Source organism: Marmota flaviventris, chromosome X (genome assembly GCF_047511675.1).
Source record: "Marmota flaviventris isolate mMarFla1 chromosome X, mMarFla1.hap1, whole genome shotgun sequence".
NCBI classification, from domain to species: Eukaryota; Metazoa; Chordata; class Mammalia; order Rodentia; family Sciuridae; genus Marmota; species Marmota flaviventris.
Window position 1 is genome coordinate 40962253 of NC_092518.1, and position 144179 is coordinate 41106431.

A 144179-nucleotide genomic window follows, 5' to 3' on the forward strand; every position below is an offset into this window, starting at 1 on the left:
GGCCCCTGCAATTAAGCAGCAGGGCCAGGGACTGGTTGGGGGAGGAAGCTGGGATAGTCATGAGTAAAAGGAAAAAAAAGCAGAAAGAAAAGGTTCCATGAAAGTGTGCTTATTCTTCTTCCCCCCCAAAATGGAACACCAGTCCTCAAAGTTAATAAAGTATTGCTTCTTAAAATATTTTAATAAACGAATAAATATAATCAACACCAGTGCCTCGTTATTTACCGCCGCATGGTGGGGGGGGGGGTGCGTGGTGATGGAAATGGAGCGCGAATGGGGTGGGGGGGGGGTCCTTCACGCTCTAGAGAAGCCCCATGCTGGTCAGGATGACAGGTGAGGGCAGGCGGGGGCAACAAACTGAAACTGGCCATCGGGGTTGATCATAATACTATAAAAGGGCTGCTGAAAAGAATTCTACAACCTAGTTACAATGCAAAACAATCCTCTGGGGAAATACATGCCACTATAATTGTTCTAGAAGTCAATTGACTTCAGGATACAGATCTCAATAAAATGAATTAGTTACTGGAGAGGTGAAATGGGATGAAGGAGGACTGGGGCACTGCTTAGATGCTAAATAGGGGCATAAAGCACCTTTCAAAATTTACACAGGCCAGGCACAGTGGCGCCTGTAATCCCTGCAGCTTCTGAAGGCTGAAACAGGAGGATCAAGAGTTCAAAGCCAGCCTCCGTGACTTAGCGAGGCCCAAGACAACTCAGCAAAACCCTGTCTCTACATAAAATATAAGAAAGGGCTAGGGGTATGGCTCAGTGGTTAAGCACCCTTGGGTTCAATCCCCAGTACTAAAAACAAAACAAAAACTTTCACAGTACAATCTGTTCCCCAAACACAAACATCACACACTCCTCTCCCTTCTAGAAGTATTTGAAGTAGTGTCAAGAGAGAAGAATTATCTCCGGAGAAGAGTTCGAGGAGTTCCCTGAGGAGTTTCTTGGCATACACATTGGAAAAGAACTTCAGCATGAACCAGACAAAGGCACAGAGGGAGGTTTATTTAGAAAGGTAGATACACATTCAAAGGAGAATGTGGGCTCTCTCAAGAGCAAGCAGCCTTGACTTGGGGTGGGGGTCCAATATTTACAGAAGGGGCCAGACTAGATAGAGGTGGGTGCCTCAATTTCATGCCAATTTTCCCCCTCATTTTCCAAGGGCTTGGGCCAACACGAACAAATGGCTTTCTGCATCTCAATGGCTTGTGGGTGTTTCTTTTAAGATTCAGTATGTTTCTTTCTTTATACTAAATCTCTATCACAGTAGGAAGTGGTGTCCCATTCAGATCCCAATTTGGTTTAGCCTAGCATGGAAATATTTAAAATTTCTGCCCTACTAACAGTGGCCTGGGGGAGCCAGGTATTAGTCATATTTAATAGGTAAGCATCTAAGGCCATTCTAGACCAGGGTCCCACAGCATGCTACACCAGGGTGAGAATGCAAACCTTCTAAATCTCTGACTTTCCAAATATGAAAAATTGTTTAGAGACAAAATATCTGTGACATTGAGGACTGTGTACTCCACAAAACGACATTTTTAGGCTTTATGAGAGAAACAACTCACCAGGGTGGGCTATGTAATCCGTGTTTAAAATTTTGTACGGCAACCGATAGGCTAGTGAAGCACTATCAGAACTGAATGAGGATGGGGTACTGGGGATTGAATCCAGGGGTGCTTTGCCACTGAGCCACATCCTCAGCCATTTTTATTTTTAATTCTGTGACAGGGTCTTGCTAAATTGCTTAGGGCCTCATTAAGTTGCTGAGATTGGCCTCAAACTTGTGATCCTCCTGTCTCAGCCTCCTGAGTTGGTAGGATTAGAGGCATGTGCCACCACACTCAGCTCAGATTTAAAATTTAAGCCTATGTTTTCAAATTATCATACAATAAAATTATCTTTTTTGTGTGTAGGGTTCAGTCAATTTTAACATGTGTAGAGATTTATGTAACCACTATCAATATCAGCATATGGAACAGTTTTCACTGCCTCATGAATCTCCTTCACATTATTCCTTTATAGTTACACCTTAACTCTACCCCTAAACACCAATCTACTTTTCATCACTACAAGTTTGTGCTTTCAGGAATGTCATGGGATATATATCCTTTTGAGACAGTTTTCTTTAACTCAGCTACTCTTTCAGAGAAGAGAGAGAGAGATTTTTTTAGTATTTATTTTTCAGTTTTCGGTGGACACAACATCTTTATTTTATTTTTATATGGTGCTGAGGATCGAACCCAGCGCCCCAGCATGCCAGGCGAGCATGCTACCACTTGAGCCACATCCCCAGCCCCAGTTTGTTCCTTTTATAGCTGACTAGTATTCCACTGTATGGATCCACTTATCTGTTTATCCATTTTCTCACTGAAGACTCTTTGAAGTATTTCCAGTTTCTTTGACCAATTGATTAAGTAATGTGATTTTATTCCGTGGGTTTGATTTCCAGCACAACAATAACAAAAAGATAAATAAAAGTGCTATTTTCCAAGCATTACTATTATTTTTTCTGTTATTGATTTCTACTTTAATTCCATTGTGGTCAGAAAACACACTATGCATACAATTTTTTTTCTTCTTTTTTTTTTTTTTTTGGTACTAAGGACTGAACCTAGGGGCATTTAGCTTAACCACTGAGCCACATCCCCAGCTCTATTTTATATTTTATTTTGAGACAGGTTCTTGCTAAGTTGCTCAGTACCTTGCTAAGTTTCTGAGGCTGGCTTGGAATTCGTGATTCTCCTGCTGCAGTCTCCTATGCAGCTGGGATTATAGGCATGCACCACTGTGCCCCACTCAATTCTTTTTAATAGGTTAAGGCTTGTTTTATGACTCAGGTTTACCATTTTATTATTTATTTTGCTTGGTCCTTGTTTTTATTCCTGTTTTCCTTTTCCTGCCCTCTTTCAGTTTATTTAAATATTTTTTAGTATTTCACTTAACCTGTTGCAGCTGTGACATCTGTTTATGTAATTCTTTAGTAGTTGCTCTAGAGATTGCAAAATACATACTTTTTGTGGTCTGCTTAGAATCAATATTTTATCACTTCAATTGTAATATAAAAACCTTATTATTAAGCCCTTTACCCCCCTCCACTTTATACTACCACTGTCTTACTTATTCCTTTTCCCTTTGTGTACCATTTCTTTTTTCTTTTTCTTTTTTTTTTAAGATGAGTATGTCGGGGATTAAACCCAGGGGCACGTGCCCACTGAGCCACATCCCCAGCCCTCAGGGTCTCACTGAGTTGCTTAGCACCTCACTGTTGCTGAGGTTGGCTTTGAACTCATGATCCTCCTGCTTCAGCCTCCAGAGCTGCTGGGATTACAGAAATGCACCACTGCACCTGACTCCATTTCAGTTCTATATAAAGAATTCTTTGCAAAAGTCTTTTACTCCAAATTTTCTTCATTTCCCTTCATCTTAAATTGTGTTTTTAAATTAATCTTCATTCCTGAAAGATATTTTTTTTACTGGATATTGGATGGTGTGCTGACAATTCTTTCAACATCTGAAAAATATTGTGTGTCTCTTCTTTCTGGACTACAGTTTCTTATGAGAAACCTGCAGCCATTGGACTCATCCGGCCCCTCTGTATAATGCATTGTTTCTCTCTGGATGCTTTGAAGATTTTTTCAGCAGTTTGGCTATGATTTATTTATCCAGGGATTACTTTTCACTTATCTTGCTTGAGCTTAATTCCTCTGTTTTGAATCTCTAGGGTGGTGTTTTTCACCCAAATTGGGAACTTTTCAGGCATTATTTCTTCAGATTTTTCAATGCTACTCTCTGTTTTTTCCTCTCATTTCCTTCTAAGGCTCTAATAGCACAAGTGATAGACCTTTCATTGTTGTCTCAACAAGTCCCTGGAGCACAAGTTCCCACCTGCCCTCCCTAGGCTGGGGTCCACTATCAGTTCAGTTCTCAAAAGTTCACAATGCTACTCAGATCTGGGGGGCGGGTTTCGATTCACTAGTTAATTTGGGAAATAGACATTCCTTAGATCTTCTGCCGTGTGTGTGTGTGTGTGTGTGTATGTGTGTGTGTGTGTGTGTGTGTGTGAGAGAGAGAGAGAGAGAGAGAGAGACTGATTGGTCAATTTGGAATCTAGATGGAAGTCTATTAGCTCCTTTCTCAAATTTCTTGGTATGCTAATTAGGATCAGATCAACACATGTTGATCAAGTTAGTAATGTACACCCAGGAGAACATAGAAATAATAAATAATGTAAAAATAGCTCTTACCTCTCCACATTCTCATTACCACCCAGTTCCTGGTGCTTCCCTTTCAGTCTTCTAGTCAGAATAAAGCAGTGGTTCACCCTATGCTTTGAATATTTGAATATACCCCTTGCTGCTCTGCCTCATGCTTATTTAAATTGTTATTTTCTTTTTTTAAATATATTTTTAGTTGTAAAATGGACCTTTATTTCTATTTATGTGGTGCTGAGACTCAAACCCAGTGCCTCACACATGCTAAGTGAGCACACTACCACTGAGCCCCAGCCCCCTCCCTGATGCTTATTTAAAATGGACATTTTTTTTTCTTTTTCTTTGCACCGGGGATTGAATCCAGGGGCATCCAACCACTGATCCACATCCCCAGCCCTATTTTGTATTTTATTTAGAGACAGGGTCTCATTGAGTTGCTTAGGGCCTCACTTTTGCTGAGGCTAGCTCAGAACTCCTTATTCTCCAGCCTCAGCCTCCTGAGCAGGGATAACAGCAAGTGTTTACACTCCAGGGTGTTTTCTTCTCCTCTTCTCCTCCCCTCCCTAGCCCAGGGGCTGGCAACAGGGTAACATTTTTCACATTTTAGGCCCAGTTACCTGTCTTTGAGCACAGAAGGGAATCATAATTCCACTCCCCACAGGGAACATTTAGCCTGGCGCTGGGGGGGAAAAGGTTACCTATTCACCTGGAATGAATGTCTTCCTTATTAACCCTCTGTTCTCCCTAAGGGAGAGAATCAGCCTGTGGGTCAGGAGTCCCTTGTGCTTTTCCTTTGCTAGCAAAGTAATAAGGCCATGATCAGAAAATGTAAGTCTTAGGTATGAATGGCCAGGCTTAAAGTTAGGAATAGAAGATTTAAAAATAAAACAGTATGATTAGTTGATTGGTTGTTAGTGAGGGAATAGACAGTCTAGATGGACTCCCAAGGGTCTGATTTGGATAACTGGGTGGACGGTGGTTGAGATAGAGAATATAGAGATAGAACGATGTTAGCAAGAAGAAAAATGCAGCTTTGGACACATTCAGTTTGAGGTAACTCTGTTACATTCAGGTGGATATGACCAACAGAAGGTAATTATAAGCATGAAAAGAGAACCACAGGTTTGGGCTAAATATCAAGCCTAAAAGACAATGGCTTGGTGGTAATTGAAATTATGGCAGTAGCTGAGATCACCCAGGGAGATTTTAAACCAGAGGCTAAAGCAATCAATCACCAACTTATGAGGGACAGATGTTTGAAAAAATCAGCCTACAAAGAAGATAGAAAATGATGGTCAGAAAGATGGGAATTAACAGCGGTCCACCTCATGCTTTGAATATAACCCTTGCTGCTCTGCCACTGAGGCTTATTTCAAAAAGGACATGATTTTCTTCTTCTCTTCTCCCTCTCCCCCTCCCTAACCTGGGGGTGGGGGGAAAGGTTACCTATTCACCATCCTAGGCCAAGTTATCTGTATTTAACTACACACACACCACAAAAACCAAGTAATTCACTCTCAGGGATGGTGCCAGAAGATGTAAGGAATGTCATCTCCCAAATTAACTTGTGAACCTCAGTCCCCACAAGGAATACCTGGAATGAATCTGTTCTTTAAAAACCTGTTATTCTGGGCTGGGGCTATAGTTCAGTGGTAGAGCGCTTCCCTAGCATGTGTGAGGCATTGGGTTCAATCCTTAGCACCACATAAAAATAAATTAAATAAATGTCCATCAACAACTTAAACATTTTTTTTAAAAAAACCTGTTATCCTTGATGGGTAGAATCACAGGAGTGCCCTGTGCTAATAAAGCAATAAACCTTTTTTCCTTTTTCTCAAAATGGTATCCTCCTTATTAAATTGGCATTGGTTCTTGGTAAAAAAATTGGTGATTATGATGGGACCCCAGAGCTAGCCCCCACTCTTGGGCAGGCCTGGCACTCCTAACAACCCTACTTCCATGCTGAGGATGTAAGATGAACTTATTGAGAGGCCACTGCTGGACAGTTAGGCGACCAGGGATCTTGCCTTGGGTCAAACCAGAGGAGCAATTCCTGTGACTAAAGAGAGGGACAAAGGGACTGTCCCAGCAGCTGTCAAAGCCCCTTTTGCTTCACGAACTCCATCTTCTCTCCCTGACCTATATGGATTGCTCAGTCTTTGTATACTCTGAGAAAAAGAACTAGAATGAAGTAAAGTCACAACACCTTGGCCATTCAATAAGCTCCTCTGTGTGCACACTGAAATCTTTGATTCTACACATCTGGTTTCCCTTTGTGGGAACATCTGAGGCACTGCTGGTATAGAAGTCATGGTTAAGTGGGATTTGGGAACTTGGGGCATTTCTCCCCTCTCTGGTCTGTCTGTTTTAACATTTTCTGTCTGTTGACCATGGTTTGGGAATACTCATGGTTGTCACTGTGTTTTTTGTTTGTATTGGTTACTTGCCCTTTAAAAACATGGACAATACTACATTGACCTTATTGGCAGTCTCTTGGGAAAGATAAGCTTGTCTAAGAAAAAGATGATGTTTGACTGTAACAATGAGGCCCTTAAGTAGTTTTCTGAATTATTGTACAATCTTGCAGTTGATGTTGGTCTGTCAGAGGTAAAATAAGTGAAAGAAATCCTGTATATACAGATGTGTATGCAGTTGCATAATAAGGAGACTGAACAGCCAAAAACTAAGCTGAGAGTGCTAAAAGGCACTGGCTTTGGTGTGCAAGGATAGCAGGACACCAGAAGAAAGCATTTTTAAAAAGGATTTAAATCCTTTCAACCCAGTGTGGGCAATCCCGGCACTGTTTCTCAGCCTGGCCCGAGGCACCTGCAAATCATCCTGCTCTGGGTCAGGGACACCAGTCATGGGCTGAGGGGGGAAAAATTCCCTAGGAAGTTGCCTGGGTTTTCGAGAAATGGACAAACAGAACCTGGCCTTTATCCTGCCTTCCAGCCACTTTTTGTCCATAGCAATAAAACCACAATTTGAGAATGGGTCTCAGTGTGCCGCTTCTGCTAATGGGTATAATCCATGCAGGCTGTGGGCCTCACTGATTTCTTTCTGGATTCTTGTCTCATAGGTTCAAAGAATGAAATCCACACATGGTGACAGAGAGCAAAAATAAAAGGAATAAGATTTATTTGAATGAAAGGACAAAAGATGGAACTTCAATGATGCGAGGGGAAAACTGGAGAAAGGGACTTACAGCTTTTGGATAAAGGCATTGATCAGAGTCCATGCCGAACAGACATTAAAATGCATTGGAGTTAATTGTTGGAGTCTCTGCTATACAGGCGTTGGGAGGGTACCAAGGCTATTGGCTTGGCCCATGACTTTCAAATTGGCTGTGTTCTTTTAGTCCTTGAGTCTGAATTTTTCTGTACCCTCCATTTGGGTCCATCCCCATTTCCACTCCCCAACCCCCGCTCTGGGCCAAAGGAGTTGACTAGAAATACTTAACCTCCCAAGGTGGCCTTTACATTTGGAAAAAAATAAAATAAAACCTTAATTGGGGCTCATTATCCTGACTATCTCTCGATTAACTGTCCTATAGTATTCAGGAGGTGAAGACTGCCAGTCACCAAACACATGACATTGTGTACCTGTGCTATTAGATTATAACCTGGGGACAAAAAGATCTCCCCTTTTAAGATCTGACAGGATGCTCCACTTGGCCAGGGGGCACTTCTGGGTGCCTGTTGCCCACAGAGCTAAAATACAAGAGACTCCAGGAGTCCCAGCGTATGCAAGTGCCTGTGTCTTGGCCCTGCTGATTAGTGCAGAAAGATGTCTCTCACAGTCTGTGTATGGTCAATATGGCCTTCATTGGACAGAGTTCCCTGAATATTTTAAAAATAAATAAATCAAAAGGTCTCTGGATACCACTGACAGTGGAGAACTTACTTAAAGTTGATGACACATGAGACAGGTCAAACTCAGCAATATCCTATACTCTGACTCCTTAAATGAACACTGGGGAAAAAAAAAAAAAAACGGGTTAAGGAACAGTTTTGTTGTTGTTGTTGTTGTTTTGTATATGCCAGACTATTGGATCCTGGGATAAAATTTGTTTTGTAAATTAATAAATGTACAGATAACATTCTCACCCAAAAAGCAAGAACTTCATTTGCAAGTGCCTCCAAGGAGAAGCAAATTGACCCTGCTCTGCTGGAGGTCTACTAAAAGGAAAGCCAGCCCTTTGGGCCAGAGGAACCCTGAAATGGTGATCCATGTTATTTTAACCATAATTTTGTTTAAGGAAGACCTAACTTGCCCCACAGAAAAAAAATAACCTCTTAAGAGAGAGGCATTAAGGGGGATCTATTCGCTACTGGACAAAATTTTAAAATGTGAATCAGCTCTGCCAGATATACCATACCATATGCTTTTTCTGCCTGTTTGGAAAAAAAAAAAAAACACCTCACACTGATGAGTACCAATTTGTGCAAGACATGAGAGCTATAAAATATTTAAAGTATAATGTCCATTTCTTTTAGCATTTTTATTTGTCAGAGAAAAGGATGACTTAAAATTTTGACCAGGCAACAGAAATATATATATATTTGACTAAATGTTCTACTAAAGAGTTTATAAAATTAAATTTCCTGTAGGTTTATAGGCAAAGTAACCAATAAGTACTATTTGCTCTTTTTTAAAAAATATTTATTTTTTAGTTATAGGTGTACACAATATCTTTATTTTATGTTGATGTGGTGCTGAGGATTGAACCCAATGCCTCACACATGCTAGGGGAGCGCTCTACCACTGAGCCACAACCCCAGCCCTGCTCTTTTTTATACATTTGGTCTGGCATAAAAGAGCCACAATGACATTTGAAATATTGACTTATATCTGTCTGCTTTGATTAAGTATTTCTGATCATTAACAGTGTTTCCTCAATTTGTAAGAGATTGAAAGCTATCCTTTGATTTTTGCTAATACTGCTAAACTATACAGGCCTGTAATTATCATTATCATACACTATGGGTTGTAAATTTTTCCTTTAAAAGTTAAACCTAGTTAATATAAGAACATCTGTATAATTGTGGCACTAACAATTACTGGCTTCTTTTGTATATTAGATGTATTGTTCTTCTAGTATAAAAGTCGTTGAAAATATAAAGCTTAGGAGAGCACATTACCAAGCTCTGGTATTCTCCAAACTAAACTTGTCTGTATTAGTATCTCTTTTAGACTTATAAAAATACTTCAAAATACAAATTTTATTGGGGATTGATTGATTGATTGATTTTTGGTACTGGGGATTGAACTCAGCGGCACTCAACCACTGAGCCACATCCCCAGCCCTATTTTGTATTTTATTTAGAGACAGGGTCTCACTGAGTTGCTTAGCGCCTCATTGTTGCTGAGGCTGGCTTTAAACTCATGATCCTCCTACCTCAGCCTCCCTAGCCACTGGGATTACAAGGGTGTGCCACCATGACTGGCTGGGGATTTATTTATGCCATGTAATGTTCTGTAACTGGATAAAAGTAACCTGTTATCAATTATAACAATGTTATTTTTTACACTGGGATGGAAATTTAAATGTATTTTTGAAAGATAATAAGGAAAGCCTGATCTCTTTAAGGTTGCATGGAAGCATTTTGCCACTTTTTCCCAAAAAAAAAGAAAGTTAAAAGTTCTCTTAGTTTTTGTTTAACTCATGTTTCAGAAGTAATATTGTATTTTTTGTTGTTGTTTCTGTCAAGAGATTTGCCTTACGTGAGATAAGGCTCTGCCTCTCACCTTATTACATGTCAGGATGGCTCAAAAATAACTTAGGCCTAAGCTCATTTAAAGTTATGCTCAAAGGATGGATTTTTATTATAAAGATTATTGTGAGCTCAATATAAACAAGGAATATAATACATAACTAAGGTTTAAGATTATAAAAATGCTTCTTGAATCATAGCTATTATACATAACTGAATATGTTTTTGCTACTGTTTGTTTCATTTTTATTTTCCTTGTAAACTTTATTTTTTAATATTTATTTATTTTTTTAGTTATAGGTGGACACAATATCTTTATTTTAGTTTTATGTGGTGCTGAGGATCGAACCCAGTGCCTCACACATGGTTGGCAAGCACTCTACCTCTGAGCCACAACCCCAGCCCCTCTTTGTAAACTTTATAACTGTTGCCTGTTAGTGTTTTGCAGGGGTATTCCTACTAATAGAACAACTGAGTTAATTTGAGATAATAAGCCATCACGTACAGGACAGACAAGGTATAAGGCTGAATTCCAGTACTAATGCTGACCCCAATGGAAGAGGTAACCATAAAATTATAAACATGGAAGTCAAAACCCATTATTCTTACTTCAACACTGGTAAAACTGGTCTGCTTGATTTTTTTTTTTTTTGTAATGAAAGAAATATGTATCTTTATTGGGTGGGGTGTTCTTTTTAGTTATACATGTAGTAGAGTGTATTTTGCAGATTATACATACATAGAGTATAACTTATTCTATTTAGGATCCCCCTCTTGTGGTTGTACATGATGTGGACTTACTCTGGTTGTGAATACAAATGCAAGACTAGGAAAGTTATGTCCAATTAATTCTACTGTCTTTCCTTTTCCCCACCCCCTCCCTTCCCTTCATTTCCCTTTGTCTAATCCAAAGGATTTCTATTATGCCCCTTCCCAACCTCACTTGCTTTGGGTTAGCATCCACAAATCAGAGAGAACATTTAGCCTTTGGTTTTTTGGGGATTGACTTATTTCATATTAGCATGATATTCTCCAGTTCCATCTATTTACCAGTAAATGCTATAATTTCATTCTTCTTTATGGCTGAGTAATATTCCATTGTGTATATACCCCACATTCTCTTTATCCATTCATCCATTGAAAGACACCTAGGTTGTTTCCATAGCTTGGCTATTGTGAGTTGAATTACTATAAACATGGATGTGACCGTATCATTGTAGCATGCTGTTCTTTGGGTATATACCGAGGAGTGAGATTACTGGGTCAAATGGTGGTTCTAGTCCAAGTTTTTTAAGGAATCTCCATACTGCTTTCCAGAGGAGTTGCACCATTTAGCAGTCCCACCAGCAATGTATGAGAGTACCTTTCTCCCCATATCCTCCCCAACATTTATTGTTACTTGTTTTCTTTATAATTGCCATTCTGACTGGAGTAAGATGGAATCTCAGTAGTTTTAAATTACATTTCTCTAATTGCTAGAGATGTTTAAAACCAAAAAAATCAGAGACTAAAGTCAAGGAAGTAAAAGAGTCAAGAAGAAAGCAGCCAATATTTGGCGGTTGCCCTCTAGGGTCAGCCAGGATCCAGGAAATGACAGGAACCCTCTCTAGGGATCAAGAGGACCCTAGTGAACAGGAAGCCAACAGTGTACTTCTGCAAAGAGGAAAAGCATTGGACAGGGAATGTCCCTGATGATTCTGAAGTAAGCAACATATGGACATAAAAACTCTGACCTATCCTAGCAGATGGCACAATTGGTAGATGAAGGCTATAGGAACCAAGAGCCTTTTCACATGTTCCCAAGAATGACCTGTTGAGGAATCTCAGATGACCTTTAACAGTAGATAGGACCAAGGTCACTTTTTACCAACTTTGTCTTAAACACTCAACAAGAGAATATAACCAAAGAACCAGCCCTACGTGAACATTTAGGAGAGACAATGGCTCTTCTAGTATCATTTGAGATGTACACTTGTGTAAGCCACACCAAAAGTAAATAAAGCTGGAAGCTATAAAGGAAGGATTCTTATGTGGGAGTGCCTAGTAATAACTATCACAAAAGAACTCTAGAGTCACAAGTTTGTCCTGAATTTCATAGACTGGCTAAACTACTTTTGTGTTAATTGTTTACAAAAATGTAATACTTTGCTGTCTCATTCATTGTTGTCCTAGCATGATCCCTTCCCTATGTATGCCTTGTCCTGTCACCTGCTAACTGATATCATGGACCTCTGGACTGCCCTGATGCTAAATACCCTTAACTGTCCATACCCCACCTGACAAAGAACAACCCTTCCAGCAACTTCACCCTCTCCTAGCAGGAAGCAGTTTGAAGTTGTTGTTTCTCATTTTTCCATAGAAATGGAATGTAAAAATTGACAATGGGGGAAATGTAACAGTGGTTTACCAAATGCTTCAAATATAACACTTGCTGTTTTGTCAATGAAGTTTATTTTAAAGGGGACATGTCTTTTTCTCTCTCTTTTCCCTCTCCCTTTCCCTAAAAAGATTAGGGAGACAGGGTTATCTTTTCTTCCCCATCTTAGGCTTAGTTATCTGTCCTTGAGAACATACCCACCCCAGGAAGGCGATATCCCCAAAAGATGTAGGAGGTGACTATCTCCCAAATTAACAGGTGAATTTCAACATACCATTGGGGCGTAGGTGGGATCCCTGCTCCGGGCCTGCAGGGCACACCTGAAATTATAGCTTTTGAATCCTCTTTAAAAAGCCTTCTGCTGTCCCTGATGGGCAGAATCACAGCCTCTAGGACAGGAATCCCCTGTGCTTCTTCTTTGCCAGCAAGCAATAAAATTTCTTTTTTTCCTTTTTTTTCAAAATTGTGTCCTCATTAAATTGGCATCCAGGTCAAGGACCAGGTTTTCAGTAACAAGAGTATTAGAAATATCCAGTGGCCCAGAAACTAAGAGATTAGAAAATGCCAAGAAGATACAAAAAGATATTGGTGTCAAATGTAGCAAAAAAAAAGAGGCCCAAGTGAGATTAAGAGCTGAAAGCTATCTGTTGGATTTGACAATTAGAATGTTATCAGTAGACTCAGCAAAAGGTATGTCAATGAAGTGGTGGGAGGCAAAAATGACTAAATAGAACATAAGTAGAGAATGTGAGTCTGTATACCTTTAAACAAAGTTCAGTAACAAGAGATGTAATGGACAGAAGATAGGAAAGGGATGAAAATAAAGTTTTATTTTGTCAACAATAAATGTTGCTGATTCACAGGGAAAAATACACTTTAACATTGTTGGCAGAAGTGTGAATTAATACAATCATTATGGAAATCAGTATGGAGATTCCTCAAGAATAGGAATGGATATGCCATATGACCCAGCTATTCCATTCCTCGGTATTTATCCCCCCCCAAAAAAAACTAAAATCAGCATACTATGGTGTTACATGCATTCCCAGGCTTATAGCAGCAGAATGCACAATAGGCACGTTATGGAACCAACCCATCAACAGATGAACAGATAAAGAAAATGCAGTATATATAGACAATTGAGTTTTACTGGGGTCATAAAGGATGAAATTATGTTATTTGATGGTAAATGGAAAGGACTGGAAGACATCATGCTAAGTTAAATAGGCCAGACTAACAAAGTCAATGGTCAAATATTTTCTCTCATATGTGGAAGGTAGAGAGAGGAAAAAATAAAGGAATAAAAAGGTATCTCACAAAAGCAGAAGGAAGACCAACAGAGTAGAGGAAAGGGATCTAGAGGGAGGGAAGAGGGGAAGGCAAGGAGAGATATTGGGAAACTAAATCAACCAAATTATGCTATATCCATGTACAAATATACCAAAAATGAATCCCACTTTGTGTATAATTATAATGAACTAATTAAAAGAATAATGGAATGGAGCCCAGTAGAGTAGTAGGAGGCATGGGGGAGGGAAGAAAGAAGAGAAGGGGGAAGTTACAGGGAATGAAATTGATCAAATAATGTTGTGTGCATGTATGAATATGTCACAATGAATCCCACTATTATTTACAATTATAATGCATCAATAAAAACATAAAAAGATAGTTTTGCTTTTCATTGTGTATGTGTGTACAGAGATTATAATTAAGCTAGGCGAGGAAACTAGAAAAAGAGAATGAAAGTACAGAAAATGGTGGCAGAAAAAAGCAGGAAGAAGGCTGAGAAAAGTGAGGAAAATTGATGTAGAAAAGTCCCAAGATAAATAGGATGCCTTGAACAGGAGGTGAGTCAACCCAAGACAGAAAATGAAGATACTTCAAATAGGTTCAGAGGTAAATATGTTTGGGGGGAATGAAGTAAGAAATTAAAAATGACATGAGACCGATGGCTCTATCACAAAACAAAATACTTAGGAATAAATGTAGTATAAAACTTATATTTTGAAAACCACAAAGCGTTGCTGAAAAGAATTAAAGACGACCTAAACAGAAGGAAAGATAGATAGGCAATATTCTTAGATTATAAAATTTGATATGGTTAAGATGATAATACTTTTCAATGACCTACACATTTCATGAAATCCTTAACACAATCACTATTGACTTCTTTTCAGAAATTGACAAGATGATACTAAAATTCAGAAGAAAACATAAAGTACCCAGAATAGTCAAAATTATCTTGAGAGGGAGAAAAAAATAGAGGACTCACATTTCCCAATTTCAGAACTTTCTACAAAGCTAGAGTAATGCAAATTTATATACCAATTTAAAAAATCTTTCTAAAAACATGTGGTACTGGCAAAAGGATAGGTGTTAGGAGTAGTGATTTGAATTACGGTCTCTTACTGTCCTATGGCAGGAGCTGAGTACCTGTGCTAGGTACTTCTTGTGCAAAGGCACAGGTCAAGACTGCCCAGTCGCTATGGTAACACCCTACTTAAAGGAGGTTCTGTGTTAGGTACAACACTATCAGTCTTGACCCTAAGTTCAGACACTAGCTCCTGGGGGTAGAGAATTATGAGTGCAAAAAAGACAATTATAATTGACTGTCCATTACTTTGTCCTTCAGCCTGCCTGCTTTGAAGAGATTTTCTCACAGAAAACACTTTTGATGATAATATCTATATAATAAACATGCTGAGCTAGCTCTGGGTCATTGTTCTCTATATGGGTATGATGTCCCACCTGGTCTCAGCTTTCTCTCTCTCTCTTTGTCTGTCTTTTCTAATCTCCCCTGACTCCTCACCTGTCGGTTGTGGCAGACAGGCATAACACAGGTAAAAGATACAGAATTGAGAATCCAAAAATCTCATATTTATAGTTAATTTTCTACACAGATGCCAAAACAAGTAAGTGGGGGGAAATATACTTTTTTTCAACAAATGCTGCTTGGCCAAACAACTGAATATCCACATGCAAAAGAATGAAGTTGGGCCCCTTACCTCATACCACATACCAAAATCAACCCAAAATGGATTTGAAATTAAATATAAGACCAAAAAAATCTTTGAAGAAAACATTAAAAATTTCAAAGATAGTGTCTATGTTGCCATATAGAGAATGTGTGGGCTCAAGTGATCCACCCACGTCAGCCTCCTGAGTAGCTGAAACTACAGACATGTGTAACCATGTCTAGCTTCTGCATAAATTATTATAAACTTGGATTGTGTGATGGTGTCTCAGCTATGGCATCAAAATAAAAATGTCAAAAAACAGGTAAAATTGGGCCTTATCAAAATGAAAAACTTTATGTTTCAAAAAACACTATGAGGAAAGAGAAAAGATAATCTATATTATCAGGAAAATATTTATAAATCATATGTATGATCTAGAATATCTAAAGAACTCTTACCATTCAATAATAAAGAGATAAATTACCCACTTAAAATATGCCAAAAATTGGAATATACATTTCTCCAAAGAGGATACACAAAAGGCCAATGAGCATATGAAAACAGATTCAACATCATTATCCATCAGGGAAATGCAAACCAAAACCACAATAAGACTCCACTTCAGGGCTGCAGGTATAGCTCAGTTGGTAGAGTGCTTGCCTCACATGCACAAGGCCCTGGGTTCAATCCCCAGCACCACACACATAAAAAAGATCCCACTTCATACCTACTAGGATGGCTATAATCAAAATTAATAAGTGTTGGAGAGGATGTGGAGAAATTGGAACCTGAATTGTACAGTCTGTAAATTTTATCTTGATAAAACTGTTAAAAACACACACAGCTACAAAGAAAATCAGTTATATTGAACTAGAGTCATCAAAATATGGAAACAATTACTTGATAAAGAAATATATGTGCTTCTTTAATAAGACAAAAAATAACAAGATACAGTTCTAATAGCTATCTTAATTTTGAAGTAGTGATGAGTGTAAAATAAATTTTGATGCATTTGCAATAACAACAAAAATGACTGATGTTTTCCAACCTCTAAAGAACAGGGATGGAAGGCATGGTAACATACACTTATAATCTCAGCAGGTTGGGAGGCTGAGGCAGGAGGATCACAGGTTTGAAGCCAGCCTCAGCAACTTTGCAAAGCTCTAAGCAACTTAGCGAGACGCTGTCTCAAAATATAAAATTAAAATGGCTGGGGAAGTGGCTGAGTGGTGGTTAAGCACCACTGGGGTCAATCCCTGGTACTAAAAATAAATAGATAGATAGATAGATAGATAGATAGATAGATAGATAGATAGCAGGGTTGGAAAAGGGGGGGGAGTAATTCAATTAGTTAATTGTTTCCCTGATATGAAGCTCCAGAATTAAAAATCAAGTAAAAGATACCTTCTTTTTAGTGAGGATGGAGATGTTCAAGTTGGCTTATAGTCCAGTGCTTTTGGGACATTTACGCAAAATTAATTATGTTAGCAGACTGAACTACCAAATGGCTTGGTCCTATCTGAATAAACCCTTTAGTCATCCTGAAATGTAGTGAAATTTGGCAGGAGGGAAATAATTGATGCCTGGTTTCTAAGGCAAAGCAAGTTGGGAGGGGGAATGGGAAACAGATTCAAAGGGGGGAAAAAAGGCAGGGAGATACCTAAGGGCTTGTCATGTTCACACTCCTGTCCCCAATCCATCAGAAAAGGTGATGTGATCAGAATAGCACAGGAAGTCTCAGATCAGAATCGAGGAAGCATTTTCCCCATAACATCTTCATTGATTGTCCCTTCCATCAAATGTCTACCCCAGGACTGATATTCAAAATATCTGACAAGTGGTAACAAATGGCCACAGATCATTTAGGGCAGTTGCCTGCCACAATACTAAAATAGAGTTCTGGATGTCTGCTAATGTAGCAGACATTACTTGTAAGATTACAGGGAGGCCCTAGACGTGGAATTGAACAAAAGTTCTTGGACAATTGTCTCAGAAGATGCTCAACAACTCTAATAACACATGAAACAACTTCCCAGTACACATTACCCCAAAGATAGGATACAGAGAGGAAGAGAACAAAAGTTAGTAAGGTTTGATGAATGAAACATTGGGCAAGTGGTTGATACTGCATTCATCTTACTGATTTTGCAGCTAGAAATTTCTTCTCTTGGCAGATTAGAGTCAAAAAAGATTTCAATGGGGGCTGGGGTTAGAGCTCAGTGGTAGTGCACTTGCCTGACCTGTGTGGGGCACTGGGTTCTATTCTCAGCATTGCACATAAAATAAATAAAATCAAGGTCTATTAACAACTAAGAAAAAAATATTTAAAACAAAAGATTTCAATGTACCACTTCAAGCAGTATCTTTTCATGTTTACACTCTGAAGAGCTACCTTACTATGAAAATAGGGCTATATTTGGGTTAAAAGTCTTATCCCTACCTTTTCATCATTTAAGAAGCAGCAAATATTGGGCTGGGGATGTGGCTCAAGCGGTAGCGTGCTCACTTAGCATGCGTGGGGCGCTGAGTTTGATCCTCAGCACCACATAAAAGTAAAATAAAGATGCTGTGTCCACCAAAAACTAAAAAATAAATATTAAAAAAATTCTCTCTCTCTCTCTCTCTAAAAAAAAAAAAAAAAGCAGCAAATAAAGCAAGGAATTTGAGATTGGGACCAAAGGCTATTAGCCTGCACTATCGGCTGCCCCAGCTCTGAATATTGAGGTCTGCCTGGGGGATAAGGGACTTTCTCATTCATGTGGGCACCACTCCCCAGTTTCTTCCTTCCTATACACCCATCCCATCAGTTCACAATTCCTTTTCACATGAGGAGAAAACCTTCTAAGAGAGGAAGAAACTGATTAAGCTAGATGCTGAGACACAGCCTTTACTAGGCAGGAAAGAAAATGTCTTGGGCTCTGCATGGAGCTTCTGAGAGAAGAAGGGAGGTAAGCCATTTGAACAACAACCATTAATTTTTTATTAAGTTTCTTGTTAAATATAACAATAATTTCTTCTCTTTCATAAAAACAACTTAAATTTTTACAACATTATCAGTTTGGAAAAAGACGAACAAAGAGAAGTAAAGAATGAAGAAAAGTAACCAAAAGACAAATTCAAGCACAGAATAAATACAGCCTATTTTCTTTTCATGCTTTCTTAGCCCTTGTGGCTACTGCCAGAGTGCCAGACCCCTCAGCCTCATAATTAAGAGCCCAAAATCTCCTCCAGCTTCGACGTGTCCAAGGGTGGAATTTTGGCGACTTCAAAGAAGATCCTGCAAAAGGAAGAGTGGGTCTGCTCAGTGTAAAATAGGTCAAAGCCAAACAGACTCCATGGAACAAATAGGACTTAAGGCCCTTAGTTTTCTCTTACTTTTTAACCATAGAGTAGAAAGGAATATGAAATGTGTCTGAATTCTTTTTTCTTTTAAGTGAGACTAGTCTGGGCCTGGCATTTTAATGTGTCCCCATGAATGAACACGAGCCCAATATCAGTTACTTACTGGTGAGAATACTTGGAATACACAGTCTTGAGCCTATTGTAAGAACTGAAAGTCAGCATGAAGTTCAGCCGCCTAACCAGGGGGTGGAGCTCAGAGGACTCGTAGCCACTGTAATACTCCAAGATAGGAATCTAGAAGAAGAAGCACGAACAGTTGACTTTTACCACAAGAAGCATAACCTTCCTCCATCCCTCCTACCCTAAATCCAAACTCTCCATCTATCATTTAGGCAGGAATAATATTCAAAGATTTATACAGTACAGTCACCAACCAATAATTATAGGGTACTATCTAGAAGAAAAGTTTTCATACACAAAGTTCTAGGATGGCCATATTTACATGTACCTCTTAGATGTTAGCCCTGGTCACAGGCATTCACATAAGCTGAAAACCTCCAAAGTCATAAGGAATAAGACTGATTTTGTAATTTACTATGAGGCCCAGAGCCAATGGCCAAGTAAAACCCCAAACAAAATCTGACTCCCAACCCACCAGCCAACAGGAACATAACATTGTTTCTCATCTCTGGCTCTAATAACTGTCATTCCATATATTCATTTTCTCACTTGACTTTAAGAATCCTCTGGCCAAAGCAATATGGCAATGTTTAAGAGCAAAGGTACTGGAGACAGTACCTGTTTAAATTCCAGCTCCATTAACAGCATGGCCTAGAGAGTTCTTTAACTTCATCATGGCTCAGTTTCTCAGTCTGTCAAATGGAGATTTTTATAGTACTTTTATTACAGGATTAAATGAATGTGTAAACACAAAGAGGGAGGGAAGGAAGAAAGGAGGGGGAGGGAGAGGGAAAGGGAGTGAGGGAGAGAGAGAGAAAATAGAGTCTAACACATAGGAGATGCCCATATAATGCTAGCTAGGATTAATATTATCAAGCCCCATGTAAGATGCTGGTAATACCAAGATGAATAAGGGACCCATCTCCCTTGATGAGTTTAGTTTAGAGAAAGAGACAAACATGCAAACAGAGAGTTGCAAAATGTATGCTAAGTGCTATGATGGAAGTGAGTACAGGACACTGGAGGAACAGAGCAGCAGAACCCATGAACTCCAACTCAGAGAGTCACAGAAAACTTCACAGAGGAGGGCACATCTGCAGTGCATGCTGAAAGTCAAGCAAGAGCTCAACAGGCAGAGAAAGGAAGAGGATTTATCTGTAAGCTGGTGGTTTTCTAAAAATATCTTCAAGTATTTGACATGAACTCCTTTGTTCCACAAATAGCTTACCTGGAAGCCCATATTTGGGGTTACCAGGAAGTCAGGGTGGGGTTAAGAAACCTATCAATTTAGAACCCTTTACCATTTACATGGTCCCTTAGATACTTCTGCTAGAAACCCAGGAGTCCCCTGAGTACTATCTGGAAACCACTGCCACAGACAAAAGGTAATCACGAAAGGTGCCAATCAAGGGACTAACACAATATTTGGGCATGTTAAATAAGATTAGAAAGTTGGACTTGGGTTGTGGCTCAGTGGCACAGCACTTGCCTGGCACATATGAAGCACTGTGTTCAATCCTCAGCACATAAAAATAAATTAAAAAATAAAGGTTTTGTGTCCATCTACAACTAAAAAATATTTTTAAAAATTACATAGTGCCACTGCCACTGTCAGTTCAGGCCCTGGATTCTTCCCCTTGACTATTACAACACCCTACTCACTGGTATTCCCACCTTTATAGTCTCCCTCACTAGTATTCCTTCTATACTGCCATACAAGGATTGTTTCCAAAACACACAAACAAGAGTATGTTATTTCCCTAAAAAATCCTTCAATGCCTTAATAAGAATTGGGTCTCTTAGGCTGGAGATATAGCTCAGTGGTAGTGCATTTGCTTATCATGCCCAAGGTCCAGGGTTCAATACCCAGTACTACACACACACACGTCAAGTGGGTTCCCTGAGCATGGCATTTATGACCACAACTTACCAACCTACCATTCTGGTCTCACCTTTCACCATTCCCTTTTAACACACCCTTTGCTGTATTCACAGGGGATGTCTTATTCAGACCTAAACATATCACACTCCTTCCTTAGCACCTTCACATTTTTTCCATTATTTCTCCCTCCACCTTGAATGTCTCCTATCACAAGTTTCCACTCATCTTTCAAGACACAACTCAAAAGTCACCTCTTCTGTACTGCATTCCTTTTCTGTAGGAGAGGCAGTGTATATAAAACAGGATTATGAAGATTGTAGTCCTCAGCTGATGCTCATTGGTTTAGCCACCAAGTATGAAAACACCAAAATATTTCTAGCCTAGTTGGTACACAGTTTGCTACCCTGAAACCCCTCAATTGCCCCCTTTAAGAACTATGAACTTCAGCAGGATCCATGGATCAAAGTCTGGCTCAACAGGGGCCTCCAGGACCACAGTTCCAGAGCTATGGCTAATACCCATGCTGATTATATAGTAGATTTAGATTTTTAACCCCCTGCTAGACATTATTATTGCTTATTATTTTTCATCATGATCACTTTATTAAATACATTCTCTATCCTCCCAAAATGTCCCCCATTTCATTATGACTTATCTGGGATTACACAATTGTTGTGCAGTTCTTTCTCAGCACTCAGAAGTTTCCCCATCAGTCGTGGCTCAGGATTTCTACATAAGAGGGACTTAGAGGTGACTGAACTGACAGTGGGTGCTTTATTTGTAAGCATAATCTCTCTATGAATTGCATGTAACACAGCAGTAAGAATTTAAAGCTCTCTAAAGCTGTCTTTATCTACAACATTTTATAATATTGAAAAAGCATCAATTATGAGTTTTACTTGTATGGGGGTAGATGGCTTTGAGGGCCTTCCTCTTTTGAAGACCACACTGCTGATATGCCTCTGAGTACCCTGTTATACACACAGTTACTTTCACTACTCTATATTCTCTGGGCCAGGGCTTTTCAAGTCCTATTCTAACAAATTCCCTCAGGGGCCAGCTTTGCTGAGGGGACTGCAAAGAACAGGGTTGGAATAGGGTCAGGGATAAGAAGTGGGCCCACCCCAACCCCTACGACAACCTGAATAACTTCTCATTACTCTGTTTTGTAATACCAGAATTTTAAGGAAGCTTTCTTTGTAATAAGGGGTACTATGACTAAGAAAAAGGAAACAAGTATTTCAAAACCCATGTCCCTAGGTTGTACAGGTATGAAATAAATCAAAACTATGGATACATGGCAGCTTTGTCACCAAGAGTTTCCCACAGCCCTAATTTTCACTCCCCCCTACCCCCAACCCCCATCACAAATATTTACACAGTGTTCAAGCTTCTTCATGTAGAGGGCCAGGAGGAAGGAGCCAGCTGCTAGTTTGGAAGCTCTCTCTTGGACATAGTCATATTCCTGCAGGGTCATCTCACAGATGAAGCGAGACAAGGTCAGTGTCTTCATGCTGGCATGGACACACTAAAGACAGCAAGAAGACTGGTTCAACAATCAATTCAGAAAACAGTACCAGGTGGAAGACCTCCTTTCCAGTTATCCTATCCCCAGTCCAAATAGCTTTCTGCTTGAGCAATGTATCTCTCCTGCCATCATGGCTCACCCTAAAGTTGTACACTTACAAAAGCACAGGGCCAGCAGTCTGTGTCTGCAAAAGCAGACTTTTTACAGGGAAATTCTGAAATTGGCAGTGCAATTTGCTACCTTTAGGATTTTAAATGAAATTATCAATTGTGGGTTCTCCCTCCTCCCCTTTCTGTGGGAGTCATCCTCCAAAGAGTCAGTCTCACAACTACAACTATGCACCTGGTTCTACCCTAGAAGATGTCCCACTCTCCCAAATAGCCCCTTCCCTTTTTTTATTTGAAAAAAACCCAATAATCTATAACACAGAGATAAAAGTGCAGAACACACACTTGTAGGATACAATGAATAATTATAAAATGGCCTCCTCTGTAACCAAAACTCAAGAAAGAAAACATTGCCCACATTCCCCCAAAATGTCTCAGGTGTCCCTTTCTGATCAAATCCCCTGATTCTATCCTCATTTCAAATCTTATAGGTACATTGGGTTAATCTGCAACTTGCCCCCCACCCCAACTCCCTCATAAAGATTACCAAACTTTAAGCCAAGAAGTTGTCAGCCAGCCACTCTGCTTATAGAGTGGCTATAACCCAGAAGTGGAGGAACAAAGATGTTCCTCCTCCCTCTTACCCTAGCATATCTGCGCAGAAAATGATAAGCAATGGGAATGTTGATGTCAAAGTTGAGGGCTTGCAGGATACTGATTTCCATGGCATGCAGTTCATCTCGCTTGTAAATATCATCACAGATGTACAGGAAGTCATCTACACAAGGAGGGCTGGGTTCCTGTGGGTGGAGAGGACAGTCAGTCACAACCAGACAGATATCCCTCTCCTCTCTGCTTATAAATGAAGGCAAAGGGGAAGAAGGGTGAAGGGTAGGAGGCAACCTATCCTTCATGTTAGTCTTTTTAAATTTTGTTTATTCGAATTTATTAGTTTTATGAAACCTTAGGGTTTGGGAGCAGAGAAGTAACAACTTTCATTAAGGAGTTCAAAGAACTTTATAACTATGGATTGCTACAAAAATCACACAGCACAATGCTGGCTCCCTCACTCCCTTCCCAGTTCCTGTCTCCTGGCAGAGTTCTTACTACCTCCTTCTCTTCTTGCTCCCTTCCCTCTCCTCCCTTCTCTCTCACTTCCCCTCCTTCTCTGGTCATGCCCCTTTCCTGCTTACCCTCAGAGATACCCTACACCTTAGCTTCATTTGGGCCCTGGCCAACAAAGAGGAAGGGAGAGCAGAGGAGGAAAAGAGGAGAAACGGGAAAGGGAGGGGCACCTCTTAGCAAATCTTAGAGCCAAGAACACCCATCCTCTGGTGGCCAGGACAGAGAGTCCCTACTAAGTGCTATGGAGGAGGGATATCTTTTCCTCACAGAATTGAAAAGTACAAAAGGACTTTTGTGAGGAGACCTGTGGAGATGGGATGATGAGAGAAGAAAGAAAGCAGCAGTGTGAGAACCTGAACAAGTCACTTCCACTCTCTGGGTCTTAGCTTCCTTTTCTCTAATACTATAGGATTGGTCCAATCTGTGATCTGCAAACAGGGAAGGGGAGGGAGGGAGGGAGGGAAGAAGAGGAAAGAGAGACAAAGAGAGCGAGAGTTGTAGGAAGAAGGCTGGGGTAGGCAGTAACTGCCTGGTAAGAAAAAGAGTTAAGAGCCTTTCTGCCTCCTCCTGATCTTCCTATGATCAAGTTCAGGCTCCAGAGGATAGGGGATAATAGGGAGCACCCAGGACAGTAGTTCTTCTAATCCTTAGCCCCTTTGTCCAGCTTCATCCAGTACATTCTCCTCACCTCTATCTCCCCTTTCTGTGGCCTCCTTCCCTCCCTTACCCTGACAAGGCCTTAGATTTCCTATGCCTGGTTCTCACTCATCAGGACAGTAGATCACTGCTCTCAGTCCCTATGCCTTGTGATGGTGCTTCTGGCACTGTAAAAATCCACCCCAAAAGGTCCTATCTTCCTTCTGGTGGTAATACACTTTTGTAAATAGGCCTCTCTCCTCTCAGCTCTCTGGTTTTGTTTTTCTGTGGAGGAACTCAAATCAAACAGAATCTGGTGGCTCTCAGAGCAACTCTGAAGGTCTGTGCCAGGAAGTACCCCTTTTATTCCACTACCATCCCTTTTTCTTTTAGCCAAGGCCCAAACAGAAGCTAAGGTGTAAGGTATCTCTTGGGGTAAGCAGGAAAGGAGGGGGCATGACCAAAGTAGGAGGGGAAGAGATAGAGAAGGGAGGGAGCAGGTAGAAAGGGAAGTAGTGAGGATTCTGATAGGAAGTAGGAACTGGGGAGGGAGTAAGGGAGCCAGCATAAAAACAAATCCATATTTCTAAAGTTCTTTGAATTTCTTAATAAAAGTTACTTCCTCTCTGCTGCCAAACCTTAAGGTATTATATAATTAAGATGACTGCTAGCATAAATAAAGGAGAAATAACAGTTAAACAAGTTAAACAAGTTCAGTTGGCACCCAGGAAAGGAGAAAGCATCAGAGATGTAGCTAGGAGGATTACAGTCACTCTCTCTCTCTCTCTCTCTCTCTCTCTCTCTCTCTCTCTCTCTCACACACACACACACACACACACACAAAGACCAGAAACTCACTTCAGTGCAACTTCAAAAATGACTACTTTACTTGGAGCATTTAGACTCACTACCTTCTATATCAAGCCATTTTCTCTTAAATAGCTCCAAGCATCCTGGTTTGGAAAAATTTTGTTCTATATGCAGATCAAGACTCTAGTAGATGGGGATAGAGTTGGAAGAACAGAAAAGGCTGGAAAGCAGAGAATCATGGACCAGAAAGAAGTTTTAAAAAGAACCACCCATTTAATTAGGCACATGCATACATAACATCTTCAAAGAGGAAATGGAAGAACCTTGCTGATTCCAGGAAACCAATAGAGCACCATAGCCAATAAGCATCAGTTTTCCTGCTTTAGGAAGACAGATAAAAAATTGATGGGAAAAATTATTTGTATGCAAGTATGTAATTGGGAACACATGGATAGATACACGCACACAAGTGTATGCATAAGTTTGTGTACATATGTGTATATGCATGCCTAACTACACATACGTGTTCATTCACTATTTTAGGTAGAAATCAGATTAGTTCTCTCTTAGGGACTCATGCTCACCTCAAATTTTGCTGCAGTCAGAAAGGCAGTTGAACCAAGGAGTTGTAGCTTGTCTTTCTGGCATACTACCTTCATCAGGTAGTGATCCACCAGCTTTACTGCCAAGTACAAGGTCTCATGACAAATCTCAAAGGTCATCTGGAGGAATACACAAACAGGACAAGAATCAACACATCTTACAGATCCATAAAAATCTCCATACTGATCTAGATTCCTGGACTATCTGTAACATCATGGATAGTCCTGGCCAGTTGGGACTGTGCTAGGAATGCAGAAAACTACTTCAGTAAGGTACCTGCATAAATCTCCCATGCCTTTAAGGACCCCGGTATTATCTGCCCTCACATATTTGAATAGGTAAATAGTCTTTCAAGCCAGAGAGAGAGAGAGAGAGATAAGCTGTTTTGCCTTCTCTGGGGGCACCTTGAGTGGATATACACTCTCTCTCTCTCTTTGATCTCTGATACTGAGGTTCTTGCTTTCCGCATTTGTTACCAACTTGTAAACTACATGAAGAGATCACGTTTATTTAGTTGAAATACAGAGTCTATTAACTGATTTATTATTAGTTTCTTTTCTCAACTAGCTATGCTATTAGAATATATTGATTGGGAGCAAGTATCAATAGCACAATTTGGAAGAGAACTAAGAGATACGGGGAGCCAGAGTGAAATTAAATCATTAGCAGTATAACTCCCCTTCCTTTCTTTTTCTTAGTTATCATTATCTTTCCTTCACCAACTCCAAGAAATCTTCTCCTATAACCCCAGTCTCAGAATGTATGCTGGCCCATGCAGTACCTTTGTGGAAATTAGAAGAAAAAAAAGAGGTGGCTTCTTTGGGCAAATAAAGCCCTTCAGATAGAAATCAATTACATAATATCTTTATATGAATCAGCAAAGGTACACAGCAGCCCTATAGCCAGAATGCATGGCTTGGCAAGCAGTATGAATTCAATTTCACTGGCTGCTTTTGCCTTGGCTAAAGCCCTTGTATAAACACAATTTACACAACTGTACACAGAGGGCCCACCAACCATCAGTGATACTTCTTCTCCATAACTCCCAGGTTCCAAGGATTCAAGAACAACAAAAATCTTTCCTAGCATAACACCTAACTAATAGCCCCCTCCCAACATCTCCACAAGATAGCTATTCAGTTCCTGCCTTCCAAATCTTCAAATACAGACTAATCCCTCTTTGAATGGTTTTAACAGAAAATTCTCCCTTATCTTAAGTGAAATCACCCTCCCTGTAAGCTTCACTTCCTTGGGCCTTCTTTTGTACAGGCTAATCTTGTGGCCAGGAACCCAGATGACCAAAAAGCAGGCGAATGAGAAGCATTGGAGAAATGGATGTATATATTACATAAGCAAATGATTATCAGAAAATGGCTGAATACAACAATTCAGCAATACACATAGTAAGTTATGATCATGGAAATACCAAGAAGCAGTTCTAAACTGTTCCATGAATATGGCTTTGAATTTTCTCAGAAATCTGTATTGGTTTCCTATTACTGCTGTAATTAAATTGCCAACAACTCAATAACTTAAACAACACAAATTCATTATATTAGGGATCTGAATGTCAGAAGTCCAAAATAGGTCCTCTTGAACTAAAATTCAAGGTGTCAGCAGGTATGTGTTCCTTTCTGGAGGTTCTACTACAGAATCCATCGTCTTGCTTTTTCTAGCATCTAGAGGAAGCCCATATTCCTTGGTTTATGGCTCCTTCCTCATTCAAAATCAGCTAAGTCTCACATTAAATCACAATCCACTTCCCTCTCCCACATTTAAGGACTTTTGTGATTACAATGGACCCACTCACTCAGACAACCCAGGATAATTCCTCTTTCTTGAGTCTATTTTGTTTTTGTTGTTGTTGTCGTTGTTGTTTGGGGGCACTCGACCACTGAGCCACATCCCCAGCCCTATTTTGTATTTTATTTAGACAGAAGGTCTCACTGAGTCGCTTAGGGCCTCACTTTTGCTGAGGCTGGTTTTGAACTTAGATCCTCTTGCCTCAGCCTCCCAAGTTGTTGGGATTACAAGTGTGCGCCACAGCTACAGGCAATATTTCCCCTTTCTTAAATTCCGTTCATTAGTGACTTTAATTCAACTTTACTGTGTAAGGTAATGTATTCACAGGTTCTGGGGATTAGGACATGAATATTTTATTCTGTCTACCACACTGCCCAAAGAAATAAGATGGGAAGAAAAGGATGGGAAGAGTTTATGTAGATGAAAGATAATGACTATCACCATAAATATCAAGAAATCAAGGTTCAGGTAATTATAAAAAATAAAGATAAAAGAGGGTAGGAATGGAAAGCAGCAGTCATCTGAGGATAATGCTTGTGAACAAACACAGCCATTATTTACATAAATTCCTTCTAGTCCCTTACATAGGCCCTTAGCTGCCCATATATACATGTGGGTATCAGATGGTAGCATCTAAGTGTGTGGGTAATATCTGAATGAATGGTCAAAATTTAGAGACAATAAGTATTTAACTTTGCTGGTTGTGGTGGTGCATTCCTGTAATCTCTGCAGCTCAGGAAGCTGAGGCAGAGGGATTGTGAGTTCAGTGCCAGCATCAGGAATTTAGCAAGGCCCTGAGCAACTTAAGCAAGACCCTGTCTCAAAATAAAACATGAGGATGTGGCTCAATGGTCAAGCACCCTTGGGTTCAATCCCCTGTATCAAAAAAGTTTAAATTAGCTGTGTCCATTATAGTAATACCTCTTCTTGAATGTTAGGCAATATCTTTCTAATGTTATTCTACCACTTGAAACTATGTGAAAGAAGTCTAATCCTTCTTGTGACAGCTCTTCAGCTATTGAAGACGGTTATCATAACTCCCATAAATCTTCCCCATTCAAGACCAAGCAACTTGACTTCCTTTATTCTTTACATTATATGGTTTTCTGTTCCCTCAGTGTCAGGTTCCAAATGAAAGTCTTTGTGCTGGTTAGAGAAGAAGGGGTGATATTCTAGGTAATTTCAAGCAGCTCCAACAAATGTGACAAGAAGCCCTTCAACACAGTACTAATATTCTCTCCCTCACTTTACAACAGCCTCTGGCTAGAGTACTCTTCCAATTCTCAATAAATAACTATTATTCTTAGTGGAAATAGGTAAGAGAAAATGAAAAGGAAGCAATAGATAAATCAAAACTAGTAATAAAAGATACACTATGTCATGAACTAGAAGACAAATTGGTCAAAATCCATCTCAAATTCCAAAACTCAAAGAACTTCTTCTATAAAGAGGAATAAACAGAAAAACATCAACCAGACATATGAAAAGGAACAAGTAATTTTAAAAAGAGAAACATTTTTAGGAATCAGCAAGCATCTACCTAAAAAACCTTTTCATTCTCAAGAACAGAATGAAATTTTAAAAAGTAATATTCTTAACAAGATCTGAAAGGACCCTGAACCTATGAAAATAGAAATTCTGGGACCAAGGAAGACTATAGTTTATGGTGCTGGTATTGTGACTCAGTGGTAGAGCATTCGCCTAGCACGTGTGAGGCATGGGGTTTGATCCTCAGCACCACATAAAACATAAATAAGTAAAATAAAGGTATTGTGTCCATTTACAATTTTTTTAAAAGACTGGTTTATGATATAACATGGTTACTTAGTTTTAAAAAAATTTGTAACAGTAAACAGGATGTTAGATAATGCCAAAAAAACAAATCAACATTCCAAAGACTACTTTAAGAAATTCTCTTGAAACTGAGAGATAAAAGATAATAAATGAAAACTTCAGAGACATAGAGAATAGATCCTGGAGATACATACAAACTATCTCCTATGCTCTCTTCAAAAGGAAGGGCAAAGATCAGAATTCTTCCAGGCAAAATACAGAGCAACAGGGCTAGGACTGTAGCTCAGTGTTAGAGCGCTTGCCTAGCACATGTGAGGCACTAGGTTTGATCCTTAGCACCACATAAAAATAAATAAATAAAAGAAAGGTATTGTGTGTATCTACAAATAAAAATATTTTTTAAAAAAACAAAGTACAGGGTAGGACCAACGGAGGTTCAGTTAGCCTGGGGCAGTGGGCCCTGCGTGTGTTTACGTGAGCCATGTTCCTAGGGAATATGGTGGTAAACCACTTATAGACAACCTGCTTCTGGGTCAAGATTTCATAGGTGGCAAAGCAGCTCCCACTCTGCTAACTATTGAAAGTCAGCCACAGGCACAAAGTTTGTAAAAAAAAAAAAAAATAGAAAAAGAAAAAATGAGAGAAAAAGTAGAAGGGTAAAATTATCAAAGAAAGTGTAGATACAAATTTCTTTCTTGGGCAAAGAAAGACTGGACCTTTAGGTTAAAAGAACTTACAATATAACAGAAAAAAATAAGAGAAAAAAGGCCCACATCTAGAAATGTCAAAATAATTATTCATAGGGAACATAATGTATTAAACATTGATGATTTGTATTTAAAAGTCTAGCTTATTTTAAAAAGCAGATAAAGAAATGAACTAAAATGTGCAAATTATTTCATCTTGCTCGAGGGGAAATTAATAAATTCTATCAAAGGGGTTGCTTAAATAAAGATCATAGCCATTTAAGAGAATTATAAAGCAGCTTAAGAGAATGTAGTGTAACTACACTTATATTGAAAGACTACTAAGATTTATTATTAAAACAGCAAGTTGCAGATCAATGAATACAGCATGATCTATTCATATAACAAAAATATTGTGAAATACATACCGATTTAAAAAGCTATATCTCTATAAGGTCATACATGAGTATATACGTATGTATTAATATATTACTCATATAATTTAAGATTTTTAAAGAAAGGACAGTTAAAACTTTATGATAAGACACACAAAAAATGAACTGGATGGATACACTCTAAATGTTTATATTATTATCCCCAGAGAGTAAGAAAAGGAGTGTTGAAGCAAAATAAATTTGGCCTAAACTAGCCTCTGTATTTGAGGGATAATTTTGGCCTAAAGCATGCTTTTGTGAATTACAACCTAGCTTGATATGCAAGCAGGTGGTAACCTAAACAAGAGTATATCCCTGTAACTAAGCAACTGAGTCTTAGCCAATCACAGAGGCTGAACTTCCAGCCAATCTGAGATTGAAAACTGACAAAACATGACCACATAAAGCAAATGCAAGTGCAGTCAATCAGGCTGCTTGTGTATGTCACTTACTTGTCTCCAGCTATAGGTATAACCTGCTTATGTAGTGGTCTGAACACCTTTGGTCTAGAATGTTCTAGGAACATTTTCATGATCAAGTAAACTGTTAAATTGAACTTGTATGATGTTCCTTTACATAGGAGGAAAGGGTGGTTGATTTTATGCATACATACAAAAATATACACGAATACATATCCATATACATATTATAAACATATATTAATTGTGCACTTTTAAAAAATGTAAGAGGCAGGGCAGCTAAGGTGGTATGAAAGAGTTGAGTGAATGCCAGTAGAAATTAAGAAAATAACAATTGTGGGTAATTATCACAATGTTCTCAGACTTCAGTATATTAAGAAAAACATAAATTGGCATATAAATTATATAATTATTAGGCCTCTGTACCCTATGGAAAATACAGTTCTTCAGTGAGTTATTCATAACAAAACTTGTTATATCTGAAGAAAACCTCATTAGCTTTTAAAAAGCAGAAATTATAATTTGGGTCACATTGTTTATGCACAATATAACAAATCTAGACACTGATAGTAAACCAAACAAAATAAAGAAAAGGAAAGTATTTGAAACAAAAAGGTAAGCAGTGGTTTAAAGAAAACAATGACAGGTTGGAGATATAGCTCAGTTGGTAGAGTGCTTGCCTCGCATACATAAGGCCCTGGGTTCAATCCCTAGCACCACAAAAAAAAAAAAAAAAAGAAAACAATGACAACAGAAACTAAACCTGGGTCAAAAATTAAATAAAAACTATAATTTCAGATAATTGAGAAAAATCAAAACAGGTTATCTTTCAAAACTAATGGGGTAAGGGCTGGGGATACAGCTCAGTTGGTAAAGTGCTTGCCTCACATGCATAAGGATCCTGAGCTCAATCCCAGCACCACCAAAAAAAAAAACTAATGGGGTAAGTTAGAACCATATGTAGAAGAAAATGTGTAGCAAAGTCAGAAATAACTAAAATAGACTAAGTATTTAATTTAAGAAGCTAGGGAAATGAAATACAATTTCATAAGAAAAAAATAATATTGATGATGAACTTAAAAACCAGAAAAAGTTATATATTTTTCCCCGAAATTGTTTTCTGAAAATGACTAGAGGACTGGAAAAAAATCTCTTCTAAGGAAAAGACACAACGTACATTGTACACAGCACCTGGGAGAAGGATAACATAGCACATTCATTATGAATGTGAAAAACAATCATTTCAAGGATTATGCAAGAATGCCATGAATAATCTATGATAACTGTGAAAATATCCTTGAAATAGATAGTTTAAGAAAAGAAAACCTACAAAAATGAGTCTAGGAGAGTAGGCCAATAATCATTGATGTTATCAGAAAAAATTCTCAAAGAATCACACACATAAATGGTACCATGAATTAGTGAGATCATAGGCAAGCTCTTCAAGGAAAATATAACTCTTGCATTAAATTAATATTATGGGAACTTTTCCCTAATTGTATTAACTTGCTAAAGCACTAAACACGGGCTGGGGATGTGGCTCAAGCGGTAGCACGCTCGCCTGGCATGCGTGCGGCCCGGGTTCGATCCTCAGCACCACATACAAACAAAGATGTTTGTCCACCGAAAACTAAAAAACAATAAATATTATTTTAATAAAAAAAAAGCACTAAACACAGTTTAGAAGTGATAGTACCCTTCACCAAAAACTTACAAAAGAATCTTATTTATGAATAGAGATGCAGAAATTCCAAATAAGGTATAAGAGTAAATTAAATAAATTATTACTAAATTCAGCAAAGTGGATGAGCACACAATAAATATAAAAAAATATTAATTGCTTTCTTAATATACAAGCAATACATTTAAAAGAAAAAAGGATGATATTCATAACATTCTAAAAATGTTCAATACCCAGAAAAAACATTTTTAAGTCAGTAGGACCAATATTAAGATGATTTTTTAAATTAAAATGGTAAAAAAAAGATCTAATAACTAAACAGATATGGCATAATTGGCTTGGAAATTTCAGTATTGTAAATATGTGAATTTTCCCTGAATTAATCCCAGTGGACTATTTTTGAAAACTTGACAAAAGTATTCTACCTGAAAGAAATACTATATAAAGAACAACAAGGGATATTTTGTAAAAGAAAAGTAAAGAGGCAATAAAATGTATTACAGAGCCATAATAATAAAAACAATATATTACTGGTGTTAGAACAGGCAATCAGAGCAACAGAATGGAATTGGAAATACCATAAATAAACTCAAGCATATAGGCTAAAGATAGCATTTCAAAGCAGTGCACAATGAAACCAATAAATGGGGTTAGGATAAATGGATAATCACTGGGTATATGTATTTAGAGGCTGACATAAAACCAAAATAAATTCCAGACTAAGGGTTTAAAGTGAAGATGAAATTATAAATGTTCTAGAAAAAATTCAGAGAAATATTTATGTAATTTTGAACTGAAAAAGACCTTTCTAAACCAAAAAGGAAAAGAACTGATATAGAATTGATTACTTAAAATGCCAATACAGGGCTGAGGCAGTAGCTCAGTGGCAGAGCACTTGCCTAGCATGTGTGAGGCACTGGGTTTGATCCTTAGCACCATATAAAAATAAAACAAATAAAATAAAGGCATTCTGTCCATCTACTACTACAATTTTCTTAAAATGCCAATACATCTGTGCATCAAACTAAAATACACAGGAAGGTATAAAACTCACAGGTAAGAGTAAATATGCAAAAAATTTCAGAATATATATATATATAATATGTAAACCATTCATATCTTTAATATTAAGAAACAATTAAAAATAATAGCTACCTTAATATATGTTAAGAGATAGGCAACATAGAAAAATATAAAATGGAAAATCAAATTTTCAAAATATGGGGAGGAATGAACACAACTGTAGAGTTTTCTTATTAACATATTTTCTGCTTTTGTTTCTGTTCTTTATGATCATGTTAAACAAATATTATTTCACAATAGCTTGTTATGATCAAAAGATGGGTTTTTAAGCCTCGTGGTAAGCATAAAGCAAAAATCTATAATAGACAAACTAAAAATAATAAGCAAGGAATCAAAACATAGTACTAGAGTAATTCACTTAAGCACCAAGGAAGACTGTTAAGAGGAGGAGAAAAAAGGAACTACACAAAATTAGAAAATAAGTTACATAATGGCTGAAATTAAGACCTTATCTATCAACAATCACATCAAATTTAAATGGATTGAATTCTCCAATGAAAAGACACAGTGACTGAAAAGAGTTTAAAAAAAAGCAAGACCCACCTATATGTTGCTTACAAGAAACTCACTTCACCCCTAAGGAAACACATAGAATGAAAGTAAAAAGTAAGGAATAAAATATTCCATGCAAAATGGAATAAAAAAGAGAGTATAAGTGCCCATTCTTCCTTCAAATAAAATAGACTTTAAATGAAAAACAGTAAAAAAGAGACTAGAGGCTATTATATAATGATTGATAAAAAAATTCTAAATATATATGCACCCAAATATTGGAACAATATACAAGATAATATTAGTAGACTTAAAGTGAAAGAGAGACTTCAATACAAAAATGGTTGAGGAATCGGGCACAGTGGTGCATGCCTGTAACCCTAGCTGCTCTGGAGACTGATACAGGAGGATTGTGAGTTCAAAGCCAGCCTCAGCAACTGAGAGGCACTAAGCAACTCATTGAGTCCCTGTCTCTAAATAAAATACAAAATAGGGCTGGGGATGTGGCTCAGTGGCAGTGGTTAAGCACCCCTGGGTTCAACCCCCAGTATGAAAACAAAAAAGAAGAAAAAAATGAAGGAAAGAAGAAAGATCTCAAACTTATCATTATACCTAGGGGCTGTGGCTCTGGCTCAGTAGTACACACTTGCCTGGTGTATGTGAGGCACTGGGTTCGATTCTCAGCACCGCATATAAATAAATAAAATAAAGGTCTATCAACAACTAAAAAAATATATTAAAAAACTTATCATTGCACCTCAAGGAACTTGAAAAACAAGAGCAAACCAAACCCATAATTAAAACAAATAAATGAATTCAGCAAAGTTGTACAATACAAAATCAACATATAAAATATGAGACATTGGAATAGGCAAGTATTTTTTTGGTCGAGATCCCCAAAGCACAGAAAATGGAAGCATTAAAAAACAGGCAAATGGGATTACATCAAATTAAAAAGCTTCTATACATCAAAGGAAACAATGAACAGTGAAGAGATAACCAACAGAATGAACAAAATATTTGCAAACGATAAATCTGACAAGAGGTTAATATTCAAAATATATAAAGAGCTTCAAATCTCAATAAGAAAAAAACATTAAAAATGGACAATAGATCTAAATAGACATTTCTCAAAGACATACAAATGACCAACAGGTGCATGACAAAATGTTCAACATCAGTAATTATAAGGGAAATGCAAATCAAAACCACAATGAGACATCACTTCACTCTAGTAAGAATGGTTGTTATAAAAAAAATTAAAGATAACAAGTGTTGGTGATGAAGGGAAGAAAAAGAATCCTTGCACACCACTGGAAGGAATGTAAATTAGTACAGCTACTATGGAAAACTGTATGGGGATTCCTCCAAAAACTAAAAATAGAAAATAAAATAAAATCTCATTCCAAAAGAAATGAAATCAGCATTTCAAAGAGCAGTCTGCATTCCCATGTTTATTACAGCACTATTAACAATAGCCAAGAAATGGAAAGTTAAGTGTCCATCAAGAGATAAATGAATAAAGAAAGTGCAGTACGTATACACCATGGAATATAATTCACCCACAGAAAGAATGAAACCTGCCAGGTACAGTGGTGCACACCTATAATCCCAGCAGCACAGGAGGCTGAGGCAGGAGGATCACAAGTCCAAACCCAGCCTCAGCAACGTAGGGAGGCCCTAAACAACTCAGCAAGACCGTTTCTCAAAATAAAAAAATGCAATAACAATAGAAAAGGCCTCTTTAAATTTCAGAGTCCAATGGCAATTCACTAGAAATTTCTAACTTGGTAATGATCAGAAACTTTGGGGTTCTATTTCATCTACTTAAGATCTACTCAATTTCTACTCTTAAACTAATTTACTAGTAATGTCCATAAGAGGAGAGACATTTTCATGCTTTGTTGATGTCAAAATATACTGTATCTACCACATTTCCCTTGTTTGCCACACCAAAGCGAGCCTAAATCACTTTTCTGGCACTTAATCAAGCTTAGAAAACTCTACTACTTTTTCTTCTCAATTATATAGTAAAACTGTGCTCAGAATATACTGACTATGCCTTATATTTCCTTGCAAATTTTATAGCAATTCATTCCATACATTTGACAAATATTTATTGACTCCCTACTATGTGCCAGGTAGTATTCTGGGCTCTCCTTCCTTAGTATAAAATAATAAAGTATCCATAGTGGAATTTCCTCAATCCCTCAACAGACATCTGCCTATCATGTCTGTTGCCATATTGCCCTCTCTATCACCCATTCCACTCAAACTTGGAAGACTTTTTCAATGACCCCAAATTCAAATCACTAGATACACTTTTATAAGACTTTGAGAATGATAGAACCAACATATCATCACTGTCTCTTTTAGAAAGTCTCTCCTCATAATAGGTTCTCACAGTATTTTATTTATAACATACTTAGAGTACTTAGTATATTCTACTTTGTATTATACTTATGTGTCTGCATATTTTATCTTGCCCCCCTAAATCATAAGCTCCTTTAGAGCAGGAATTATAGTTTCTTCAGCTCTGGGGATCCAGTAAAATTTTACCATGTTTTGGCTGGTACTGTGGAACGAATAACCAAAGAAAGAGACAGAAGCTCCTTAAGGCAGCAGTTTTCAGGCTTACCTGTACCTCCACCAACCAGTCGACAAGAATGGCCCTCATATCACTGTTGATGTCAGTCTGTTTGTCCATGTATTTAATAAGTATGAAGTTTTCCTAGTATCAATGAGAAAGAAATGTTATAAACTCTCATTTTAGTTCCAAATTATAACTCAATTAACTTCTCTCTCACCAGTTCTAACTCATTATTTTCGACTGGTATCAGATAGGGGCAGCTCAAAATAATTTTTTTCTAGATAAGTTCCAGTTATGCTTGGAAAATGGACACTTATTAAAGTGTTAGAAAAAGTATTGAGTAATCCAGGATGAATAAGGACTATTATTCCACCTGTGGCTATAGATGAATGCTAAAAAGAGTCTGTCCCTTTTTGCAAGCCAGTCTAAATCATAATACCATGCTACGTAGAACAGTATGTCTCAAAATTTTATATATGCACTACTTGAGGATCTGGAAGAACTTCAGATTCTGATTTAGAAGGTCTGGGGTGGGGCTAAGTTTCTGCATTTATAACAAGATTCAAGATTCCAAGTGAAACTGATACTTCTGAGCCAAGGTTCACATGTTTAGAAAAGCAAAATTGTCTCTTACTTTCCCTAAGGTATAGATAGTTCCTGACTACCAGTGGTTAACTTAATAAATTTCAATTTGATGATGGTCACCAGGGGAAATAATCTATACTCCATAGAGATCTGTATGTCTCAGCTAGGATGCTTCAATTCATGATGGGTTTATCTGGATATAACCCCCCTCATGATTCAAGGAGTATGAGATATATTAGAAAAAGCATGGATTCTGAAGTCAGATAATTAATTGTTCTCTACCTATAGAGAAGATAAGATATTCACCTACTAAAAATTCTAGGTGGTTAATAATCTTGATCTTGTCCAGTCCCTTGAGAGAGACAGAAGAAATCTGGAATTGATAAATATTAGTAGTAAAGGAGACTGGCAGATTTCAAAAGAAAAAGAAAACTGCACCAGATTAGAGAGCTACAAAAAGCTGTGATCTAAACAAACCAAAAAAAAGTTGTATTCTTAAATTCAATGCCAGAAACATACACAGAAGAAGGAGATTTCTAAAAGCAACTACCCAGAAATAAACTACTTGATCAATTTTGTGTCTGAGAATATCTCCTTCATACCTAGAACAGCATGATTATGGTCTTCAAGGTAATCAGACTTTAGTCCCTGTCCCAGCTCTACTACAAGCTAATAGTAAGACTCTGGGCAGTTTCCTCTAAATGTAAAAGGGAGATAGTAATACCATCTATCATGAAATTAATGGGAGAATTAAACAAGATAATGTCTATAAATCTCTAAACACAGTTTCCAACTCATAGTAAGCTACCAATAGATACTACTTGCTATTATTGTTGTTTTCATCATTATTATTCCCTTCCCTGTCAACTTGTAGGCTAAAGGAGGAAATGAGGACTAGAAATCATTGCCCACCCCCAGATACCTACATACCTCTCTCTTTTTCAAGTAACTGAAGATATCCTTGGCATATATTGAATTGAAACATGGATCGCTGTGGTCCTTGTCAATATCTTCTGGTATGGTCATCTATTTAGAAATCACCAAAAGGATATATTGGAAGAAGAAGAGAAAGTCCAAGAAAATCTTAGCTCATACACATCAAGGATGACTCCTTTCTCCCCACTGACTTCTTATGCTAAGTTCCTCAAGCCTCATGTATCCTGGGCTATAACAGAGAACCTCTTGGCCCCCTAATACTCATACTGTCCAGTGATCCAGAAATGCCTAATATACGAATATCATGCCCTAGGAACAAGGTATGCTTTTTACAAGAATACTCAATTCTCTAATAAAGGCATCTTATTTTATTATTTTAGCTATATCACCTGCCTTCTTAAGTTCCTTTTATGGCCAATTATTCTTAGTAGCCTTTTCCTTCCTTCTACATATTTTCCCAGAATGTTTTGCCCATATGAGGGTTATTTCTCCTACTGGATGCTAAATCTCATCGCTTCATTCTTCTACTTTACAACATGGAGACCACCTTCCTTGGGATATGTCCCTGTGAATTCTGCTCATATTTGACTGAAGTCCACTGTAATGCTGATTAAAATTACTAAGAAAGGTAATTTCCTGAATGAAATTGGCTAAACACTATTGCAAAGTCCAAATATATAGGACAATATTCCAGATGCTTTTGGATTTAAATACTTTCTGATTGCCTAGGTCTATCACTATGACAATCAGAAGTCAAGATATTCTACAAGGCCGTGGTGGCACATGCCTGTAATCCCAGTAGCTTGGAGACTGAGGCAGGAGAATTATGAGTTCAAAGCCAGCCTCAACAATTTAACGAGGTCCTGAGCAACTTGTTGAAACCCTGTCTTAAATTTAAAATATATATGTATAAAGGGCTGGGAATATGGCTCAGTTGTTAAGTGCCCCTGTGTTCAATCCCTGGTACAAAACAAAATATTCTAGCTATAAGGCCAGCAACAAAAGAAAAATATCAAAGAGCCTAGTAACTTCAAGCTATGAAAAATAAGGTGATTCTGCATCACCTATCATTAAATAAAACTAGAAGTAAACTCCCAAAATATCCCCCTCTCCCAAAGTAGAAGGTGCTCCTATAAATTACTACATACAGTTCAATTCCTTAGGAAAGCAAATAAGAAGAAACCTCTTTGGGGCTATGGGTATAGCTCCTTGCAGAACACATTCTTTGCATATGCAAGGCTCTGTTTCAATCTCCCCAGCAGCAAATTCAACAAAAATCTCTTTTCTAGGAGCTACAAAAATACAGAGAACACATCATCGAATTTAAGAAGAAAGATAAATACCTCCTTTTCTATGCTCTCACTCTGAGATGAAAAAGGTCCTTTGGAATCAGGTTCACATTCACTGGACTGGCTGGTGGTACTGTACTGTGCATTGCACATGTTGGCAGCACTGGATTTGTCTGTACTGGATTCAAGGGTAGTGCTAGATACACACGGGTCGTTCTTAATATCAAGGGTCAAGAATGTTTTGGAAAAAGTGTCTTCCTTGTGAGTAGGATTTTCTTCCAAAGCCAAAGGATCTTTAAAGGAGAACTCCTTCCCAGTGATGGGTTTCTCATCCCAGTCTAATATCTCCTTGAAAAGGAATATCTCCTTTGTGGTAGTTTTCTCCTGCATGGCTAATGGCTCTTTCTCCACGTTGGACTTCTCCTGAATGACTAATGTCTCTTCAGGTATGGTCACCTTCTGAATGTTGAGCTTCTCCTGCAAGGCCCAGAGCTCTTTCAGGGTAGCCTCCATCTCAGCACTGGGATTCTCCTGCAAGGCCAATGGTTCCATGAAAAGGCCTCCCCCACCAACTGTGGGTTTCTGTTGCTCCTCGATGCTGGGTTTCTCGTGGAAAGCCAAAGCTTCCTTGAAGTGAGCTCCTGTGTCCATGGTATTCTGCTTCTTAATGGTGGAATTCCTCGGCAAGATCAATGGCTTCTTGAGTACAGTCTCCTTCTCAATGCTGGGATTCTCCTGTATGACCAAGGGCTCCTCCAAGAGGATCTCTTTCTCTATGTTCAGAAACTCCTGCAAGATCATTGGCTGATTAATAATGAACTTCTCATCACTAGTAATGTTCTCATGCAAAGCCAACTGCCCCTGAGCATCAAGCTTCATTAAAGATAATTGCCCCTCTATGCTTGGTACTTCCTCAGTGGAGGGCTCTTTCTCCAAATTGGAGAGCTTATTGAAAAGGGACTTCTCTTCACTGATGCTTTTTTCCTGCAAAGCCAACAGCTTCTCTGGGGAGTCTTCTTTGGTACTGGTCTTCTCTTGCAAAACCAAAGCTTTCTGAAAAAGGGACTCATCTTCATTGGTAGGCTTAAAATGCAAAGAATGTGGCTCCTGAAAGAGGAATTTCTTCTCAGTGATAAGCTTCTCCTTCAAAGTTGCTGGATCCTTACTATCTGATTTTTCTTCAGTGGTGATCTCCTGAAAGAATGATGGTTGTTTTAAGAGGGACACTTCCTGCTGAGTGGTATGCTTCTTTTTCAGTGAAGATGGCTCCTTGGAGAACTTCTCTTCAGTTGTAGGCTTCTTCTTTAAAGGCAACAGCTTCTTATAGAGTGATGACTTTTCAGATGTGGTCTTCTGCAAGACCAATGGATTCTTTACCAGGAACACCTTCCCATGAGTGGTTTCCTTCTTTTTTAAAGACAATGGTATCTTAGAAAGGACTGTCTCTTCAGTTGTAGGCTTCTTCCTAAGTGACACTGGCTTCACATAGAAGGAATTACTTTCTTTATCAATTATATCCTGCCAGTCTGACAGTTCTTTCCAGAAGGGCACTGAGTAAGTGGTACCCTTTTTTTTCTCTAAAGACACATTTTCTTCTTTAAAGGACAATAGCTCCTTAACCAGAGACTTCTCTTCAGAAGTAACCATTTGCAATACTAGTGGCTTCTTCATGTGGGACACTGTCCCTTGAGTGGTGGGCTGCTGCTTCTTTAAAGACAAAGGATTTTTGGAAAGGGTTGCTTTCTCAATGGTATGTTCCTTTGGAAAACCCACAGCTTCCTCAAGAAGTGATTCCTCCTTAGTGGGAGACTTTTGGGGAGTCAATGGCTCCTTAGTGAGTGACTTCCTCCCCAAGGTTACTGTCTGAGGCTTCAAGCAGGAGATCACCCCCTGAGTATTAAACTTCTTATTCAAAGGTGATGGCTTCTTTGTGTATGTTGTCTGCTTAATAATATGCTTCTTCTTATAAGAAACTAGCTCCATAAAAGATTTATCTTCATGGTTCCTATTCTCCTGCAATGCCCGTGGCTTCTTCAAGAATCCCACCACCTCTTGAGTCGTGTGCTTCTCCTGCAGCGTAGATGACTCCCAGGAGAGAGACTCCTGTTCAGTGGTAGGCATCTTTCTAAAGGGCGATGGCTTTGTGATGAGTGACTTCTCTCCAGAGGTGACCTTCTGCAGTACTAATGGTTTCTTCGAATATGATATCTTCCCTTGAGTAATGCATTTCCTGTTTGAAAAAGTCTCCTCAGTGGTAGGCTTCTCCTTAAAAGTTGATGACTCCTTGAAGAAGGACTCTTCTTCCAAGTCTATCTTCTCCCACAAGGTCAATGATGTCTTCGAGATGGACACCTCTCGTTCGGTGGCAGGCTTTTCTTGCAGTGTAGATGACTTCCAAAAAACAGACACCTTCTCAGAAGCAGACTTTCTCTTAAAGGACAGTGGCTCCTTAGAGAGTGACTTCTCTTCAGAGGTGACCTTCTGCAAAACTAGTGGCTTCATCACATTGGAGATCCTCCCCTTTGTGGCATGCTGCTGCTTCTTTAGGGTTAATTGCTTCTTAGTGGGAGATGACTTCTCAGTTTTAGGTTTCTTCCGAAAACTTACTGGCTCCATATCAAAAACTTTGTCATCATCATTGTTGTCCTGGGAAGTCCACAACTCCTCCCAATAAGACTTCTTCCCCTGATGTGTGCATGTCTTCTTCTTTAAGGATAATGTCTTCTCACTGATGGCAGTCTCTTCAACTTTATGCTTCTTCCCCAAAGTCACTGTCTCTATAACAAACTCATCATCACTGTCAGTCTGCTCCTGCAAGGATAGTGACTGCTTTAATAGAGGCATCTCCTCATGATTTCTGCACTTCTTCATTGACATCTTGTTGATGTTTGTCTCCTCAGTAGTTGTTTCCTCTTTTAAAACTAATGACTTATTGATGAGGGATGCCTCTTCGGTAGCTGGTGTTTTGAAGTTGGAGGATATGTCTACAATGAGTGTTTTCTCCATAATATTTGGCACTGAGGTGGTAGAAGCTGTTACTGGTGAGATTTCCAACTTATACCTGCAAAGCAAACAATGTCTGAGTAAGAAGAATATAGTTCTTGCAGTCCTCACCTACCATCTCATTTTGTTGCTACATGAATTAAGGTCTGGAAGAAGAAAGGGCTTCAATCCCGAGAGACAAAGTAGAGGGTAAAAAATAATGGGAACCATATTAAATCAAGTAAGCAGCATACTATATAGTTTCTATGCCTAGGTCCCTACACTTTTTTACAATTTCCCCCTGAAATCCATTTTATGCTGTCTCTCATATGATTTATTACTTTTATTTTATACAACGACTTTTGTTATAATACTTATCACATTGTATGAGTTATCTGCTTATGTATCAGTCTTCCTCACCAGCTGCAATTATTTGTCTTTGTCTATTAGCACCGAACATCTGGTAAAACACAGGCTCAAATTAATATTGTTTGGAGGCTAATGAGAGAGGCAGGGTTGTAATTAATTTTGGTGGGATCTAATCACATTCCCTTCACCTTGGGTTATTCAAAAGACACTTTCCCAATGAAAGTAATAAAAAGAGACCAAAATAGAAATTTGTCACATGTGTCAGTGCAAAGCTTTGTTCTGAATAGCATTTTATGACCAATTAGAGTGCCTAACCTAGTGTGACCAAATCACTGGAAGACTAGAAATCAGAATAAAAAAGAGTGATAATTAAAGGTAAATAAAATCTCTGAGCAGGGGGAATATCTGCCTCTAAAGATTAAATCTCATATAACTGCACTTATATGAAATATTCAGAATAAATACATCCATAAATATATATCAATAACAGAAAGTAGATTAATGGTTACTGAGGCTGGGATCAGGAGGAGTTGGAGAGGGGGACTGGAAAAGGAAAGGGACTCTTAATAGGGTTGGGGTATTTTTGATGGTAATAAAATACAAAATCAGATAGTGGTAATAGCTATAGAACTCTAGAAATGTAATTTAAAAACACTGTATTGTAAAAATTAATTGAGCAATTTAAATAAAATTGCCTCAAAAGTTTTACCAGACAAGACAGGTTCCAGGTCCTTCCTAATGAGAACTTTTAGAGGCAATATTCAAATAGTCTAGCTATGATAGGAACATCCATGCTTATTGGAAACAGATTGCCTGAATTCAAATCCTGGCTCCTCCACTTATGACCTGGGTTACACTGGGCAAGTTTAACTCTCTGTATTTCAGTTTTTCCACCTATAAAATGGGGATCATAATAATGTCCCCCTCATAGACTTGTTGTGACTATCTGACAAATTAATATGCTTAAAACACTTACAGAAATGATATAAATAATTTCATGCCAATAAGTGAGATAATTTAGATGAAATGGACAAATTCCTAGGAAGATGCAAACTACCAAATCCTATTAAGGAAGAAATTTAAAAATCTGAATAGACCTGTAATAAGTAAAAACACTGAATAATAATCAAAAACCTATCCTCAAAGAAAACTCCAGGAATTCAATGGTGAATTCTATAAAATATTTAAAGAATTAATACCAGTTCTTCATGAAGATACCCTAAACCACACAGATATCACAAGAAAACTAAAGATCAATACCTCTTATGACTAGAGATGTAGAAATCCACAACAAAATACTAACAAGTCAAACCCAGCAATGTATAAAGGGTTAAGAAACCTTAATCCAGTAGGACTTAACCCAGGAATACAAGCTTAGTTTAACATCCAAAATTCAATTCATGTACTATAATACACCAATGGAATTAAAAAAAAAAATTTGATCATTATCATTACATTAAGAAAAATCATGACAAAATCCCAGCCTTTCATAATAAAAAGCACCCAACAAACTAGGATTAGGAAGGCAATTCCATAAACTAATAAAGGCATATACAAAAAAATACAAAAGATAACATCATGGTTAATGGTGATACAATATCCCCCCCCCATGATGAGGAAAAAGATAAGGAGGCCCAACTCTGACACTCTTTTATTCAGCACTGTACCAAAGGTTCTAACTAGGGCAATAAGGCAAGAAAGCTGGGAGCAGTGGCACACACCTGTAATCCCAGTGACTTTGGTGGTCAGATAGGAGGATCACAAGTTCAAGGCCAGCCTTAACATTTTAATGAGACTCTAAGCAACTTAAAGAGACCCTATCACAAAATATAAATAAATAAATAGAGTTAGGGATATTCTTCATTGGTAAAGTACCCCTGGGTTAAATTCCCAGTACCATTTTTTTATACCCAGGATTGAACCCAGAGGCACTTAACCATTGAACTACATTCCCAGCCCTTTTTATTTTTTATTTAGATACAGGATCTCACTAAGTTGCTTAGGGCCTCACCAAGTTGCTGAGGCTGGCTTTGAACTTGCAATCTTCCTGCCTCAGTGTTCTGAACCAGTGGGATTATAGGTGTGCACCACCATAGCTGGCTCCAAATTTTTTTTTAATAAATGAGGCAACAAAATTCTACACAAAGACATCCCTATTGGAAATGAATAAGTAAAATTGTCTGTGTCAGCAAATGACAATGATTTTATATAGAGAAAAGCCTAAGGAACTCCTCCACACACACACACACAAAACTATTAGAATAAATAATTTAATCAATAATCTGTGTGTCACCATACTTGTAATGATCTGTCTGAAAATGAAATTAAAGGAAAAAATCCAATTATGGTAATATCAATAATAATGAAATGCTAGAAACAAATTTAATAAAACATATGTAAAACTTACACTCTGAAAACTATTTAAAATGTTGGAATAAAGATCTAGATAAATAGAAAGACATTATATGTTCATGGATTAGAAGACTTAGAATTGTTAAGATGGCAGTATTTGGAGTCTCTCTCGCTTTGTCGTCGAGCCAGAGGGGAGGAGCGGGGCCGCCACCCGCGCCCGCAAGGTAGGCAGACCTGCGACCAACCTGCAGATCAGGCCCAGCGGTCTGCAGGCGTGGTAGGAGGGGCAGGGCAGAGCCGCCGCCCGCGCCGGCAAGGTAAGCAGACCTGTGACAGACCGGCGGATCAGGCCCAGCGGCCTGCCAGCGTGGTACACACTTCACCCCAACTGGAGTAGGGGCAGAGCAGAGCCTTCGCCCGCGCCCAGATCAGGCCCAGCGGCCCGCCTGTGTGGTGGTCAAGTGACCCCAATTGGAGTGGGGGCGGAGCGGAACTGACACCCGTGCCCGCAAGGTGGGCAGACCAGCGACCAACCTGCAGATCAGGCCTAGCGGTCCCCGGGCGTGGTAGGAGGGGCAGGGCAGAGCCTTCGCCCCCACCTGCAAGGTAGGCAGACCTGCGACAGAACGGCGGATCAGGCCCAGGGGTCCGCAGGCGTGGTAGATACCTCACACCAATTGGAGGAGGGGCAGAGCAGAACCCCCACCCGCAACTGCAAGGGAGACTTTTCAACTATACAAGAGCAATATAAATATATAGGGGGGGGGAAATTTCAAAAACACAACAGTTTCACCAAGAAGAAAGAAACGCAAGCAGTATGAAAAGACAAGGAAAGAAAGGACTACAAGCAATGCAGGTCAACTCAACTTTAGAAGAGGTAACAGCTGCAGCAGATGGAATGTCAGATAAAGAATTCAGGATATATATGCTTCAGATGATCTGGAGTATCAAGGAAGACATTAGACAGCAAAATCAGACAATGAAAGATCACTTCGACAAGGAATTACACAAACAAATCCAGGAAGCAAAGGATCAACTATACAGGGAGATAGAGGTTATAAAAAACAAACAAACAGAAATCCTAGAAATGCAGGAAGCAATAAACCAACTTAAAAACTCAATTGAGAATACTACCAGCAGAGTAGAACACTTAGAAGATAGAACATCAGACAATGAAAACAAAGTATTTCAACTTGAAAAGAACATAGACAGCTCAGCAAGACTGTTAAGAAACCATGAGCAGAACATCCAAGAAATATGGGATAACATTAAGAGACCAAACTTAAGAGTCATTGGGATACAGGAAGGTATAGAACTCCATACCAAAGGAATGAGCAATTTATTCAAGGAAATAATACGAGAAAACTTCCCAGACTTGAAGAATGAGACAGAATCCCAAATTCTAGAAGCCTACAGGACGCCGAATGTGCAAAATTATAAGAGATCCACACCTAGACACATTATAATGAAGATGCCCAACATACAGAATAAGGAGAGAATTTTAAAAGCTACAAGAGAAAGGAAGCAGATTACATTTAGGGGCAAGCCAATCAGGATAACAGCTGATCTTTCAACACAGACTTTGAAAGCTAGAAGATCCTGGAATAACATATTTCAAACACTGAAAGAAAATGGGTTCCAACCAAGAATTGTGTATCCAGCGAAATTAAGCTTCAGGATGGAAGATGAAATTAAAACCTTCCACGACAAACAAAAGTTAAAAGAATATGCAGCTAGAAAACCATCTCTTCAAAACATCCTTGGCAAAACATTACAGGAAGAGGAAATGGAAAATAACAATGAAAACCAACAGTGGGAGGTAGGACAGTAAAGGGGGGGGAATAATCAAACAGGAAAACAAACCATGTTTAGTAACATAAATAAACAAATATGGCTGGAACAACAACCCATATCTCAATAATAACCCTAAATGTTAATGGCTTAAACTCACCAATTAAGAGACACAGGCTAGTAGAATGGATCTCAAAACAAGACCCAACAATATGCTGCCTACAGGAGACGCATTTGATAGGAAAAGACATACATAGGCTGAAGGTGAAAGGTTGGGAAAAATCATATCACTCATATGGACTTCGGAAACAAGCAGGAGTGTCCATACTCATATCAAATAAAATAGATTTCAAGCCAAAGTTAATCAAAAGGGATAAAGAGGGACACTACATACTGCTTAAGGGAACCATACACCAACAAGACATAACAATCATAAATATATATGCCCCAAACAATGGTGCAGCTATGTTCATCAAACAAACTCTTCTCAAGTTCAAGAGTCTAATAGACCACCATACAATAATCATGGGAGACTTCAACACACCTCTCTCGCCACTGGACAGATCTTCCAAACAAAAGTTGAATAAGGAAACTATAGAACTCAATAACACAATTAATAACCTAGACTTAATTGACATATATAGAATATACCACCCAACATCAAGCAGTTACACTTTTTTCTCAGCAGCACATGGATCCTTCTCAAAAATAGATCATATATTATGTCACAGGGCAACTCTTAGACAATATAAAGGAGTAGAGATAATACCATGCATCCTATCTGATCATAATGGAATGAAACTGAAAATCAACAATAAAAGAAGGAAGGAAAAAGCATACATCACTTGGAGAATGAACAATAGGTTACTGAATGATCAATGGGTTATAGAAGACATCAAGGAGGAAATTAAAAAATTCTTAGAGATTAATGAAAACACAGACACAACATATCGGAATCTATGGGACACATTGAAAGCAGTTCTAAGAGGAAAATTCATTGCTTGGAGTTCATTCCTTAAAAAAAGAAAAAACCAACAAATAAATGATCTCATACTTCATCTCAAAATCCTAGAAAAAGAAGAGCAAAACAACAGCAAAAGAAGTAGAAGGCAAGAAATGATTAAAATCAGAGCTGAAATTAATGAAATCGAAACAAAAGAAACAATTGAAAAAATTGACAAAACTAAAAGTTGGTTCTTTGAAAAAATAAACAAAATCGACAGACCCTTAGCGATGCTAGCGAAGAGAAGAAGAGAGAGAACTCAAATTACTAGCATACGGGATGAAAAAGGCAATATCACAACAGACACTTCAGAAATACAGAAGATAATCAAAAATTATTTTGAATCCTTATACTCCAATAAATTAGAAGATAGTGAAGGCATAGATAAATTTCTTAAGTCATATGATCTGCCCAGATTGAGTCAGGAGGATACAGACAACCTAAACAGACCAATATCAATCGAGGAAATAGAAGAAACCATCAAAAGACTACCAACTAAGAAAAGCCCAGGACCGGATGGGTATACAGCAGAATTTTACAAAACCTTTGAAGAGGAACTAACACCAATACTTTTCAAGCTACTTCAGGAAATAGAAAAAGAGGGAGAACTTCCAAATTCATTCTACGAGGCCAACATCACCCTGATACCTAAACCAGACAAAGACACTTCAAAGAAAGAAAACTTCAGACCAATATCTCTAATGAACCTAGATGCAAAAATCCTCAATAAAATTCTGGCGAATCGGATACAAAAACATATCAAAAACATTGTGCACCATGATCAAGTAGGATTCATCCCTGGGATGCAAGGCTGGTTCAATATACGGAAATCAATAAATGTTATTCACCACATCAATAGACTTAAAAATAAGAACCATATGATCATCTCGATAGAGGCGGAAAAAGCATTCGACAAAGTACAGCATCCCTTTATGTTCAAAACTCTAGAAAAACTAGGGATAACAGGAACATACCTCAATATTGTAAAAGCAATCTATGCTAAGCCTCAGGCTAGCATCATTCTGAATGGAGAAAAATTGAAGGTATTCCCTCTAAAATCTGGAACAAGACAGGGATGCCCTCTTTCACCACTTCTGTTCAACATAGTTCTCGAAACGCTGGCCAGAGCAATTAGACAGACGAAAGAAATTAAAGGCATAAAAATAGGAAAAGAAGAACTTAAATTATCACTATTTGCAGATGATATGATTCTATACCTAGCAGACCCAAAAGGCTCTACAAAGAAACTATTAGAGCTAATAAATGAATTCAGCAAAGTGGCAGGATATAAAATCAACACGCATAAATCAAAGGCATTCCTGTATATCAGTGACAAATCCTCTGAAATGGAAATGAGGACAACCACTCCATTCACAATATCTTCAAAAAAAATTAAATACTTGGGAATCAACCTAACAAAAGAGGTGAAAGACTTATACAATGAAAACTACAGAACCCTAAAGAGAGAAATAGAAGAAGATCTTAGAAGATGGAAAAATATACCCTGTTCATGGATAGGCAGAACTAACATCATCAAAATGGCGATATTACCAAAAGTTCTCTATAGGTTTAATGCAATGCCAATCAAAATCCCAATGGCATTTCTTGTAGAAATAGAGAAAGCAATCATGAAATTCATATGGAAAAATAAAAGACCCAGAATAGCAAAAACAATGCTAAGCAGGAAGTGTGAATCAGGCGGTATAGCGATACCAGACTTCAAACTATACTACACAGCAATAGTAACAAAAACAGCATGGTACTGGTACCAAAACAGGCAGGTGGACCAATGGTACAGAATAGAGGACACAGAAACCAATCCACAAAACTACAACTATCTTATATTTGATAAAGGGGCTAAAAGCATGCAATGGAGGAAGGATAGCATCTTCAACAAATGGTGCTGGGAAAACTGGAAATCCATATGCAACAAAATGAAACTGAATCCCTTTCTCTCGCCATGCACAAAAGTGAATTCAAAATGGATCAAGGAGCTTGATATCAAATCAGAGACACGCCGTCTGATAGAAGAAAAAGTTGGCTACGATCTACATACTGTGGGGTCGGGCTCCAAATTCCTCAATAGAACACCCATAGCACAAAAGTTAATAACTAGAATCAACAAATGGGACTTACTCAAACTAAAAAGTTTTTTCTCAGCTAAAGAAACAATAAGAGAGGTAAATAGAGAGCCTACATCCTGGGAACAAATCTTTACTCCTCACACTTCAGATAGAGCCCTAATATCCAGAGTATACAAAGAACTCCAAAAATTAGACAGTAAGATAACAAACAACCCAATCAACAAATGGGCCAAGGACCTGAACAGACACTTCTCAGAGGAGGACATACAATCAATCAACAAGTACATGAAAAAATGCTCACCATCTCTAGCAGTCAGAGAAATGCAAATCAAAACCACCCTAAGATACCATCTCACTCCAGTAAGATTGGCAGCCATTAGGAAGTCAAACAACAACAAGTGCTGGCGAGGATGTGGGGAAAAGGGTACACTTGTACATTGCTGGTGGGACTGCAAATTGGTGCAGCCAATTTGGAAAGAAGTATGGAGATTTCTTGGAAAGCTGGGAATGGAGCCACCATTTGACCCAGCTATTCCCCTTCTTGGTCTATTCCCTAAAGACCTAAAGAGAGCATGCTACAGGGACACTGCTACATCGATGTTCATAGCAGCTCAATTCACAATAGCAAGACTGTGGAACCAACGCAGATGCCCTTCAATAGAGGAATGGATTTAAAAAGTGTGGCATTTATACACAATGGAGTATTACTCTGCATTAAAAAATGACAAAATCATAGAATTTGCAGGGAAATGGATGGCACTAGAGCAGATTATGCTAAGTGAAGCTAGCCAATCCCTAAAAAACAAATGCCAAATGTCTTCTTTGATATAAGGAGAGTAACTAAGAACAGAGTAGGGACGAAGAGCATGAGAAGAAGATTAACATTAAACAGAGATGAGAGGTGGGAGGGAAAGGGAGAGAAAAGGGAAATTGCATGGAAATGGAAGGAGACCCTCAGGCTTATACAAAAGAACATACAAGAGGAAAGGAGGGGAAAGGGAAAAATAATACAAGGGGGAGAAATGAAGGTCAGTAGAGGGGGTAGAGAGAGAAGAGGGGAGGGGAGGGGAGGGGAGGGGGGATAGTAGAGGATAGGAAAGGTAGCAGAACACGACAGGCACTAGTATGGCAATATGTAAATCAATGGATGTGTAATTGATGTGATTCTGCAATCTGTATATGGGCTAAAAATGGGAGTTCATAACCCACTTGAAGCAAAGTGTGAAAGATGATATATCAAGAACTATGTAATGTTTTGAACAACCAACAATAAAAAAAAAAAGATGGCAGTATTTGCCAAGTTGATTTACAGATATAAGGCAATTTCTACAAGAATCCTAGCTGACTTATTTGTAGAATTTGACAGGCTGAACCTAAAATTTATGTGGAATTGCTAGGCACTCAGAATGGTGAAAACAATCTTTAAAAAGAAAAAGGTTTGGAGGATGTGTTAGTCAGTTTTTCGTCATTGTGACCAAAATACCTGACAAGAACAACTTGGAGAAGGAAAAGTTTTATTTTGGGTTCACAGCTTCAGAAGTTCAGTTGATGTTAGGTGACTCTATCACTCTGGGTATGAGGTGAGGCAGAACATCATGAAAGAAGGGCATTGTAGATGAAAGCTGCTCAGCTTATGGCAGCCTGGGAGGAGAGAGAGAGAGGAAGGGGCTAAGGACATATATAGTCCAAATCTGCACCCCCAGCCTAGTTCCTCCAGCCACACCCCACCTGCCTATAGTTACCATTCAATAGCCCATTCAGCTATCAATAGATTAATCTAGTGATAAGATCAGAGCCCTAATCATATCCTAATAGCTCCATCTCTAAACCTTGTTGCACTGAGAATTATGCTTTCAACACACAAGCTTCTGGGGGGACATTTCAGATCCAAGCCATAACACAGGATTCACAATTCCCAATTTCAAAATGTACTACAAAGGTACAGTTATCCAGACAGTGTGGTACTGGCATAATGATAGGTAATGACAGACATATAGGTCAGTGGAATAAAACTGAGAGTCCAGATATAAACCCTTATATTTATATTGAATTGTTTTGACAAGTATGCCAATACAAGAGGAAAAAGATTAATCTTCTCAAGACTGGGTAAAGTAAATATCTCCATGCAAAATAATGAAGTTAGACCCCTAACCAACAACAAAGATTAACTAAAAATAAATCAAATATCCAATTAAGAGCCAGCATCAGGTCAAATATACATGTAAACCCAACCTCAGAATTACATTTCAGCAGGAAACCAAGTAGGTATAAATGCTAATTTTCTGGTTTGATTTCTTTCTGCTGGGCAATTAGCAAAGAGTTCTATGCACACAGCAAGTTAATTTTTTGGAGTTCCTAACCTTTTCTTTTTTGTTTTTTGTAGAGTACTAGGGATTGAACTCAGAGGTGTACTTTATCATTGAGCCATATCCCCAAGCCCTTTTTATATTTTATTTTGAGGCAGGGTCTTGCTAAATTGCTTAGGCCCTCACTAAGTGCTAAGACTGACCTTGGACTTGAGATTCTACTGTCTCAGCCTCTTAAGTCTCTAGATTACAGCTGTGCACCACCACACTCAGCTCCCAACCTTTATATCCTACTCACAGGAACCTATGCATAGCCCTGCATAGTCATTTACCTAATCTATTCAAATGCAGATTGGAATAAGAAATTCTAAAGAAGTAATTCCCACTAGAATAAAGAGAGAATACAGAAAGGTGTCACTCTCTACTTTCTAAGTCTTTTTCCAGTAAGAGTGGGCTGGGGATATGGCTCAGTTTTGGAGTGTTGCTTAGCATTCATAAGGCCCTGGGTTTGATCCCCAGCACCACAAAGAAAAGTTTTCTCAGAAGCAAATTATTTTTCCCATCTTAGATGGGCAATGCTCATCTCTGCTTGTCCAGCATGTAAACAGTTATCTGTAACAGTTGGAAGACACATGGATTTGGCCCATGGAGATAGTAATTCCTCTTAAGTGACAAGGGGCAAAGCTTCTGATGAGATAACTGGTGAACTATCAGTCACATGCTGAGAGTCCCTTGAAATGTTAAGTTGCCTCCACACTCCCTTGCACAGACCAGCTCAAACAGAGACTGAATTACCAAAATAGAGAAAAGATTAACATAAGGTCTTTTGGAAAATTCTCAATAACAACAATGGATCTTTCAAAAGCACACACACCATGAAAGAGGAGAGAGAAGTGGCCTGTAACTCTTCAGCATTCAGGGTAAATGTGCTAGTCACCACTGTGGCTCACTAAACATGTTCTTAGGGAAGACAAAAGGATGTCACACACTTTTCTTTACCATCAAAAACAATACCATCTGAGTCACCTCTTACCTTTTCATTTTCATCTCCTTGTGTTTAGCAGATCCGTAAACACACCTATTCTTGCTTATATTCTTGAAAACATCTTTTACAATCTCCTTATTGGCTTCCTTCTTGGACTGTGCAGGTTGACTTTGAGAAGCCTATAAAAAATGGGAGGAGCAGACCAGAAATTGAAGAGAACCACGACTTACCCAATAAGTGATTCTTATAAGAAAGTCTGGACCCACATCTCCATCCTGAACAACTGTGTGTTCCCAGGAGTGATAATCCAAATATCTTACAACCGATAACAGTGGAAGCCAGCAGGAAAAAAAATCAGTATAAAGTACTAGTATATATTAGCTAAGTAGAACCCTAAATGCTGCTATTCCATGGAATATGAGATATAATTTTGATCACCATGCCAGGCATACTGACTGGCAAATAACTGAAAAAAATTTTTGTTAATATCACATTCTACTTTGACCTGAAAAGATGTTCAAAGGAGAAAAATGGCTTTTCTGTCTGGATATGCCAAGACCAACGAATTTGGGGGGATAGATCTCTAACACAACACTACCTGTGATAAAACTATCCTGTCTCATTTAGTGACGTTTATTTAACATGGGATTCACAAGAGTTTGACCAGACTCTAATCCTGACAAACTCTATTAAACAATATGAAAAATTATGGAATTACGAATAATGTCAGGAAAAATAAACTTAAAAATTACAGTTTTGAAATGAAATAAATGAACTTAATTTGAATAAATACTATAATCACATTAAAGGAAAAAGGAAGAGAAAATCAAAGTCAAGAAAAAAACAATTCAACTATATACCCTCAAAGTATATATTCTCAGTCAGGATGGTTTGTGGAGAATGGATATAACAAATAAATCTGAAACTTTTCAGTGGGCTATCTTTATTACAGAGGTATAAATGAAATAATGTTGAAACTCTTGGTTATATTACAGTATTGATTAAACATGTTGATATTCTTAGAAACTCAGGTTACTGTAAAAGAAGGAATATACAAATATGAATCAGGGAATACAAAAATCTGTGTATTAGAATTAGAGTTGTGAAAATTCATGAATTCTCAAAGTAAGTATGTGTCTGTATATTGGTCGTATATCTGTATATATATATATAGCTATACATGTGCTTAAATACACTTATTTGTGGGTTTGTGTGTTATTTCAGTTTTTTCACCTCTGTGACCAAAAGACCTGACAAGAATAACAAACAGAAGGAAAAGTTAATTTACGGCCCATATTTTCAGAGGTCTCCTCAGTTCCACAAAAGTTTGACTGTGTTACTCTGGGCCCAAGGTAAAGCAGAACATCATGGCAGAAAGGTGTGGAAGAGAAGAGCAGCTCAGGACATGACAATCAGGAAGCAGATAGAAAGCTCTGCTCACCAGGGACAAACTATAACCCCCAAAGGCATGCCCCCAGTGACCTACCTCCTCTACCAACACCTTTCTTGCCTATAGTTACAGCCCAATTAATCCATATCAGTAGATTAATGCACTGATTAAGTTAAAGCTCTCATGACTCAATCATTTTACCTATAAACTTCCTTGCATTGTCTCACAATGAGCTTTTAGGGGACACCATATATCCAAACCATAACATGTGTACAGAAATTTCTTACCTCTGTCTTCTGGAAGAGCAGAAAAAGCAAATATCCCAGTAACACACGTAGTACTGAGACCTTGGTATCTAATACCACTTCCATTGAGAGAAACCAGAACTCTTTGGAGAAATGGTTTGCCATAGGGCTGGGGACAGAGTTGGAGTAAGATGAGCTTGGAACATCTTGTTTATGTTAGAAAGAAAATGCTCAAAAAATATTGAAAGCATGTCACAAGGACAGAGTAATAAAATTGCAAGGACTCCTACTGGAAAAATCTAAAACAATTTGAGCACTAAAATAAAGTATAGTGAACAATGAACCACTGAAAACAACAGGAATTGATGAGCCCACACCAATAATTACAGGGGAGAAGGGAAGGCTCAAGCTTGTAGCAGAATGCCAGGGAAAGACTGGTAAATGAGGAGTGAGTGCTGGAGTAAGAAAAATCATAATAAAGATTAATTTAGGCAGAAATCATCAAGGATGGTGTCCCACCTAGGGGACATTTTGATGAAGAGCAGATTATTTGCAAGCTCTTAAGAATATGTCCTACAGACTACTTATTAGTTGCAAGAGGAAAAAAATAAACAATAATTATGCAGGGGAGAAATCAGGCAACAGCTTAACCAGGTGATCAAAATAACATTAGCAGCTGGTCACAGTAGCACATGCCTAGAATTGCAGCTACCCGGAAGTATAAGGCAGGGGAATTACAAGTTTGAGGCCAACCTCAGCAATGTAGAAAGACCCTATCTCAAATAAAAAAAGGGGGCTTGGGATGTAGCTCAATTGGTAGAGCACCCCTGGGTCCAATTCCCAATACCACAAAAATAAATAAATAAGTAAATAAATAACATTACCAATGAAAGGCCAATAGGCAGCATGTGCTTAAGATGTGATTCTACGAGGACAGTACATCACCTGCACAACATTTTAGCCAACAATGTATAACATCAATCTAATCACAAGAAAAATAATCTGACAAATACAAAATGAGGACTGCTCTTTTTTTGAAGAGGGGAGTTGGGTGTGACTGTATCTTTCATAAGTGGTAATATTATTAAAGAACAAGGCTATGGAAATGTCCCAGATAAGAGGCTAAAAACACAAAGTAATGTAATATGTGATCCTAGACTGGATCCTTTACTGGAGGGGGAAAATGTCATCAAGGATATTTATAGGCCAACTGACAAAACTGGAATATGGATGACTGATTACATAAAAGTGCTGTATCATGTAAATGTATAACTATAGTGCTATTCAATATGAATATAAATTTATCAATATGAATTGATAACTGTTCTGTGGTTGTATAAGACAATTTACCTATTCTTAGGAAATAAAGACTTAAGTCATTAGGGATAAAGGGCCTTGTTCCCCACTCTGCCTCCTACAAGGAAGTCCTAGAGTGTATAGGGTAATGTATAGGGATGTTTGTTGCACTATTTTTTTATTTCTACAACACTGTAAATTTAAATTTATTTCCAAATGAACAGTAGAAAAAAAGAGTGCCTCTGTATGATTAGATCATAATAAGCAACTACAAATCAGTAGGAAATTCTTTCTTAATACCTCAGGTTATCCACCTCTGGCTTCATTTCCCACTGACAAATACAAAATGAGGACTGCTCTTTTTTTGAAGAGGGGAGTTTTCATTTAATTTCACCTAGAGTTTTCCAAAGTACTCATATGTGCAATCAAGATTCAGAATGGGATAGTAGGTGCATTTTTGGCAGAAGAGAGGTGGAGACCCTAACCCCCAAGGTGGAACCCTTCTATCTGCCATATGTGCAGATTCAAAGCATTGTTACTTTCAGACCTAAGCTTAAGGGGACCTTTACCTATACTTCTTCATAATATGAAACGAGAGAATAGAGATGAAAATCCTATTGTCACAAAACCATTTAGGCAAATGGTTTATAGATATAGGCCCCATCTCCTTGTCTACTAGCTTAGCACCAGTTCTAACGTATCAAAAATTCTTCCCATGCTAAAAATGATAAAGGAGATGGAAAGAAAAACTCAGTTTATTAAAGAATCAAAACAGATCAATTCTAGTTGTCAGGCAAGGACCTGACTATAGCAAATGTTGAAAAGATGACAGAGATAGGGACATGGAAATCTAGTACTATTGAAAGGAAGAAGCAAATTACCAGATAGGGAATCCCTAAAACTCACAGCCCTCAAACCTAAAATTGATAAGTTCAGACATCTGTAGACTCTAGACCCTAGGAATAGCTTAGGTACATTATATTGGTGGAACTTTCTGTGGAAAGCACCAAAGATCATTCAAGGTGACCAAAACAATCTTTAGAACTTTAGCCAGGTGTGGTGGCACATGATAGAAGAGAAATGGGCTTACTGAGCTTCTGGAAAGCTACAGGCAGAGATGCTGCTTTGGGATGCCTTGTTCCCCACTTTCTGCCCCCTATAAGGAAGTCCTGCATATCTACATGGATTTCCTATTATTGGTACAATTCGTTTGTGTCTGTTATTTCTGAATGGTGAAATAAACGTCATGGGAAAAAGGACTGAGACTTGGCAAGAATGTTGGTCTCTCACATGCTTTGAGACTACTATGATCTGAATAGCTGTGCCTGCACCTCAACTCATATGTTGAAACCTAATCCCCAATGTGGTAATATTAGGAGATGGGGCCTTTTGGGCAGTGATTAAGTCATGAGAGGAGAGCTCTCATGAATGGGACTAGTATCCTTATAAAAGAGGCCTAAAGAAGCTTGATTTCCCCACTGGCTTGTGAGGACAGAGCTAGAAAACATCGATCATGAAAAATGAATACTTTATCAGATAACAAATTCACCAGCACCCTGAGTTTGGATTTCCCAGTCTCTAAAACTGTGAGCAATAAATTTTTGTTGTATAAACAACAGGTTACCCAGCTTAAGGTATTTTGTTATAGTAGCCTAAATGGACAAAGACACCTTGGACAGTTCCACTGCATTCCTCCATGGGCTCTGCAGGTAAACGAAAGTTACAAAAAAGATGGACTGCATCTGTGGCTACCTTATTTCAATCAAGTTTCTAGATGTGTGGTTAAATAAGCCATGAAAGAACCTAAATTATAGGTATATGTATGTAAGGGAGCTCTTTCTACCAACTGATAGCAAATCTGAAATTACACAGAAAGCTAACATACATGCTGAAATCTGCAGAGAAAAGACACTGCATTAGTAGAAAGGTGATCACACTGATTCTAAATAGCAGGGATCCAAAGAAAAGAACCTTGCTAAAGCTTATCCTGTCTTGCCCAGTGAGTTAAAGCATCACCTGGTAGATACAGGTATTTTGGCAGCCATAGAAGCACTCTATTATAAGAGGCAAGAATAGTTCACCAGGTTTCTCTATAGCCTGGATGAAATAGACTTCAATGTCAATAATGATAAAGTCCTCATCTGTAAAATAGAGATAATTACAGTATCTACCTCATAGAGTTATATTTAAGTAAGTGGATATAGGAAAAAAGTACTTAAATTATTGCCTAATAAGCACATAGTAAGCATTCAGTAGGCATCAGTTATTACTATTTTCTATGACCAAAGACTATCATTTGTCCTGATTTTATATTCAACTAACAATAGTCTATTAATCATTATTTTTGCTGGTACCTTAATAATACCAGAAGGTAGGTGACTTGGAGGTATACTCAAGAATTCAAATCAAAATTGAGATTCTAGATTTTCATAGTTGAAGACCAGATCTTTGAACTTTGGTTCTCAATGGTTCTGTGGATTCAGGAGGTATTTTTGATTGTCACTATGACTGGGATGATGCTGGAATATAATATCTGGGAGACAGATACGCTGGTTGAGGTCCAGCCTAAACAATAAAAAAAAACTGTCCTGCCCAAAATATCCATAGTGCTTGAATCGATAAATACTACCATAGAATACAATGATTACACCAAAATACTTATCTCCAGAGCCTAGGAAGACAGCTGAGCCACCTCTGGACCTGAGGAAAACACAATATCCCATTGTTTTCATAGTGATCCACAATTTCATATCTGCTAATCACACTATCTGCCACGCCCAGAGAATCCTACCAATTGACCCAAATGGTTTGTATCAGTAGAAGAGCCCCTGCAGTTTGTGAAATTAGGTCATTGATTCCAAATAAAACCCGCTCTTACCATTCCAAAGAGGGTCAGTGTCTAGTAACTGGAAAGATCCTTCAAGGAAGAGGTTATATAAGGCTTGTGCAAAAATCACAGCAAAGAATTGAACTAGTATACTCACATTGGTAAGATCTTCAAAAGCTGATCTCTTTTTGACCATCCCCTGAGGTGAAAATGGAGATATTTTTGCTTGGTGATTCTCCCCCTTCTGAAAAAGAAGAGGTAAATGACATATCCAATTATGAACAGTCTCTTCAGGGACTATGGGTCATCTTCAAGGCTTAGAAAAACTCCAGAATTTCCAAGTAACTAGGGATACATATGATAAGCTGCATAAACTACAGCAAAAGAAAATTTCAGTCCTCAGAGATGCTAGTAGAATCCCAGAAGATAACTGTCACTGATGATGGAGACAAGACTGTGAAGAGACAAGGTAACCTTCAGAGTAACTCTCAGAATGAGGAAATAGCTTGATGAAGCTCATTTTTCCTCTTACTCTTTTCATAATTATGGATATCCTATCCAAGATTAACCACCACCACTCCTAGTTGTTGCTTTAATATTGGTGCTTCCTGGTAACTTAGTTCAATAATCTAACAAATATTTATGTTAAAGTAGCTGATCTAAGACATTTCTAATAAGGATAATAGTGTACATACCTAAATCCTGATTCAGAATCAGCTCTTTACTAACTGCTGACCATAGACAAATCACTTAATCTCTGAGCCTCAATTTTCTTATCAGTAAAATTAGAATGATAACCTACTTGACTAAGTACTTAAGGATCAAAAAAAGAGAATACAGTTTTTTTTAAGTTTGTATAAAGGGCTGGGGGTGTAGCTCAATGGTAGGGTGTTTTCCTAGCGTGCATACGTTCAATCCCCAGCACCATCAAAAATATTTATATAAACTATAAATGAACATAAATAGCATTTGGGGGGTTATCAGGAATTGAATTCAGGGGCACTTGACCACTGAGCCACATCCCCAGTCCTATAAAAATATGCTGTTGGGGCTGGGGATATAGCTCAGTTGGTAGAGTGTTTGCCTCACATGTACAAGGCCTTGGGTTCAATCCCCAGCACCACAAAAAAAGTATGCTGTCCAATATGATTATAAACCTCACATGGAAAGATTTATAATTTTAAGAAGAGTTTGGTTAATCAGATTAATCTTTAATAATTGTTAGTGAATATAAGGGAGAAGAAGAAGAGTGACTATTCTAGAGCAGAGGGAGTTTTCTTCCTAGGTATCTATGCAAGAAGTCAGGGCAAGCCATACTACAGGGCTCTTCTATTCCTTAACAGCTTTTGTTTAGTTAATGTCTCCTAGGTCTTAGATTTCCTTTATGAAACTCTGAGAACAACCCTACCTTCTACCTATATGAGACAGTTCTTACAATGTGAAACAGGACCCTAGGATCTGACTCATTTGCTCTGTTCTCCAGGTATGCCAGTAACCATCAGTACATGGCATAGTAAGTGATCAGAAATTTAAAGAATTGGATTCATGATACAACAAACTATTCCAGCACAATGTAACATTCCTTGAAGATCTGAGAAAAATTACTTTTGTTTTCTAACTGATTAAGCTGAGAAATAAGTAAAGTATTAGTCTTTTATCTTATTCATGATAAATAATCTTAGTAGAAATTATTAGCAAAAAAACTAAATATTATTTTCTCACAAATTAGATGAGAAATAAAATGTCAGGCTATTATCCAATTCCTACTTAGTATTACTGGTAGAAATAATCAGTACAACAGTAGAAACTGAGCCTAATAGAACTTAGATTTGCAAAAATGTGCTCCAAGAAAGTTTGGTTTGGAGAAATAACTGCCACAAAAGAAACTTAAAATGGCAGATATCCTATAAGAAAAATGGATATAGACAAAATCTTGACCAATATAACCAATCTTTCCTGATAAATTTACATGGAATAAAACTGAACCCTCTGTGAAAATCATTTTAATAAGAAAAGTGAAAATGATTAGCAAATGTTTATGTGCACTGAGAGAAATCAATCAAGAAAATTAAATTGGCCTAATTATGTTTGCTCTAGGAAATATTCTCTTGATGACAGTTCATCAGTGTCAATATAATTCTGATTAAAATATATGTGATGATGAACATAGAACATATCAGGGTCAGAATAACAATGTCAGACTATCTTAAATGTCAAAACATCAGAGTTAAACTGTACCCACATTCTTCAAATGTGATGCTCAACCTGTTTCTATAAAAAGCATGGTAACACATTTGCTGATATAATCTTCATACTCTTTCCAGGATGTACAGCCTCCTGGCAAGTTGCTTAGAACTTCTCAGAGAAAGAGTATAGACAACTTCACTAATGAGAAATGAATATTGTTTGGTTTTGAAAATTGTGGAGTGAGGCCTTCATGTGAATCATATATTTATGAGAAAGAACTTTCTCCCCAGGTTCTAACTTGCTGGTATTATCCAACTTTTAAGGGCTTCCAACCCTCACCACTTTCTCAGATTAATCAGAAATATTCTAAAAGATTTGGGGTAAAAATAGTACTGAGCTAATACAAAGACTATGTGAGAAAAAAAATGACTTGTTCTAACCTTGTTGGAGAGGTCATGATCACAGGGCACAATTTTGCCAGACTGAAATTTCTTTGTTTCAGGTTTGGAGCTTTGTCGTAGTAGTGGCAGTGGCATCTTGTACAAGACAGGGCTGTAATCAGAAAGGGATTCTTTAAATCACCATTCACCAGAAACATCACAGAATTCTCTGGAAACTCTTTAAAAAACTCAGTCTCTCTATAGCATCGCGAGGAGAAAACATACTTTGAAGTTGCTTAGATCTGGGATTAAATCTTGGTTCGATCACAATTAAGCTTGGGTAAGCTACTTAAAACTCCCTGGGTTTCACTGACCTCATCTATAAAATGAAAATATGCATATCTACCTCTAAAGCGTTGTTCAAATTAAATGAGATACTCTATATAAAAAGCCCAGCATAATGTCTCCCATCCTCTGGAGGCACTCAGCCTATGACTTCGCCCATCATACAGGCTTATAAATACTGGGAATAAATTATATGAGAGTTTTGAGTTGAAAACAATCAAGTCCAAAGTAGCTCATATGGTCTGGAGATAAGCTGATAGATTTAATGTTCTTTAATAAGTCATGGGGTCCTGGCCACAACAGTTAATAGAGAAGTCAAGCCGATGTCCACACACATTATGCATGACAGAGCAGACAGTATTCAGAGGCTGCATTTAATCAGAAGAAACTCTTATCCAATCCTAGACACCTGGTAGGAAAAAAAATTCAAAAGATGAGATAGCAAAAGAAGTGAAATTATTGAAAATCATTTCTCATAAGAATTTAACAGTCATTATAACCCAGAGGAGAGTCCTTTTCCCATCTCAGTATGAGACCCCACTTTATCTCCTTAAAGGTTCTTTTAGTTTGTGAGTCCTCAATAATGAGAGAGAGAGAGAGAGAGAGAGAGAGAGAGAGAGAGAGAGAGAGAGAGAGAGAGAAACAAGTAAATACATTATTATTAAAAGCAATCATTGTTTGGATACACAAGAGACCATTTCTGCTTAGATACAAATGTCCTTGCAATTCCACCCACATTCAATTTCCAAGTTCATTTAACAAAAAATAAACTTTCCTAAGAAAGACCCCCAAAGGCAATGCAACAAACTTACCACTATGTAACAGTAGCTTTAGGAAAGAGATGCAAACAGAAATAAATTGTGCAATTTACCCTTGAGGTATTTACATGCACAACTCTTAACATTAGCATAAAAATGTAGCAAATGATTTAATAAAGGCAGTTACTTCTTATGGACTGAATGCTTGTCTGCCCCCTCCAAAAAATTCATATTGATATTCTAACCACCCCCCATTTGATGGTATTAGATGGGACCTGTAGGAGGTGATTAGTTGATATGTTTATTGTTGAAGCTGTTCAGTCTGTGCATTTTGTCATGGCAGCCTGAACAAACACAGTACTATAAATAGGTAATGGAAAGTCAGGAGATGGGGAAGGCTTCATGGAGGAGATAACAGTTGATCTGGACTTAAATGACAAAGAGGTTCCCAAGTAGACTTCCAGGCAAAAAAAGCTCAAGCCCAGCAGAGCTGTTGAATATGCAGAGTTCAGTGACATCTCACTTGTCTCAGAGTACTGAATATAAAGAGTATGTTAGGGGAGGGGGACTTAGGGATTGTAGCTCAGTGGTAGAACACCTGCCCAACATGTGCAAGACCTGAATTCAATCCTCGGTACCTTAAAAAAATAGGAAAAGAAAGAATATGTTGGGGCCTGGTTAGAATGAAATTGATATGCTAGGTGAGGGCCAAGCTAGTTAAGAAAGGAAGCAGTTAATAAGTGAAGTCAGCTAATCCCCGCAAAAAACAAATGCCAAATGTTTTCTCTGATATAAAGAGGTTAACTCATAGTGGGGTAGGGAGGGAGAGCATGGGAGGAATAGATGAATTCTAGATAGGGAAGAGGGGTGGGAGGGGAAGGGAGGGGGCAAGGGATTAGCAAGGATGGTGGAATGTGATGGACATCTTTATACAAAGTACATGTATGAAGACTTGAATTGGGTGTCAACATACTTTATATACAGAGATAGAAAACTTGTGGTATATATGTGTATTAAGAATTGTAACACCAAAAAAAACAAAGTACATGTATAAGTACATGTATAAAGGCATAAATTGGCGTGAACATACTTTATATACAGAGATATGAAAAATTATGTCCTATATGTGTAATAAGAATTGTAATGCATTCCACTGCTGTCATGTAGTTAAAAAAAATTTAAAAAAGAAAGGAAGCAGTTAAGACTATAGCTTGGGAGGAAACCTAAGAAAGGATGAAGGCTGATTTGGGTTTTGCTTTGGATGGAGAATATTAAATATTTTGTAGGTGAGGAAAGGCCAACACAAGTATGCCTTGACATTTTATTTCAGTTAAACATAATAAAACAATGAGATTAAGCAGAGCAGGTACAACTCTCCACTTTATAGCCCCAGATAAGTTACGTGGCTTATTACCCAAGACAAACTATTAAGCAGTATAAATTATTCAGCTCCTTCTAGGGCTCTTTGTAAAATACCATGAAGTCTCTCAGATCACATTAAAAACATTCCAAAAAAGCTAAAGGCTGTAGTGATGGGAAGTAAAACTGGCACAGGTTTTGGAGTCTGAGCAATATAACTTCTACATCAGCTAACTTAACATCTCTGATTCCTCATTTGCAAGACAACTATAATACCACTTAAAGAGGAGGCATACAGATCAAATATAAATCTGTATTACAAAGCACACATGGTAGGTATGTAATAAATAGAGCATCTTACTCTCCTATTGCCTTGGATCCAAATCTATTTTCCATCTCATCCCTCAAAACTCAGCCAAGCAACAATAAAGCAAAATTGGGTGCACCCACGCTTAACTACACTTTATGAAAACCACGATTATTATTCATGCCTTATACATTTTTTTTATGGATGACCAAAAACTCATGCTCTGAAACCTTTATCTTTCCAGGGGAAAGAATAAATCTGGAATCAACAGGCTAGAAAAACCTCAGCTGATATTACAGACTGAACCTCAGAGAAAATAAGGATATTCAGATAATGGTCAAATGCTACATTCATTGTCCTGAACTCTAATAACTTGAAGATAAATACAATGACCTATAAACTAACTTCCCTGCCATTAAGGGTAAAGAGAGGAAGAGGGGAGGACTAATACCACCAAAAACATTCTTTTATAAAAGGACATTTTCCACTTGCACCACAAACATAATCCTGAGCTTTACTTGGTCAAGAAAATTAGAATCCTTTCCCCTTTTCAGACTTTCCATCTCCCCTATATACACACTGATAATTGTTAGAGACAGTGTTGGGCATCCTAGGGCTGGTGCTGAAACCTACACAAGGCAGCAGTGAAGTTGAGCAAAATAGTCTCAAGGAAGGAGTAGCAGCTTCATTTTACATGTAAAGGCAGGTTACATACAGCAAGGCACTGGAGAGAGAACACAGCAAGGTTTCAATGAAAACAGCTGAAAGGCCAAGTGCAGAGGTGCACACCTATAATCCCAGCAGCTTTGAGGCTGAGGCAGGAGGATCACAAGTTCAAAGCCAGCCTCAGCAACTTAGCAAGAACCTGTCACAAAATAAAAAATAAAAAGGGCTGGGGATATGGCTCTGTGGTTAGGCCACCCCTCCCCAGTTTAAAAAAAAAAGTCAGCTGAAAAGAGCACTGGGCTAGGAAGGATGCATAGGGTCTAGTTCTAGCTGGGTGGCACTGGGCAACGTGGGCCTCAATTTCCTCACCTAATAAAATCAGGCAATGGGACCAGAGCTTCTTCCATATTCAAAGTGTGGTCAATGGATGAGCAACATTAGCATCACCTGGGAACCTGTCAGCAATTTAAAATTTAAAACCTCAGGCCCCAAGCTAAACCTTCCAAATCCCAAATTAACAATATGCCCAGGTGATCTGCATACTACTTAAAGTTTAAGAGGTAATGGTTTAAGGGTCCACCTCAGACGTTCTAGAATTCTAAATGGACCTTAGTGGAAGGGGCAGGGGGTGGGCAGGCAAGCCAGAACTTAAGTGTGTTGGAGACAGGATAGAAAAGAGCCAGTGGAAATAAAAGGTATAACAGAGAGGGCATGTTTCTATCCTCTCTTCATGTCCTTCAACCTGTAGTTTAAAAGACATCCTTAAAGTAATATTCTCCAAGTTAAAAATGCATCTGATCCCACAAGCACTTGTGAAATGAAATTGATCCTGCACACTTTCACTTGTGAAAGATGTTTTGTAAAAAGTACTCTGGTTCAGGCATGTATACTGGTCACTCCATCTAAAAGCTGGGACCCAGACTCCCTTGCTTTGTCATCTTACCCCCTTGTCCACACTCCTTGCCCAACCTTGTAGTAGTTTTTCAGACTGCTGAGTGATGGGAGGAGACTTTTTGTTGCTGGGACGCTGCATATCCCAGCACATGTAACAAGGGGGTGGAGTGACGCCCAAGGATCCACCGGCAGGAGTCAGGAGACAAAGTCAGACACTCCAGCTGGCAGTACAATCCCAAAGGTACCTACCTCACACCGCGACTGAGGACAGAACAGGAGAGGCGAGGGAAATATACAGAGGTCCGTGTCTTACCGGCACAAGTCCATCTCAGCCTGGCCTGTGCTCTTTCCAATTGGCCCACAGATTTTGAAAACTGTAGCCCAAGGAGGAAGCACAGTTGTGATTGGCCAGCAGGGGGCCAATCAGCGTGCACAGCTAAGATGCTCCCTCCCACTAGCAAGGAACGGGTGGGGGCCGAGTATTTTTCAATGGAACTCCGGAGCTAAAGGACTTCGTGTTGGGGTGTGGTTTCCAGTGTAATTAGTCAGTCCAGCTAGGCTTGCAGGCGGGGAGTAATGGGTTTCACCAAAGACACGTTTACATTTAAATAATCCTCTCCGAGGAAGGCGAGAGGAGAGCAGCCAGATGGTGTCGTTTCAAACAAACTAAAATATGAATATTAATAACCCCTTACAGAGTCAAACATTAACTCCTGCAGGCTTCAGAAATGGCCTTATAAAAGAAGCAAGTCAGAAGTTATTGCCCCTATTTTATAAACGGACACTCCAAGTGCAGGGAGCTAATGAAGTTAAGATTAATTCAGGAGTAGCTCTGTGGTAATTGCTGTAAACATTTTATTGCTTTAAATTCTGTCCAGAAAAGATAGGTACTTTTTAAGTTGCCAATTTACATATGATAAAATTGTAGCTTGTTAACTGCCCGATATCACAAAGCTGCATTGTGGCAGGGCAGCTACTATAACCCAGATATTCTTTTTTTTTTAAATTTATACATTAATTTAGTTGTTTAAAAAATATTTAATGAGCACCTACTTTGTGCCAGGAACTAGAAGATTATATGAGGAACAGACTATAGGGTATTGATTTAACATTTGAGCTAGCACCCCCAGAGCCTATCCCATAGCGCCACAGCTACAACCCCTACTCCTACCCGACAGAAGCTGACAGAACATTTCGGGGCCTCTCTCCATCTATGGAAAGATGACCTTTATTTGTGAGCTCTGACAAATAAGCTCTTGTGTGAATCTCTGCCTGGTCTGGTTATAATGGCCTTTCGTTTCTCCCTCATCTGTCTCCTGGTTCCTCCCTTTCCTTTCACTGACAAAAGACTTGCAGAATTTATAATGCTGCCCTTCCTCTGTGGAGGCAAAAAGAAAGTGTAGATGCTAGGGATAAAATCTAGGATTTCCTGCATATGTAGCAGGCACTCTACCACTGAACTACATCCCTAACTTTATTATTAGCCCATTCTCTTTTTAATCTCTTATAGCATCCACATTAAAGATATTCATAGCATCCCAGGCCCTCTTCTTTTTAAAAATCTCCCTGGGTTATCTCATTGAGATCCATGACTTAAAACAGCATCTAAAAGTTGGCCCTAAACTTCAGGCTCACAAATCCAATGACTATTCCACATCTCCACTTGGACATGTAAGAGAAACTTCAAACACCACATGTTCACATTAGAACTCATAATTATCAATCCTCTCCCCAAACCTAATCCTTCCCCCAACGTCCCTATTTCAAAAATTGATACCACATCAAAAACTGCTACTCAGTCATAAAGAACCATTCAAATAAAAATTAATAGATAAGCGAAAGGAAATCTTGTAGAGGAAGGAGAAGGAGGGGGAGGGCAGCAGGGAAAGAGGGGACCAGCAACTGAAATACATTTCCATGCATGTATGAGTCTCTTGAAATGAACCAACTACTGTGTATAACCATAAAACACTAATAAAAAATTAAAAATTTAAAAAAGGGAAAAATTTTTTAAAAATAAAATGAAGACTGTATTAAATAATATAAGAAAAGCAAAAAAAAAAAAAAAAAAACCTATTGACTTCAACTCAAACTTGTTTCCATCCCCTTACACTCCTATTCATAAATCCTTCACCAAGTCCAGTTGATTCTACCTCAAAATACATCTTATACCCATCTATTTCTTTCCATCTCCATTACCACTGAGTCTCTCATTTGTCTGTCAACAACCTCCCAACTGCTCTCTGTGTTTCTCTAATACAAAAGCAACATAATAACAAGAGCAACTTTTGAGAAAAAGAAAAATAGTTCCATGTCCCTCCTTTACTTCTGTGTGGCTTCCCACAGAACTTAAAACCCAAACTCCTTCTCCTGGTCTACAAGGTTCCTCCCTACTACATGAACCTCATCTCATAACACTTCCTTTCTCATTTCACTCCACTTTGGTTATAATGATCTTCTTTCAAAGTTTTTAGTATACCAAACTCCCTCTCCTTGGGCTCTTTGCATATGATGTTCCTCCTGCCTGGAATATTTTCTCTCCATTTTTTATTTTATTATTTTTTTAAAATTTTTTTAATATTTATTTTTTAGTTGTAACTGGACACGATATCTTCATTTTACTTATTTATTTTTATGTGGTGCTTAGGATTGAACCCAGGGCCTCACACATGCTAGACGAGCACTCTACCACTGAGATACAACCCCAGCCCCTCCATTTTTAAAACCACTAGCTTTTTCTCAAGGTTCTACTCTCAGCTTTAAACATTCCCTCTTCAGAGATGCCTTCCCTGACCATGTTATCTAAAAGAAGATTCTCCTCCCACTGTGTTGTGATACTCTATCTCAGTCCCTTAACTTTTTTAGAGTAATCATTACTTTTATTTATATTTTTAAATCTATCTCCTCACTCAAGAATGCAAAGTCCAAAATGGCACAGACCATATGTATTGTGCCAATGATTAGCACTAATGAGTTGCTAATTTTATTCTTAACACTATTCTAATACACTGAGCAATTCTATGAGGTATTAATATCCCTATTTTGTAGATGAAGAACATGAAGCACAGAAAAGTTTAGTAACTTGCCCAAGATCACACAGCCAGTAAGTGATTGGTTTAGGATTTAAAAACAAGCTGTCTTATTCCAGAGACCAAACACATAATAACCATGACCCCTATACCTTCATCCTTAATATATACTTGGAAAATTTTGTAAACTAAGTAAATATGTGCCTCAAAACTGTGGACCAGTGTTCCAATGGGATGCACTATAAAGGCAAAGCAAGTTTAATATAAATTCACTATAAGTCTTCTTCTCTAGTCAAGAGAGGGAAAGGTTCATCCAGCAACCAAAAGCAATACAAAAATCACCAAAAAAGTAATTTCATTTTCCTATTACTTCCTAGCTTTTTATAAAAACAAAAATGTTACTGAGTAAAAGTGGTGATTTTCCACAACTTTTTAAATTTATTTTTCCCTCAGCCTTCACACCTCCAGTTGCCTTAACCTTTCCTTTATGTAGCATCCAAAAAGAACACTGAGAAAAGAGGAGACAGCCACTTGACTCCACCATTTTCCAGTATCTCCCTCTTTCCAGGTATACAACATTCTTATAAACTTCCCTTTCTCTTCTTCCGTATATCCCTATACCAAAATCTGATTTAAAAAAAAAATCGATTAGGGCTGGAGTTGTAGCTCAGTGATAGAGCACCTGCCCCGAATGAGGCCCTGGGTTCGATCCTCAACATAATAATAAATAAATAAATAAATAAATAAATAAATAAATAAATAAATAAAAATAAAGATAAAATCTATTATTATCTATTTCACTTTGACATGAAAATATATTCCAGATGGATACAAAACTTAAATGGGAAAATGAAACCTTGGAAATACTAGACAAAATATAAAATAATGCCAGGCAAAGTAGCACACATCTATAATCCCAGCCACTTGGGAGGCTAATGCAGGAGAACGGCAAGATCAAGGTCAGCCTCAGTAACTCAGCAAGACCCTGCCTGGAATTTAAAAATAAAAAGTAGTGGAGATGTAGCTCACTGGCAGAACACTCCTGGATTCAATCCCAAGTACCAAAAATTAATTAATTAATTATATTTGTATAATCTCAAGGGAAAGCCCTTTCTAAATTTACAGAATGAAGATTTCAGTATATTAAAATTTTTAAATTTCTGTTTGGTAAAAAAAATGTTTAAAAATCTAACAAGAAACTGGAAAATACATTGGCAATATAAATGACAAAAGAATAATTTTCAAAATGTACAATGAGAACTCTATGTTCAATAAGAAAAAGATGAACTAACTACCCATCAAAAGAATTGGTATGAGGGCTGGGGTTGTGGCTTAGTGGTAGACCACTTGCCTAAGTACATATGAGACACTGGGTTTGATATGCAGCACTACATAATAAATAAAGTTATTATGACCATCTACAACTAAAAATAGTAAAAAAAAAGAAAGAAAGAAAGAAAAGAAAAAAGAAGTGGCACGAGACAATGTGGTGGTGTGTGCCTGTAATCCCAGTGACTCACGAGGCTGAGGCACAAGGATCTCAAGTTTGAGACCAGCCTCAGCAACTTAGCCAGGCCCTAAGTAACTTAGCAAGACCCCGTCTCAAAATAAAAAATAAAAAGGGCTGGGGATGTGGCATCATGGTTAAGTGCCTCTGTGTTCAATCCCTGGTACCAAAAAAAAAAAAAAAATAGTTGGCATGAAAATTAACAATTAATTAGAGAAAAAATGCAGCAATTAATTGTTTTTGGTTTAATAACATTGAAAATGGTTTCATAGATTAATAACTTCTGTTGGTGAGGGGGTGGATAAACAGATACACTTTTGTTCATTGTTAATGGGAATAAAATCTGCCATAAACTTTGGGAGAGTTGTTAGAAACTACCTAATGAATATTAAATGTCTGTAGCCTTTTATCAAGAGATTCTAATTTTGGTAATCTTTTCTAAAAATACTTATTCCAAGAAATAAGATTTAAACATTCCCAAATTTGGAAGAGACAAACCTATTCGAGAAGTTAAATGAAACCATAAACAGGATAAAACTAAAGAAATTCACACAAAACACATCATAATAAAACATCTGAAAATTATCAACAAAGGAAAAAAAAACCTTGAAAGTAGCAAGAGAGGAATTTTTACTCCTTCCTAATGGGAATAAAAAAAATTGAATGACAATAAACCTCTCATCAGAAACCAAGTTGAAAAAAGGAAGTGACACATAATTTCTAAGAAATAAAACAAAAGTGCTGTCAACTTAGAAATCTATATCAAGGGATAATATCCTTCAGGGATGATGGAGAAAACAAGAAATTCCCAGATAAAGGAAAACTAAGAATTTGTCACCAGCAAACCTAACCTAAAAGAATAGAAAGTTCACAAAATGAAAGAAAAAGCTGATAATAGTGAAGAAACTTGAAATACCAGGAAGGATAGTGGAAAGAACAAAAGTGTGAAAAAATACAATAGACTTGCCTTCTGATCCTGAGTATTCTCCATTATGTTTAAAAGGTATGGCAAAAATTCAAATATTGTCTGAGGTGATTTCCAATGTACACAGAAGATAAATGTATAACAATAATATAAGTAGAGAAGAGCAAAGAGATGTAAATGTAGCAAAGATTTCTATACCCCTCTCAAAGTGGGAAAATGTCAACTCAAGTAGAATATTATAAGCTACACATAATATACATAAAATTTATATATTAAATATATGTAAAACAACCACTGGAATTGTTATACAAAGACAGACAATCAAAAAAAGAACTTTAGATACATCAGAATTGAATTCTGAAAAATACTCAAGCAAGTTTGGCATGGTGGTTCACACCTGCAATATCAGCAACTCAGGAGGCTGAGGCAGGAGGATCGCAAATTCAAGGCCAGCCTCAGCAACTTAGCAAGGCCCTAAGCAATTTAGTTACACCTTGTCTCAAAAAAATAAAAAATAAAAAGGACTGGGGATATAGCTCAATGGTACAGTGCCCTTGGATTCCATCTCCACTACCAAAAAAAAGTTAATTGGAAAGCATGAAAGGGGAAACATAAAAATGAAAAACAGAAGAAATAAACAGAATGGCAGGCCTAAACCATAACATATCAAAAATAACAGTGAATCATCAGAGCAATTAAAAGACAAAGATTGGGAAATTGGATTTAAAAGGCAATCCCAACAATACACCACCACCAAGAAACCCACTACAAATATATTAAGTAGGTTAAAAGTTAATATGTGGAAATATATTTTATACATACACTAATTTTAAAAAGCAAGAGTACCTATACTAATGTCTGATGAATGAATTTCAGAGAAAAATAAACTATAAGGGACCGAGAGGAACATTATATAATGATAAAAAGTGCTAATCCACCAAGAAGATATAGCAATCCTAAATATGTATGTACCAACCAACAGTAAAATATATAAACACTAATAGGACTGAAAGAAGAAATAGACAAATCCATTTTTATAGAGATTTTAATTTCCCTATTTCAATAACTGCTGAAACAACTAGATTAAAAAATCAGCTGGGCGCGGTAGCACATGCCTGTAATCCCAGTGGCCTGGGAAGCTGACAGGAGAATTATGAGTTCAAAGGCAGCCTTAGCAATTGTGAGGCACTAAGCAACTCACTGAGACCCTGTCTCTAAATAAAATACAAAATAGGGCTGAAGATGTGCCTCAGTTGGTTGAGTTCCCCTGAGTTCAATCCCCAGTACCAAAAAAAAAAAAAAAAAAATCAGCAAGGATATAGAAGAATCAACAACAAACAATCTAAATCACATTTACAAACACCCCTCCTAATAAGAGAAGAATGCACATTCCTTTCAAGCACCCATGGGACACTTACCAAGATAGATCATACTCTCAGTCAAAAAACAAACCTCAGCAAAAATAAAAGAACTGAAATTAGCTGGGCATGGTGGCCACACACCTGTAATCCCAGCAGCTCTATAGGCTGAGACCAGGAGGATTGAAAGTTCAAAGTCAAATTGCAGAATCACATCGGTTACACACTCACATTTTTACATAATGGCATATTAGTGACTGTTGTATTCTGCTATTCTACAATTTTTATTTGGGGTAAAAATGGGAGTTCATAACCCAATTGAGTTAAATGTATGAAAGATGATATATCATGAGCTTTGTAATGTTTTGAACAACCAATAAAAAATATTTTAAAAAAATAAATAAATATTCCTAAATCAAAAAAAAAAGTTAAGGGAATACCATTAATTACTTTTACCAATGAATTTGGCAATTTAGATGAAAAGAAAAAAAAATCGTTGAGATACAATTACCGATAATGATACTAAAAGGAGTTGACAGTTTGAATACCTTTGTTACCTATTGAAGGAATTGAATTTGCTTTATCCATTCATCTGTTGATGGTCACCTAGACTGGTTCCATACTTTGGCTATGGTAATTTGTGTATTTCATCTTAATTTTCAAAAGATATTGTGGTAGATATATAACTCTGGGTTGATCATTTTGTTCTTTCAGAACTTAATTTTATTGCATTGGCTTCTGTTACATTGTGTTTGAAAAGAAATAAATGATCTTTCTTATTATTAAAAAAAAAAAAAGAAAGAAAGTTCAAAGTCAGCCTTGGCAACTTAGAGACCCTGTTTTCAATATAAAAAATAAATAAATAAAAATGGCTGGGGAACATTCTACTATCATGTATAACTAATTAGAACAAATTTTAAAATTAAAAAATTGTGGATGTGACTTGGTGGTTAAGTGGCCCCTGGGTTCAATCCCCAGTACCCCCCCAAAAAAAAAACCTGAAGTCATAACTGACCATAATAGACTCAAACTAGAAATCAGTTTAAAAAAATAACAGGAAAATCTCCAAAAAAACTGGAAACTAAACAATACCACCTCATGAATAAAAAATGAAGTGTTAATGCAAATAAAAAATTACACTGAATGAAGAAAAATGCAATGTATCAAAATTTGTGTGAAACAGCTAAAGTAGTGCAGAAAGGGAAATTTACAGCACATTTATATTGGAAAAGAGGAAAAATCTAAAAGTCAATACTCTAAGCTTCCACTTCAGACTATAAAACCAAGAACAAAATAAAACCATGCAAGCATGATGTAGAAAATAATAAAGCAAAAAGCAGAAATCAATGAAATTGAAAACAAAAAAACTAATAATGAAAACCAATGATATAAAAAGCTGTTACTTTGACAGCAATGGAAAGCAAGCGATAAGCAAGTCAGTGAGACCCTGTCTCTAAATAAAATGCAAAATAGGGCTGGGGATGTGGCTCAGTAGTTGAGTGCCCCTGAATTCAATCCCCTGTATACCCCCTCTAAAAAGGCAGTGACTTTCAAAAGATCAAAATCTGACAAATCTCTAGCAAGAGGTGTAGCTCCAGGAGTAGGCATTTAAGATAAATTAATTTACTATAAAATAGAGATAAAATTTTATAAACAGAGATATCCAAAAGGTGTTTCATTTAAAGTATCTCTTCTTATTAAAAGATAATAATTATTTAGATTCTGAGATTTACAGGAATTATTCCAAATATAGCCCAGAAAGAATTATAGAAGGAAAAGAAGATGCTTCAACAGAAAAGAAACACACTTCGGAGAGTCATAAGAGGAAAAAAGAAATTATCTTTTGGTAAAAGAAAAGAATCATTATATGTTTAAGACTTTTATGGTAAAAAAAAGATTTCCCTTAATAAAGGAATCTTTATATGATTATCTAGACAGTGAGATAAAAGTCCAAACTAATTAAAAGTCAGACTTATATGTAGCTGGATTGACTATAAATATATAAGTGATCAGTTTTTATATGTTTCAGATCTTTCCCCCCCCTATTTTATTATACTGATATGAACCAAGATTTTGTCCATATTTTGACATGATAAAAAAACCATTGACATGTTGAGTTATTTTCATTAAATAAGGTCATTGATTACCTAGTAATTCTTACTGTTTAAGACAAGGACCAATTTTTAGTGAATCCAATTCACACATCCTTGATTAAACAATAATTGTTCCAATTTTGAAACTTCCATTTTAAGAATAAGATTTAATTGATTTCAATAATTACTGCTAATTCTTCCATTTGTTATTGTTAAACCATAAAGTTAAAAACTTTATTGGAAATTTGTTTATATCATTTGAGATTCTCTGACTGAACCTATTGTAAGACTTGTATGTCACTTCCTACTCTGGGAAATAAACTTAATTATAATTTTTAAAGACAATTAAGAGACATCTATTTAAAGGACACTATTATAAAGTACAGGGATATTTTGAGACCTTCTCTCAGGAAGAGATTAAAGGTTTCTTTTAAATTGTCCATTTACATACAACATCAAGATGAATCAGCTTAGTCTATATACTGGGAAATTACAAGGATTAATAAAAGGTTATCTTATTTTCATTTATTGTTAAATCTGGCCTCAATCACTCATGAGACAAGGCCTTTAAAAATTGCCTACTGGAAAGTAAGATCAACATGAACCTCTCAGACTTGATATAGACTAAAACAAATTCAGAGAGATTTTTTTAAAAGGCCCAAATACATGTATTGTAGTGTTTCAAAATTTATGTCAAATGTCTGACCTCACCAAAAAAGATATTATACTAGTACTCAGCTAAATTTTAAGGTAAAAGACCACCCAAAAAACAGTTTTGGGGATATTTATCTTAACAATTGTCCCATAGCACAATATAGGGACAAACCTGATAATCTGTCTGGACCACAAAACAGATTAATACCCAACAAATAAACTAAATATTAAAAAAATAATTTTAGTAAGCCTTTTCAAAAATCCTACTGTTTTCATGGAGAGACTCTAAAAGACAGTACATAGCACCCTAAATTTATAGAGGGCCACCCAATTTCAAAGGATTACAGAAATTGGCATAATCCTAGCCAAATTTAACTGTTACCCCACAATTTGTACACAGATCAACTAGAAGAAATAAAAACATTCAAACAGAAATAGATTAAAATGCAATCCTAGCCCCAAGAAAAATAAGCTACCTGGGTAAAAATACTCCTCTTATTTATTTATTTATCTTTTAAGCTATAAAAAAGCTTTAGAAGCCTTTAAACTTTGAAACAGGGCCTTATCTCGAGCCCTTGTTAACAGTTTATCACTGAGAAGTACATCTCTGAAAATGATTGCCCCTGAAATATTGGACAGACAGCTTATGGCAATCAGTTCAACAGCCAGTAGTTTGTCCCAATGGAAAGCTTGAAACGTGACAGACCCATTCTCTGCCTTAACTAAAAACAAGACAATGCCTACATCACACTTTGATGTTTTTAAAATTGGTGAAGTCATAAATTAAACATAATTAATAGAGCAAATTTTGCTACATTAAATAAAGTTATTAAGGATATTCAAACAACTGTTTCTTTATATGCAAATATTGTTTTGACATAGATCCCTCAAAATGTCATTGGTAGCTCAATGTCATATAAAATTCTAAACTAGATAATTGCCTCAAACCATACTGTTGTTGACTCATTCTTACCCATTAATATTTGATACTAACTCCCCATACTTAGGTCAACACTAAGTGTGATAACAATAATAATAGTTTTTCATAGATTGGTAAATAAAATACTCTTCATTCTTCTATTTCATTCCTTGGTAATGGTTAAAATAAAACAACAAAATATCTTCTCTAGGCTTATTTAACATGTGTACTTCCTATTTTGGATAGATATCTATATTTTTCTCATGCCCCTAGTAAAGACCACCACTGCTAATTTAAAAACTCTGTCTCTCTAGCCTCATCTCAAATTAAGATAATTATTTAAATTAATCTGAAGCTAATTTCAAAGTACAAATTTTCTATACAACTTATTATATTTTCCATTTTTGGTAATTCTATTAAAGTCAAAATCAAGTCATATAATTAATAAAGACTAAGTTTATATTTGCCATAGTCCCTTTAAGTGACCTTTGCAAAGTTTTATGACCAGTTAAAGATAATAGATCCTTTCTTATTATTTAAATATGTCTACTATTATCTATAACTTAAAACTAATGATATTATGACTTATACCAGCCTTTTATTCAATTTATTAAAAAGAGAAAAGGTAAAAACAGGACCCTATATGCACACACTAGATCTTACAAATATTTCAAAAATTTTCTTAAATTGTAATATTGAGAGTCTTACTACTGCTGAACATGATTAAGTAAATTAAATCAGATTTCAAAGGAGAGTTTACACCTGTCATTGTGAAAATGACTGAAAAACCTGGCACAGGAAGGTAAATTTCCAGCTGCAGAGTTTACAGCCATGTAGCTTCACGAGCTTGTCAGGTAAGTAAAATTTATGAAGAGAATTCTGTGGACCCGTCTCTCAGGTCCAACTTTAATATGCCTTTCAGTGTGGACTGGAAAGACCACTCATGAAACCAGATTAATTGTACTGACTATAATGGTCAGTTATATCTATATGTTGATCCTATGGTAAGCAGGCTGACTGGGAGTATATTTTGAGAAAAGACAGCATATGAGAAACCTAAACCAGCCAATCATGCATGTCCTTAGAAATTAAGACTATATATCTGGACAATTGTCAAAATAGAAAGATTGCTGAAATAGAATTTTCCTATACAGGCCCATTATTTACATAAAATATCCACCAATGTATTATTGCCCTAATTATTCTACAACAGAAATTGGCACCTTTCCTAAGTGGATGGATTGTGCAAATGTCTTGCCAGTATAACATAAGGTATCTAGAAATAGTGGGTATATTTTAGACTGGTCTCCTAGAATTGACAAAAATCAATTATGTTAATGTTTTGAACAACCAATAATAAAAAAAAATCAATTATGCAAGGGTGCTGCTGTGACCCCTGGAGGATTTATTAGTAACATCTTGACCTTCAGCAAAGGTGGGCATCCAAAAAGATGTTTGGTGTTTGATTGTAGCCTCAGAATTTTTATATTTTACTGACAAGCCTTTACTTAGTAGGCAGAAATTGTAAGGAAGGTTCTTGTTATGGCCTGTGAGCCTGAGTTCAATCCCCTTATGTTTTAATTACTAGAGATGTTAAAGTCAAAAGAAAAGATGATAAATATCTGTAGCCTATAATAAACTTAATGTAACTAATTGTATCACCAGATATAATAGAGGGAAGAGAACATTGATACTTCACCAGCTCTCTTTTGTCTTATTGCCAGCTAATATCTCAGAGCCATTGTATGCTGATGCTGGTTCTCAAGTCTTACAACAAATACATGCCCATCTGTCTAGACCTAAGCGAGCTTTTGGACTTGGAATACTCTGAGTGGCTGGCTTAGTTTCATTTATTGCTTCCATGGTCACAGCTTCAGTGGCCATATCTCAAAATTTGAGATTTTCTTAATAATTTGGCTCAGAACATTTCCAAAGCTCTTCATAATCAGATCAATATTGATGAAAGTATTGAAACTAAGCTAAATGCTTTAGAATCTACTGTCATAAATATTGGTAATGAGTTTTCTGCTTTAAAGTTCAAGAAAAGTCTCAAATGTCATGCCGATTATAAGTATGTGTGTGTTACTGATGTCAAATACAATGCTTCCCAATGGGATTGAGAGAAAGTTAGAAACCATTTATTAGGTATTTGGCAGAACAATAATAACAGGTCAGATCTTTTGGAGTAACATCATCATATTCAAGATATACAAAAAAGTAAGATTGATTTTTCGGATTCTACCTCTTTAGCTGATCAAATACTTCGAGAGTTAAATGGTTTGAATCCTGGAAACATACTAAAACATTCTGCATGATATATTATTGGACTGTTCTTTTTACTATTAATCCTCTCTTGAATTGTAATCATGGGGGGCGGGGCGTGCCTTCAGAACAAGAATTCAGGAACTCTACTTTTTTCAAAGAATGAAGGGGGAATATATTGGGAGCCACTCTGGAAATACATGCCCTTTAGTCCTGAGCAAGAGATACTGAACAATTAATTATTGCACTCCACAATAACTTGGACTTTACCCCCACTCATAGCTCTAGGAGTAAGCATTACCCAGTGGGGTTGAGTTAGACTTTGGGGATAGAATGTTCCATGGAACCTCCCCTTGTATGTCCCCTATATAAAAATAAAGAATTCCAGTGGCTCTGTCTCTTTCCAGGACCCCTAAGTTCACAGACCCATCCTCAGATTTTGAAAAATTACTTCTGTGTGTTTTCATGCTTTCTTTGCTGTTTTCTCAAGTTATTGGAATAGTCAGATTTTGTGAACCCAGCATTAGGTTGCCAGCTAGGATAGATGGCAATACCTGCCTCTAAATGAAATACAAAAATAGGTCTGAAAATGTGGCTCAGTGGGTCATGTGCCCCTGAGTTCAAATCCCAGTACCTCCCCCCCAAAATGGCACAGATGCCAGGGATGGTGGCACATGCCTGTAATCCCAGAGACTCAGGAGGCATAGGCAGGAGTATTGCAAGTTCAAAGCCAGCTTCAGCAATTTAGCACGGACCAAAGCAACTTAGTGAGACCCTGTCTCAAAATAAAAAATATAAAAATGGTCTGGGGACATGGCTCAGTGGGTGAGTACCCCTGGATTCAATTCCTGGTACCGAAAGAAAGAGAGAGAGAGAGAGAGAGAGAGAGAGAGAGAGAGAGAACAGATGATTAAGTTAGAGAGATTTGCTGTGCAACATAGTACCTCTAGTTAACAGTATGGTATCGTGTGCTTCAACATTTAAGAAACTATATCTCATGTTAAGTGTTCTTGCCAAAAAACAACAATAGCAGAAACAAAAGGACACAAGGAGGGCTGAGGCTGTAGCTCATTTGTAGAGCACCTGCCTCACATGTGTGAGGCACTGGGTTTGATCCTCAGCACCATATAAAAATAAATAAAAATATTGTGTCCAACTACAACTAAAAAAATTATTTTAAAAAAAGGACACAAGGAAACTTTGGGAAGTGTTGGATTACATCTATGACCTTGATTGTGGTGATGATATCATGGAAATTTACATATGCCCAAATTCATTAAATTGTGCATATTAGTCAGGGACAGTGGCACAGTCTTGTAATCCCAGGGACTCCAGAAGCTGAGGCAGAAGGATCTTAATTTCAAAGCCAGCCTCAGCAAATTACAGAGGCCCTAAGCAACTTAGCAAGACCCTCTCTCAAGAATAATGGGGGTGGGGGTGGCGTGGATGAAGATGTAGTTATTATAGATTATAGATTATAGAAAGCAGTTAAGTACCCCAGAGCTCTATTCCCAGCACCAAAAAATGGGCATATTAAATATGAATAGTTGTTTGTATATCAATTAGACTTCTATAAAACTATTTTAAAAAGAAATGAAATTGGATATCACTATAGACTCTATTGACATCCAAAGAATAATAGAGATACTTATATACCTTATAGACTCAGAAATTTGGCAAATGAAACAGACCAATTCCTTGGAAAACACAAACTGTCACCACACATTCAATAGGAAATAGATAATTTGAATAGCCTCAAAGTTTTAAAGAAAATTAAAATTTAATTTTAAAATCCCCCCCAAATAATCCCCAGGCCTAAATGACTGTACTTTCAAATTAAACAAACATGTAAAGAACAAATAACACCAATTCTACACCTATCTCTTAAAAAAAAAAAAAAACAGAACAGGAAGGATCACACCAAATCATTAATGAGAACCTTCTTATTTTGGTATCAAAACCATATATACTGCAGACAAATATCCCTCATGAATACAGGAGCGAAAACCTTAGTTATCTACTAACAAACAGATTTTAGCTATATATATATAAATAATGTATAGAGAATATATAGAGAGAGAATATATATGTGTATATACACATATATATTCTAAGGAATATGCACACACGAAAAGAAAACCATTAGACCTAAGAAATAACTCAAGGTGCAGAACATAAGATCAATAACAAAAATCAATTGAATCTCTATGCACTGGTCAGGAACAATCTGAAAATGAATTAAGAAAACAATTCCATTTACAATGGCATCAACCAGAATAAAATCCTTAGAAACAAATTCGACAAATAGTGGTACAGCATGTGTACACTGGAAAGCACAAACCATCACTGAGAGAAATTAAAGACCTAAATAAATGGACAGACATCCCACATTCATCAGATTATATCACATTAAGAAAGCAATACTCCTCGGATTGATTTACAGAATCAACCGAATCCCTACCAAAATCTGTGCAGAAAAGAGTTAATTTATCAGACCTCAAAATACTATCATTTGAAAATTCTGCCTGCAAATTTGGCCCTTGGCTAGCATCTAGGAACTTGGATTTGGATCTTAAGACTAGCTCATTTTGCCTTATGGCTTATCACAAACACCAGGTTGCACAATTCTAAATACACTAAAAATCATTGAATTGTATTCATTAAATGGGCATATTATAGCATATGTTAATTATATTTCAATGAAGTAATTATAGATTATAGAACTAGCAGTAGCTAATAAAATATATCAGTTCATTTAAAGAGAAAAAAAAAGAGGCAGGCACTGTGGCACTCACCTGTAATCCACGTGACTCTGGAAGCTGAGGCACAAGGATTGCAAGTTCCAGGCCAGCCCCAGCAACTTAGCCAGACCCTAAGCAACTTAGCAAGACCCCATCTCAGAATAAAAAAATAAAAAGAGCTAAGTATGTTGCTCAGTGGTAAAGCACCCCTAGGTTCAATCACTGGTACCAAAAAAATAAAATAAAATAAAAGATTGTTGTAGAGTGGCAAGGAAAGAGTAGATTCAGTTAGGAAGTTATTACAGTAATTCAGGCCATTTGTATTAGGGTGATTCAAATGCTTTTAGCTTTGTCCAAATACTTCTATCTGGTTCAGGGCATAACAATTCTTCAACAACCACTATCACCAGTAATTTTCTATTATGTAAATATCCTCAAGCACTTATTTATATGAACCTTGTTCTATCTTTCACAGGGTAAATTTAAATGAATAAAACACAGTCATTTTCCACAAATAGTTCTGTATTTGGAAATACTCATAATGAAAGAATTACAACCCAAGGCAGAATGTGATAAGTGAATTTACTTATAAATTCACAAAGGGAATATAAAACTGCTAAGCATTTTAGGACATAAGTTGTTAAGCCCACTACTAATGTCAACACCATCACTAGTATTATAATCATCTCTCTCTCTCTCTCTCTCTCTCTCTCTCTCTGGTACTGGGAATTGAACCTAGGGGTGCTTAACTACTGAGCAACATCCCCAGATCATTTATATATAATATATAATATAAAATATATTAATTTTATATATTATATATCATATTTATATGATATATAATATATATGATATTTATCTATATATCTACATATCTATATATAATATATATGATGTCTATCTATAAATGTATATAGATATATCTATATATAGATATATATCTATATTATATATGATATCTATAATATGATATCTATCTATATATGTATATATATCTATATATATGTGTGTATATATATGTATATATCTATATCTATATATGTATATATGTATACATATCTATATCTATATATATGTATATGGATGTGTGTGTGTATGTGTGTGTATCATTAGAGACAGGGTCTCGCTGAGTTGCTAAGTGCCTCCCTAAATTGCTGAGGCTGGCTTTGAACTCGCAATCCCCCTGCCTCAGCCTCCCAAGCCGCTGGGATTACAGGCGAGCGTCACCGCGCCCAGCTGTTGTAATCATCTTAATACCACTAAGAGTAATTAACTCGGTGATTAAGTACAAGAGCCACTACTGAGTCCTATACAGAGTTCAATAGTCGCTGCCTTCCTGGAAAGTATAAACATCTTTATGACAGAAATACTCAAGAAACCTATCAATAAATCACACACACACACACACACACATACACACACACACACACACAGGACTGAGAGTGATTCTATCAAGGGGCAATCACCAATTTCCCTTTTAATTTGAGGAACCGCTTCTCAAAACCGCCTTTTTAAAGGGAGCGATCTTGTACTGTGAGGAGACCGAGGTTTTCTGACAGCCGCGACCCCTAGTGAATACACAAAATAACTACCCTGATTCACCATTTTGATTTAAGAGCAAGTACAGGAGATCTAAGCCTGTCGTCCCCACAGTGCAACTGCAAGTCAAAGTCCACGATGAAGCTCATCTTCACCCTACTTAATGTCCCTAAAATCAGGGGAATCTTTAGGGAGAACACTCACAAGTGCCATTGGGGAACCCGAAAGCCTTCACTTCCAGATCCCCTTTTAGGTTTCCAAAAAGTTTAAAACATTCATTCAGTGATAAAAAAACGATCTAAAGGCAAAAAAATAAAGGCTTTATAACCAATTCATACTATATGTAAGTACTTTTAAAAGGTTATTTTGTCAGATGTTCCGGAAAAGTTTGTTGGTTTGACAGGAAAAAGAAAAAAAAAAAAAAAGTTCCCATTAGCCTGCAAGTTCCCTCAGCCAGTTTTCTCCCCACATCTCCAATCCTGACACAAAATATGCTTATTTACTTATAAATATATAAAGAAAAAAGGCTCTTGTAATGGCTCGAAAATCAAGTTGTCCCTTTACCAAGCCCCAGATGGGATTAGAATAAAAGCTAAGAATCGGAAAAGAGTTCTCCACAAATCCTAAATGAAAACAGGACAAATGAAAAGTAAAACAAAACTAAATAAAACAAAGATGAGAGGCGGAGGGAGAGGGGACTAACCGCCTCAGTTTAACCGCCTAAGAGCCACCTTCTCAGAACCGCTTCCGGACAACTGCCACCAGAAAAAAACCACCTCAGACAAACTGATCCCAGAGGCGATTGGGCTCACCACATCATTCTCACCAGTAGGGGGAGACAATGAATCAGTGCTTGGTTTCGTGGGACTTAAGAACCACCAGATGGGGTCAGAAGATCAGAGTAGGTAGCCTTTATATTTTTCTTTTTCTCAAGGAATTTCTCCTTTAGATCTCTATATACTGGAAGAAAGAAGAGGTGTATTGATCCCAGCGCTCACACACGCAATCCCCCCCCCCACGCCTCCAAGACAATGGAAGTGTCCAGTGCCTCACCTACCTAGACCACCCGGGCTAGGCTTCTGCGGTCCATCTACCCATTTATAAAATCGAGATTAAAATAATACTACTACCATAGATAGGAAGAATGAATTCTGGTCTTATGTTGCACAATAGAGTGACTATAGTTAGTAATGATTTTGTACATATTAAAAGAGCTAGAAGAGAGTTTTTTGTTTTCTTTTGAAGACAGGATTTTGTAATATTCCCGCCACAAAGAAATGATTGATGTTTGAGGAGTTGGACGTGCTGATTACCCTGATTTGATTGTTGCACGATGTACACTTGCATTGAAACATCACACCACCCCATAAATATGTACAATTATTACATGTCAAAAATAAGAATTAAAATAGTACCCGTTTCTCAGGGCTCCGTGGTGCACGCCTGTAATCCCAGCGGCTCAGGAGGCTGAAGCCAGAGGATCTAAATTCAAAGCCAGCCTCAGCAACAGCGAGGCGCTGAGAAACTCAGTGAGAACTTGTCTCTAAATAAAATACAAAACAGGGCTGGGGATGTGGCTCAGTGGTTGAGTGCCCCTAAGTTTAATCGCTGGTACCTCAACAACAACAACAAAATAGTACCCATTTCATAAGACTGTATGAGAAATTAAAGAAGGGATGTGAAATACAGTGCCTTGCAAATAGCTGGGCCTCACTTCAGACCTACAGAATTAGAAACTCTGATATGGGGCCCAAATATCTTGATTTAGCAAGCTCTCTAGGTGATTCTGATGCACTCTAAAGTGTGACATTTATTGCTCTGGGAAGAAGCCTGTCCACTCAGATAACCAAGTTTTCTTTTGTCATTGTTACAGATCCCATGTGTCCATGGATTCTGAATTATGTTTCCTGACTGAATTTTCAAAACCATTATTTGTTTCTTGAGCCCAGCTGTGTGCCCAGTATTGTGGCAGATACAATGGAAAGAGACAGAGAACCTACCCTACAGGCTTGCAACGTAGGTGATCCAGGAATAGGAAAAGTTAATTAACTCTACAAGGCCAGATCTAGTAAATGTCAGATGAATTATCCTGACAATAAGCAAATGTTCTAGGAAATCAGAGGAGGGAGATTTCACAATTATAAGAGGGAGGAGCCTGACCAGAAATGGCCATGGCCAAGCCAAGCCTGCCTCTCCAAAAATAACTGTAAGTCATTTTCTACAACAAAGCAACAGAACAGACCTTAGCTACCTAATTAAGCTCCTGCCCATAAAGGAACTCCCAACATACCTAACAATCTATTTACCTTTAGCAGCTGCCCCTTGAAATTATATATATATATATATATATATATATATATATATATATGTTTATAGCTTTTTAAAGTCCTTTATTTTCTCCCTCCACTCTTTCAATCGCTTATAGGGAAAGACAGATATACACAATACAGACATCAATACTTGACAGAAGTAATTATGCAGCACCATGGCTGTGATGTTCAAAAAGCCATCTAATTTTTCACTTGAGTATGGTTATGTGAAGCTTCTCTGAATGACATTATACAATCTCATGAAAGCAATTCAGGAGAAAAAGAAATGGCATTCCCAATTGTATTGGTCCACAATGAAGGATGTCTGATAATCATTGGCATCACTGCCTATGTTCCAGATAGTCACAGTGTCATCACATAAACTAAATTAGGTAGGCTAAATCTGAGGCTGGAAGACATTCAGCAGGACTAACAGGCAGACAATGATTACATGAAGGCTGAGAATTCACTTCATTTCATTTCCTTTTGCCATTATTGAGAATAATTACATTATAGACACAGGTTCCATTTTTATTATCTCAATAGCTTTTTCAAACCAAATGCAAACTGAAAGCATATTTAAAGTGTCTATTTGTACTATTATGCACAAGTTTGTGTGGAAGAGAAGATGTTTAGGTAGGATAAACAAAGTTAGAAATTGAATGATGCTGGTTAGGAAAAACAAAAAGATAACCAAGGCTATTGTGTTGAACATAATATTGGGCTCTTAGAGGCTAACCTAGGTACAGACTTTTCACACATTTATTCAACTAACACAGCATATTCCTTATTTGGACTCTTTGAACATCCTTTCTCCCCTTTCAGTCCCCCATATTCTGTATAGGCCAGTTTGAGAGCCTCAGTGGCTTAAGAGAAAGAAGGGGCAGTATATATGCTGTGACCTGTGATTGAGCCACATCTGCCTAAACTCTATTTTTTCCTTACACTTTCATTATTGATTTTCCATCCAAATGTTGCTCTTGTCTGCTCCTGGTTAGCCTCCAGGATGACAGGATTGGGGTGCCATGGGACAGCACTCTAATCATCCATAGTTCACCCTTTGTCATTTGGGGATTTGGTAAGACATTTTCCAGGCATGGGTCATGGTTGTACCCTTCTGGACTGGGAGACAGAGTTGTGTTCTTTTTTTTTTTTTTTTAATTTCGTAGGGATATGTATTATGTGATTGGAGAATACATAAACATTTTCTTCCTTTGCTTCTTATTCCACAGAGAAAAGCCAGACATAGGTGTTCCAACTTGGTCTTTAATCATTAAAAGATCCCCCTTTAGGGCGGGATTGTGGCTCAGTGGCAGAGTGCTTGCCTCACAGGTATAAGGTACTGGGTTTGACCCTCAGCACCACGTAAAAATAAATAAATAAAATAGAGTATTGTGTCCATCTACAACTAAATATATACATATAAAAGGTCCCCCTTCAGAGTCCCTTATATATGTGGATATTAACTCCCTGTCAGATGTAGAGTTTACAAATACTTTCCCATTCTGTTGATTGTTCCCTTTGCTATACAAAAGTTTGATGTAGTCCTGTTTGTTTTTTGTTTTTGTTTTTGTTTTTTGGGGGTTTTTTGTTTGTTTGTTGTTTTCTTTTGATGCTTTTGTGGTCTTTTTTTCCTGTTCCAATATCCTAAGGTATTTGCCCCATGTTTTCTTCTGGCAGTTTCATGGTTTCAGGTCTTAAGTTTAAGATTTTAGCTTTTTTCTTTCTTTTTTTTTTTTTTTTTTTTTAATACTGGGGATTGAACTTGGGAGCACTTGACCACTAAGCCACATCCCCAGCCCTATTTTTTTGTTGTTGTTGTTGTATTTTATTTAGAGACAGGGTCTTACTGAGTTGCTTACTGCTGTACTTTTGCTGAGCCTGGCTTTGAACTAGCAATCCTCCTGTCTCAGCCTCCCAATCCACTGGGATTACAAACGTAAGCCATCATGCCCGACTTTTGAGTTAATTTTGTAACTAGAAAGAGACAAGCGTCTTGTTCTTCTGTATGTGTATATCCAATTTCCCAGCACTATTTGTTAAAATAGATATTCCTCAAAATAAGACTTACAAATGGACAGGAGGTATATGAAAAAATATTTAACATCATTAATCATCAGGGAAATGCAAATCAAATCCACCATGAGATAGTACCTCATTCCAGTAAGAATGACTATTATCAAAATGACAAAAGATTAACAAGTGCTCCTGAGGATGTGGAGAAAAGGGAGTCCTTTTCACACTGCTGGTGGGAATGTAAATTAGTACAGTCATTGTTGAAAAAAAATGTAGGTTTCTCCAAAAATTAAAAATAGAACTGCCATCTGATACAGCACACTCACTAATGGGTATATAGCCAAAGGAAATGAAATAGGTATGTCAGAGGTACCTCTAAGCCCAGTGGGGTAATGCATTCCTGTAATCTCAGTAGCTCAGGTGGCTGAGGCAGGAGGATCACAAGATGAAAGCCAGCTTCTGCAACTTTGCAAGTCCCTGTCTCTAAATAAAATATTTTTAAAAGGGCTGGGGCTTGGGTTATGGCTCAGTGGTAGAGTGCTCAAATAGCATGTGCGAGGCCCTGTGTTTGATCCTCAGCACCACATAAAAATAAATAAAATAAAGGTATTGTGTCCAACTACAATTAAAAAATAAATATTAAAAAAAGAGGGCTGGAGATGTTGCTCAGTGGTTAGGCAATTTCTGTTACCAAAAGAATGGTACATCTGCACTCCCAAGGTTATTGCAGAACTATTCACAATAGCTAAGAAAAGTATCAAACCTAAGCATCCATTGACTGATGAATAAAAGAAAATGTACATAAAAACCATAGAATATTATTCAGCCATAAAAAGACAAAACTCTGTCATTTGTGACATGGATAGAACTGGAGATCATTATATTAAAGTGAAGTAAGCCAGGCACAGAAAGACAAGTACCACATAATCTCACTCATGTCGGGTCTAAAAAGTTGATCTCATAGAAGTCGAATTAGGTTTGGGCCAGAAGTTTTTATGTGCCATTGCACAGGAGGATGACTATGGATAACAATAATATGCTGTGTACTTCAAAAAACCAGAGAAAAGGCATTTCAATGATTTTCCCATAAATAAATGTTTGGGGAAAAAGTTCAGTTTAACCTGATTTAAGCTTTACCTAATGTATAAATACAATGAAATATCACATGGTATCCCTTTAATATATAATTTTTATACTTTTATATAAGTTAAAAATAAATTTAAGTAATTTTTTAAAAAAAAATTTCTCCCTTGAAAAAAAGTTGGCATAGGAAAGACAGTACTGGACTTTAGATTTTGGCTTCTCACCATTGACAAAGACTCTATTCTTGACCAAACTTTAGTCACGCTCCTTTGAGCACTATTCTCAGCTAGGCCTCAACATTGGCCTATAAGAACTACAACTGTTAGCACAAACAATATCACCACTACACCCCCCCACTCCCAGCAAACACTCACTAAGAGACTTGATCAAACACTGGCATAGTTTCTATAAGCTCAAGGCCATGTCCCTAAAATGAAGAACCTAGCCCCCTTAAAATGCCTGCCTGAGAAAGACCAAAGAATTTACTGTCTTTTCCAGCCAAAAACTACTGCAGGCCCTGACTCTCTTTCCCTATAACATGTACTTCAGAAATTTGAAATTATAAATCCTTTCTTTGTTTCTTTGAAATGTTACTTTCCCTAACCCAGGAGTGTCTCTCTCAGACCTGGGAGCAATCCCTTTGAAATGTAATCAATCAAGAAAGATAAGGCTCATGTCTGCCAGACTCTAGGAAAAGTAGGAACCTAACTGATTAGTACCAGGTAAAAAAACACATATGCCCTATTACACTGACCAACCTCACCCCCACCCCAAAAGCTCCTCGGTACTTTCCTTTTAGTACACTCTGCCTTTTGTTTCAATGTGTTGAACTCAATTTATCTGAAGTCTCCTCTACTGTGATAGCCTGAATATCTTAAACAAAAATAAATAAACGTACACATAAATTAATTAATTAAATAAAAAAAGAAATATCTGACTATATTTCTCTTTGGTCTCATAAAAAAAAAAGATCGAAATTGTACAGCAGGGTGAAAAAATTAAATCTCAGGAGTAACAGGGAAAAGAAGAAATGGAGGTAGGACCAAGAAAATGAATCTCTACTATTTGGTCAACTCATCTGATTTTTAATTCAGATGTATTTATTCACATGTACAAGGTGAAAGTGGAAACATCTAGAGAAAGGGCAAGGAAAGACAAGATGTGAGTTGGGTATGGATGAAAGCCATTTTATGCGGGCTTATATTTTCAAATGGGCTAATCAGAAAACACCTCAAGGTATATTGAATAATTTTCTTTAAAAATACTGTAAACAATGATTAAAAACAATAAGTAGGTCTTAATATATTTTATGGTTTGAAGAGTTTGTGAAAGGTTGATACTGTGGGCTCATGGTGAAGGGCAGAACTTGCTAGACCATGTAGGGAGCCTAGAATCCTAAGTGTAATGCTGAGACTTTATGTTGTCACAGTTCTCTATAGAAACTGCCATGTCATCAAGTTGAAGTTCTAGTACCAGCTGGCAGTTAAGGCTTTAGGAGAGTATGGAGGGTTGAGGAAAGACGTAACATCTTGAAGCAGAGTGGAAGAGTCATCACAACATCTAAAACAACAAGAAAATACCATCTAAAGATCCCACGCAATAGCCTACTCTCATACTACAAAGGTAGGGGCATATTCTGACTTATTATTTTTAAAATTTTTTTTTAATTAAAGAAAAATTTTTTTGGTATGGGGGATTGAACCTAGGGGTGGTTTACCACTGAGCTGCATCTCAAATCATTTCTATTTTTATTCTGAGACAGGGTCTCAATTAAATTGGTGAGGCTGGCCTGAAACTTCAATCCTCCTGCCTCACCCTCCCAAATTGCTGGGATCAAAGCATGCGTCTCCACACCCAGCTCTTCTGACTTCTTTTGATTAGCTAAGAGGGAATCTTAAAGGGAGAGGTGAAACCACAAAAGCTACTAATATAGCTTCCAGCTTTGTTTTCACAAATTTTATTTGGGATACTCAGAAAAGCGTTTGGGGGCACATCTCCCTTCAGGGTGGCACATTTTCAACCAAAGGTCCAAGAAGTCTTATATATCAAACATTTCTATTTAGACATAAATCCAAAGATCTTTTGCCACATAACTCTGACACTCTAGTAAAAAAAACTCAAAGAGAAGAAAGTTAAAATGTGAAAAAAAAATTTTCTTTTTAAGACTGGTGATGGGCTGGGGCTGGGGCTCAGCGGTTGAGCACTTGCCTAGCATGCACAAGATGCTGGGTTCAATCCTCAGCACCACATAAAAATAAATAAGTAAAATAAAGATATTGTGTCCAACTACAACTAAAAAAAATTTTTTTTAAATTACTGGTGATGATTCTGTATGTTAAAAACTGCAGTCCTCCACCAAATTGGTAACTAATGTGGTAAGTTTATTCTGGTGGTCTAATAAGAAAAGGAAAGATACAGGTGACTTTGAGGGTCTGTGAACTGGAGAAAATGTGAGAGAAATATGTGGACCTTTCCAGAGATAATGAAAAACATTTTGTCCAACAATAGGCAGCCAGATGTGTATTTAATGTGAAAGGTTACTGAGTTTGCCAGTGTACCTTGCCTTTACTTAGGTTGCTATAGCATCAGGCATTGTGACCTAATAAACACTGATGTCATACCCCAGGGTCAAAACCAGCAGAGAAAAGCCTGGCCCCTCAGTCTGGTCCAACAGCTGACCAGGGGTGGCAGCCAGGTGCAGGTGCCCAAGAACTTGGCACTGTCCAGTTCCATCTAAAGGGGCACATCTCCCTTCGGGGTGGCACATTTTCGGCCAAAGGTCCAAGAAGTCTTATATATCAAGGTAACAACGAATTCATAAATTTTATTTATTTATTTATTTTAAGAATTTGAGCTAAAACTGTATTCAAATCAAATGAGGAACCTCTGTGCTTTCCTCTCTCTTTTTCTAGGCTAGTGTTCACTAGCTTTTGAATAAGAGAGAAACTTCCTCTTCCAAGGGTGTGGGAAAACTTTTTCTGTAACTTTTTCAAGGTTTCACGGTGAATCTCCAAGGGAAAGTTCAAGAAGATCTTGGGAGTTTGGCCATGATGGTAAGAGGTAGAAATATAGTATTATCATGTGAAAAGATAGCCATTAGAGAAGAGCTGTTATGAAAATATTTGGGCTAGAGGGAAAATGAGGGAGGAGAAGAAGGAAAAGAGGGGAGGAGGGAGGGAGAGAAAGAGGGGGAGGGGGAGAGAGGGAAGGGAGATAAAAGAGAGGGGAAGAGAGAGGGGGAGGGGAAAAGTGATGGGGAAAAGGAGGGAGGAGGGGAGAGGGAAGGAGGGAAGAAGAGGATGTGAAACTGTTTTAAGAGCTAGCGGGAAAAGGAACTCTAAATTCAGAAGGAAGCTTTGTCTTGAACTTTTAAAAAGAGATCATTCAAGCCCCAAATACCAAATCTACTGAGTTCTTAATTGGTCTTCCATAGCAACAGATCCACCACTGTCTTCTGCCATTTTCTCCTTATGTTTAGCTCCAATCTGGATTGGGAGGTGGAGTGGGCAGTTCAAAGAAGCTAATAGATTATTTTTTCTTTCTAAAAAGAAATTACACTTGATTCTTCCCCACTGCTCACCCTCTCCCCACCCGCCCCAATTCCTAGCCTAAACCTTTTTGAAAAGGAGATATGTTTCAGAACCCTTTCCAGAGATTCTTATTGGGCAGACCCTGTTTCTAAAAACTAAGCATCTCAGTATTTCTTTTATTTCCCCTTCCAGATGTCTGATGATATTGACTGGTTACACAGCCGCAGGGGTGTCTGCAAGGTAGATCTCTACAGCCCAACAGGACGTAAAGATCAGGATCGAAAAGTGGTAAGATAAAAAACCATTCCCACCAAGGAGCAGAAAACAATTTGTGTATTATGGGTATTCCAGATTCATTGGAACCCAAGGTAAACTCATGGAAGCTGATGCTGTGACTTCTCTATGAATCCAAGCTCAGTAAGGTCTTTCAGGGGACAGTGTGTGTGTATGTATGTGTGTATATATATATATATATGTATATATATTACACAAGGATGAATCTGGAGGAAAAGAATTAAGAGATTAAGAGTAAAGTAAGGGAACTAAGGAGGGAGGCCAAGGAGGGGCCTGGGGAATAGGGAAGAGTAGTAGTTGCCTAGTAACCAGCCTCTATTACCTAAGACCTCTTAAGTCATAATGTTGCCTAGTTTCTAATGAACTAGAGCCTCTCAGGAGGGGAAAACACTTCAAATACTTTTGACTGTTTCCCAAATTCAACTGATTTGCATAGTATTTCACATTATTTATTATGTCAAATATCACTCATACTATCTACTTAATATATGTTCTTTGTGATGTTCTAAAAATTGATTTACACTTTTAAAATGACCAATACCATAAGCAACGTTAACCATAGTATCACAGATTTGAGGTTCAAGTACAATGTACCTATTCAACACAGAAATGTTTGTCCATGTACTACCTAAAATCTTTGATATCATCAGTAGTAAAAATATTACATTTTGAGAAATACTGGTGTGGTAGAAAGTGCCCTACATAAGCAGCCAGGGAAATGGAGTTCTCTGTCATTGAGTTTATGTCAGTTGAGCAAGCCACTTCTCAGTTTTCTCAATTAATATATGAAGATATTGTCCTTTGGGCTTGTGGTAGGTTGGTATTCTCATTTAGGAAATATGGGAGTTAAGGAAATATAGTGTTAAGATTCTGTTTACATAGTAATAGCCACAATATTAATGTTTATTGAGTACTTACTTTGTGCCATATTCTGCTAAAAGCTTTATACACAAGATCTCAGTTATTCCTCACAAGAATTTGCAGGTTAAGTGTCATTATCATCTCCAAGAAAGAGAAATTATGGCATTTTCACTAGAGTTTATCTAAATCTGTCCTCCTAATTTGATGCAGATATGCTTTGTGGATGTGTCCACCCTGAATGTGGAAGATAAAGATTCCAAGGTGAGTATTTTTCTGCTCAGAGTTGGAGAGGTTGAGAAAATCCTAAGAAGAGTTATCAGTGAAGTATGAGGAAAGAGACTGGCAGAGAGTAGAAAGGTGGAGGCAACCCAAATGAAATGCTATCATTCTCATGAGCCTAGGGTGTCCCCAGTTTGGAATTTATTGTCACTCTTGATAACCAAACCTCATTTTAGAAGCCACTTAAGTTTTTTTTTTTTTTTTTCTTAAACAAAACCTGTCAATAATGGTGGTGACTAATAGAATATGGCTCTTGAGACTAATGGCCTGTGAGAATTTTCACAGAGAGAATAAGTAATTTGTGGAAGGAACTTGGTCTCATTCTTCAAAGACTAGCTAGCATTATAAGCCTACCTCTCTTACAAAAAAAGGATAAAGGGATATGACATGATTTAAATGCTAACCTAAGGGAACAGCTTAAAGAGGTCTCAAGAGGCAACTGTTGCCAGGCTCGGTGGGGCACCCTTGTATTCCCAGTGGCTCGGGGGGCTGAGGCAGGAGGATCACGAGTTCAAAGCCGGCCTCAGCAACTTAGTGAGGCTCTAAGCAACTCAGTGAGACCCTGACTCTAAATAAAATATAAAAAGGGGCTGGGGGTGTGGCTCAGTGGTTAAGCACCTCTGGGTTCAATCCCCAGTGTCCCCTCCAAAAAGATAACTGTTCATTAAGAATTTCACCCTTTAATTCCATAGGGTGCTGCTGGTTGCAGCTCAGAAGGTGACTTAAACCTGGAGAGTCTGGAAGAAAAGGAGATTATCGTGATCAAGGACACTGAAAAACAAGACCAGTCTAAGGTAGAGTTAGGCTCTGAGATTCCACCATTCTTAATTCCTACAGCCCAATATTGAGTCTGAGGACTCTGGTTCAGAGATGGTAAGCAAACTACTGTCCAACATACTCATCAATTTGAATACTATGACATTCCAGAGAACACAGGACAAGTTCAGGGCTATGGTAAGTTCAATACCTAGATACTTAACAACAGCCTTCATCAATCATAGAGGCTCAGAATACCATCTCCTGATTTGTAGGTACCTACTCCAAACATAATCTTTCCATTCTTATCTGAGCAAAGATATGGGTTTATAAACAATATCTTGTCATGTTCCATGATGATTTATTTGCAATGGACTTTTGTGTGTCCCACCTTGCTTAGCATTCAACAAGGAAGAAAAATGGATACGAGACAGAGAATTTATAACAACTAAGAATCTGAGGGCCTGGTCTCCACCCTATTGGCTAAAAGATTACCCATGCTCTGGAGGGTAGCTTCAAGTTAGAAGCAATTAGAACTGCATGCCAATGTTACACACAAAATCCATTTTGGGGGTTGGTTTGTTCGTTGTTTTTTGGTAAGGATTTCAAATTGTGTCTGTTGGACCTCCTAATTGAGAGAGGGAATTTGGAGCACACATGTCACCCCTGCATTCCTACAAGTCTAGAGTGGTTAGTATTGGAATATGATATTTGGCTTTAGTGCTGAGGAGTCAAATGTTTCCTGTTCTGTGTCTCTAGGCTCATTTGTTAAAATGAAAACATTTCTGGTTCCAGACTAATTTGTTTTGAGGGGAGTGGCCCCCAAGGAAGAAAAACAAGTTACTTAACATTCTAACAGGGTTTTCTTGGGGGCAGGGGGTGTCCAACTCCATTCTCAAGTCTTAAGAAAGGAATAAATTATACTTGGTGAACAGCCCATATTTCCTTCACACAGTATAGACTGCCTTGATTGTAACTTAAGCTCCTTTTCAAAAAGCTGCCCTTATTATGACCTCACATTTCCAGGAATTCAGTGAAAAAAAGATGAAGCAAAGGAAGGGCAAAGGGGGGGCAGCAGTAACTAAAGATGTGTACATAATACGTATATGCATATCCAAACAGGAACAGTCAGTCACCCAGCAGAGATACTCTCATATGAATGTATATAAAGCAAAACACACACCAATATATACATTTTTATATATTTAAGTTTAATTAATCCAAGCAATGGCATACATGTCTGGCTACATTTGACATTGACAAACCCACATACGAATTGATATAACACAATTAAATATACTGACTTATTCATAAACAAAGATTTAAAACACATATACAACTGGGTACAGAGTCAGATGCGGTGACATGGCCACATGGAACACACATAAACACCCATATTCACATTTACACTCACACACATACACATCCAAGTCTGATCGAAACACAGTGACCATAAAAACTCAGGTATTGGTATAGACACAAATATATCCACATCGATGCAAATATCTATATATTCCTACACAATCATGCTGACATACAAACCTACAAACTTATACTAAGTGACACATATTCGGTAACACACTTTTATGCATTGATATGCACACTGACAGAAATGCAATGACATACTAATGTTATTCACATACATAATCCATTGCCAAACTATGATCAACACTGACACACAACATTGTCCAATTCTGACAATAGCACATAGATATAACATGAACTGATACCCAATTAATATACACAGTTGTTATATAATCACCAATTTACATATATTTCTATTTTGACACATTCATTATATTAATATTACTTATTGATGCACATATATACATTAATATGTGAATTTAGGCTTCACATCAATACATTTATAACTGCATGATACATAGTAGTGAATTTATATTATAAGCAAGTAGATTACTCAAATTGATACTATATTTAGAGATAAACTAACATACACATATTTTGACATTCACAGACACGTACAAATGTACTAATACACACATGGTGGCCTATAAAGTAGACAGAAACAGTGAACAATGATGTGAATACATTGTACACATTTTCACACACTAACAGTAGTCTGACACAATCTCAAATCTATTAGACGTTCACACACCTGAATTTCTCTATTGACCTGCATATACACACACACAATAGATATATTAACTCTTTTGGCAGGGAAGGAGGGTACCGGGGATTGAATCCAGAGATATTTTACCACTGAGCTACATCTCTAGTCCTTTTTAAATTTTTTTTTAATGTTGAGACAGGGTCTCACTAAGTTGCTGAGGCTCAACTTGAACTTGTGAATGTCCTCTTGCCTCAGCCTCTTGTGCCAGCTACATTAACACTTTATTTTTTTTATTTTTTTTTTTTTGTATCAGGGATTGAACTCAGGAGCACCAAACCACTGAGCCACATCTAAAACCTTTTTTTATTTTGAGACAAGGTCTCACTAAGTACCTTAGGGCCTTGCTAAATTGTTGACACTGGTCCCAAACTTGCGATCCTCCTACCTCAGCCTCCTGAGTGGCTGGGATTGCAGGCCTGTGCCACCAAGCCCAGCTATATTGACATATTTTTGACATATTGAGTCAAACACATAAACTCAGGAAACTGACAAACACATTCAACACACTTGTATATAGTTAAACATACAAATATATCTCCTCTGAGCTTTGGTTGTTGCCATTTGTGTTTGAATGAATGTGTATTAATGGTTATAACTGGATGCTATGTTCCTATGAAAATTCCACAAAACGAAACCCCTAATCAGTGCACTTTAGAAAATATAGCTTCTAAATAAAATAAGGCAAGAAAGTAGCCTACTCAAGTGCTTATGGATAGGTATTGTTCTTTTTTTAGATGGAGGGATCTGTATGCCTTTTCAAACAAGCCCCCTGTGATCCTATAAGTGTCCTCAATTGGCTCTTCAATGATCTCCAGAAGTATGCCTTGGGTTTTCAACATGCACTAAGCCCCTCAGCCTCTAGCTGTAAACATAAAGTAGGAGACATAGATGGCGAATATCACAAAATACCTTCTGAGAACTGTTACAGTGTCTACGCTGATCACGTGAACATGGATTACATGGCCAACAGACCCCAAAGCCTATGTCTAGAAATGGCAGCAGCCAAGATCACCAACAATAATCAAAGTCCTTCAACTCCTCCAGGCAAGTCCCCTAGCACTCAGAGGGCTGTTATTTCTCCTGATGGAGAGTGTTCCATGGATGACCTTTCCTTCTATGTCAACCGACTCTCTTCCCTGATGGCCCGTAAAGAAATCAAGGAAAAATTGGAAGGTGGAAGCAAATGTCTTCACCATTTAATGTATCCACCCTCTGGAGACAAGGGGAAAAACAGTCCCCGTAGTGCTGTAAGCAAGATTACTTCTGAAATGGCCCATGAAGCTGTAGAATTGACCTCAGCAGAAATGCATGGTCCTGGGGAAGAGTGCAAGGATGGCCGCAAAACCTTTCTGTACAGTGAGTTATGCAATAAAAACAAGAGTGGAGAAAAGCAGATGTGCCCAAGAGATAGTAAAGAATTTGCAGAATCCATCAGCAAGGGACTTATGGTTTATGCAAATCAGGTGGCATCTGACATGATGGTCTCTGTTATGAAAACTTTGAAAGTGCACAGCTGTGAGAAGCCAATTCCAGCCTGTGTGGTCCTGAAGAGGGTGTTATTAAAGCACACCAGAGAGATCGTGTCTGATCTGATTGATTCCTGCATGAAAAACCTGCATAATATCACTGGAGTCCTGATGACTGACTCGGATTTTATCTCCGCTGTCAAGAGGAACTTGTTCAACCACGGAAAACAAAATGCCGCTGATATAATGGAGGCCATGCTGAAGCATCTGGTCAGCGCCCTTCTTGGTGAAAGGAGAGAAACAAAGTCTCAGAGTCTGTCATATGCATCTTTGAAAGCTGGATCACATGATCCCAAGTGCAAGAATCAGAGCCTGGAATTCTCAGCAATGAAAGCTGAGATGAAAGGAAAGGACAAAGGCAAAATAAAAACAGACCCTTGCAAGCCATTGACCAGCGCAGAGAAAGTCAGTGAACGTATCCTCAAGGAGAGTCTGACCATGTGGAACCAGAAGCAAGGAAACCAGGGCAAGATGACTACCAAACTGTGTCCTGCCAAAGATGAAAAAAGGGAAAGAATTAGCCCTTCCACCGACTCACTGGCCAAGGACCTGATTGCATCTGCCCTTATGCTGATCCAATACCATCTAACCCAGCAAGCGAAGGGCAAAGACACATTAGAAGAGGAATGCCCTGGATCTTCTCTGGGCGATATGGCTCAGAGTGCCCAATATGAAAAGTCTGGAGGAGGTCAAAGTGCAAAAACACTCTCAATGAAACATCTTGAATCTCGTGGAGCTCCTGGACCATCTTCTGCGAAGGAAAATCAACAACTGGATTCCCAGAAGCTTGACATGTCGAACATCATCCTGTCGCTGATTCAGAAACTGCTCAATGAGAGCTCCTTTAGCTGTGATGACCTATGTGATGGTGAGAACAAGCGTTCTGAACCCAGAAGCAAAATGGCTTCCATGTCCAAGAAATGTGAGAGAGAAGACCAGTGCCAGGACAATCCAGAACTGGACTTTATGTGTGGGATGAAGCAAATGAACCGCCAGTTCATAGATCAACTGGTTGAATCTGTGATGAAGCTGTGCCTGATCATGGCCAAGTATAGCAACAACGGAGCAGCTCTTGCCGAGCTAGAAGAACAAGCAGCATTGGCAAGCAACCCCAACTTTGGCTCCAGATGTGGTTACAAAGCTGCAATGTCACAGACCTGTCAAGATTCTCCTGGGCCTGAAGTCATCGTTAACAACCAGTGTTCTACAAGTAACTTGCAGAAGCAGCTCCAGGCTGTCTTGCAGTGGATTGTAGCTTCCCAGTTTAACGTGCCCATGCTTTATTTCATGGGAGACGATGATGGACAACTGGAGAAGGTAAGCCATGCATCAAAACACAAGAAGAAAGAGTGGGCAGAAGTAGGGAGGACCACATTCAGACATATACACATAACCCTCTCACTCTTTCTCTCCTTCCTCCCCCTCACACTGCAGTTGATTTTCCACATTAGATGGATTCCAGAGAAATGAAACTCATAGACAATTTATTTTCACTCCAGTCAAGCAATCTTTCCTTTACCCCATCCCCATCTCATACGTTTATAGGAAGGCAACCCCAAACCTTCACCTAGCAATCAGCACAGACTAATTTAGTGAACACAGTTGATTTGGGTGTTGGTTTTGAAGCACAAAAAGAAAGCACATTTAGCATTTTGATCTATGCCATTAGAGAAGGCTCAAAGGAAAAGGAAAGGCATGTCATCAGCCTCCCATCATGTATCTGTTGCACATTTCCATCCTAGAATCAAGTTTCATGGTAGAATCATGTGGGGACTGGATGTGAATTCATTTTATCCAGCAGGGGTCATTCCTCCATAAAACATCAGATGACTCAAGCTATCCCTGCTCTCTCCACAGCTTCCTGAAGTTTCTGCCAAGGCAGCAGAAAAGGGGTACAGCGTAGGTGATCTTCTTCAGGAGGTCATGAAGTTTGCCAAGGAACGACAACTGGATGAAGCCGTGGGTAACATGGCTAGAAAGCAACTGCTAGACTGGCTTCTTGCTAACCTGTAGGCTAACAACTCCTTGGACTCCTCTCCATCTTACTCCAACCCCCACCCTGCCCCAGTAGCATTACAACCCAGCTGAAGCCACCCCACCATCTGGCTAGTAAACTGTACCATACACGACTGTAATTCTCAACACATCTGAGCAGTGTACAAATACAGGGTGCCCTCGCTGGGCAAGAACATGAATTAAAAAAAGTCAAAAAAAGTGTCATCATTCTCTTGATCAAATATATCTAAAGCAAGGGAATGAAATGGGTTTAATTTCCAGGAGTGGTGATACAGCATTGGGCTTATGTCCAAATTCATTCTGGGATATTTTCTGTGCACTTATGACAAAAGGATATAACCCTGATCAAGTCCCTAAGTAATCTGGTTTGTTTAAATCCTCTCAATTCACAGTCTACTTAGAATTTTGCCATAGTGGCCTCACTGTTTCTCCCAAAATTGCACCTAACGTGATAATCCCCTTTGCAATCTCAAAAGGCAGAGTTTTCTTAAGAGTGTACAGATGGGGGTTGGAATGTAGCTCAGTGGTAAAGCACTTGCCTCATGTACAAAGGTCCTGGGTTCCATCCACAGTGTCAAAGGAAAAAAGACAAAAAATGTACAGATGGGCTAGCTTAGATGAAAAACAAGGCAAAGAAAGTGTTATCCATGAACATTGTCCTACCTTGCCACAAAGACACACCCCAGTGTTTAATGTACCTGGCACTAAGTACTACCCAGAACAATGATAGGAGCCCATGTATGAGTAAGGATAAGAAATTCCCTTCAATAAATGAGATTTCCTTCTACCAGTATGAAAGATGAATTTTCTAAAAACATAAAGCTATAGGATGGAAAATTCTGGGTGAATTTTGATGTCCCAAAGCCCCTTTGGGATTAGCACTCTGTTCCTAGATGTGCTCTATGCTTCCCAGGAGTCATTTGTGATGCTAGGGTTCATGGCAGATCAGACCAAGACAGTGATTTCAATCCTGTGGCCCTCTGTTAGCCTGTCAATTGCTGTCATAGCATATCTTGGCACCTTGAGGTGCTGTGGTTTAGTATAAAAAGCACAGAATGTGGTGTCCCTCTGAATTGAACCATCAAAGATTTGCCTCTTACTAGCTGCAAGGCCTTAGGCCATCCTACCATTTGGGGCCTGTTTCCTTATCTGTAAAATGTAGCTAAAAATTACTCTCTCACTCTTTGGGTGTTCCCCTGCAGGAATCAATGAGATGGTGTTCTGGGCAGGGTAGATTTTGTTACAAATATAGAAATGTGAAGGAAGCTGTGCCTTTCAAAGCCTGTCCTAACGCAATTAGGAGTGCTCTCTTGATTTTCAGAACTGAAAGATCATCAGAGCAGGGGATCCAGAGAGTTCCTTTTTGGAGAAGAGGCACACAGGTAAAGTTTGACAACTTCACAATGCCTGGGCCAGTCAGGAAAAAAAAAGGCAGGTCAATTTAAAACAGAACCTTTTAAACTCTCCAGTCCAGCTGAAAACTAATCAAACCCTTTTCAATCCCACCCTACCCCGGTACAAAGCTTTGGAGTTGAGCCAACACAGATCCTTTTCTTTGCCCTTGAAGAAAATCCTTAATAAACAAATCCAGAGGACAGGACTGCATTTCTAATGACTCAGTCCTTCCCAAGCACAGCTGGGTCCCATAGTAGTTTACTTCCTTGATTAACTTGGCTCTTACCTTGCTCCTGATTTCTGTTATGAAATGGCCTTGGGGATTCCTTAGAATGTGCAAATAGAGCAAAGGAAGTTATATGTTCTGTTAAATGAGGGGGGTTGGAACAAGATGGTTTCTAAGGACCCTTCAGTTCTGACATCTGAGGATTAGAACAAGGCTCTTTTCCATAATTTCTTTGGAAAACTTGTATTGGATGAGGTAAGTTTAGGGTGAGGAAACTTGATTTTTGCCAGAGCTAACTGACAGATTCCAGCAGAGAAAGGAATGCTTTGGGCTACAGGGTCCCTGACAAGGGTCTGGAGGAGCTCAATAGTCCTTGGGGTGTATTCCTGGAGAGTGAGACCCTGACCTTTGACCTCTGTAAATGAGAAGCAATCCCAGGCACCCCAATGGCAATGTGGCCATGCTCAATGCCAGCAGTTGGAAATAGACAAGGACTTATGCTGAACTGAGACCCTTACATATAGTAGGAAAAGGGAATACAGGAGGAGAAAGGAGAAACATGATTCTCTCCTGGCAGGCAATATAATTGGTTTGATGTCTCTTGACAGTTTCAGGCTCTCTGACATCAGGCCTCCATTTCAGAAGGAAATTGTGTGAAGAACTTGTCTGGGAGGTCATCGTAGAGCCAGAACTAGAGTGGGGTGAGGAAAGGGAGATACTTTTGGCCTCAGGGGCCCAAACCCTCAGCAATAAAAATAAATATTTCAACACAATATTTTAAAAATTTGAAATAAATGCCAAAACCCCCACAATGAACAAAATTAAGTTTTAAGGCTAGGGGTATGGCTCAGTGGTAGGGTGCTTGGCTAGCATGTGTGAGGCCCTGGGTTCCATCCCCAGCACCACAGGAAAAAAAATTAATACAGTAAAAGTGCCATACCAGACCATAATACGGAGCATGAGGCAAAAGGAAACATTGGTAAGACTTACTTTATAAGATTAACACTTAATGGGAGGCTGCCAAGGCAGTATTTTAGAGAATATGTTACCCTGAAAACCTGCTTATATCATTACAAAAAAGAAACTGTGCTGTCCATGCATAAAGAATTTAGGAAGGGCTCGGCCCAGTGGTGCATGCCTATAATCCCAGCGGCTCTGGAGGCTGAGGCAGGCAGATCACAAGTTCAAAGCCAGCCTCAGGAACAGCAAGGTACTATGCAACTCAGTGAGACCCTGTTTCTACATAAAATACAAAATATTGGGGATGTGGCTCAGTGTTTGAGTGCCCTGGTACCCAAAAAAGAAATAAGAAAAAAAGAAAAAAGAACTTAGGAAGGGAATGACTAACAGGTTTAGGATTCAGGAAAATATTTTAAAAATATTTTTAGTTTCACCTGGATACAATACCTTTATTTTATTCATTTATTTTTATGTCGTGCTGAGGATTGAACCCAATGCCTCACATGTGCTAAGCAAGCACTCCACCACTGAGCCACAACCCCAGCCCAGGAAATAAAATTTGAAGCCAAGGAAAAACCAAACAGTGAAAGCAAAGTTTTACCTAAGTCTTAAAATATCAGGGGAGTGTTTCAGTGTTTTCTCTCTTGTTAAACATAAGAGGACATCTTTCCTAACAAAAGCTCTTCTTAGGTAAATTCCACACAAAATTGCCCTTGTTAAAATACTATCTTAAAGTTGTTCTAATAACAAAAGAAGAAAAGTAAGCGAAAATATAGGAGAGGTAGAAATAAAAATGTAAGACACATTCCCATAATCCCTGCAAATCAGGAAGCTGATGCAGGAGGATTGTAAATTGGAGGCCAGCCTGGGCAACTTAGTGAGACTCTGTCTCAGAAAATAAAAAAGGCCTTGAAAGGTAGTACAGTTTTAGAGCATCTATGGGTTCAATCCCCAGTACCAGAAAGAAATGTCACTTTTGTAAATGATGTATTTTGTATATTCATGAAAATTGAATTCCCAAATAGCAGAGGAAATAAATGAGTTTTGCAAAGGGACAAGATAGAAGATACTGGCAAACTACAAGAATTTGCTATCAACTAAAACAATCCCAGCTGCTTTCTCCCCAGTGACTCAGACATGTAAATTTTTAGGAGTTTCCCTCGACAACAATCTCTGGAGTGTCAGAACAGAAAATAAATCTAAAAGAACCTATTGAATTCCTATTTCCTAGAACCACCATTGAAAGGGTAGTGCCAGATACTTCAGGTAATTTAGTCCTTTCAAAAATCTTATGAGGTGTTTTATGTTTGTTTGTCTTGTATACAAGGGATTGAATCCAGGGGTTCTCTTCCATTGAGCTACATTCCCAGCCCTTTTATTGCAGACAGGGTCTAATTTGTTGAGGGTCTCGCTAAATTGCCCAGGTTGGCTTTGAACTTGTGATCCCAAGTAGCTGGGATTATAGGCCTGCACCAATATACCTCACCTTATTAGGTTTTTCTTTGTAGGTGAGAATTTAGAAGTTTATGTTTAAAGGCCTTTCACAAGGCCATACAACCTACAGTAAGCAGTAAAGTTTGGCTTTAAATCCAGATGTGTCTCATATCAATACTCAGATCTTACCATTCTATCAAACTGTCTTCCTACTAATCCAGATCTATGTTTATTAAAGAACAAAACTGTAAAACGGGTATGTGAAAAATTAAGGAAAACTGAGAAGTAGAAAAATAGACCATGCTCCTGACTGGTAAAACTAAAACAATTTCTAATTCAACACATAGGTCTTATTTGATAATCTCAAAGGATATCCCCCAAGATATTTATTACTTGCAAGGGGAAAAAATAACTTGATAATGGAGAAACCCTTTAGGCACATCTTAATTAGATAAACAATGTTAATACCACAAGTAAAGACCTATTGACATGCATCTTCTGATATGATGTGATGGGAATGCTTATCACCTGTGCATCATTCCTGCCCAAAACCCATAAGCCCAATTTGAATCATGAGAAACCATCAGACAAACACAAAGTGAGGGATATTCTACACAATACCTTGTGAATTGAATTGACTTTAAAGGTCATAGGGAACATTTTAGAGTGATAAAAATGTTCTATATATCTTGCCGGGTGCAGTAGCGCATGCCCTGTAATCCCAGCGGCTCAGGAAGCTGAGACAGGAGAATCACGAGTTCAAAGCCAGCCTCAGCAGTGGTGAGGTGCTAAGTAACTAATTCAGTGAGACCCTGTGTCTAAGTAAAATACAAAATATGGCTGAGGATGTGGCTCAGGGGTTGAGTAGCCCTGAGTTCAATCCCTGGTACCAAAAAAAGAAAAGAAATATTCTATATGTCTTCACAAAAGGAGTTGCCTAATAGTTATATGTATTTCTCAAAACTTATCAACTTGTACCCTTTAAATTAGTGAATTTTATTCTATCTAAATTATATCTTAATAAAGTTGGTTTATAAATATTTTTTAAGGGCTGGGAGTATATCTCAGTGGTAAGTAATGTGCCTAGGATGTGTGTGACCCTGGGTTCAATCCCCAGCACCAAAAAATCTATAAGCTCAATAAATAAATGTAGAGAAAAAGAAAATTCCCTTCCACTGTTTACAAGTTTCTTTATTCTCTTGCCTCTTTCCAGAAAGCCTCCAATTTATCATCTTTCTTTGGATTATGAACCACCCTCACCTTACAGCCCTCCTTCTTGATCCTTCCATTGTCTCTGGTGACACAGAATAGGAGCCTGGGTGCCTCCCCTTTATAAAAACTTCCCTCCAAAATCTGAGTTACATATCCAAGATAAGGTCTCTAGCTCAACTCCTCCATGTCAGGAAAGTTGCCTCCTTAAAAAGCCTTCATTCACTATGTTATCCCCCACAGTTTCTTTTAATCACACCATCCTGTTTTATTTTTATCACACTGATATATCCTATTATAATTTATTTTCTTATTGACCATCTCCTCTCACTGTAATGGTAGCTTCAGAAGCATAGGGGCCTGTCTTGTCTTGCCCATTGCTGTACTCTCAGTGTCCAGCATAATATGTGGCGCATTGTAGTTGTTCAATAAATGCTTGGTGAATGGGTAGTGATCTATCTATCTCAATTTTCCCAGAGAAAAAACATTGAACAGGAAATCAGAAAACTTGTCACTAACCATGGCAACCTAATTTACTATACCCTACAGTTAGTTTCCCCACTTCAAAAATTGGGATGTTAATCCATGTCTTTCATATCTACTTATCTGGAAATATAGTGTACATCAAGAGTTATAGTGGCCAGGCACGATGGCACACCTGTAATTCCAGCAGCTCAGGAGGATGAGGTAGGAGAATCATGAGCTCAAGGCCATCCTCACTAATTTAGTGAGCCCCTAAGCAAAAAAAAAAAAAAAAAAAAAAAAAAAAAGAGTTAATTATATTGAAAATAATGCCTAAATGTAGTCACTAAAGCTTCAATACAAAATAATAATAATAATAATAATAATAATAATAATAATAATAATAATATCATTTGTAAATATTTTACTATGGGCCAAGCATTCTTCCAGGTGGTTTTCATCATGATTTATGTAATCCTCCCAACAAGCCTATGAAATAGGTCCTAGCATTATCCTATTTTGCAGATGAGGTAATGTAGCCCAGAAAGGCTGAGTAACTTTTCCACAGTCACACAGGAAGTGGCAACATTGATTTCAAAAGAACAGACAATCAGGCTGCAAAGCTTCCTCTCTTTACTGCTTCATAGAATGCCAAGGCCTTATTCATAATGCAATATATCAAGATAGGTCCTGGAAGTAACAGGAACCTCTGGGTGAGGTGTATGGTTGATTAGAAGGAATCCAGCCTGGGGGATAGGCAGGAGTTTTCAAAGCCTATTGCAGGCATAGGCCATGGCCCAGAAAAAGGTAGAAAGTTACCCCAAGGCAACAGGCATCCCCCAAAACAAGCAGACACAGCCCCTGGAATTCAGAGCAGGCAGTATCCCCAGGTGCGAAGACAGATCATGTTCAAAATGCACACTCACAGTACAGACGAAGGGCTCACATTCTCTCTCATAGGGTTCATGGCAGCTCATTGTGGAGGGAAGGGGACCAGAGAGAAAGAGCAACTAAAAAAGGCTGACACACATGTCCTCTGGTGGAGGACAAAGGCAGTCTCTGATGGTATCCAACCAGGTTGAAGTCTAAGTGTATCCAAGACTCAGAATGTGTGAGGTAGAGGAGAAGGAGAAGTTAGGGGACACTTAACAATACTCAGGGCATTTGGCCACCAGTATAAATTATTCCAATATTTTAACAGTAGAAGAGTTGTCTCTGCCTGAAGTTTGAAGGCCAGCCAGCCCTAGGATGCAAATTCTTTACTTTATCCTATCTTTCCTGAGCCTTGGGGACTGGTAAAGATTTAAATTCTGGGTAATATCTTCAGGGAATCAAGTTGAGGAAGGATGGAGGGGAGGGAAACCATTATTTGCACCTCTGGCCCACATGGCTTCAGTCTCACTTGATTCCCACCTGCTTTTCCACTACACTGTAGATAGCTGGTAATAAATGGACATAAAGACCCCCACTACCAGGCAGTCAGCCAATCTAAGTCATTGAGCAATGGCAAACATGCCCTGTAGGCTGACTTTGTGCCAGGCCCTGTTCTAGGCTCTTTTCACAGATATTCTGTTTGATGCTCATGGCACCCCTGTTGGTAGCCCCATTTTGCAACTGAGGAAAGAAATGCAGAGAGGATCAGGAGTTCACTTACACTGGATTAAGCCCAGGCAGTAAGATTCTGGAGTCTGTACTCAACTACCACACTTGAATTAAGTGGCTGGTGGGTGATTAAAGACTGACTTGTTTAGGAACTGGGGAGACATAGGGTATGTGCAAAGAAAGCATCAGGGTGATTAAGCTCAAAAGTTGGGTAGCAGGGTGCAAAGGGCCTTTATATGATTTTTTAAAAATCTCAGCTGTGTGTGATGGCATAGCCCTGTAATCCCAGAGACACGGGAGGCTGAGGCAGGAGGACTGCAAGTTCAAGGCCAGCCTCAGCAATTTAACAAGGCCCGAAGCAACCTGTAACCTGTCTCAAAATAAAACTAACTAAATAAAAAGGGCTAGCAATGTGGCTCAGTGGTAAAGCACCTCTGGGTTCACTCCCTAGTACCTAAATAAATAAAACTCTGGACTCCTTCCTAAGGTCAAGGAGAAACCACTTGAAGGGTTTGAGCCCCACAGTTTCAGAGTGAGATTTGTGTTCTGGAATGTTTTCTTGGTGTGCTGGGAAAAGGATGGATTGGAGAGAGTAGTGCACTGACTAACTCCTCTTTACTTCCTTTGTTTCTTTTTCCTGTTTCCTGCTTCTTCCCTTCATTTTTGTACCTTAAAATGCCAGGATCACTGGAGGTTGAAAGAATCTCTCCACACCTGGGCCAATACACCTCTTGGGAGGCAACTGGGGGAGCTAAATAAAATGTCCCTCTTAGAACTGGTTGGAAAATCCCAGCTGTGATGTCCACAGCTGGTGAAGGGGAGGGTGGCAGGTTTTCCCCATCCTTTCCTATACCTGCACTTTCTCTCCCTCCCACTGCTAGGAACAGTAGACCCCAGACTCCATATTTTTGCCTACATCAGATGACAAATGGGTGTCTTTTCTTTAACCATGAAGTGGTTTCACACAACACCTCCCAGAATCTCTAAATATTGGCCCTGAACTTGACAGGAGTGGGGAAGCAAAAGCAAACACCTTGACCTGCTAAGCTTCCCCTGCGGTGGGAGTTTGATAGCATCTGGATCCCAGAGACCTTGATTTTAGAAAAGGAATTTCTCTGACAGGTGTCTTCATCAGCCAGCCCTGTAGTACAGACTTCCCTGCTGGAGGGAGGGGGGAGCTTGCCAGGAAAATCTCTGGCACCAAATGGTCCACTTCTGAACTGCAAGAGCAACTTTGTTCTCATGCAACCTGTAACCAGGTGCACCTAGAATGACCTGTCATCTCTCTCCAGCCCCCTTTGAGTCCACTCTTGGAGTACTCTTGAGTACACACACCCTCCATACCACTTCTCTGTTTCTTTCTTCATTCTCAGTCTTTTTTCATGGAATCTTTTCTCTGCCTATCTGATACATGTAGGAGTGTCCCAAGATCTAACCTCAGCTGGGATCGCTCCAATTCCCTAACTGCACCAACTTTATAAAGGGTTGGGGACAGGCCTAGTTGGGATATTATTTAAAAAATATAGTGCCAAGGTTTGGGTCTTAAAGGATGGCAAGAACCAGAGGAGGCACAGGAGGGTGCAAGATGAAGGTCTCCCAGCTGTGCTTCTTCACTACAGCCTTGGAACTTTGTGGGGGAGGGTATTGGAGATTAAATCCAGAGCTGCTTAACCACTGAGCCACATCCCCAGCCCTTTTTTGTATTATATTTTGAGACAGTTGTCTCACTGAATTGCTTAGGACCTCACTAAGTTGCTGAGGCTGGCTTTGAACTCACAATCCTCCTGCCTCAGCCTCCTGAGCTGCTGGGATTAGAGGTGTGCACCACCAGGCCTGGATAGGTCCTAGAACTTTAAAAAAGTAACTTCCCTAGAAAGAGAAAAGGAAAGAAAATGGACCTCAAGAAAATAGAAGCAAAGCAGGAGGAGGGGAGGGAAGGAGGGTTATGAAGGAATGGAATACACCAAATTGTGTGCTGTGCATCTATGAATATGTCACAATGAATCCCATTATTATGTAAAATTATGATGCATCAATTAAAAAATAAGTAAATAAAATACAGCTTCCTAGCCCCTCTCATCCTCAGGGAACCCTGAACTTCTTAGTTTGGGGCTGCAACACAGGCACGTGTAATTTGAAAAATCTTCTCCAAATAATCCACGATTACCCCTTTCTATTTTGAAGAAATTAAAACCTACAGAAAAGCTGAGTGCAGTGGTGCATGCCTGTAATCCCAGTGGCTCAGGGGGCTGAGAGGATTGTGATTTCAAAGCCAGCCTCATCAATTTAGCTAGGCCCTAAGCAACTCAGTGAGACCCTGTCTTTAAATAAAATATATAGAAAAGAGCTGGGGATGTGGCTCAGTGGTTAAGTGCCTCTGCGTTCAATCCCTGGTACCCAAAACAAAAACAAACTACAGAAAAGTTGTTGAGACTAGTACAATGAATTCCCACACCCTTCAGCCACCTTTACCAGTTGTGAGTATTTTGCATCTGGCTTTAGCTATCTAATCTATCATAAAACTTACTAAAACTGTGTGTATATATAATTATTATTATGTAAAGTAATAATCATTGTTATTTTGCCACACTATTTGAAAGTTAGTGCAGAAACCATGAGAGTCAATCCTAAACACTCCAATGTGTATCTCCTAGGAAGAAAAATGTTCTTCCACACACAATTCTTACTTAATTTTCCTTCAATATCTCAATATTGGACTCTATAGCTGTTCCCTCTATCCCATTCAAAATACATACAATGCATTTAACTTTCATGTACCTTTAGTTTCCTTTAGTCTACAACAGTTCCTTACCATTTCTTTTCTGTTCTTTTATAATGCTGACAGTTTTTAAGGGTCAAGTCCAATAGTTTTGCAGAATGTCCAAGAGATTTTTGATCCATGGCCAAAGGTGAGAATAGTTTAAAGAATAGTTTGGTATTGCCAAAGAAAGAGAGAGAGAGAGAGAGAAGAGAGAAGAGAGACAGAGAGAGAGAGAGAGAAGCGTAGAGAGGTCATGAGCAGTCCATGCACTGAAAGCCAAGATGGTCACAGCACCACAAGTTAGCAACTGTGTGAAAACTGGGAGGTTGTCAGGAGTGAAGGAAGGAAGGAAGGATGGAGATTGGGTGAGTTGGATGACTTGAGATCAGTATCTCTGTATTTCCAACCATTTTGAAATAAACAACACATTGTTGAGTATATTCACCCTACTATGCCATAGAACACCCCTGAGTTGATCATTACCCAATGTATTAATGAATCAAAACATCACATTGATCCACATATATACAAATATTGTCAATCAAAAAAATAAAATTAAGGGCTGGGATTGTAGCTTAGTGGCAGAGTGCTTGCCTAGCATGTGTGAGGCACTGAGTTCAATTCTCAGCACCACATAATAAATAAATAAAATAAAGGTCCATTGACAACTAAAACAAATAAAATATAAAATAATAAAAATACATAAGATCACAGAAGCTGTTCTTCCTATGGCTACAAATACCCAAAAAGACCCAGCAGTGATTCACAGGGTGATTTCTTCAGTCCTTTTACCTATTTCCTGAACCCCAGGACCTTACACTGAACGATCTAGATATAGACATTTACTGGGCATACATTATGTGTCAGGAAGTCTCTAAGCACAGTATATGTACTACCTCATTTAACTTTCACCAGACAGAACCCTTTAGAAGGCAGGAAATATGATTGTCCCTGTTTGATGGGTAAGGAAATTGAAGCATAGAGAGGAAGCAACGTGTTTGTAGTCACACAGCTAGTAAGTGGTGATACCAGAGTTTGAACACACATAAGCCTCAACAGTTAAGCTCCAGAGTCTTCACATTTAAATTCTTTTTCTTTGTAAATTTTTTCTTTCCTTCTTCCTTTGCTTCCTTCCTTCCTTTTTTTCCCCCAGGGCAAGGACTGAACCTAGGGCCTTGTGTGTGCTATAAGCAAGGGCCTATAGTTAAGCTAGATCCTCAGTCTTAATTTTTTCTTTTTTTCCCCAAAATTCTAAAATTGCCTTTCCCTCCTCCTCCTCCTCCTCCTCCTCCTCCTCCTCCTCCTCCTCCTCCTCCTCCTCCTCCTCCTCCTCCTCCTCCTCTTCTTCTTCTTCTTCTTCTTCTTCTTCTTGCCCTGTTCCCATTGCTTTCCATATCACTTAATCTCATTAGCAATCCTAGGAGACAGGTACTATCATTATTCCTCTTTTGTAGATGGGAAAATCCAGGCTCAGAGGTTAAGTGATTTACCAAGGTTTTTATAGACTTCAGGGTTCATCTTCCTCCTCCCTTCATTCCCTATCACTTGTTATGTTCACAAAGCTGGGAGTTGATAGCACTTTCTATTGAAGGAATCCATCCACACTGTGAAAGGATAACTCAGGAAAAGATGGTAATCTACCCAGATTTTTTGTCCTGTCCTTGCTCTTTTGACATCTTGTTGCCTTTCTCTCTCTCTCTCTCTCTCTCTCTCTCTCTCTCTCTCCACCCCCCACACTGGCAGGAAGGTGTGTCTCTTCTATCACTGTCTGACTTCCTTCCATGTTTCTATTCTTATAAAAGCTTAATCAAGGAGCCTTAGCCTTGAGGCAAATGATTAAGCTTTTATAAGAATAGAAACATGGAAGGAAGTCAGACAGTGATAGAAGAGACACAGCTTTCTCGAGATTGATGAAGGTGTGAGACCCAGACTTGGAGCTCTGCCCTTATTTTCCACCCCCAAAGACAAGCAGCCAAGGGCTGGCACATGAGAAATTCTTATTACTGTGATATTTTTCATGATTTTTATTCAAGGGTTTTACTGTCGGCCCCTTCAGTGATACAGAGAGGGATTATCAAAAATAGCTAACAATGGAATATGGACAAAATACGCAGAGTATTAGAAACTTCTCAATGACTTGTTGTACATCTTAGGTTTATATAATAAAATAAATGAAAAACAGGTGGAGATCGTGGCTCAGCGGTAGAGCACTCGCCTAGCACGGGCAGGACCCGGGTTCAATCCTCAGCACCACATAAAAATAAAGGCATTGTGTTGTGTCTATCCACACCTAAAAAATAAATACAAAAAAAATGAAAAAAATAAATGAAAAACATAGACACTTGAGCTTTAGGCAGGCTGGCACTGTGTGTCATGTACCCCACCACATCCATGACCAGCATCTTGCTTAGTGTTAGGCACCTCTATGTAGAGGTATTTATTTAAATAAATATGTATTTAATTTTTAAAATAAGTATGTATGTACTTATTATTTATGCAATTAAATATGTAATGACTTAATTTGTTTAAATAAATATATATGAATGAAACAAACAAATGGACCAATGTATAAAAAAAGCACATTCCCAAGTTCCTGTCTCTGGTGTTTTGTTCCAGAGTCTCTCACTAGATGCTAGGCTAAAATTCCAGAAGCCATCTGTTCAGTTTATTTTCTCAGGATGGAGCTTATTAATCTCATTTGTTTCTGACCAGCTGACCAGAAGTGTAATTTTTTTTTGGTACCAGAAATTTAACTAAAGGATGCTAAACCACTGAGCCACATCCCCAATCCTTATTTTTTTAATTGTTTAATTTTGAGATAGGGTCTCACTAAGTTGCTTATGGCCCCACTAAGTTGCTGAGGCAGGCTTTGAACTTGAGATCCTCCTGTCTCAGCCTGCTGTAATTACAGGTGTGTGCCACTGCCTGGTCCAGCTGTGTAATCTTGAGCAAGTCATTTAACCTGAGACTCAGACTACTTTCTGTTTTCATGCATGCTTTTTTCTTTTTTTTTTAAAGAAATATTTCTTTATTCTATTTTTTCCATCTCCTTGAACACTCTTCTCAATCCCCGCTTGGTGTCTTTGCACTGCTAGCAACTTAGTGTTTCAGTATCAGCTTAAATAGGAGAGTGTCCTCAGAGAGGCCCCAGTCATGTGTCAAGTCCAAGTCTAAAATAAACCTTCTACCATATTACTTTGTTTTGTCTTCCTAAACATTATCAAATATGTAATTATGTATTTATCTGTTTGCTCACTGATGATCTCTCTAATCCATAGATTGTTGAGCCTTAGACAGGCTGGTGCTGTGAATCACGTACCCTGCCTCATCCATGACCAGCATCTCACTCACTTCTGTGCACTTCTATGTAGGTGGCAGTCATTCAGAAAAAACTACAGTGGTAGAACTCTGAGGACACTCATTTTGTAACATGACTTCAGCTTTTACTTAAAAAATATATATATATATATATATATATATATATATACACACATTCCATATATATTTATATATTCCATATATTTAATATATATGTTATATATATATGGAATGGGGAGTAGTATCTACTGAAGATGGAGAGACTCAGGAAAGGATCAACATTTCCTCTTCCTCCTTTACTATTTCCCTCCCTCTGGCTTTCCATGCTCCACATTTCTTCCCCCTCCATCAGCATTGCTCCAACCCCCCACCTTACCTCACTTTTGTGCCCTCTGGAGACCTTCTTCCCCTTTTTCTCCAGCTAATTAAATTATATATAAAAGAACATTATTGATAAGCTCAAACAAAGCCTTATTTGTTTCTTTCCCCTGTCCCATTTTGCCTCCCTCCACCAGAGGCAAATGTCATGAATTTGGGATATAAAATGTTGATTCAAGATTGTGGGCTTCCTGAGGACAATGAGTCAACTCTTTCATTCTCTAGTTCCTCCACCCTGAGCACAGGGCTTAGGAAGTATTTGATGAATTTAGTGAGACGTGGACTTTCTGTTCTGCATTGAACACTTAATTGTTACTTCACCTCCCACAGAGTCAGGGGAAGAGGGGCTTAATGGTGAGGGATACAAGGGCAGTTACTTATCTAATTGAGGAGAGAAAAAAAATGCACAGGGCAGCATATTCTGGGGGTCAATTAAAGGAACAAACTAGCACTGTTGGAGTTCAGGGGAAAGACTGGGGTAGCCCTCCTAGGAACCTCCTATGTGGAACCCAGGAGGCCTCATAGCTGAGGTAGGATTTAAATTGGGTGTTAAATAAAAGGCAAGATGCCAGGCACAGTGACACACGCTTGTAATCCCAGCTGCTTGAGAGGCTGAGGCAGGAGGATCTCAAGTTCAAAGCCAGCCTCAGCAACTTAGCAAGTCCCTAAGTAACTTAATGAGAACCTATCTCAATAGAAGAAATTTTTTAAAAGGCTGGGAATGTGACATAGCAGTAAAATAACCATGGGATCAATCTCCAAAATTAAAAAAGGAGTAAACTTTAATCATAAAGTAAGTAGGGAGAGTAATAGAAGACGAAAACAACTCAAGCAAATGTGTAGAGGAAAAAATATAAATATTTATTAGGACACACCATCATCTACAGTGAACTTCTTGACTACACTTGGGTTCCCAGGGGAGCCTGCATTAAAAGGAATGCCTCTGATCATCTTTTGTGGAGTTGTGAAGCCTACCTCATAAATAGGGCTAAGTTATATTTTGAATATGTTAGCTGAGTCCATTGATAATGTAGGTATATGATAGGGCTGCTACATAGTTAAGGGCTATCCAGAAGTTTTTGTAGCAATATAATTTGATATTTGATTTCAAAAATTGTGTAAGTGCCAGGCATGGTGGTGCATAACTGTAATCCTAACAGCTCGGGAGTCTGAGGCAGGAGGATCGTGAGTTCAAAGCCAGCCTCAGCAACTTAGCAAGGCCCTAAGCAACTCAGCAAAACCCTGTCTCTTGATAAAATATTAAAAAAATGGCCAAGAATGTGGCTTAGTGGTTAAGCACCTCTGGGTTCAATCCCTGGTACCAAAAAGATCACCATGTAAGTCAGCTTTCTGTTGCTATGACAAAAATACCTGAGTAATCCATTTAAAAGAAGAGAATATTTATTTTGGCTCATGATTTTAGAGGTTTTAGTCCATGACCTCTGTTGTTTGGACCTGTGGTGAGACAGAATTTGAAGGTGGGGAGCATGTGGTAGAGCAAAGCTGCTCACTCCATGGCATCTAGGAAGCAAAGAGAGACACAGAAAGGGCCTGGGTTCCCAACGTCCTCAAGAGCACCTACTGAATGACTTCACTTCCTTCTGGGAGGCCCCACCTCCTGAAGGTTCCACATATCCCAGTAGTGCCATGGGCTGGTAACCAATCTTTCAGCATATAGGCCTTTGGGGGGCATTTTGGATCCAAACCATAACACTTTTGTAACATTTACCAGTACTAGGCATTGTTTTAAGCACTTTAAATATTAACTCACTAACAAACACCAACCTTGTATTGACCCATGGAGTAGTTAGCATTATTATCCTCATTTGAGAGATGAGTAAGCTGAAGCACAGAGGGGTGTTGAGAGCCACAGCCTAAGGGGCCCCAGCAAACTTCCAGCTGCCGGCTGATGATTGGCTCACAGCGGCCCCAGCAACTTCTAGCTGATTGGCTCCTCTGCGGTGATGCTCATTGGGCTGTTTCCCTGCCCTTTCAGACCACGGAGCTGCTCATTGGGGGACTTTTTTGGCTCCGCCCACACAACCCAGCCAATCGGCCTCAAGAGCAGGAGGATTGTGGGAGGTGGAGAGGCTGGTGGTTGTGGGAGAGGCTTGTGGGAAGCCGGTGGTGGCAGTTGGCTCTGAAGGTTTTTCCTGAGGAGCTGTTTTGTTTGGCGTGTGTGGTTCTAAAAATAAAGTTCATTTCTTTTGACAAGTGGCTCCTGAATTGTGCCCAGCCAGACTGTGGCAGAGGGGTGAAGTCACTTACTCATGGTAAGTCATACATAGTAAGTAGCAGAGTTAGGATTCAATTAATTCTTAAATGCTATTCTCTAGTTCATTACAAAAATCTTGGATGGATGGTTAAATTAAGGTCCCTTAGGCATGACTTTTCTCATATGTGGAAGCCACAGAGGAAGAAGGGGGGGAAAAGTCAGGGGTGGGTCTCCTAAAAATCAAAAGGAGAAAGCAAACAAATCAACAAACAACAACAAAAAGGAGGTCACTAGAGTAAAAGGACCAAGGAGTGGGAGGTGGGGAGGGAGGGGGAGGGCTGGGGAGTGATATTGGCCAAATTAGATTGTTATATTGTGTGCAAATACAAATATGTAACAACAAATCCCAACAATATGTACAACTATAATGCACCAATAAAAAATGTGGGCAAAAAAAAAAAAAAAGAAAGAAATAAGGTCCCTTAAGTCTCATTAAAGCAATCTTGACATTATTCCTTTTTTAGTTTATGATAAAGTTATTTTGGAATAATTTTAGATAAACACAGAAACTGCAAAAATAGTGCTGAGAATTCACTTATACCTTTCATCCAGTTTCTCCTTCTGTTAACATGTTACATGGCATGGTCCTTTTTGTCAAAATTAGGAAATAAATGTTGGCACATTATTGTTAATTGAACTGTAGACTTTATTCATGTTTTAACATTTTTTCCCACTGATGTCCTTTTTTCCATTCCAGGATTCAATGGAGGCTCACATTGCATTTAGTCATCATGTCTCCCTAAGTCTTCTCTGATCTGTCAATTTCTCAGCTTGTTTTTGGTTCTTATGACCTTGACAATTTTTGAGGAGTACTGACCAGGCATTTTGTAGAACACTTCAATTTGGGTTCATCTGATGATTTCCTCATCACTAGTCTAGAGTTGTGGCTTTGGGGGAAGAATACTGCAGAGGTGAAGTGCCAGTGGCATTGTATGGCTTTAGGCAGTACATGATACCTGCATGACTCATCAGTGGTTTTGTTAACCTTGAACACCCAGCTAAGGTGGATTTCGTTAGATTTCTCTACCATAAAATTATTATGTTTCCAGCTTGTTCGTTCTTTCTTTCTGTTTCTTTCCTTCTTTCTCTCCTCCCTCTCTTTCTTTCTTTTAAACTGGGGATTGAACCCAGAGTTCTTTGTACTACACTTTTGCGGGGGGGGGGGGGATTGGTAAGTGAACCTTGGGGCACTTTTCCACTAAACCACATCCCCAGACTTTTTATTTTTATTTTGAGACAGGGTTTTGTTAAATTGCTTAAGTCCTCACTAAGTTGCTGAGGCTCGCCTCAAACTTCGGATCTTCCTGCCTCAACCTCCTGAGTTGCTGGGATTATAGGCATACACCACCACACCCAGCTGTGTTTCCATTTCTTTTTTTTTTTTTTTAAGATGTATAATTTTTTGAATTTTATTTTATTCGTTTATTTTTTTATGTGATGCTGATGATAGAACCCAGTGCCTCATGTATGCTAGGCAAGTGCTCTCCCACTAAGCCACAACCATTTCTAAACACATTTCTATTCTACACACATATTGGTTTCAAGTGAGTTATTAAATCCAGTCCATACTTAAGAAAGAGACGATTAAACTCTGCCTCCTACAGTAAATATCTACATATATTATTTGAAATCATTCTTTACAGAATATTTTTCTTCCTTGTTTATTTATTTTTCAATTGTTTATTTAGGGGTTGGGGTGGAGATCATTGGTAGAGCACTTCCTAGCACATCTAAGGCTCTAGGTTCTATCCTCAGTACTGCATGGAAAAATATATATTTATTTGTATCAGCATGGACTCATAAATTTAATAACTGGAGTTGTAATCCAATCCTATGTTATTTATTCATTTTAAAAAATCCATGTCCTTCTTGAACCTTTGAAATTTTATTAGCTTGAAAATCCAGAATTCCTTTATATAGGTTTGTTTCAAACAGGGACTATCTAAATTAAGATCTGGTAGAAAGTTTGTGGAGCATATATGCACATGCATATACCCATTTTATAGATGAAGAAATTGAAATGTAGTCATGCTATGTGAGCTGACTCTCCTTATACAATACCTCATGGGATTTTATATGGGAATTCTCTCTCCCAAACTTTTAATAATAGATCGCTGTCCTCTGCTTAAGCACTTCGTGTGACATGAAGCTCATTCCCTCACAATGAGCATAGGATCTGCTCTGTTTCTATTGGGACTGCAGTCACTGTGGAATTGAGATTGAAAGAGGGAAAGAGACATTGAACATGGCCTTGGGAGAAGCAGAGTAGGTTATAAAAGCTGGCTAGACAAAGAATATGACTAGAGAGGAAGCAGAGACTAGGGTAGGGCAATTGAAAACTGGAGTGTTTCCCTGGATTTCAGGGAAGCAGTTGTTTGCTGGGCTTAGCGTGTGCCGAGAAGCTGTGGTGACACCCCCACTCCACCTAGTGCCACCAGTCTGCCACCCCACACCACCTCTGATTGCTGTAATACCTCTTTTGCTCACCCCCAAGACACCCAGTCTTAGATATAAATTATATTCAGTAACTCAACAAAATTTTTTTGCACTTGATATATATATATATAAATATATATATGCTGGGACCTATTCTAGGTGCCACAGGAGAGTGGGAAGTGTGGTGAGAGTGTGTGTGCATGCACTTGGATGCACACAGTGGGTGAAGAACAGCCTTCTGTTGTTCATTTTTATTTGGATTACATGAAGTATTTCTCATTTCTTTTATCCCTCATTTCTTTTTTGAAAAAATAAGTATTGAGATAGATTCACAGACCACACAATTGTCCATTAAAAGTGTACAGTTCAGAGGCTTTACAGATAGATATAACCATCTCTATGATTTTAGAACATTTTCATTACCTCAGAAAGAAACCATTTAGTGGGGCTGGGGTTGTGGCTCAGTGGTAGAGTGCTTGCCTTACACTGGTGAGGCACTGGGTTTGATCCTCAGCACCACATAAAAACAAATAAATAAAAATAAATAAAGGTTAAATTGAAAAAAGAAACCATTTAGCTAAGATTTTGGTATCCCCAATACCTACCCCAAATCCTAAATAACCAATAATCAAATTTCTGTCTCTATGTATTTCCCTATTCTTAGCTTTTATATGGAATCATATAGTATGTGGTATTTTGTGACTAACTACCTTATTTTAGCATAATGTTTTCAAGGTTCATCTGTTACAGCATATGTATCAATACTTCACCACTCTTTGTAGCTGAATAGTATTCCATTGTATAGATATACCACATTTGTTTGTCCATTTAGCTGTTGATGGACATGAGTTGCTTCCACCTTTTGACTACTATGAACAGTGCTGCTATAAATATGCATGCACATGTTTCTTTGTGGCATACATTTTCATTTCTCTTGGATATAGACCTAAGAGTGGAATCACTGGGTCATATGGTAGCTCTCCCTCTACCAGGCTATTTCCTAGAAAAGCTGCAGGATTTTATGTTCCCACCAGTTCTCTATGAGAGTTCCCACTTTCTACATCCTCAACATTACTTGCTATCTAAACTTTTTGATTCTAACCATCCTGGTAGATATGAAGTGGTTTTGGTTTTTGTTTTTTACTTTTTCTTTTATTTGTTGAAGTGGTTTAGATTTGCAGTATTTCCTTAATGATGCCTGATCATCTTTTCAGGTGCTGGTCATACATGTTCCTTCATTCCTTCCTTCCTTCCTTCCTTCCCTCCCTCCTTCCCTCTCTCCTTCCTTCCTTTCTTTCTCAGAGATTGAACTCAGTGTAACTTAACCACTGAGCCACATCCCCAGCACTTTCAATATTTTATTTAAAGACAGGTTCTTGCTGAATTGTTTAGGGCCTTGCTAAGTTGCAAAGCTAGCTTTGAACCCATGATCCTTTGAACCCACCTCCGCCTCCTGAGTTTCTGGGATTATAGGCATGAGCTAGAGTGCCCAGCCATACATGCATCTTATTTCGAGAACCATATATTCACATTGTTTTTTAATTGGGTTGTCTTATTATTGAGTTGTAAATTTCCTTATATATTCTAGGCACAAATTCCTTATTCTTTTCCCCATTAGTTGACTGGGATCCATGTCTGGGAAGAAAATGAACAAACCAGGTCTTTCTGTGGAGGTGATAATATAATAAGGCAGGAAACAGCTTCAAGCAGAATGACTTGGAGGTATGAATTAAAGACCCAGTGTGGTTTCTAGACTTTCAATAATTCTGGCAGCCCATGGAGAGATTCCCAGCCTAACAGAAGGCTATATATATCTAACTGGCTCACAATGTTCCTCTAAGTAGTTATTGAAAATTATTTGACTTTGTACAGACTTTATTAAATAGTGCTTTTTCTGAGGTGAGTCTTGCTCTGTCCTTGGTAGTCTCAGTCTCTTTCCACTCTCCTGTGGCACTTAGAATAGGTCCTATATGTTGGAGCAATAGTGCCAACCTCCCCACACCATACACATAAGATTTAACTTCTCCTTAGCTAATTTCCCCCCTGCCTGTGTGGGTAGAAGAGTGTGTAGGCCAAGGGACAGTATAATCACTCTGCTAGGCCTAGTTCATTATGAGGGTTGCTAAGCAACCCTCAGCTGCCCACTCAGCCCCATACCTACCCTTCAATCCCTGGCCAGTCTGCCAGGAGTATTACCAGTCCCAAAGGAAAGACTCACCTGCCTGTAGGATGGATATGGCCAAGGGCCAGAGATAACTAGCTCTGGGGCCTAGTGAGGAAAGAGGGCAAATTGGTACAACTCCTTCAGATGTGCCACTGTGACCAAAGCCATTTTAGTGCTGTAGGTTGCTCTGGCACCTGAATCTTTATCTATGATAAATAGACCAATATTCTTCCATGTCCATTTCTCAGGTGAGGGGAATTAAAACACCTGAGGGCAGACTGCTGTTACTCCAGAAAGTGCCTTGCACCTGCAAGGGTTAATCACTAGCTTCAGCCATAACTTAACTCCTTCTACACTTTTCCCCATAATTTAGTGGATTTCTCTCCCTATGGGCAGGTGCAGGGCCCTAAACTTAGCTGTGGCCTAGGGGATGGGCAGTAGTGGGGTGGAGCTAAGCTTGTTTGTCGTAGAAAGGATCGGCCTGACAAACTGGGGCCTCTGGGTACTCTATAATCTTCCCTCTCCTGAGGTGGAGGCCTGACATACTGCCCCATCCTAAAAGTTAACTGTACATATGGGCGGGCAGTGTGGAAAGATTTAGGAGTGTTTTAGCCCAGAAAACAGATATGGCAGGTCAGACTACTGTGTTCAACAGTGGGTCCATCTCTTATTAGTTATGTGGTTCCAGGAAGGTTATTTCATTTCCCTGTGTCTCAGGTCTCATCACATTAAGGATTTCCCATAAGTAAGAAATCCATAACTTCTAAGATTGTTGGAAGAGTTAACATGTGTTTATAGGTAGACAGACAGACACATACACACACACATACATATATAGTAGTCTCAGTCTCTTCCCACTCTATTCACAATGAATATAACTTGTTATATTCATTGTGAATAGAAGGAAGAGGCATTCCTAGTCCTGGCAGATGTTGATTCCCATACAGCCCACAGGCATTGGGCAGCTGAGGTGTGGGAGTTTCACATATGCTTGCAGTGAATCCTCAAGAAAACCCAGTAAGGTCTGTATTATCAACCCCATTTTGCAGTTGTAGCTTTGGCAAGCAGGGAACAGTGTGTGTGTGGGACTAAGTAGGGAGTGAGTGAGTTTGTGAAAAGTTCAGTCTCCTGCCTTCCCTGCTGCAAGTGTCTTCTCCACTTCACAGTCTGCCACAGAGAGCTGAGGAAAGAATGATTCCTGGACAGCAGGATATCAAATATATCCATTTCCCCCTTTCCACAGAGCGAAAGTGGTAGTTTGGAGGGAAGAAATGCCAGCGAGGAAGGGCTTCCAGTTTGAATCCACAGCCATGTTTTGGTCCTCATTTCTAAGGCATTGTGGGTTTTCTCTGAAGATGGAATCTATTTCCGTTCTGTAGGCAGAACCAAGAAAATGAAGCTATACTTTCCTATTAGTTAACCTGAGTCCTCTCTGCAGGAAGAAACTAGATTATAATTAATCATCAACTTTAGCCACCTTGTCCCTCCACTTCCTTGCAGGCAAACCTACTCAAACTTTTGGCTTCTTGAATAATGGAAACTTTGATTTTTCAAGAATAAATTCCCTCATCCCACTCTAGAGTTGTCAAAGAAAAATCTAGTTATCACTAAAGCAGAAGAACTACCATTTGAAGTGGAAAATGTCAAGAACAAGGGAGAGTGGCCCCATCCCAATAGTCCCCTGAAGTGTTGAGCCCTTGTTACTCTCAGAGGCAAGTAGGGGTTTGTTTTTAAATCATATAGGAGTGGAGTTCACAGAAGGGAATTAGAAACTTAGAGACTTTAGAGACTTAGCTCAGATGGAGTGTAGCAAAATCCAAGGCTGTATGTAATTATTCCCAGCTCCTGGTTTTCCCCTCACAGCTAGGACTCTTCCTAGAGAAAGGAATAGACCCACCTCCTGAGATTATCAATAACATGAATTTCAATGTATATCTCAGTCTCCACCATTGCATCCTAGGCCAAAGTCAAATTAAGATCATGTATTAAGGTCATAGTGCCAGGAGCACTGGCGCATGCCTATAATCCCAGAGGCTCAGGAGGCTGAAGCAGGTGGATTGCAAATTCAAAGCCAGCCTCAGCAACTCGGCCAGGTCCTAAGCAACTTAGCATGACCCTGTCTCAAAATAAAAAATAAAAAGGGCTGGTAAATGTGGCTAAGTGGTAAAGCACTCCTGGGTTCATGTCTGGTACCAAAAAAAAAAAGGTTATAGTACGGGGGGAGTGGTGGTGGTCGTGTGGTAGTTTATATGAACAACTTTTTACAGAGCCAACAGTCATACCAGACAAGAAACCACCCACAAATGATATAATATATAATAAATAAATATATGGTATTACCTTAACATAAAAATATAGGTGTTTATTTAAAATTATGGAATTAATATTTCTTCTTCTGAACATGTTTCAATATTTAAATGAAATAACAGCAGGACTAATTAACAGTGGTAATTAGTAGTAATTAATAAAAACAATGAAAGCATTATTTAATTATTTAATAATTATTTAATTATTAATTATTTAATGAAACAAAATAAACAATGATTTACAATGTATCTTTGTGTCCCTCTGATATAATTTATTTCTATTCTTACTAAATTTAAGCCATATAATTCTATATCTACAAGAAATTTGAATATGATTTTATTTAAAAGGGGAACAGAAATGCAATAGGACTAATTGAATAGATGTGACCAATATTTTATTTAAAAAATAACATGGCATGTTTCTTTTGGTCCCATGACAGAGTAGGAAATTTTTTATTCTTTCTGGGTATGTGTTTTTTTCCCCCTGATAATACTCTCAGCTGCCAGTAGCCCTTAAGACAGATTTTTTTTTTCTTTTCCATAGCGGTAAAATTTCATGCAATCAAATGTGAAATTTACCCTGATTTGCACTTGTGTTCTTATCAAACCTATATTCCACTTGTTCCTGGTGTCAGTCTGATGTGATGACACCCAGAAACAGCGTCTCAATGGAAAAAGTTTGAGCTTTGAAATAATTAGGTTTTTACTTACTAATAATAGCAGATTTTTAGACTTCGAAGACTATCCAGCTACTTTGTATCTATAGCAATACACCTGATAGGCAAAGAGCTAGTCTACCAGGTCCATTGCATCTGTAAATTCATCATATAAGTTATCTGTACCTTCCCATGCTTTTTTAAATAAAAGCTTTATTTTATTTATTTATTTTTATGTGGTGCTGAGGATTGAACACAGTGCCTCACACGTGCCAGGCAAGCACTCTACCACTAAGCCACAGCCCTAGCTCCCTTCACATGCTTTTTAAAATACTTCAATGCAAATTGGATATTATCACAAGTAAAACATCTCTTTCTCATGGAAAATGGCTCTAAAGTACAGAGGTAATCTGAACTTGTGAAGTTGATGTCGGATTCCAAATAAGTTAGCTTTATTGAAGAAATCAAGAAAGACCTGTTTAATGTCACTGCCTTTTCCTGGCAACTTTTTTTTCCTTCTGAAATGATCTTATTTCCCAAAAATGAGTCATTTTGCTAAATATTTTTGTTGTGACCTATACATACATAGAACAGCACAGTGGCAGTCAGTTCATTTTTTTTTAAGGCTCCATATGACATCTTTACAGGTCTCTAGTTTTAGAAGAACTTCTGATAAGTTTATTTCACTGTAATTCTTTTCTCCATTCTTGGGCTCAATGTATTTCCAAATTAGAGAAGACATTCTATTCTTCTTACACTTTCAAATTATTCTTTTATCACCTGCTGACATTTTAACACTTTTTCCTCTTTCTGGCAACAGTGATAGGCAACTTGTATGTCTAAGGAGGCTGTCTCCTTCCATTTCTATAAATTAAAAAAAAAATCTCATTATGTGCTTCTGCATGTTTTGAAGAAATTGAAAAGTGTCCAAAAACTTTCTTTATGAAAGCTTTAATATTACAAGTAAACCAAACATGTCAGTTTTTAGCAGAGCTGTGTATAAGATGTGTGTGACATTTCACAGATAGAGCTTTTCATTTTCTCAGAACTAACTAAAGTAATCCATTTCCCAACAAAACCGAGGCTGAATGGAATTTTCCAGAACTTACATTTGTACCATCTACTTAATATGCAGATAGGTCAGTATTATAGTTTGTATTATTTCAATTTTTCTGTGATTTCATTAACATATTCATAGAAATCAAGAAGACAATATGAAACTGCATTTTTTAAAAAATAAAAGTACGTAACAGGGGCAACCCTTTTTCTTGCTGTAATGTATCTCATCCCTTGACATACTGTACAAAGCATGATTATTGGTTAGATCTGATAGTCTGAGCTGTACTTTGTAAAAGACCAACATATCAAGATTTATCAAGATTTTATCAAGATTTTCCCCTATAGGACCCTTAAAGACAATCACTGAGTCAGGAACTAGAGCTTAGTCAATTTCATAGAACCATCAAAGGAACAATGGGATGATATATATTTGTGTGGTATGCACAAACTAATTCAGTGGTTGCCATCTTGAGCTGAACATTGGCATCTTTTGGGGAGACTTTTGATTGATATAGAATACCTGTGGATCTCATCCCCACCTTGTGAGATTCAGTTTCCACCCTGCCCTAATCCAGTTGCAGATGTTCTTTGTCATTAAGAGAACATAGTAGGATAGCCTTCTTCTTCAGTGATTCTGGAAATTCAGGTACGCAGACACCATAGCTACATGAACATAGACAATGACAATATTAAGACACTGTGAGAAGGTGACGATCTGCAAATCAAAGAGGGAGGCCTCAGAAGAAACCAAACCTGCCAACACCTTGTTCTTGGATTTCCAGCCTCTGTTGTTTAAGCTACCCAAACTGTGGCATTGTTATGAGGACCTGAGCAACCTAATACACATGCTCACAATACTCAGGATGTTCAATTTCAAACTAGCATTATCTCAATTCAAATCACAACAGCTGACCCGGAGGCAAAGTTCAAGACAGAATGTTAATGCTCATAATTCCAATGGGAGCACTGCAATGATGGATGATCTATTATTGCAAACCAAAAATCATGGTTGTCAGTATCAGCAGTTAGGGGCCAAATAGCCATAACAACTGCAGTAGGTGGATAATCTGTGCCATATCCATTTCATACTAAAACCTGTGTGTTTTCACCCCCTATTTTAGTTGTTATTATACGAGTTTTGTTCTGTGCTCAATCTTCTGTATCCATCACAGGAAACTGAGGTTTTTCATATCTCAAAGAGAGGCTTCCTGGGATGTGAGACTTCCCATGCTAGAAACACAACAGTCCAAGGCCAACCAGTTGGCCATCCAAGATGGTGCTCCTGGAATGTCGTAGGCAAGGTTTAGTTTCTTGCCTAAAGGACAGTCATATAGTGTTTACTTTATAATGACTTCCAGTGCTTCATTTATGTTATATACATTCTTATGTATACGTATATTTTTTTCATAAAACATATATTTAGAAAAAAATATGTCCTCTGCTTTCCATCCTTTTTGTATGTAATTCAAAATAAAATGATACTAAGCCACAAAATAAATAGAATCAAATCTAACTAATTTCCAATTCCCATGTTTCATATATAAAGTAAAATTGGTTTCTATATTTTGATATTGATTCTTTGCTAGTGCCTTGCTTTTTGTGAATTTTGCACATAGAATAAGTGGTTCTGTTAAAGAAAGAATTATTCAATGATATTTTTGTTTTCTTTGGGGGGTGATTTTTGTTGTTTTGGGTACTGGGGATTGAACTCAGGGTACTTAACTGCTGAGCCACACCTTCAGTCTTTTTTAATCTTTATTTTTATTTTGAGACAGAGTCTTGCTGAGTTGCTTAGGGCCTTGCTAAGTTACTGAGGCTTGCTTTTAACTTGTGATCCTCCTGCATTAGCTTCTGGAGTCGCTGGGGTTGTAGGTGTGTGCCACTATGCCCAGCTTCAATGATATTTTGAAAGCACAGTACTACAGACTTTATTCAAGACCACCTTGGTATGAGTAAGGACTACAGCAATAGAAATTTGTAGCAGGGAAGAAAGATTGGGCTGAACTCTGAATACAATATGGGCAAATGAGAATTCATAGTCAAGGAGCAGTGTAGGGGTTAGTGGATGGAAATTTTATTAGGTTGAAACCTCAGGAGTTAGGAGGATTCTGGCTAAACTCACCTAATAGGATTGTTGCTGAAGGTGAGCCAAGGTTTCTGACATCACCTGAGAGATAGTGAATGAGGAACCCTCATCAGATACTGAGAAGGGTCAGGTATTGAGAGCTTCTTGACAAACTAAAACAGAGTTCTTTGCTGAAACTGGATTTTATTAGGAAGTACAGAGATGGGCCTAGCAAAAGATTCAGAAGCCTGATTAAATTTTCTGATTTAATTTCTGATTTCTGATTACATTTGTTGATCACAATGACTTGGAATTAGATGTTTACTGTGTGTCTCCCAACACTGAACTAAATTTCTTATGAAATTTAGTTCTTTGTTCATTTCTGCATCATCAGCACTTTGTGATTGGCACTTGACAAATGTTGAATGACTGATGGGGTTTTATTGGGCCTATCCATCAAAATCCCCCTTTCTTCTTAATGCTGCATTTTAAGTTTGGTATGTTGGCTAAATCCCGAGGCTTGCTCTGTCCAACTGATGCCATTTGTTTTCTGAATAGCTCCATCATCTTAGAATACAGAAGCTGGTACAAAATTTATTTCCTTAGGCTATATTTATGAACTGTCCACTGCATGCTCTGACCCATGCCTGGAGTATAAAGAAGCAAAAGCTAAATTGAAAGCATAATCAAATGCTGAGTTTCTGGCAGGGAAAATTGGTCTCTGGGAATCATTTACTGAGACCTCTACATTGATGGTTCCTGGAAATTACTGTTTGGCATCATCTTTTCTAGTCAAACAGAGCTGAAATTTGAGAGTCTGATCAATGCTTGGGAACATTCAAATTTCAGAGGCATCTTACTTGGTCCTTTGACTTTCATAATTCTCTTTCTTGGTAACAATAATGGGCACCCCTTAATCAAGAAGCCTGTTACTGAGGGTTGAGTTGAGAGAAAAGTATAAGCAAAAGGACAGTGACAGTAGAACTGTACAGAAGCTATTTGTAGGATACCAGACTAGTTTTAGACTTGCCTAGACAGGACATTTTTTTAAATTTTTTATTGTTGGTTGTTCAAAACATTACATAGTTCTTGATATATCATATTTCACACTTTAATTCAAGTGGGTTATGAACTCCCATTTTTACCCCGTATACAGATTGCAGAATCACATCAGTTACACATCCATTGATTTACATATTGCCATACTAGTGTCTGTTGTATTCTGCTGCCTTTCCTATCCTCTACTATCCCCCTCCCCTCCCCTCCCCTCTTCTCTCTCTACCCCCTCTACTGTCATTCATTTCTCCCCCTTGTATTATTTTCCCCTTTCCCCTCACTTCCTCTTGTATGTACTTTTGTATAACCCTGAGGGTCTCCTTCCATTTCCATGCAATTTCCCTTCTCTCTCCCTTTCCCTCCCACTTCTCATCCCTGTTTAATGTTAATCTTCTTCTCATGCTCTTCGTCCCTACTCTGTTCTTAGTTACTCTCCTTATATCAAAGAAGACATTTGGCATTTGTTTTTTAGGGATTGGCTAGCTTCACTTAGCATAATCTGCTCTAATGCCATCCATTTCCCTGCAAATTCTATGATTTTGTCATTTTTTAATGCAGAGTAATACTCCATTGTGTATAAATGCCACATTTTTTTTTTATCCATTCGTCTATTGAAGGGCATCTAGGTTGGTTCCACAGTCTTGCTATTGTGAATTGTGCTGCTATGAACATCGATGTAGCAGTGTCCCTGTAGCATGCTCTTTTTAGGTCTTTAGGGAATAGACCGAGAAGGGGAATAGCTGGGTCAAATGGTGGTTCCATTCCCAGCTTTCCAAGAAATCTCCATACTTCTTTCCAAATTGGCTGCACCAATTTGCAGTCCCACCAGCAATGTACAAGTGTACCCTTTTCCCCACATCCTCGCCAGCACTTGTTGCTGTTTGACTTCATAATGGCTGCCAATCTTACTGGAGTGAGATGGTATCTTAGGGTGGTTTTGATTTGCATTTCTCTGACTGCTAGAGATGGTGAGCATTTTTTCATGTACTTGTTGATTGATTGTATGTCCTCCTCTGAGAAGTGTCTGTTCAGGTCCTTGGCCCATTTGTTGATTGGGTTATTTGTTATCTTATTGTCTAATTTTTTGAGTTCTTTGTATACTCTGGATATTAGGGCTCTATCTGAAGTGTGAGGAGTAAAGATTTGTTCCCAGGATGTAGGCTCCCTATTTACCTCTCTTATTGTTTCTTTTGCTGAGAAAAAACTTTTTAGTTTAAGTAAGTCCCATTTGTTGATTCTAGTTATTAACTTTTGTGTTATGGTGTCCTATTGAAGAATTTGGAGCCCGACCCCACAGTATGTAGATCGTAGCCAACTTTTTCTTCTATCAGACGGCGCCAGTGTACAGTGTACACGTGCCACTGTACCCAACTAGTTTATTTTTAAAGAACAGGATCTTCTCTAGCTAGTTTTCAGCAGAAACGGTTCTAGGGATTAAAATGGCTTACAGAATCATTGGTGGGGTTGGAGGAAAAAAAAGATCTCAATGGAGATTCTAATAATGATCCCAAATCTACACCAGAGAACTGGGCCACACAGGCAAAAACTACTCCTGCTAGGATCAGGATGCTGCTTGTCAAGCGCGGGAGACTCCAGCATAGCCACTGGTTCCCATACTGCCCTGTCTGTGCCATGATTTGCAACAGCAAATGTACAGGCTTGAGTCCTATCTCTCTTCCACTTAACTCACATCTAAATTCAAGTCTTAAACTAGTTCTGTTAAAAACTGAAGTCACATCCAGAACCCCAGCTGCAAGGACATGTGGGAAATAGAGGTTTAAGCTTTCAAGCCTCTGAAATAAAGGAAGGCACATAATAAGGCCCCAGTCACTGAGATTGGTCAAGGATTATTTTATCAGTCAAAATGCTTCCAATTTCAGGTAACAGAAAAACTGGTTTCAGTTTAAACAAAATAGGAAATTTAATGGCTTCTGTGACTATCAAACCAGAGGAAAGGCAGGCTTCAGATAAAGTTTATCAGGTCAGTGCTTTCTTGACATTGATTTCATTCTGAGGCAGGCTGTCCTTGGTGATGCTGAGGTAGTTATTAGCAGCTATCAAGCCAGAAGAGAAAATCTGTATTCTACTCAGAATTACCAGCAAAAGTTCTGAGATTGGTAGCACATGCCTGTAATCCCAGAGACTTGGAAGGCTGAGGCAGAAGGATCACAAATTCAAAGCCAGCCTCAGCCATTTAGTGAGATCCTGACTCAAAATAAAAAATAAAAAAGGACTGAGGATGTGGCTCAGTTGTTAAGAACCCCTGGCTTCAATCCACAGTACAAAAAAAAGTCCTGAAATTAAACAACTTTTATGTGTATACTCACTCCTGAATCAATCAAAACAGTTTGGTGCTAACTGACTTAGGCCAGAGCTAAGATCATGTTCCTGAACCTATCACTGAGGCCAGAGGAGGTGTTTGGAGGAACAGAGAAGAATAGTTATTTTTTATTTTCATATGTAATGCATAAATACATTCTCATAAAATGTTATAGCTCTTGCCAAGTTGTCTCCCAGAGTGGTTCCGATTTACACACCCATCAGCAATATGCGAGAGTCTCCACTTCCCTTTACCCTCACCAATATTTCATATTAGCAATCTTATTGAACATCTAATGGAAAATTTCATTGTTTTGACTTGACTTCTCCTGATTAGTATTGAGATTGAAGATCTTTTCACATTCTTGATTATTTTTTTATTATCTGTGCTGTGAATTTCTTGCTCATATCCTTTGTTCATTTTCTTACTGAAACATTACTCTTTTCCTTAGAGGTTAGTCTGAATGCGTTTTAGCATAGTAATATATTTAACATGGATATGAAACATTTTCAGCCTTTTACAAGTTCTAAAACTCAAAACGAGGTCTGAAACTGAGTACATATACAATTCCATTCTTAATCAGCTATGGTATGTGCATGCACATATAAATATTTCACATACACTCACATTTTCATTTTTCTGAAAGACTTCTTTACAACTACACCCAGAGATCACAGTTAAAATTAAATTCATGGAAGTCATTTCTAATGATTTTTGAATAGAATTTTTTTTAAATGTAAAAATAAAAGCTTAAGTGGCCACAACTGGCATTACTCATGCCATCTTCCACAAAGTACTTTCTATCCATGCTAATTTCTACCAATATCAAAAACTTAATAACCGGGGCTAAGGCTGTAGCTCAGTGATAAATTGCTTGCCTCGAATGTGTGAGGCACTGGGTTCAATCCCAGCACCACTTAAAAATAAATAAAGATACTATGCATTCATCTACAACTAAATAAATATTTAAAACAACCTTAATAACCATTCCTGCTTTGTTCTGTACTGCTTCAAAAGGAGCCTTCCTTTTCACTGCCCTTGAGCTTGCTTTCTTGCTTTCCTCCCATGTCTCAAAATAATAAAGAAAAACAAACAAACAAACAAAAAAACACTGTTGGCTTTACCTAATATTCATCAAAGACCCTGAAAAAATTTTTTACCAAATTAAATCTTGCAATCATAAGATATTTAGTGAAAAGATAAGTTTCCCAGTCTCTACCAAACTTAATTTAATCCATAATACCTTTTTATTTTATTTTATTTTCACCTATTTAAAAATTTAATGTATTTTCTCTTCTCAAGGCAAAATAATATCAAATTCTGATCTGGGCATTTATTTTCAAAGGATTCACAATCCAAATCTCATAGCACTGTGCTGAACTACAGAGTTCAGGCCCTGTCTCAGACATGAGCTCTTCACCTCCAACCAGTTCTCTTGCTGGGTAGCCACATGGGCCAGTGATGCCATTGCTTCCAGTTTTTCAGGGGCAGCCAGAAATTTTAACTTGAATGTGAAATATGTTGATATTTAAGTATTCAAAATATATTTTGTAATACTTTTTGAGCCAAACCAAAAAAAAAAAATGCTTTTGGGTCTTGGTGGCACATAATCAGCCGGTGTCTGAAGTTTGCTAAAGAGTGCAGTGGTTAAGTGTATGTACTAGGAGCTCCAGGTTATATTTATTTTCTATTGCTGCATAATGTATTGCCACAAATTTAGCAAGTCACAACAGCATCCATCTGTTGTCTCACAGTTTCTATGGTCAGTTTAGGCTGCTAAAGCATGTTACCATATAGCAGAGGTAAATTTAACAATGAAAATTTATTTCTCACAGTTGTGGAGGCTGGAAATCTGAAATTAGAGTGCCAGAATGGTGTGGTTCTGGTAAGGACCCTATTCCAGATTACAGACTGGAAGTTCTCATTATGTACTTTCATGGAAGAAAGAGGGTGAGAGAGCTCTCTGGAGTCCCTTTTGTAAAGGTACTAACCCTATTCATGTTGGCCATACCCTAATCACCTCCCAAATGACCCACCTTTTAATGCTACCACATTTGGAGTGGGGGGAGCATTCAGTCCATTGGACATGGGTCTCTGCTCAGGATCTCACTAGGGTGAAATCAAAGCATTGACTGGGGATATGATCTTATCTGAGGCTCAGGGTCTTCTTTCAAAGATCACTAGTCATTGGCAGAATTTATGCCCTTGCAGTTATAGAGCTGATGTCCCTATTTTCTTCCTCACTGCTTTCCAGGAACTAATCTCAGCACTTAGAGGCCATCCTCAAGGGGCCCTCTTTTCATGGGGTTCCCTCCTTAGGCCTGCTCACAATGTAATAGCTTAATTACTTAAGGCAGTAGACTTTCTCTTAAAGATATCCCAGTAAGCCAGGCCCTGAGATTACCTTAATGCAATTATTGATACGAGTAAATTTACATATATCATTTTGCTATTACTTTTAAAAAAATATTTATTTTTCAGTTTTGTTTAGGTGGATACAATATCTTTATTTTTATGTGGTGCTGAGAATCGAACCCAGTGCCTCACGCATGCTAGGCAAGCACACTACCACTTGAGCCACATCCCCAGCCCCATTTTGCTATTACTTTTTAATGGCTGATTTGTTCCTCTGTTCCTCCATTATTATCTTCTTTTGTGTACAATGTATACTTTATGGTTTTCCCTTTTAAGACTTTTTTTTGTTTTCCTTACTATATTTTTGGAGGTTTTCCCCTTAGTTTTGCTCTGGGGATTGCAATGTGCATCTTAATTTAAACACTCGTCTTCAGATCAATGCCAACTTAATTCTAATAGAGAGATGTTTTCCTAGCATAGGTTCATCCCCTCACCTTTATGTTACTATTGTCACTAATATTATGTTTTTATATTGTCCAGTAATTTAATTTTATATTCATTTTTTGCAGTTAACTTTTAAATCAGTTAAGAGAAAAAACTATATGTATACTGTATTTTTATATTTACTTACATGGTTGCCTTTAACAATGCTCTTTGTTTATGTTATGGGTTTTGTTTTGTTTGATACCAGGGATTGAACCCAAGGGGACCTAACTTCTGAAACACATCCCCAGACTTTTTTTATATTTTATTTTGAGACATAGTCTCAGTAAGTGACCTAGGCCTAAGTTGCTGAGGCTGGTTTGAATGTGCAATCATCCTGCCTCGGCCTCCTGAGTCTCTGGGATTAGAGGTGTGTGCTACCATGCCTGACTCATGTGTTTTTGAATTACAGTCTGGTGTCATTTCCATTCAGCCTCAAGACAAAGCTGCTAGCAACACTTTCTCTCATCTTTGGTTATCTCGTGATGACTTTATTTGTCTTCCATTTTTTAAGCATATTTTTATTTTGCTGGATATGAAAGTTCAGATTGACAGACTTTTTTTACTTCAATACTTTGAATATGTCAGCCATCTAATTATCTTTCAGCCTCTGTGGTTTCTGGTGAGAAATCAACAGTTAATACTATTGAGAATCCCTTATATATGACTCATTTCTATCTCGCTGCTTTCCAGGTTCAAACTTTCTCATTATCTTTTGACAGTTTTATTATTATATGTTCAGGTATGGGTCTCTTTTTATATTTATCCTCCTGTGAAATTCTTGGATATATAGATTAATGTGTTTTCATCTAATTTGGCAAGTTTGGGATGGATCAAATATTTGTTTCTGTCATCTTCTCGCCTCTTCTTCTGAAATTCCCATTATGTGTTTTGTTGCATTTAATGGTGTCCCATATTTCTCTGGGGCTCTGTTCACATTTCCTTGATATTTTTAGTCTTTATCTTTCAGATTGCATCATCTCAGCTCATCTATCTTCAAGTTCACTGATTTTTCCTTATGCCAGCTCAGATCTACTATTGACCCCTTCTACTGAACTTTCCATTTCAAGTATACTTTTCAACTCCACTGGGCTCTTTTTAAAATAAATTTTATTGATACCCCATATTTAATGAAATATTGTCATCATACTTTCTTTTAATTATTTAAACATGGTTTCTACTGGTTCTTTGACCATATTAAAAAATAACTGACTTGATATCTTTATCTACTAAGTCAACATCTGGGCCTACTTTAGAAAGTCTCTATTGCCTGATCCTGATTTCCTCCCTTTATAAGGTTAACACTTCCTTGTTTCTCTTTTCTTTTTTTCCCCCAGTACTGAGGATTAAGCCCAGGGGTGTTTTACCACTGAGCCATATCCCCAGCTCTTTTTATTTTTATTTTGAGATAGGGTCTAGTTAAATTGTTGAGGCTGATCTCAAACTTGAGATTCTCCTGCCTCAGCCTCCCAGGTCACTGGAATTACAGGTGTGTGCCACTGCACCTAGTTCTTTTCTGTTTCTTTGCATATATCATAACTTTTTAAAAAGTGGATATTCTATATAATATATTGTACAAATTTCAGATTCTGATTCCCATCCCCAATGGTTGTTATCATTTCTGTTTATTTATTCACTTTGTGACTTGCTCAGATTCATTTTGTAGAGTCCATCTCTCCTGCAGTGGGTAGCTGCTGATGTCTTCTCAGGTTTTTTTAAAATATTATTTTTATTGTAAATCTGGCTTCCTAGGCTTAAAATAAAATAAACCTGAGCCAGCATAGCTTAATTTAATCACCCAACGATTGATCAGAAATTGTGCTCAAATGGTATATATAGCACAATAAGACTTCCACAATTTGCCAATTAATCTCTGAGTAGTTCGAGGATCAAATTCAAAGTTTGCATAGATTTCAAGTCTGCCCAAGCCTTTGTTTTCTTCATGTGTGGCATCTCATGTTCAACATGGGGTAGGTAGATAGCTGGAGCCTTCTCTGATCTCTCCTGAGCAGGTGTGCTGCCTTGTATAAACATACAGATTTATAGATTATCAAGGATATAAGAAAACCCACAATGCCTATCATATACCACTCCACCAATCTCTCTGTTAAATTTCTGGCTAGGGGCCAGGTGCTATGGCCCATGCCTGTAATCTCAGAAACTCAAGAGGCTGAAGCAAGAGGATTGCAGGCTCAAAGCCAGTCTCCACAACTTGGTCAGGCCCTAAGCAACTTAGCAAGTCCCTGTCTCTAAATAAAACATTAAAAGGGCTGGGGATGTGGCTCAGTGAGTAAGTACCACTGAATTCAATCCCTGGACCAAAAAAAAAAAAAAAAAGATTTTTGGCTAATCTGTGGGTCTGTTGCTTTCTCCAATTAGTAAAGAGATGTCAGATTAGCTGTGCTGTTTGCTAGATTCTCATTGTGATAACCAAGGCTCCCTGTTTTTCCTTGAATAAATATATACTGATTTGCTGTATAATTTTGGACAGGTTTTTAGTGGAGTTTAAAACAAAATATTTTCCCGGTTTTATTGTTCTGGTTTTTTTTTTTTTTTTTTTTTTTTTTTTTTTTAGAGAGTATTTCCAAACTCCTTGCTCATGTATTCTGAAAGTCTCCCAATTGTTTATTCATTATTGTTCAAGACTCCCTCTCCATGAACATAGATATGGTAATTTTTAAAAATATTTTTAGTTGTTGATGAACCTTTATTTTGTTTATTTATTTATTTTGGTAGTGGGGATTGAACTCAGGAGCACTCTACCACTGAGCCATATTCTCAGTCCTATTTTGTATTTTATTTAGAGACAGGGTCTCACTGCATTGCTTAGTGCCTCGCTTTTTCTGAGGCTGGCTTTGAACTCGCCATCCTCTTTCCTCAGCCTCCCGAGCCACTGGGATTACCAGCATGTGCCACCGTGCCCAGCTGATGGACCTTATTTTATTTAGTTAGTTTTTATGTGGTGCTGAGGATCAGACCCAGTGACTCAACATGCTAAGAAGTGTTCTACCACTGAGCACAACCTCAGCCATAAATATGGTAATTCTTTTTAAAGAGAGAGAGAGAGAGAGAAATTTTAATGTTTATTTTTTAGTTTTCGGCAGACACAACATCTTTGTTTGTAATGTGGTGCTGAGAATCGAACCCGGGCCGCACGCATGCCAGGCGAGCGCGCTACCGCTTGAGCCACACTCCAGCCCAAATATGGTAATTTTAAAATTGCCCCCAAATGAAGAGGCATTTATGTGTAAAAACATAAAGCTATACGGGAAGTCTTATACCATCCACTCATTTCTTTCTGTAAATATAAAACTACTATAAAAATATTCTATTTTTTAAAAATTTAAGGCAAAGATTGTTTCTTCATTGCTCCAAAGCACTAAACAAAATAAATATGACAAAACCAATTTCAATATTCAACTAATAAAAAGAAAATATTAGTAATCTGATGGTCCTCAGCTACTATGAGGTACTTTTGCTTTCATGTTTTTGCCTTATAAATGTTTTATATTTTTGATGTATTCAAATTTATTTTTCTGAGTCTTTATGTCTTATACCTAGCATACCCCAGGTTTAAAACACTCTTTTGTATTTCTCTTTCTACTTTTAGAATTTATATTTTATGTTCAAAGACATTTAATCTATCTAAAATTTGCTTTTATAAAAGTCATGAGGTAAAGATCCAACTTTATTTTTCTGAACTGAATACTGTATCTTTTTTCCTTTGTTAAAAACTGGATTCCCGTATATATTTAGATCTATTTTGGATTCTATTCGGACCCATTGATATACTTTTCAAGATTAGTTCCATTTCCACATAATTTTAATCATTTCACCTCTATGCTGGGATTTGATATCTGGTAGGGAAAGTTTCCTTTCATTGTTCTTGTTCTTTTCCAGAATTGTCTTGTCTATTCTTGCAGTTTCTGTTCCAAGCAATTTTTAAATAAATTTCTTGGCTTCTACAAAAAAGTTTCATTTAATATTTTTATCAGGGTTAAATTTATAAATTTTATGCACACCCTTAATTCTTCTCAAATGTTTTCTCTATGATAAATTATGTGGACATGATACCACCATTTGTTTTTCAACTACTATGTCAATTGTTCTAGCATAAGTTTAGAATAAGGTGCACTATTCTGGCTAATTGAAAGTGATAACTTTTTTATTTGCTTAATTTTTAGGCAGCCTCTACTGATGTTGGTTTCTATTCAGACCCAGGATTTGTCCTTCTTTTTTTCCACTACTCTATCATTGCTTTTTTTGCTACTAGATTGTCTGTATTATAATAAAATTCATGTTTTATTTTAAATAAAATAATTATTGATTTAAAAAAATAGTTGTCATATTTCCACTGTTGAGTTTTACTAGAGTATAACATATCTACTACTTCATTCAGATATTCTTTTAGGTCCTTTAGTAAAATTTTACATTTTTCTTCATCTAGAGTTTTGTACATTTATTAGATTTTCCCTAGGCAATTTATAATTCTGGGAATTATTATGAGTGGAACTTTTATCTATTACATTTTCTAGTAGACCATTGATGGTGTATAAAAACAACATTGCATTTTTTATGTTGCTCTTGTATTTTGCCACTTGGTTGAATTATTTTTATTTGTTCTAATGGGTTCTCAGTTAATTGCCTTGGATTTTTACATAAGCCATCATATTTTTAACAATGATAATGGTTCTGTATTTCTTTTAACATTATTGCTATCTCATTTGCCAAAAGTTAATTCATCCATTCAACTAATATTTATTAGTAAACTGCTTTGTTCCAAGCATTGTTCTGCACACCAGGTATAGAGCAATGGACAAAACAGACAAGGTTTCTGCCCTTTAGAGCTTATATTCTATTCAGGAGAATCGACAATCTATGAAACACATAAAAAACCCATTACCTTTGGCAAAATATGCCCCAAATTAGTGACTTAAAATAAATATTTATTATCTTGCACAGTTTATGCTGGCCATGAATCTGGGGACAAATTAACAAGGTATGGCTCAGGGTCTCTTGTAAGATTTTAGTCAAGATGTCAGCTGAACTTGTCATCATCCAAAGGCTTGATTGTGGCTGAAAGATACATTACCAAGGTAGTTTTCTCACATGGTTTGCAAATTGGAGATGAATCTTGGCAGGAGATCTCAGTTCCTCATCACATGGTTCTCTCCATAGAGCTAAAATGTCTTTATTACATGTCACCAAGCTTTCCTCAGAAACCAAAAGGGGGAGGAGGAAGCTATAAAATTTTTCATGGCCTAGCATTAAAAGTCACATTTCATCATTTCCACAATATGCTATTGGTTTCTAAGGTCAAAAATATTCAGTGTAAAAGAAAGCTATAGAAAGGTATGAATATTAGGAAGCAGAGATTATTGGAAGCCATCTTGGATCCTGGCTACCACAAAGTATGCATGAATTCTGATGAAATCATGAGCTACAAAAGTTGAAGGTGTCAGTAATGAAGGGCAGAGAAGTAGAGATCAAGACGCAGGCTCATAAAGAATGAGGGAAGATTGTAAAGGAAGAAATCTCTAAGTGGTTTTAAGTCATTGAACCCAATGATAATTTTTATTTAATTGATTGATTTTAATAAGGTATATATGATAGCAGAATGCATTTTGATTCATTGTACACAATTGCAGCACAATTTTTATTTCTCTGGTTGTACACGATGTAGTGTCACACCATATGTGCAGTCATGCATGTACTTAGGGTAATGATGTCCATCTCATTCCACCAACTTTCTTGCCCCCATGCACTTTCCCTATTCCTCCCTCCCCTTTGCCCTATCCAAAGTTCCTCCATTTTTCCCATGCCCCCCCCACATTATGGATCAGCATCCACTTATCAGAGAGAATATTCAGCTTTTGTTTTTTTGGGATTGACTTACTTCGTTTGGCATGATATTCTCCAACTCCATCCATTTACCTGCAAATGCCATAATTTTATTCTCTTTTAATGCTGAGTAATACCCATTGTGTATATATACCACAGTTTCTTTATCTATTCATCTAATGAAGGGCATCTAGGTTGGCTCCACACTTCAGCTATTGTGAACTGAGCTGCTATGATGCTATGAACATTGATGTGGCTGTGTTACTATAGTATGCTGTTTTTTTAAATTTTTTTGAGAGAGAGAGAGAGAGAGAGAGAGAATTTTTTGTTTTTAATATTTATTTTTCAGTTTTCGGTGGATACAACATCTTTATTTTATGTGGTGCTGAGGATCGAACCCAGCACCCCGCGCATGCCAGGTGAGCAGGTTACCGCTTGAGCCACATCCCCAGCCCCATAGTATGCTGTTTTTAAGTCCTTTGGGTATAGACTGAGGAGTGGGATAGCTGGGTCAAATGGTGGTTCCATTCCAAGTTTTTTAAGAAATCTCCATACTGCTTTCCAAATTGGTTGCACCAATTTGCAGTCCCACCAGCAATGTATGAGTGTGCCTTTTCCCCTACATTCTTGTCAAAATTTATTGTTGTCTGTATATGTGTGTGTATATATATATATATATATATATATATATATATATATATATAGTCTGTGTGTATATATATATATATATGTATATATATATATATAGTCTGTGTGTATATATATATATATATATATATATATATGCTGTTGATGTATATATATATATATATATATATATATATATATATATATATATATGCTGTTGATGTACTTATTTATTTATTTATGATGTATTTATTTATTTTTTTATATGTGGCGCTGAGGATCAAACCCAGTGCTTCACACATGCTGGGCAAGTGCTCTGTCACTGAGCCACAACTCCACCCCCTATTGTTGTCTGTATTTTTGATAACTGTCATTCTGGCTGGCATGAGATGAAATATTAGAGTAGTTTTGAATTGCATTTCTCTAATTACTAGAGATGTTGAACATTTGCTTATATATTTGTTAATTGAATGTGTATCTTCTTCTGAGAAGTGTCTGTTCTGCTTCTTAGTCCATTTATTGATTGGGTTGTTTCTTTTTTGTTTGTTTGTTTTTGGTGTTAAGTGTTTTGAGTTCTTTATATATCCTGGAGATTAGTGCTCTGCCTGATGTGCATGTAGCAAAAATTTGCTCCCAAAATGTAGGCTCTCTGTTCTTCACTTATTGATGGATGGAATATTCTTTGTATGTCAGTTAAGTCGAAATTATTGATTGTGTTATTGAGTTCTATAGTTTCCTTGTTTATTTTTATTTTGTAAGATCTACCCAGTGGTGAGAGAGGTGTATTAAAGTCACCCTGTATTATTGTGTTATGGTCTTTTTGGTTTTTGTATTTGAGAAGGGTTTGTTTGACATACATAGATGCCTCATTGTTTGGGGCATAGATATTTATGATTGTTATGTCTGGTTGATGTATGAATCCCTTAAGCAGTATGAAATGTCCTTCTTTATCCCTTTTCAATATCTTTGTTTTGAAGTCCACTTTATCTGATATGAGGATGGAAACCCCTGATTATTTTTGTGGTCCATGTGAGTGGTATGTTTTTTCCCACCTTTCACCTTCAGCCTGTGGATGTCTTTTCCTGTGAGATGAGTCTCTTGAAGGCAATATATTGTTAGGTCTTTTAAAAATCCAATCTGTCAGTTTATATCTTTTAACCGATGAGTTTAGGCCATTCACATTCGGGGTTATTATTGACATACGGTTTGTATTCCCAGAAATTTTGGGTTGTCTTTGGTCCTTAACTGAACTTGTTTTCTCCTTTGAATAGCCTTTCCTTTAGTGTAGTTCCTGCCTTTGCTGATTTTCATTGTTGTTTTTCATTTCCTCTTCCTGGAATATTTTTCTGAGGATGCTCTATAGTGTGGGTTTTTGCACTGTTTAAATTCTTTAATTTTTGTTTATCATGAAAGTTTTTTATTTTGTCATCAAATCTGAAGCTTAATTTTGCTGAATAAGATTCTTGGTTGGTATTCATTTTCTTCCAGAGCTTGCTATATGTTGTTCCAGGATCTCCTGGCCTTGAGGGTCTGGATTGAAAAATCTGCTAAAACATGAATTGGCTTCCCCCTATATGTGATCTGATACTTCTATCTTGTGGCCTTTAAAATTCTCTCCTTATTTTGTATGCTAGGCATTTTCATTATAATGTGCCTTGGTGTAGATCTTTTGTAATGTTGTACATTTGGTGTCCTGTAAGCCTCTTGTATTTGATTTTCCAATTCATTATTCATGTTTGGGAAAATTTTCTGATGTCATTGAAGAGATTGTGCATTCTTTTGATTTGAATCTCTGTCCCTTCCTCTATCTCAATAACTCTTAGATTTGGTCTTTTGATGCTATCCCATAATTCTTGGATGTTCTGCTCATGATTTCTTACCATTTTTACTGTGTGGTCAACTTTATTTTCCAGATTGTATACTTTGTCTTCATTTTCTGACGTTCTGACTTCCAAGTGATCTAGTCTGTTGGTGATGCTTTCTGTTGAGTTTTTTTGTTTGTTTGTTTGTTTGTTTTTTTGTTTTTAGTTTTCGGTGGACACAACATCTTTGTTGGTATGTGGTGCTGAGGATCGAACCTGGGCCGCACACATGCCAGGCAAGTGCGCTACCACTTGAGCCACATCCCCAGCCCTCTGTTGAATTTTTTACTTGGTTTATTGTTTCCTTCATTTCAAGGATTTCTGATTGGTTGTTTTTCAGAATCTCTATCTCTTTCTTGAAGTAATCTTTTGCTACCTGTATTTGCTCCCTTATCTCTTTGTTGGTGTGATCAATGTTTGCCTGTATTTGCTCCCTTATCTCTTTGCCAGAGTTATCAATTTTTGCCTGTATTTGCTCACTTAGGTCATGCTTTTAAAAATAGTTGTAGGTGGACACAGTATCTTAATTTTATTTATTTATATGTGGTGCTAAGAATTGAACCCAGTGCCTCACACATGCTAGGCAAGTGCTCTGCCACTGAGCCACAATCCCAGCCCACACATCATTTTAATTATGAACAATCTTAACTCCTTCTCTGACATTTCATCAACTGTGTTGAACATGGGGTCTGTTATTGTAGTATCCTGGTTTGTTTGGGGCACTCCCTTGTTTTTTCATGTTGTCTTTGTGTCTTCCTTTTTTGCAGTGTGGGTCTGAGGTATAAGTTTCAACCCTATAATCTTGTAGTATCCGTGCAGATTATCTGTACCTCACTTTACTGTTGGGCTTCCAGACTTCTGCTGTTGTCCCATCATGCATGCTACTGCAAGTATAGGTGGTGGCGGCAATAGCAGAGGTAACTCAAGATAGTAATGGAGGTGTCTCAAGATGGATGCAACCTCTTTCAGAGATAAGGCTGAAAGGGTGAGTCTTACATGGGCTTTGGGAAGCCTGTTCTGAGATGTAACGGCTTCTAGGCCCTGTCTGTTGTCACAATGTGGAGGCTACTCATGGGGAGGGCTATGGCGGTGGTTACAGTGTCCCAAGATGGGGGTAGGTTAGGCCTAGGCTCCCAGGTGGGCCAAGAGCAGGGTGGGAGAGGGGGGTGGACCTGGAACTACCCTGGGCCTGGGCTCCCCCACAGGTAGACAGAGGCAGTCCTAGCCCTGGGCCTAGATCTGGTATAGGTCAGCAGGTCAGCAGAGGTGGTTTTGGGCCAGGGCCTGAACTCTGGTGTGGGTCTGCCTGTCTTCGGGGGCCGACCCAGGCCTATTTTGGGCCTGGGCTCCCACCTAGGTCAGCGGAAGCAGTTTTAGACCTGGCCCTGGATCCAGCTTAGGTTGGTAGGTCATTGGAGGCAGTCCTGGGCCAGGACCTGAGCTCCAGCGTGGGTCTGCCAGTCAGTGGGGCAGACCTGGGCCCAACCTGGGCCTGGGCTCCCACATGGGTGGCAGGGGCATTCCTAGGCTGGGGCCTGGGCCTCAATGATGATTTTTGTAACAAATATTTTGTATTTGCTGAAATAAAATTAATGGATAAATAATGTACCTATTCACAAAATTTGAAGAGGTGAATATAATGTCTTAACTGCAATATTAAGAACATATAAAATAAAAAGTTGTGAATAAAATAAGATGCATTTCAACATTTAAATGCTCGGTCATGATTAAGTCATGATAAGTATAGTCTACTCATGGTATTCTAGAAGATATAATGAAGGCAGTTGCCTCCACCTAAAAGTGTCAATTGTTACAGATGTACTGTATTAGCTACTCAAATACCACAAATGGTATTGCTATTGTGGTATGATTTCCAAATGGCAAAATAGTACTGGTAAAATTATGAACAAAATAAAGTACATTATTTCCTGATTTTACATGTGTGTTATTTAGCCTTTGCCACTTGCTGTGACGAAATACCTATTAATTACAATTTAAAGGAGGAAAGGTTTATTTTGGCTCAAAGTTTCAGTTCATAGTCAAACAGCTACTTTGCTCTGGGCCTGAGGTGAGGCAGAACATCATAGCAGAAGGTGTGGTGCTCAGCTCATGGCAGTTAGGAACAGAAAGAGGAGCGGGGAAGTGGGGAGAGGAAGGAGAAGGACAAGCCACAGTCCCTAAGGGTATGCCCCAGTGACCCACTTCTTCTGATCATGTCCTGTTTATAGTAGTCCATTCAACTATCAATGATTAATCCATTGATAAGGTCAGAGCTCTTATGATTCAATTTCTTCCCCAAAGTCCCACCTCTAGATATTGTTGCATTGGGGACCAAGCCTTTAACACATGAGCTTTGGGGAGGACATTCCAGATCCAACCCATAACAACATTTGCATTCTGGGAAAATTCACTCTTAATTTAATCTGTATAAAATACTTGATGTTTTTTATATAATATGGAGTTAAGTTATAAACTCAGACGATTTGTTGAAAATTGTCTGTTTAAGTCTTCTCCCCAACATGAATGTCCTGACAGACATTAGAAAGTCATACAAGACAGAGTCCTGTGAGCACTGGAGGGTTCTCGTCTCACACATCCAAAGAATGAAATACACAGATGACAAAAGGTGAGAATTCAGTGGCAGATTTATTAGAAGCAAGCAAGGAAAGCTCCCACAGCATAGGAGGAGTGCCAAAGAGGGTACTGTCGGTGGTTCTGTGTCTAAGGGTTTTTATACTCTTTTTGATGAGGAAGCAACCTTTCACTAGAAAGTCTTTCTGGATTGTTCTCTTTTTCTGACTCAATTGAAGGTGCACAATTTTGATTTCTTAATCCCATAGTGGGATGGTTTAATGTCTTTGTTAACCTGAGTTTTTCCTGTACTTGTTCCTTAAAAAACAATAATTGCTTGGGTTCAAACAACTCTCTGGGGTTGACTAATGTTAAGGTGGTCAAGGAAACACCATTACCATTGTGGTTTTGCCCTTCTAGGGCAATAACAAAATGTATGGGTACTCAAGTGTGAGTGGGGCCTTCCAGTTAGGCAAACAAAACAAACAAAACAACAAACTTTAGGCAAACAAAACAACAAACTTTAGCGTAGGTGAAGCAGGCCAGAGAACCCCACCCAGAAGACTCTTACCATAATTAAGCAGAAAGCCCCACCATATTTGTAACATGTAAGTTCCTCATCTTGCCAAACACAGGATATCACTATCAGGAAAACCAAAAAACAAAACAAAACAACAAAAACTTCTGCAGAAGAGCATTGTGGTTGGTAGTTTCTTTTTTCTTTCTTT

The 144179-nt window shown here is 38.0% G+C and overlaps 2 protein-coding genes across 3 annotated transcripts; one reads left to right on the forward strand and one right to left on the reverse strand.

Moving 5' to 3' along the window:
• Window positions 1-18227: 18227 nt before the first annotated feature.
• On the reverse strand, window positions 18228-66122 carry LOC139703286 (G2/mitotic-specific cyclin-B3-like). Its single transcript, XM_071606520.1, has 12 exons — window positions 66052-66122; window positions 61534-61645; window positions 59064-59150; window positions 53197-53327; window positions 39331-42337; window positions 37982-38077; window positions 36515-36607; window positions 25466-25603; window positions 22955-23110; window positions 22054-22203; window positions 18777-18907; window positions 18228-18548 (listed from the first exon to the last, which is right to left on the reverse strand). Exons 2-12 carry the CDS (start codon window positions 61627-61629, stop codon window positions 18479-18481), a joined length of 4155 nt encoding a protein of 1384 aa, XP_071462621.1. The 5' UTR covers window positions 61630-61645; window positions 66052-66122; the 3' UTR covers window positions 18228-18478.
• A 23610-nt stretch (window positions 66123-89732) lies between these two features.
• On the forward strand, window positions 89733-99834 carry LOC139703246 (A-kinase anchor protein 4-like). Of its 2 annotated transcripts, none has more exons than XM_071606315.1 (7): window positions 89733-89860; window positions 91232-91290; window positions 91960-92055; window positions 93133-93183; window positions 93894-93995; window positions 96823-98931; window positions 99472-99834. In XM_071606315.1, the coding sequence occupies exons 2-7, from the start codon at window positions 91285-91287 to the stop codon at window positions 99625-99627; spliced, it is 2520 nt and encodes an 839-aa protein (XP_071462416.1). In that variant the 5' UTR covers window positions 89733-89860; window positions 91232-91284; the 3' UTR covers window positions 99628-99834. The 2 variants fall into 2 exon arrangements, with proteins under 2 accessions (XP_071462416.1, XP_071462417.1); XM_071606316.1 differs by lacking the exon at window positions 89733-89860 and adding an exon at window positions 90941-91040.
• Window positions 99835-144179: the final 44345 nt, after the last annotated feature.

What these genes read in the sequence shown, in the direction of transcription:
- LOC139703286 (XM_071606520.1), bottom strand. Translation starts at nt 61,629, where the DNA reads ATGCCACTGCCACTACTACGACAAAGCTCCAAACCTGAAACAAAGAAA. An exon ending in ATCATGACCTCTCCAACAAG is followed by an intron (nt 59,151 to 61,533) that starts GTTAGAACAAGT and finishes CTTCTTTTTCAG; the next exon opens with AAGGGGGAGAATCACCAAGC. An exon ending in TGAAGAAGCTTGAACACTGT is followed by an intron (nt 18,908 to 22,053) that starts GTAAATATTTGT and finishes TTCTTCTTCTAG; the next exon opens with ATTCCTATCTTGGAGTATTA.
- LOC139703246 (XM_071606315.1), top strand. An exon ending in TGGAAGATAAAGATTCCAAG is followed by an intron (nt 93,184 to 93,893) that starts GTGAGTATTTTT and finishes TTAATTCCATAG; the next exon opens with GGTGCTGCTGGTTGCAGCTC. An exon ending in ATGATGGACAACTGGAGAAG is followed by an intron (nt 98,932 to 99,471) that starts GTAAGCCATGCA and finishes CTCTCTCCACAG; the next exon opens with CTTCCTGAAGTTTCTGCCAA.